We start from the raw sequence: 138,350 nt of genomic DNA, 5'->3' as shown, positions 1-138,350 counted from the left end.
GACACATATTTGTATAGAGAGTGAATAATAAGGGCGATAGGACGCACCCTTGAGGAGAGCTTATGACTAACTAAGGTTCTCCTCACTAAGAGAACTAAGGTTCTCTACTAACTAACCTTATGAATAAAATAAAGTTCACTATCAGTAACATCATATCACCCACCCAGCAGAAACTTTGTCATGCTAGCTAGTAGGCGGTATGAGTTATTGTAACTGACTGTAAAAAGTCAGCACAACGAAAATAAACTCCACCTAAACTTGGTTTATATCTGACCCAGATAGACTGCAGGTCATAACTTCTCACCTGAAGTTCAGTTCACTTGATACTCGGACCCACGGCCGCCTCAGGTCTCTCCTCCTCCTGCCTCCCCTTTCCCTCATCCACTCTGTGGAAACTCCGCCATAGCCACCGCCAGAGTTATTTTTACACATCTGCCAGCACCTGGCCAATCCACCAGCTATCATTGTTTATACTGTTACTAAAAAGAAAAGAAAAAATCATCAGCCCATAAAAACGAAAAATCACCATCGGCCATTGGGTACATGCCCTGTATGCCCGATGGCCAGTCCAGCTATGGTCATGCCATCAGTTAACTCTTCATGTGCCAGCTGTTGCACTGTGCCCAGGGTTGCCGACCCCCGCTCTAAACAGTTCACCAGGGTCTTTAATTGCTACTTGATGAAATAAGCTGCTCCTCAAATTTAAATTTTTGTTTTGTTTTTGTTCATTTTTTTGATGTAATTTCACACATGTTAATAGTCTGACACCTTCACTACTGTTCTATGATAGTAAAAATAAGGAAAACCATTGATTGCAGTCACTTCTCAAGAGGCACTAAAATGTTATTTTGAAGAGGAGTAGTATTTCCTGTGTATTGTGAGTCTCTGTGTTTGTCTTGACAGTTTATCGAACTACAAGTGTGCAGGAGCTGCAGCCCTTGAGAGAGTGAGAAAGGAAACCATTTGCCCTCCCTGCACACAAATGAGGATAATTACAAACACGTTGAACTCCAACTTTTAACCAAATGCCAACCCCTACTGTTTTTAACCAGTTCTTTGTTCGCCTTGATGCATGCTCAATCATCCAGTTAAGTAAATTTCCAAAAGTTGATTCTGTTCATCTGGATGTAGCCTTTTCAGTGGAAGAAACATTTCGTCACTCATCCAAGTGACTTCTTCAGTCTCAGCTGACTGCAGGTTTCCCCAGTCTTATAAACAGTACATTGCATAATGACGGAAACCAGCCCAGTGAAGGAACAACGGGCTGGAAGGTCAGTTCCTTCATCATAATTATGTAATTTCTCATGACCATTGATCAACAACCACTAATCACGACCACTGATAAATGGCCATTAGTACCATTCACAGAGAGTTGGGGAATGGCTCCAATCACAGCATTGTAAGATGGCGAAAGATGTACCCTTAGGTGCCCTCCTCTATTCAGAGGTGGCCTTTTCGGCAACTGTGGCTCAGGGGGTTGGGAAGCGTATCTGTAACCGGAAGGTCGCCGGTTCGATCCCCAGGCTCTCTGTCCTGGTCGTTGTGTCCTTGGGCAAGACACTTTACCCTTCCGCCTACTGGTGTTGGCCAGAGGGGCCGATGGCGCGATATGGCAGCCTTGCTTCTGTCAGTCTGCCCCAGGGCAGCTGTAGCTACAACCATAGCTTGCCTCTACCAGTGTGTGAATGTGAGAGTGAATGAATAGTGGCATTGTAAAGCGCTTTGGGTGCCTTGAAAAGCGCTATATAAATCCAATCCATTATTATTATTATTTCCCTTTTCACGTAAATGGCCTCCTCGACACCGCGCTCAAACCAGCGTTCCTCCCTGTCCAGGATGTGTACATCCTCATCATTGAAAGAGTGTCCACTGGCCTGTAGGTGTGAATAGACTGCAGAGTCCTGGCCTGACGAGGTAGCTCTTCTGTGTTGTGCCATCCCCTTCACTAAAGGGTGTTTGGTTTCCCCGATGTATAAGTCCTGGCAATCCTCCTGGCATTTAACAGCATACACTATGTTACTCAGTTTGTGTCAGGGGACCCGATCCTTGGGGTTTAAAAGCCACAGAGACCCAGTGTTTAGAAAAAATGTGTCTCAACTGTTTATAAGATTGGGGAAAACTGCAGTCAGCTGAGACTGAAGAAGTCACTTGGATGAGTGACGAAACGTTTCTCCCACTGAAAAAGCTACGTCCAGAATCAACAGAATCAACTTTTGGACACTTCTTTGTTCTTATGGACACTGCTTTTTGAGCAGTAGTGCCTTACTTACATAATTTTTCCTGTAAATTTGCCATATTTAAAATAAAAGGAGGATATTAGCTTTTACAAGTTGACTTTCTCTGTTATAAGATTTCCCAACTATTGCCCTTAAATTACAAAAGTGGATAGCAACCTTACCCCAATTGACTTGGTGGGTGTTAGGAGGTTAAAAGACGCTGAAATATGAAATATAGTTATATTATATTATCTTCTTAATGTATAAACAATGCTCCACGCAATATTTTACATTTGTCCATTTAGGCATTAATTTTTTTTATTTTTTATTTTTATTTTTTTGACGGTACAATTTTACATTTATTTGGGATTTTCTATAGTCCACACATGGTATACATACAGGCTCAAATGTATAAATATACTCAAATATTTTATTTTATTTTATTTTATTTTTTTTGGTGTCCCGTTTGGATCTTTAGCCATCAGAATTGTTGTCTTAAGGCCAAGAAAGATGCCAAGCGGATTTATTTTACCAAGTGGATCATCATGGCCTTGCCATATTGGTCCATTTGATTGACCTTTATTATAATTATGAATTTATTTTATTTTCAGTTGCTACAAATGGGACAGACATGACTGGGGGATAGGACAGGGAGAAAGAATGAAAGAAAGAGAAGGAGAGAAAGAAAACCAAAGGGGAGAAGAGACGGTGAGAAGGGGGGGAAGAAAGAAAAAAACAAACAAACAAAAAAACAAAACACCTGGGTCACCTGTATGGAGAAAAAAAACAGAAGAGAAAGCAAGCAACAAAGAGCAACATAATAAAAAAAAACAGCACCATCACAATAAACTAGCTAGCAGTAGATATCAGTAGATACTAAATAATAAACGATATTGTGCAGCACGCAAGATAGACAGCGTACAATGTGCTTTGAGGCAGCAGCCAAGAAAGCTGTAGTCCGCGTCTGTGAATACCCGTGTGTACACCTGTGTGCATACCTGTGTGGATCAGCATGTTTGCATTCCAAAGGTTTCTCCATGTAACGATCTGCTAGGGAGTGTGGGGAGCCACAGCCCCGTCCTCCAGGGTATGAAGCAGGTATGGAGGAGATCAAAACTCCAGACATCCAGAGGCCCCCAGAACACAAGAGACCAAGGAAGACCAACAGAGGGGCAGCCGCGCCACTGTCCCAGTAAGAGCTGAGGAGAGTCCCAGATGAGGGCTCACTCAGCAGCTGCGGAGCAGAAGCCAGGGGGAGTTGCAGTGACGCGCCCGTGAGCTCCGCCGGCAGCCAGCTGTGCCTGAGTGACCGAGCCCCAGGCCGAGAGGCCGGGGGCACCCCACCTCCGAAGTGGCCCGAGCGAGCCCCAGGCTCCAGGCCCCGATAAGTGGCGGCCAAGGAGTGAGCCGGTGTGTACCCGGACGCCCACCCCCAGACACAAAGAACCACCAACGCACCGATGTCTGAGGGAGTCCGCCACTGGCAGGGGAAGTGGTGGTGGGTGGAGATAGGCCTCCAAACCTTGGATGTCCCCAGAGAGGTGGCGTCTGATACCCAACCTGACATATAGACACAGACATACAGGCACACACAGACACAAACATCCATTCACACCCTCATGCTCTCATATGCACTTACTCCACATTCAACCAACGTGGAGACAGACATAAAGAGACGCTGTACACACGATCACACTCCCCAAGCATACTCTACGAACCGGGTCTAGGTACCCTTGCCCCTGGAGGGGGAAACTGCACCCAGACCCAGGTGGTGTTACCCTTTTCCCTGCGGTGGGGAGAGGCAGACCGCCCCGACTCCGCAGCAGCAGGGAGGCCCCACACTCCAGACCGCAGTCGGACGGCCAACTCCTCCTAGCCCCCCCCGCTCCAGCAGGCCGCAGAGAATGGGGGTGAGAGAAGACTCCAAACCTCCCTCCACCCGCTCATTGTAGTGTTGATGCATGTGTGTTCTAAGGTGCATTTAAAACCCAGGAGGGCATGGAGCTACCTGCCAGAGAGCAGCAGGTAAGCGCATAGTCCCTCCTGCTAGCCCTCAATGTCTACGTGTATTGAGAGGTGGGCAACGACGCCAGGGGTGAGGTGTACACCCTGATGGTAATTTGGACTCCGTGTATCGTGCCCACCCCCAAGATCCTATATGTATGTGTAATGAGAGTGTGAGTAATGTGAATGTCTAAGTTGTGGGATAAAATTGAGGCAGAGGCAGCCAGAAGGGGACAGAGGGGGGGATAGCCTCCTCTGCACCCTGGTGACATACCCCTACTCCAAGGCCCTGCATGTGTGGGTGGTTGTGGTGGAGCAGGAAGAGGGAGGCAGCTGGAGATGGGGAGGGAAGGAAGGGAGGGGCAGGTGACCCCTCCCTGGGGCCAGCTCCCCCGCTGACCCCAGTAGGCACTCCCATACTCCGCGACCCGCCAGGGAAAGGGGGCCCAGGCCCATCCAGACCGGGGGCCAGCGCAGCGGCGCCCCCCGGCCCCACAGAGCCCAGGACAGTCCACCCAACCCCACCACAGAGAAAACTGCACCCACCCCACCATCCACTCATCTTCCAGACTACATGAGACAATATGTCATGATCCGGAGTCTGCGACTCCGTGTTTATGTTTAGTTTATTAGCATTCTGTAGTTTTGGTTACCTTGGGTGTTTATACTCTTCTGTTTCATGGTTCATGTTCCTATGTTCTGTGTCCCCCAGTCTGTGTTAAGTTGGTGTGTTATGTCATTGCGTGTATGTGTTTCCTGTTTTATTGTGAAGGTCTGCGTCTTATGTGAGTGTTTTCAGTTTGTCTCCCTACTCTCGTCACGTAATCACTCCCAGCTGTGTTCCCCACCTGTGTGTAATCTCCCTGTGTTCTCTGAGTGTATTTAAGTTGTGTCTTCTGTCATGGTAGTTGCTGGTTTGTCTGTGTTGTTTCCCCTCGGTCTCCCTGCGTCTCTCCGTATGTATTTCCCCGGACCTCCCTGCATCTTCATTTCTGGTTTGTGTTGTTAGTTTACCCAGTTTAGGTTTCCGGTTTCATGTTTTCCCACCATTGCTGTTTGTACCCACCCTTGTAAATAAATATTCACCTGCACCAGAGCTGCCACCTTTTGGGTCCTTTCTACTACTCCACACGGCTTGCCCCGGCAATCCGTGACACAATAGACGCCCAGGCTGAGATCTTCCTCCACCTCTCCTGTATCTCCCCCTCCTGCAGGGAGTTCCTGAGGAGAGGAAAGCTCCTGTAAGGTGTGACAATCTCCCCCACCAGTTGAAGAGCCCCCCAGGTGGCTCGATGCACCGGCGGCACCCTGCACCAGGGATGGGCCCCCATGCACCCACCCGCCCACAACCCCGGCAACACACCAACCAGGACCCAAGGCCCCGAGGCCCGGCCAGGGCCCCAGCCCAGAGACGGAGCGCCCCCAGAACCTCACGCCCATCCCGGACCCACCCAGGGGCAGACAGGCTACCAGGTCAGTAACCCACGTCCGTCAGCACAGACCCTCCCCTAACCCCGCTGCACGCAGCCACGAGGAAACAGTCACCCGAGAGCCAAAAGAGCCCCCAACTGGACATGACCGCTACCCCGGGTTGAGCCCCCCAAGGAAGATGCCTCCGGGGAACCCCCCGACGCCCTAAGCCTGTCCCTACCCCCACACCAATCACAACAGTGAAGGCGGGACCAAACTATGACCCCCCACTAGGTGATGGAGCTGATCAAAGGAGCCAAGAGCAATTGATCTGATGTGGTGGCAGAGGCTGTATCAAGACTAATGTAATCTAATAGATAATTTCTATATTGGTTAGAATTAAGTTTGTTTTTATTTTTCCAGTTCATGAGGACAGTTTTCTTGGCTATGCATAGGGCAGTGAAAACCATATGGGCTATATTCTTTTCTGAAGTGACATTATCTAAGCTGCCCAACAAACACACTAAGGGGGAAGTTGGAATGTTACATTTCAGACACTTTGATAAGTCTTCACATATCTCGCGCCAAAACTTCTGCACTGGTGGACAGAACCAAAGAGCGTGAATGTAATTGTCTGGTGTATTGCCTTGACAGTGTGAGCAGTTGTTGGAAAATGTAAAGCCCATCTTGAACATCCGATAACCTGTATAGTGCACTCTATGTAATATTTTGTATTGTATTAATTGCAGACTGGGATTTTTAATCAATTTAAAGGTTTTTAAGCATACCTGAGACCAGAAGTTTTGGTCTAAACTGACTGATAAATCTGCTTCCCACTTTGCAATAGGAAGGGATATTGATTCATCTAATTTAGAAAGTGTTCTGTATATTTTAGATAATAATTTGGGGGATTTAAGAGTAAAGAAATGTGCCGCACTTGGTGGTGTTTGTAATTCAACTTGACTGAGGTTAAATTTCTTTTTTACTATGGATTTAATTTGTTGATATTCTAAAAATCTTTTCTTGTTGATCCCATATTGTGCAACTAGTCTGTCAAATGGAATAAATTCTGTTCCCTCTAATATATGTTCTAAGTATTTAATTCCTTTACAACTCCATTCTGGGAAATTAATCATATTATTGTTTTGTAATATGTCAGGGTTATTCCAGATAGGTGTACGTTTGCATGGGATTAATGAAGACTCCGTTATTTTTAGAAACTCCCACCATGCTGTCAGAGAGAAGCTGATGTTGATACTTTTAAAGCATTCATGTCTTTTGATGTTTGAGCTAATAAATGGTAGGTCTGAAATCTCTAGATCCTTGCATAGTGCCTGTTCAACATCTAGCCAGGGCTCATCTAAGAAGGTATGTTTTGACCATTCTGAGATGAACTGAAGCCTGTTGGCTAAGAAGTATTGGTGAAAATTAGGCAGATCTAATCCTCCTCTATCCTTGGTTCTTTGTAGCGTTTTTAAGCTGATACGCGGGGGTTTATCTTTCCAAAGGAATTTGGAAATATATGAATCCAGAGATCTGAACCATTCTTGTTATGGTTTGTTAGGGATCATCAAAAATAAGTAATTTATTTTTGGCAAGATCATCATTTTTATAGTGGCGACCCTTCCCATGAGTGATATGGGTAAAGATTTCCATCTAGTCAGATCGCCTTCTACTTTCTTTAGAAGTGGGATGTGGTTTAATTTAGTTAAGTCTGAAAGCTTAGGAGAAACATTAATACCTAAATATTTAATATTTAGGCATTTAGGCATTCATTTAAATGACACTGAGAAAAGGCTATTGGCCACCGGCGTGGAACTGCCAAAAGTAGATAGGGCATAACCATACATATGAAACAAGAAAAGACCGCAGTGTAATCCATTTATTTCAACATATTAACTGTATTCTGAATATGACCTTTTTAAACAGTAACTGTAATGGAATACAGTTACTTATACTTTGTATTTTAACTACGTAACGCCGGTACATGCATTCCGTTACTCCCCAACACTGTCTGTGCAATATCTCTATTATTTTTATTATTATCCTGAGCTGGATTCTTGGAATTCATTATTTTCAGGTTCCTCTCCATTAACCATATCGAGTGAGTGTGTGTGCCTCTGTGATCACTGGAGCCATGCTGTCATGAGCAGTATCCCCCTAGTAGAGTAGCCTAGGCTAAATTGGTTCTGGGTGAGGGGCCAGATTAAAAGAGTTTTAAAGGGGAAAAAAAACATTAATGAAATTGAATCTAAGGGTTTCCTGCTCAAGACACAGTTACTAGAGTCCCCAAATTCATTACAACTTGCACACTAATAACTCATAACAATTATGTTATTATAAGTTATTATTGTAATTAGAGTTCATATTAGCTATTTGCTCATAGTTCAGTATTGGAATTTATAACAGCTGATACATGAAATTTTTAAATAGTATGATTGTTGATATTGCATAGTTTTCCACTATAGAGCAATCTGTAACTCTCTAGTTGATGTTTGTATTTGGAGTTAGTGCTTCAGTTTGAGAAGCAGTGACAACTTTGTTTATGCTTATGTGCTGAGTGATAGTTCAGGGTACTAAGCTTTCTTGGAATCACTCGGCATGGTGTTTGACAGAGACGACCAGGAGCTCAGTTGTTCTTTTGGGGGACATCGACACTCACATGGGCAATGACTGTGACCTCAAGGGGTGTAACTGGGAGGAGCAGCCTGCCCAGTCTGCAAAAGAGTAATGTTGTTGGACTTCTGTGCTAACCATAGTTTCTCCATAACAAACACCATATTTAAGCATAAGGGTGACGCTAGGTTATAGGTTGATGATCATTTTTGTAATTGTTTCATTGTTGCATTACAGCATGCAGCCTTGGATCCTTTGGTAAAGAGGAGCTGAGCTGCCAACTGATCACTGAGCACAGACCTAGTACACCCAAATGTGCACTCATTATGCTTTGGGAGTATATAAGAACCAGTCCATTTACCATTTACCTCAGAGCATTAAACTGCATTAGTCTGCCATGGCAGTTGTGCATTATACAAGCTGCTTTGTGATTTTCCTCGACCCCAACTTCTCTTTTAATTCTGGGTAGATTTAATGTCACATCTCTTGTCACTGATGCCTGGTTTGTTCTGTGTTGGATTCTGCTCCTGCTCTTCGGAGGTCCCAGAACAGTGATGCTGCCAAATATGAAATTACATCAATTTGACTATAGTGTTCCTGACTATTTGTAATGTTGTGCAAAGAGCCATCAGGCATCCATTCCATTTGAATAGCATTGTTTCATATCCTCAAGTCCATCATAGTAATCATGGACAAGAGAACGACTGCAAAAGAAATGTCCATCAATGAAGGGAAGACAACATGTGTCAAACATCATCATCTCCAAGTTGGCCACAATAAAAAAACTGGCCCCAGATGTGACTGTGGTTAGGGGGGTTTAAAAAGGAAACTTCAGAAGAGTTTGAGCCTACCCACCACTCAAGTAGTCATGTAAAACCTAGGTTTTTTTTATTTAAAGTGAGCTGCATTAAAGAAGACTCAGGATCATGGAGTTTACTAAAACGCACATTGGCAAAGCAAATAATTTTAGTGTAATCCTTTAGACAATTTTAGTGTATCCTTTAGACAGACTAAATAAAATGAAAGATGAGTTGCATCAGCTCTGTGTTGTGTGTGTGTCATACTCTTCCTCTGTCACAGGTCATCTCTCTTCCAACAATACATTGACTTTAAATATGTGCCTAAAAGCACCCAGTGAGGGTCTCTGAAGGTGCTGCAAAGATCTTAACCCAACTGATCATCATGTTTAAGAAATACCTTTTGCAAACTTATCCAGAATGTATTTGTTTTATCCTTGGAAACTAATAACATAAAATAAACTTCAGCAATCGACAAAAATCAAATGGGATGGTTGTAGGGCTGGGTATCGTCATTAATTACTACAACTGATTCAATTCAACTTTGACTCAGACAGCCAGAAATATTATAATTATAATTATTTGTCAGTGCATATCCATATTTTTATATCTATGTATAAAAACAAAGCTGACTCTTCTGAAACTTCATTACATGGGAAAGCATCACAGCAGATGCCTTTGTGTCAAAGTAACTGATGATAAAACAGAAAAATATGAAGGAGATTTTCCTGCCCTGGTCTTTTATTGCATATAACCCCCTTATTCCCTTATTCTGCAGTAGATCATAAACATCACTCAGCATATGAACATTACCTGATGCTGCTGAAGTGAAGCAGGTTTTATTGGAGACACAGCCAAGTGTCTGTGAAGGTTCTCAGTCATCCAGGTCATCGTAGTCAAAGGAGCTTGCAAAGAAAAGCGTCTGGACTTCTTTAAGTTGCTTGAAGACGTTTCACCTCTCATCCGAGAAGCTTCTTCAGTTCTAAGGTCAAATGGTGGAGAGTCCCAGATATAAACCTAGTGGGAGTAACCCCCCACAGAGGGACAAAAGGACCCCCTGATGATCCTCTAGTCGCCTGAGCCAAGGTGTGAAACTGGGCGTGGGTCCAAATCAGCCAGAGTTTCGGGTGTGTTCATTGTGAAACCTGGCCCCACTTTATCATGCGAATTCCTGAGGTCAGATGGCCCAGGATGTGAGTGGGCGTTAAGGCGTCTGGGAAGGGATCTCAAAACTGGATTATAGATGGCAGAGAGTTGGTGTCGTAAACCCCCGCCTCTGTTCAAAGATGGTCGCTCACAGTGGACATAGATGGCTTCTTTCACTCCTCTTTCAAACCATCTGTCCTCTCTGTCCAAAATGTGAACATTGGCATCCTCGAAAGAGTGTCCTTTATCCTTAAGATGCAGATGGACTGCTGAGTCTTGTCCTGTGGAGGTGGCTCTTCTGTGTTGTGCCATGCGCTTGTGAAGTGGCTGTTTGGTCTCTCCAATGTAGAGGTCTGAGCATTCCTCGCTGCACTGTACAGCATACACCACATTGTTGACCTTAGAACTGAAGAAGCTTCTCGGATGAGAGGTGAAACGTCTTCAAGCAACTTAAAGAAGTCCAGACGCTTTTCTTTGCAAGCTCCTTTGACACAGCCAAGTGTTTTGTAATTTGCAAAAGCTGAAATTTCTTCAGTATTAGCATTTGCTGTCGAAGGTCATTTTTAGAGAAAAAAAACCTGGCAGCCAACAACACTGTACACAACAGTGGACTGGTGCAAGCGAATAATGCAGAAAATAGAGATGGTAAAGTGGTATTGAAGTACATTGAGAGAGAGCTGTGCAGGAAGTGTGATTTTATTGTAGTGGAAGCAAAACAGCAAAGGTATGAGGGAATTGATGACAATGTTTTTTCAAACATGAAGCGTAGTTTTGATATTCTTTTGGTGCTGGTTCAGTGAATTTTGGTCGGGGAGTGATGAAACCAAATCTTCTTGTGAAAACCTGCTCTTTGCAATCATCAAACTGCTCTTCAATCATTTGCTGTTTTAGCTGTTTGGCTGTTCTTGAAATAGTTTTGTAAGCTTTAAGTTAAGATTCTGGCAAAATACATTTATATTTAAAAATTGATTACGGTATTTAATGAATGAATATCGCATTATTCATATTAAAATTGATTTGGAGTCTCTTAAACCCACCCCTGGGTGGTTGTAGCTCAGGAGGTAGAACAGGTCATGGGTCATCTACTAATCGGAAGGTTGGTGGTTTGATCCCTGGCTACTTCAGTCTGTATTCCAAAGCATCCTTGGGCAACATATTGAACTGTTGGTCAGAATATAAATGTTGGATAGGAAGTACTTAGCTATGGGGGGGGGTGAAGTGTTTAGTTGAATGAGGCACGTTGTATAGAGTGGTTTGAGTACTCGAGTAGAAATGTGCTATATAAGAACCAATGCATTTACCAAAAGCATGTTTCAAGACAGGTTTTCTTTTTTTATAGTTTCATGTTTGGTTAATGTTGCGAAATCAGTTTCACCCCAGTTCTTTTATTCCTCGGGCATCCAGAGACGACACCGGAACTCAAAAGTAGTTATTTCACAAAACCTTTATTCATCTTTATTCATCTTCATTTAAGCATGCATCTTCTAGAAGGGGAGATGTGCCAGGCCGGTGTCCCTCTGCAGATCTTCCACCTCTTTGTTAGTTACAGCCAGCTTTATAGAAGTGAGTCTACGTGAGTGCGTGTGCATGTAGGTGTGGGTGTGTCGTAACAGTTAAAGCCCTGTGTGTGTCGCTGTATACGTGACTTCCTGGGGGTCATAAAAGTAATCTCCTCACCCAAGCTAAACCAAATTCCTCTACACAACATAGAAAACAGAGTTAACATATTACAAACACTGAGACCCCCACTCTGCATTCACTGGGCCATTGGCCTCTTGTAGTTTTACATTTACAGATAAGCATGTGGAGAGTCTCCTGCAAACCTACTTCTAAGTTATGGCAATTATGAACTTTTATTAAAGGTATAAGCATCAGCATCAGCAACCCCCAACTGTAGCTTCCTGACTCCTTTTATGACACCAGACCCCCAGTGTCCATAAATTCCTTTCTCTCTGAACAATTACACACACTCTCAGGCTACTGCTAAGCCAAACTAAAACACAGACCAATCCTTCCTTATTCCTGCGATCTAAACAAATTTAACACATCATATTATAATAATTATTTTCTTGTACTCACATTAACTTTCCCAGTACCATTAAAGAGACATGCATAACACCCTGCGTGTTATGCACTGCACCTATCTGTAGGTGAGATCTTCTCAAACAGGGCAGACTAGCTGCAAGCTATCCAATTATCCATCCATCTTCTTCTGCTTATTTGGGCCTGGGTTGCAGTGAAAGCAGCCAAGAGATATAATCTCACCAGCGTGTCCTGGGTCAGCCTCGTCCCGGTGGGACATGCCTCACCTAGAAGGTACCCAGGAGGCATCCTTATTGGATGCCCAAACCACCTCAACTGGCTCCTTTTGATGTGGAGGAGCACCAGCTCTACTCTGAGCCCCTCCCAGATGGCCGAACTCCTTAGAGATAGCTCTAAGCTTCCACCCTTCAAAGGAAGCTCTTTTCTGCCACTTGTGTCTGTGATCTTTTTCTTTCGGTCACTATCCAAAGCTAAACTTCTCATCTTGGAGCAGAAACTTGTCCCTCACCCGGAGTGGGCATTCCACCTTTTTCCTGTTTGAGGACCATGGTCTCAGATTTGGAGGTGCTGAGTGTCATTTCCACCACTCCAAACTTGGCTGCAAACTGTTCCAGTGCAAGCTGGAGGCCATCACCTGATGAAGCCAACAGAACCACATCATCTCCAAAAAGCAGAGATGAGATTCTGACACCACCCAGGTGGATGCCTTCTGCCACTTGGTTATGTCTAAAAATTCTGTTCATAAAAATCATGAAATCTGGATGTCTGAAGTCTTGATCTCCTCCATACCTGCTTCATGCCCTGGAGGACGGGGCTGTGGCCCCCCCACACCCTCTAGCAGATCATTACATGAAGGAACCTTTTAAAAAAAACAAGCGCGTCCATGCTCACAGGTGTACACACGGGTGATCACACCCACAAACTACACCCTTTTTGCCTCCTACCTCAAAGCACACTGTGTTCTGTTGATCTTATGTGCTGCACAATAATGTTTAATATTTAGTATTTACTGTCATATTGCCATATATCATTGTGATGTTGTTTATTCTATTACTCTTGTTCTCTTCTGCTTGTTTTCTTTTTTCTTTCTCAGCAGGTGATCCAGGTGATTGATATATGCATTTTTTTTTCTTTTTTTTTCTGCTCATTCTGTTGGGTTTTTTTTTTTTTTGCCCTTCTCCCCCGTCCCTCTTCTCAGCTGTTTCTCTTTCCCTCTTTCTTTCTCCCCTTCTTTCCCCCAGTCAAGTCTGTCCCGTATTCAGCAAGTGAAAATAAAATAAACAATAAAAGGTGAATCAAATGGACCATTACGGCAAGGCTGGGATGGTCAATTTGGTAAAGTAAATCCGTTGGGCATCTTTCTTTGCCTTTAGACAATAATTCTGATGGCAAAAGAGCCAAACGGGACAGGCAACAAAAAAAAAAAAGGTCAAGGTCAAACAGTGTTGGGGAGTAACGGAATACATGTACCAGCATAACGTATTTAAAATACAAAATATGAGTAACTGTATTCCGTTACAGTTACCGTTTAAAAAGGTGGTATTCAGAATACAGTTACTTTGTTGAAATAAAGGGATTACACGGCGGTCTTATCATGTTTCATATGTTAGGCTCTGCCCTCTCTATTTTTGGTAATTCCACACCAGTGGAAACCCAAACAAAAGTGAAAAGTGTTTGTGCAGACCTAATATTTAGGAGAAGACTATTTCAAAGTCTGGGGCCTACCACAGAGAAGGCTCTATCACCACGAGATATGAGTGTAGTCTGAGGAATGGATAGCATTGATTTTGAGCTGGACCTCATGGTTTTTTCCTGGAGCATAAACAGATAGGAGCACAGACAGGTATGAAGGGGCTCGGGCATTGAGTGACTTAAAAACAAAAAGTAAAAGTTTGTATTGGATCCTGTAGGAAACAGAAAGCCAGTGTAGAGAAGATAGAACTGGGGTTATATCCTCTCTAGCAGATGAGCAGCTGCATTTTGGACCATCTGAAGACAATAAATGGAGGCCTGGTCGAGACTGTTACGACCCGTCTAGAGCCAGGCAATAACATGAGTGAGGCACTCGCTCCCCCCCCCCAAGACCCAAGCAGCCACAGGAAACAAATCTGTTCTTAATAATGTGATTTATTTATAAAGTGGAAAAAAGAGGAACAACGAAACGGGAGTGTCAACACTTCAGGGTGAGCCAAGGCCAAAATAATAAACAAAAATAAAATCTACACAAATCCCGCACCCCCGACCTTCCCAAAACAAAGTCCAAAAATAAAGACAGAGTCTGACCTCCTTAACTAATTCAAAACAGGAGAAAACTGGTGATCAAAAGAAACGGCAGCTCACCCCTACCCACTCCACTTCCACAACTTTCAAACAGCACTGCAGCCAGCGGCTGTCACAGGTACACTGCTGGGTCATGAGGAGAAACGCGAGGACCTCTCCCACCATGGCACTCCAGCCTCCTTCTAATGGGCGGGTCCTCCAGCTGGAACCAGTCACGACGGGGCTGTATATCCACGCACCAATCGGAGCAGGGCCCTGGCACAGCTGAATTAACATAAACAGATACATTACCTGCACAGAACAAACACATGAAAATGCAAGTTCGTAACAAGACCAAAATACAATGAATTGCAGTAGTCCAATCTGCAAGTATGGAAAAGGTGAATGACACTTTTGAAGACGTTAGTCGGGAGTTATGGCTTTGCCTTAGCTAGCTGTCTTAACTAAAAAAAGCAGGATTGGACTACTGCCCTCACCTGCCTACTTAATTTAAAGGAACCATCAAGGTAGATACCGAGGTTTCCTACGTGTCTTGCAGTAGGAGGATAGGGGGCCCAGAGCGTTGTCAACATTGCCGAAAATGACAACTTCAGTTTTATTTTCATTTAACTTTAGAACATTTAAAGACATCCACTGTTTAATGTCAAGAAGGCAGCATTGTAAAAGTTAGGGTCAATCTAACCCTGCTTTTAAAGGCAGATCGATTTTACATTAAGATATACAGCTGGTGCTAATTTTCCAACCAATAAACCACTTCAGACATGTTCATTAAGGTTTTAATAGTTAACCAAACCTAATGGCACTGTCACATAGTAAAAAATAAGATGCCAACCTCCTTGCAACTAATAGAAAATTGTTGGTTATCCAGTGATTCCACTGTTTTTTAATTTGTTGCCTTCAGCGACCAAATACATCACTTTTGATCACAACCCAGTTGCACATGTTGCCTGGTGGGAGGCAATCTGCAATCTGGACTTGGCTCAACTGGTTGCCAACTGGTTGTATTCCTATATAAAAGGAATGTTTCCAAGCTTGCTTTCACCATTTACTGTTTTGGTTCACTCCTGCAGCTTCTAATCAGGCTTGCATCCTACAGCTGGTAGCTATCAACATAATTATATGGATTATCATAATTATTACCTGATACATGTATTCTAGTAAATACAAACCCCCAGTTTCTCAATTAAAATGTTATTTTCATGGTATAATCGAATGGCATTGTCTCTGGTATGCAATTAATAATGTTTATAAGCACTAATCTTTGTAGACCATACTTTTAAATACAACAGAGGCACTAAAAAGTGCTACATGGATTGACTGCTTTTCTTCAGCCAGGACCTGTAGTGCTCATGATCCAGAATGACAGTTCACCAATACTGACTAATGGATCTCTTTCTGTCCATGTTATCAACAGGTGTTTACACTTCACGGTTCATTTCTAAAGAGTGAATAGAAACATGTGGCAGAGCATAACTAAAATGTCTAGACACTTTGAACTGAAATGCTATGTGTTTTGTGGCTTCTTGGTAAAAAAAAAAAAAATCTTGGTGGGAATCCCTCATGGATCATTCTGGTTGCAGATTGGATCATCTTTTCAGGAAGTTGCATTTTAATCCTGATGGCATACAATTTATTCTGTAGCTGTAAGCCAGGTTTACAAAGCAAATGTGCACTATGTTGTTATTAATGTTGCATAACAGTCCTCCTGTGCAACTTAATGTAAATGAGGTCATTTAAACCTAAATCTATATTATCATGAATGTTTAATCAATAAAAAGAAGGATCAGGAAAACACACACACACACACACACACACACACACACACACACACACACACACACACACTTAAATAAAATTAAAAAACAAAAAACCCAAAACAAAACAAGACAAAACAAAAAAAATATTAAAAAAAGGGGGGGGGGGGTGATAATATCAATCAGCTGGTAAAACGTTTAATGACTTGCAATGGTTTACAAGGGGCCCCAGATTCGATAAAATTCTCCATATTTGGCCTTTGTCGCTAGGCCTATCTTTTTCAATTTAAGAAATGACATCACATCTCAAAACCCAAAAGAAACTGAAGGTGGCTTTGAAGATTTCCAAAGGAGCAAGATACAACATCTGGCCAAAAAGTGATGTAAAGGCTAATATTTTGAAGTGTGTAGGGTTAGTTAGACCAGTATTAACTGGAAGCCCCAAAATAGCCAAAAAAGGGTCCATGCAGACCTGAGTCCCAAGAGCCTTGGAAAGAATAACTGAGTACCGTACTGACTCTAGAAGCCACGGAGTCTAGGTCAAAGAAAAAACATGTGACTCAGGTCACATGGGGTTGCATGACATCTCTCACACTGATCCACCACTTGTGGGTAAATCTCAGACAGACGAGACTTCGAATATTAAACCCTGTACAATGCCTTGAACTGGATAAGTTTTTTTTTTTTTTTTGGCCTGTCCCGTTTGGCTCTTTGCCATCAGAATTGTTGTCTAAAGGCAAAGAAAGATGCCCAACGGATTTACTTTACCAAACTGACCATCCCAGCCTTGCCGTAATGGTCCATTTGATTCACCTTTTATTGTTTATTTTATTTTCACTTACTGAATACGGGACAGACTTGACTGGGGGAAAGAAGGGGAGAAAGAAAGAGGGAAAGAGAAACAGCTGAGAAGAGGGACGGGGGAGAAGGGCAAAAGACAAAAACCAACAGAACGGGCAGAGAAAAAAAAATGCATATATCAATCACCTGGATCACCTGCTGAGAAAGAAAAAAGAAAGCAAGCAGAAGAGAACAAGAGTAATAGAATAAACAACATCACAATGATATATGGGAATATGACAGTAAATACTAAATATTAAACATTATTGTGCAGCACATAAGATCAACAGAACACAGTGTGCTTTGAGGTAGGAGCCAAAAAGGGTGTAGTTTGTGGGTGTGATCACCCGTGTGTACACCTGTGAGCATGGACGCGCTTGTTTTTTGTTTTTTAAAAGGTTCCTTCATGTAATAATCTGCTAGAGGGTGTGGGGGGGCCACAGCCCCGTCCTCCAGGGCATGAAGCAGGTGTGGAGGAGATCAAAACTCCAGACATCCAGAGGCCCCCAGAACACAAGAGACCAAGGAAGACCAACAGAGGGGCAGCTGCGCCACTGTCCCGGAAAGAGCTGAGGAGAGTCCCAGATGAGTGCTCACTCAGCAGCCGCGGAGCAGAAGCCAGGGGGAGTTGCAGTGACGCGCCCGTGAGCTCCGCCGGCAGCCAGCTGCGCCTGAGTGACCGAGCCCCAGGCGGAGAGGCCGTGGGTCCCCCCCTCCAAAGTGGCCCGAGCGAGCCCCAGGCTCCAGGCCCCGATAAGCGGCCGCCAAGGAGTGAGCCGGTGTGTACCTGGACGCCCATCCCCGGACACAAAGAACCACCAACGCACCGATGTCTGAGGGGGTCCGCCACTGGCAGGGGAAGTGGTGGTAGGGGGAGATAGGCCTCCAAACCTTGGAGGGCCTGAGATGTCCCCAGAGAGGTGGCGCCTGACACCCAACCTGACATATAGACACAGACATACAGGCACACACAGATACAAACATCCATTCCCACCCTCATGCTCTCATATGCACTTACTCCACACTCAACCAACGTGGAGACAGACATAAAGAGACGTTGTACACACGATCACACTCCCCAAGCGTACTCTACAAACCGGGTCTAGGTGCCCCCGCCCCTGGAGGGGGGAACTGCACCCAGACCCAGGTGGTGTTTCCCTTTTCCCTGCGGTGGGGGGAGGCAGACCACCCCGACTCCGCAGCAGCAGGAAGGCTCCACACTCCAGACCGCAGTCACCCACGTCCGTCAGCACAGACCCTCCCCTAGCCCCGCTGCACGCAACCGCGAGGAAACAGTCACCTGAGAGCCAACAGAGCCCCTAACCGGACATGACCGCTACCCCGGGTTGAGCCCCCCAAGGAAGATGCCTCCGGGGAACCCCCCGACGCCCTAAGCCTGTCCCTACCCCCACACCAATCACAACAGTGAAGGCGGGACCAAACTATGACCCCCCACCCCCACTAGGTGATGGAGCTGATCAAAGGAGCCCAGAGCAATTGATCTGATGTGGTGGCAGAGGCTGTATCAAGACTAATGTAATCTAATAGATAATTTCTATATTGGTTAGAATTAAGATTATTTTTATTTTTCCAGTTCATGAGGACTGTTTTCTTGGCTATGCATAGGGCAGTGAAAACCATATGGGCTATATTCTTTTCTGAAGTGACATTATCTAAGCTGCCCAACAAACACACTAAGGGGGAAGTTGGAATGTTACATTTCAGACACTTCGATAAGTATTCACATATCTCGCGCCAAAACTTCTGAACTGGTGGACAGAACCAAAGAGCGTGGATATATTTGTCCGGTGAATTGGTTTGGCAGTGTGAGCAGTTGTTGGTAGACGTAAAGCCCATCTTGAACATCCGATGACCTGTATAGTGTACTCTATGTAATATTTTGTATTGAATTAATTGAAGACTGGGATTTCTAATTAGATGAAAGGTTTTTAAGCAAATCTGAGACCAGAAGTTTAGGTCTAAGTTAACTGATAAATCCGCTTCCCATTTTGCAATAGGAAGTGATATTGATTCATCTGTTTTAGAAAGCATTCTGTATATTTTGGATAGTAATTTGGGGGGTTTAAGAGTAAGAAATTGAACCACACTTGGTGGTGTTTGTAGTTCAACTTGACCCGGTTTAAATTTCTTTTTTACTATGGATTTAATTTGTTGATATTCTAAAAATCTTTTCTTGTTGATCCCATATTGTGTAACTAGTCCGTCAAATGAAATAAATTCTGTTCCTTCTAGTATATGTTCTAAATATTTGATTCCTTTATCACTCCAATCTGAAAAGTTTATCATATTATTGTTTTGTAATATGTCAGGGTTGTTCCAAATAGGTGTACGTTTGCATGGGATTAATGAAGACGCCGTCAATTTTAGAAACTCCCACCATGCTGTCAGAGAAGAGCTGATGTTGATGCTTTTAAAGCATTCATGTCGTTGGATGTTTGAGCTGATAAATGGTAGGTCTGAGATCTCTAGATTATTGCAGAGTGCTTGTTCTACATCTAGCCAAGGTTCATCTAAGAGGGTGTGTTTTAGCCATCCTGAGATAAACTGAAGCCTGTTGGCTAAGAAGTAGTGCTGAAAGTTAGGCAGTTCTAGTCCTCCTTGAACTGGATAAGTTGTAACCTAGCACAGGACATACTATAACGGACATTGGATACTGCTTTCTCCCATTGTTGATCTGAAAAGATTACTCCTAACTCCCGCTCCCAAACCAACCTAATTTTAACCACTGAATGCAATGGACATCTAATTCCATAAGTTGTTTATATATCAAAGATATAATTGATTTCTTTTTGAGTTTAAGGGACAACAATTCCTGCCAAGGAAACAATCACACGTGATCGAACCATCATCAACCACCTTTCTTCCTCTGAAGAATTAAAGCTAGTCCAAAGAACATTTATTCTAAGAAGCTCTTTGTAGATGCCGAGCTGCCTCAAGTGATTGTCTGCTCATTTATGACACTGAATGTACAAACAAGTAGAACACTGTTCTTTGTTCTAAAATAGGATCAACTGATGCATCAAGTAAGGCATAATGGATTTGTATCCTGTGATCTCAGCTTGGGTCATGGTTTTACATAAATACAGGCACATCCTTTTTAGCCATCTGGTGTAACCAGGGGTCACAAATGTAACAATTTACATGCTGTACGTAAGTATTTAAATCTTTCCAGAGAGAGATCCTGGAATATTTATAAATCATCAGTTCCCAGCTGAATTTCTGAAGTGACCCAGACTTTACGTACTTTTACTGTCATACAATCAGCGACTCAATTTAGTTAAGTGTATAGAAGACTTCACTGACTTTATATGACTTAGGGTTTATAAGCAAAATGTTTAAAACTGTCCTGAAATTATTGGATTGCACAACTGCTGACAGTGATGCCCCACCAGGTCACAGGCTTGGACAATGTCAGAGTTTCACCTCTGATACTGCTGGATAAACAAAAACTCACTCAGGAATGAGATCACAAAGAGCTCAAGTTTTCTCTCACGAAAGGGAAGCAGTTGCCTCCAACCCACTTCAAGTTCCTTCCTTTTGCAAGCTGCTTTTATTGTTTACACTCACGAATATTCATAACATTTGTTGCTATGTTAGCTAAGGCAGATTACTATAAATGGTTACAAAACATGGAGCGGGGTGTCTGTAGCTCAGCTAGTAAACCGGGTCACCTACTAACCGAAAGGTTGTTGTTTCAATCCCAGTCTGCTCTAGTCTGCATGCCAAATATCCTTGGGTTTTCTAAGCCCCCACTCCTAAATCAACACATTCACACACTCTAATGTCTGTTTCTCAATCTCACAGCCCATGTCACCTCTACTTGCAGCCGCATAATGACGTAAAGAAATATTTCTTAAAAATCATTTTTCAAAAAATGACCGACCTGAAGCGGGAGATGGAAGCATGTAAATATAATAATAACCACTGCAGCCAAAAAGAGTGCCTGACGAGCCCAGTTGTAAGTAAGCTATTAAGACTCGACTGTACACTGTGTTCACGTTTTCTTCCGAAACAATAAGTTCCATTGGAGCAGCCTTTCAACACCTTTCTCTGTCTCTCACTACCAAAGTTGCTAGTAAGTCCCTTTACTATAGTTCGGAGCCACTGACCTGTTTTATATACGCGCAGAATAGTTTTCTAAACTGCAAAAAGTGCATCCTTACTCAATGTCCACCCTACTGTTACTCATTTTATATTAAGCTTTAAAAATCTAGTTGGTATTGCTATGGCGAATAGCCTTCAGTAATAGAAATAAATCACACAGCAATAGTACATTCAGGTTGTTGTAAAAAGCATGACAATATATTAAGTAATCCAAAGTATTCAAAATACGTTACTCTCATTGAGTAACATAACGGAATGCGTTACAAAATATATTTTGGGGCATGTATTTTTTAATCTGTAGTGTAATACATTTCAAAAGTAACCTTCCCAACACTGTCCAGCTGTCACGCACGGATGCGGTAGCATCATGCTCTAGGCTGTTTTGCTACCAGGGTGCTGGTACTTTGCACAAAATGTGGTGAATAATAAAACAGGACGACAATCTTCAGATTCTTCCATTTAATCTCAAAGCAACAGCTAGATTATTATACACAATTTATACACAATTGTTGTGTACAGTTATACACAAGACCCAACAGGACCGTGATTCCTAATCACAACTTGTTCTGGAATAGATAAAGCAGGCTAACATTAAGCTTCTAGAATAGTCTTCCCAAACCCCTGTCTTCAACCCAATTGAAAATTTTAGGACTAAACTGACTCTACACCAGGAAACCAGTTTAAATAAATTTTAACAATTCTGCCAATTTAACAGGTCAACTATGCAGCGAGAATTATAATATAATCTTAATGATAGCTACCAAAAGCGACTCGCTGATGTGCAATTTGCTTAGGGACATTTAACTAAATGTTAGTGGGGGAGTATGTATATATGTATATGTTTGAGACTATATGTATATGTATGTTCAGAGAAATCATTAAAAGTGTAAAAAATTACCACAATATATATATTTTCAATATATACATTAAATGTATAAAAACTTCTGACAACAACAGTTGGCAAAAAAAAGTAACAATAGCTCTAGCGTTATATTGTTTGGTAAGAATATAACAAACGCTATATTGTTATATTCTTTACAATATAAAGAAATTCAAGAATAGATGAGAAACAAAGTCACTGACATCTATCAGTCAAAGCCATTTCTAAGGCTTTTGGATTCCAACGAACCACACTGAGAGTCATGGCAAAAATAGGGTGCCTGGTGCTAAAATTAAGGGTAAAACTTTAGCACCAGCATGGCAAAAGTTACTGGGAAATATCCTACATGAGAGGTTCATAAAAAAATTATGATCAAGATGTTAACAGTCAGATATACAAGGAAACCATAACGGCCCTAATGAGTTGGAGGCTTTTCTTCCACATAGTGACGCTGCATGGATTATACGTCTAACCAGAAATACATTATGAATGTTTGACTGGCATATTCATCAGTGGCTGAACAATGAAATCAACAAATAGATTCCACCTGGCAACCATGTATCAAGTTCTTGCTGCAGGAAGAAGATGCCCAAACACCGGAAGATGCAATCACACAGGCAGAGGGAGAGGTAGCTCCAGAATATGACAATATAATTCAAACATTTGTAGTCCATGCAATCAAAGGGGGCGCTGGACTAGAGAGCACCCCAACAAGGACAACATAACTGGGTGATGGGTAATACCTTGCAGGAGAGGTCCTTCTGACTGCTGAGGTTGAAGGTATCACACCTACAGTACACATAATAGTGCACAGCCTACGCTCACATAGTGATTTTCTATTTTGAAGATAAATTCATACACTGCGGGTACGTATCATGCTGATGCCATTTTGAAAATGGTTGAATGTGACCTAACAGTGCATGGCCAGAAAATCACCTTTCTTGTTGACAAAAGGGTGGGTTATTTCCAACTCCTTACTTTTAAAAAATAGATATAAAAACCTTATTTTGAGAAAAAAATAAAACAGTGATTCTGAGTTTGAGTTTTATAAAATTTCTTGTCACAACTTGGCTGAGGCTTTGATGTAAATGCTTATTGAGTCTGGCTGTTTTGGGCACTTTCAAAAGGTTCAAGTGAAGGATGCACACGCTGCTCCAGCTGACCACGCACTGCACGACTTCAAACCAGGAGACTGCCTGGTGGTTAGCAACCTGCTGAGGAAGCAAACAATGGAGCGGCCTATTCCAGGTGTCTCTAATGGCACACACAGTGGTGACAGTGCAAAAAGGGAAACGTGGGTGCATGCAAGTTGTTGTCAATGTATTCCATTAGCAAGGGTGGATGAAGTAAAATCGCTTTGCTCCACTAAACACCAGGTTTGGGAGGAAAATATCACATCAGCCTTGTTGTTTCAGCGGTGAATGTTAAATGGACTGGTTCTTATATAGCGCTTTACATAACTTGCCTCATTTTCCAATTAACATAACCACTTTCATCTATGCTCTAAGTGCTTTCTATCTAATATTCACACACCTTAATACTCCAATAAATACATCGGAGAGCAACTTCGGGCTATTATCTTGGCCAAAGATATTTTGCATGCAGACTGGGATTGAACCACTAACCTTCTGATTAGGAGGTGACCTGCTCTATTAACCCAGAAAGGAGTGCTGATCCTCATACTCCAAGTTCCAGCCACTAGACACCTCTAGGGCAATACTGCAGTAAGGTGCGATGGACTAAAGGTGCCAGTATACCAGCCATAATGGTTGCTTTGCTCACCACTGCAACCTTGTCAGTTACTTGTATGTATATCCGTCATTAAGGTGCAGGAAGCCACTGCAGTGTTCTCCTGTATGATAGATATCACCACTTAGATAATATGGCCAAATAAGCCCTGATATAGGAGAAGTGTGAAGAATGCAAACCAAACTAGGCCTGAATTAAACCTTTTTGTTGTTTTGGTCTGATGATTGTGTGACAAATGTGATATACTGGTGTCAGATTGGATGGATGAACAAAAATAAGAAATGTAATGGAAATGTTTGAGCTTCTGGTACTTTTCTGAATCAAGCTGGCCTTAATAAATTAAAGACAGTCAGTTTGTGTGCACCTGGATTTCTAGATTTTCGCAACAGCAAAAGGACAGCAGCCGTAAACTAACATAGACTCTGAACTCCGGCACAAGTTCATGTCTATGTCTTGAGGCAACATTAGAAATGTAAATTTTTATCCTGCGTCTCTAAAACTCCACACTTGTGTCTACAATATCCTATTATTTAAACCCACCAGGTTCACACTTGCATATTTAAACGCACATACTCACGAGCAGACGTACTATTATAGACAGAATCTGTCAGCTGAGGATAAGTTCACTGGGAGCTGCATTTCCTCAGAAAACTCACTGACTCTCTCTCAGTCAGCGGTCAATATTTTCCACTCAATATTTCCCTGAATGTTTTAAAGAACTCAAGCATGAAAAGGTCTCAGGATTGTTGTGGGTCCATGCAAACCTTTAAGTGAAATACAATTTCAAAAGCAGAGACAAAAAAGAAAAAGGAAGCATCTGTGACAGTAAATAAAGATGATGTTTATTCATTTTTGCAAAGAATCTCAGCTCATGCAAGGATACAGCTCTTGTAAACAAAATCACTTGAAAATATGTTATAAATGTGCACACATTTCTTATTTTCTTGGTGTCAAAATCTGGAATGTAAAATATGCAAAAGTCATATTACAGATGTTCCGTAAATAGCCATCACCTAAAACGTCCCCTCTCTTGTTTCCCACATTAGCCTATTGCCTGGCCACACTGCATTAAGAGCCACACTTGTTCAAAGCCAGAAATCCATGTATTGTGTGAGTGCATGACCACTCAGGTCAGATCACAAAGCATCAAAGTGGCCACTGTGGGGCTTAGATTCTTCTCCAACACAATCATGGACAGTTCCAGTCGAGCATTTGCACACAGAATCAGGCCCGGCAAAGACTTCAAAGTACAAAGAGATGGGTTTTTTTTTAAGACATTTGTGAGATATGTACAACAACATTAAGACAAAGATACAAACAACAGTAACAGGTTTTTGTCCTTGTGGTAGCACAATGTGGAACATCTAACCTGGAAACAAAACTTACGAGTGTCAGAATTTAAACATCCCTGTAACTTGCAGTGAAGCCAGAGGTGGATGCACTTGGTACTGTGCTGCTCTCAGTTTCTCAGTTAAGCTGTTGAACATTGTGAGAGTCAGGGCTACAGAATGGAGCTAGAGCGTAAGCAGTATGAAGACAGACATCAGCCCGACTGCTCAAAACACCTCAACTGCCTCCTTTCTACTTGGAGCAGTGCACCCTCTCAAATGATTGAGCTCCTCATCCCAACTAACTTATTAATCTCCATTCATGAATACATTACAGAGGCACATTCATTCCCAAACTGGAGCTGGACATCCTCCACCTTTTCCAGCTGAGAACCATTGCATCCATCTTTGAAGGTGCCAATATTTATCCCAGCCAATTTGCAATCAGCTGCAAACTGTTGAAACAATATAATACATGAAATGTTAAAACTGAGAAATCTGTTTTTTGTTTTGTTTTTTTAAATTACAAGCTCCTTTTAAATTTGATACCAGCAATGAATTATAAATAAGCTGAGAAAGGGCCATGTTTGTTACTAGGTTGCATTACCTCTTCTTCTTTGATCAGTGCACAGTTTATGGGAGCTGGCATGGCTAGTAGCTGTATATGTAAATTTTACTTCATAGAAATTCCAAATAATCCAAAACTCTTGTTAAAAAAAAATCATTGTTTGATTTAAAATCCACTGTGATAGTGTACAGAGGCAAAACTACAAGAAGTACTCATGGACATAAAGTGCTTTTAAAAAAGGTTCTCAGTTTCAACATTTGATGCTGTTTTTGCGCTCTTCTACATTTTGTTTTTAATTTCCATTTCACACTGTGTGCAAAGGTTTCAGATGATTTGTGTACTCAAACATACAGTGAATCATGGAAACTATGGATGGTGCACCTCCCAACTCCACAAAAATGTTTTGTTATAATGATCCCTGCAGGAACAAGTGGACCCAAATTATGGCAGAAATATACTCCTATGAACAAATATATTCAGCTTCCAGTTAGAACTGACTGAGTTTGGCCTTCTGCGTTAGTGATACCATGCTCTACATTTCTGTACCCCTAAACATCATGACAAGTGAGAAAAATCCAGTTACCTTTCTTAACTGTAGCAGTACTTCCAGCTATAGAAACTGCCTGAGATTTAACGACAGTTGTTTGCTCAATGTCCAGTAAAAAGCAGTAACTTCTAATCTTTATTTAACTCCATCTTAAAACCCCTAATGTGTAATTTTTCAGATTGTAGACTCCTAGTGGTCAGCCCTGCTCACTTTATAAAGCTTAATTTAATCATCAGTCAGTTAATTGACTGATTCATTTGATGCCTCATACAGCAATCAGCCACTGCATTGAAACCACTACTGGGTGAAGTGAACGACACTGACCATCATGTTATGAAGAAATGTTGGATTTCTGGCATCATTACTGTAATAGACCAAACACATGAGAGGTGCTCAAAGTACTTCTCCAATCTGAAACCCGTTGAACACCGCCAACTCCCAGATGCCACAGGTCTTTCCTGGAGCTCCTCCTGAGCTCTTCTGTGTCACTTTGGTGGCACAGGCAGAAGTGACACAATATTGGGAAAATGGTTTTAATGTTATGGCTAATTGGTGCATGATAAACATGGCTGTGGCAAGTTGTGCAGGCATTTGAAGTGGAAATGTGGAAACACAAAATTTAGCCTAGGGTGTGGCAGCGCAGTGTGCTGTAACTATACACTGACAAACATGACAAACCAACTACTAGTTCAAATCATGGTAGTGCAAATCTGGTGGATGTATGTATGCATGTAACTTTAAGTCTGCTGAAACATTACGGATCAAGCTGCATGACACTTATACCCATCATCCATGCTAACATGGCTAAAAACACACTAGTTGACCCATATCGCACCAGTTTCCACCAGGATAATCTCATTCTTCAGCAGTGTTTTATCATCAGACGATTAAAAGGAGGAAGAAAAAAAAAAGGACGTGAGTGAATTTCGCCGCTTCATCATGTTCTTCCAGTTAGTTTAACCCATGTGTCTGGAATGTGGAGTTGTAGATTAAACATAAGAGGGAGGGGGTAGTCGGCTGAGCAAAAAGACACCAGACGATTTAGCAGGAAACAAAGATGGATGAGAGTAAGGAAGGTGGAGGTAGAAATGACAGGGATGGGAGAGAGCTATGAATAGACAAGCGAGTAGCAGAGATGATCGTAATGAGGCTGCCTTTTCAGAAGAATGTAGTCCCTCCTTCCTCGTGCCTTTCTTGCATTTTATGACTCTGGCTAAGTTTTTTGTGTTTTTCTCACAAAAATAGAAGAGCCAGCATAGAAGAGGCCCTCTATATAATATTTGACTAAGCGTGTCAGTAGATTTAAAAATATAGATATACAATATCATGCTGCAAATATTCCAGATCCCATTACAAACATTTAATAGATTGTTTTTTTGTTTGTTTTTTTCTGAAACAGGCACAGTAGTGTTATTCTGGGTAGGAATGCTAGAAAACATCAAAAGACAACAAAAAAGAAACGCGAGAGCTTGCTCTGACACGCTGCAGCCATGTGGTGGTGCTGTGCTGACAGGCGCCGTGCAAGAAAGAAAAACGCATTTTAATCTGAAGATGAAAACTCAAATAATCAAATCTGTTTAAAATAAATTTTTGTGCATTATAAAAATCAAAAAGAAATTAGGCAAGGAAAACGAGCACCCTCTGCTTTACACAAAGTCAGTAGTACTGGGAGCATCCCTGAGGAGTTCAAGGAACGCCAGAGTGATTGGAAAAGAGCCAGAGCAGCAGAGTTGTGAGTCCAGCGCAGTAGTTTGAAGTAAGGCCTCGGGTTTTTTTTCTTTTTGTATTGGCAAAAGTTTAAAAAAAAAAAAAAGAAAGAAAAGAGAGAGAGAGGAACATATACATCTGTAACTTACACCTAGCTTGAAAAAAATCTTATGTGCAAAATGTAAATCTTACAAATATGGAGAGTGAGTTTGTTTGTTTTTGTAGATCACTGAACAAGGATTGTGCTTGAGGTGGGTGGATTTCTCCACCCTCTCTCCCTCCATTTGACCATCCATACATCGCTGCCCTCCTGCTCTCCTGTTGATCGACGGGCAGGCCAGCAGCTGACCCCGAGGACTGCCGTTGATTAGATCAAGGAGTTTCACGTCGAGTGGATGGTTCGCTTTAGCTTCTCGATCTCCATCTGTGAAGAAAAAATAAACTTCTTACAGTTGGTGTGTAGGGTGGGGATGCATGGAGCTACACTGTGTCCAATGAAGTAGCTGTTTGGCTATGCAGAGAGAGGAACAACGGAACAACACTGTGCACACCTCTCCAACGAGGCCAAAAACATGTTATCAAGGCTACAAATGTAGCACAATGTTTGTACTGTTGGAGAAAGAGGCAGTAAAAAAAAAAAAAATCCTCAAAAGAAAGTGTAAATTATAAAACACAGATTTATATGCAGGGTCATCTGATTTCAAATTGGTTCAATTCCACAGCCGTTTACCAGGAACACTCCTTACTGTTAGAGCAGATTTGTAACTTTCACAATGATTTCTCCCATTTTATGGCTCATGCTCTGCAGGACATGACATGCCGCGAATGAGCCAATGCCAGAGACCTCCAGAGGTCACGCAGAGTGCAGGTATTCAAAATAACTTCAAATTAAGTGATTGGTCATAATGTTTTGCCCCATATCACACTGAAAAGGCGCTGCAGCCATATTCGATTTGCCAGAGTAGATTGAGCTTGTGAGTCAGTTATTGTCATTATCCCTCTGTGAGGTACAGTGGCATCCTGCTGTGGGGCTTTTCCACTGGTGGGGATTAGGAGAATTGAATGACAATGAAAGCACAAGCCGGAGGAAAACCTGAGCGGCACGGCCAACGTCTTTGACGAGGATGAGGAAGCTGAGGTGGAAGCTGAAGTTAACTGCAGGGGGGCTTAAACTAATCTGCAGTTATGTTTCTCTGTATGCGAGTCTGACCCTGCGTGGGGCTCTCTGCGGGGGACCCCTCCTCCTGTGATCCAATTTATATTGGTGCCCTGTTGAAGACAGAAAGGTCGGCCGGGCAGAGTGGACCAACCTTCAATCTCTCAGTTTAACATGAGCAGCACATGGACGCTGAATGTGTTCTCAACAGTCAGGGAGTGTAGTTAGCCTAGAGGCGTATCCTCGGTCATCAGTTTTCTTTCTTTAATTTTAAGTGAATGATTTAAATATTCATTCTTGACGTTCTGCACAGAACTTGATTTTTAAGAAAGAAAAAAAAGGATCCATCAGGTAGCTGCTCACCTGGTGAAACATCAGCCTGAAATTTATAACGAAACCAGCTAACAGAAAAACCCTCTCTACTAATGTCTCTCTCACAGACATCATGCTCAGAGAGCCTGTCTGTTTAAGGCAGAATTCCTGACAGGATCGGGGAAAAACCCAGAATTCCTGTGGTGTTTAATTCCACAATATGTGGGATTAAACACCACAGATGTTATACTACAGTTCTCTTTTCACCTCCAAAACCCTGGATCCCACAGTTCCTACGATGCAACTTAAACATGTTCGCTGAATAACCGCCCTGTTTTAACGATAAACATTGTCCATTGTAGGTGCTTTTTGTCATTAGCACAGGAAAAAAAAAGGCCCAAATAATGCTGATCCATCCCAAACTCCTTTACTTTCATTATCTGAAGCTCAAACTGGAGCTGAGAAGAATCATAAACACAACTCTGAATAATCTGAGCTTAGAGTTAGCAAACACATTGCACAACACTCATGCTTTTATGAGCTGATGGGACAACTCAGGACAGACAGTAACCGTTATGTGTATAGCTGGTGCAGTGTGTCCCTTAAGGGCTTAATGTGTTATTAAACAGTTACATTTCTTTACATGTGTAAAGGGAAAAAACCGAAGGCTTCATGTGTGCATGATGCTGTGGGGATGAAATCTTTAAAACTCGTAAATGCAGCCAGTTTTTTTTTTTTTTTTTATTATTGTTTTGATTTTCATTAACGTGTGAGTGTTGACCAGGAAGGAAGAGGAAATAATCTGCTGCTGGTAATAAACTAAGGACACTCAACACATGCCAACGCATAGACTGCGAAATGAAACAATGCTGTTTTTGCACTTTCAACCCTGAGGCAGTATGTGCTTTGAGCAAAAATATTCAATTGGTACTGATGTCAGCAGATGAGAAGAGTTTAATGAAGACGGACGGACTGGAGTGCTTTGGTGTTTTGCTGTCAGCAGGTCTTGACATTAATGAACAATGACTAATTATTGCATGCATTCATGTGTTCACTCATTATTTAGTGGATGTAATAAGTTACATTTAGACGGTCCCAGCTGTGATCACATAGAACTTCTATTACTGAGTCAGTAGAAAGTCACTAGTGTACAGAGCTGGATGCTGTTCACGTGTGCACAAAAAGCATCAATATTTGTCTAAACTAATGGGTCTAATGAATGTGGACAGCTCAGCCTGTGTTTCAGTTGCGAGCTATACTACCTGCAGGGACACACGCTTTTGCCTTTCGTCATCCAGCTCTCCTCGAAGCTCAGTGATCTCTTTCCTGGAAATAAACGAACAGAGATGTGCAACCTTAGCATGTGGCTACCTTAGCAGCGAATATCATAAATATCTAAACACTTTCTTCCTTTAAACACACCTCAGAACCAGTTTCAGTGCCTCAAATGAACTTTGAGTTAATGTCGTCAGAATCCAAAAGACACATATTATAATACTTATTATAAAAAGCCAGGATGGTTTTAAAGAGAATGATGGTTGGAAAATGCTTGAGGCGATAAATCAGCTCGACAGAAACGGTAGCTATTGCTAATTCAGAGATACAGGAGTACGCATTACCATTTCAGTGGTATTGGGTTTGGCAGTGGCGTAATAATTTGATGTAAATCATATATTTATGTATGTTTTATTTATAATAATGTTTTATTATTTTATAAGGTCAGAACCTTGAAGAACAATTTTAGCTTTCCATTCCTGTCCTGCCCTCAAACCTTATCAGGCTCATGTGTCCTTACATTTGCTGGGACTTGAGCAGTTCCACCGTGAGCTGCAGCTCCTTCATCTGGCTCCTCAGCTCCTCCAGCTGGGAGCTCGACTCCTCATGCTCTACCTTCGCCTTGCTGCCCAGAGAGGCTCCGAAGTCTCCGAAGTCAGGCTTGTGGAATGACGGTGACAATAAGGTGTTTGTGGAAGGCTATTAAGACATGAGAGGAGAAAAATGTAAGACAAGAATTTTCTGCAATAATTCTTTTTTGTGTGTCTGTTTTGACCTCCAATCTAAAACTAAATTTAATTGGATGTTTTTATCTTGTCATTATAATACCTGCACCCTCAGGGAAAAGTATCTGTGATGCAAATTTAATGGTGAGGCTCTCAAATTAAATCCACTGTGACAGCAGAGCAGATGAGGAATTTAAATCCAATGCTACAGTGTAGGAAGAAAAACACGGGGCTGATTTACACAATGTGTTTTCCAGTGAAGGGGGATATTCAGTCTTTATCACCCCATCGCACTTCGTGTCTTCATGTAGGTAAACAACACTGACTTAAAGCAAAATAACAAAGTGCTGTTTTTTGTAGCTACTTGTATTCAGTGAGCGTTTTCAGAAAAAGTGATGTAATGCTAAAAGGATTGTGTGACATGCCAAACTTTCCCTAAAAAGCCAACTTGGGGATAACTTTAGCTTTTAATTAGACAAATCTGAAACCAGAGGACTTGAAAGGAACCAAACAGATGGAAGTCTCAAGATGAACAAACAGACTGTAGGTAATGTGTCAGGAAATAATCGGAGTATGTGAACTGTAAATGTGTGATGGTGAGAAATAGGAGTAGCAGGGGCTGAGCAACAGCTTGTTTGACACGGGTGTGACAACTTCCACTATGGTGGTTTATTCTGACCATACAATCAAGACATTGTTTTTACTGTTACACTTAAAAGAATCTGTATGTAGCTATGTACTCCAGATGTGCTGATGTGAGGCTTGCATTGGGTATTGGTCAGATACTGAGCCACAAAAGCTGGACTGGGTATTGGTGACGACAAGCCGATCCACGGTCCAATCACAAACAGCTTCAACTCGTTTTTTTCCCCCCAAAGTTTTTTATCTAACTGCAAACTGTGGTCAAAGTGAGCCAACATGACTGAAAAGGGCCAACAACAATGATGTTCCACTTCCTTTTGATTGTGCACTTGATTGCTTTCACTCTCATGCTCGGTCAGAGACCTTATTTGAGAAGCTAGAAGCAATAATAACACATAGTAATACACTGTGACTGAATATCATTCACTTCAGCTCTTTACTGCCAGCTGCACATCTGTGTGCAAACAGGAAAAGTGAAAAACATTAAATTTATTTTACTGTATTTATTCTGGGCCTGTTTTCATTTATCACTTCACTAACACTAACAAAGTACACAAAGCTGTGAGGATTCCTGACACATTCAATTCTCTTACTCACAGTGAGAGGTGCAGATTATTAATTCAACACTGGCATCAGTAATGGAGCAAGACCAGAGTGGAGTTCCAAGTTATCAACTAATGTTTGCAACCTTGATTGTGAAGCAGCATCTATGAACTAAGAAACCAAATACCACAAACATGACTGAGAGGTCCATTTGGTATGAAGGTTTATAGGATGCATCGAAAAACACCTTTTTGTACCGGGCTGAAAGAGCCGTGTTATGGTTTTGCATGTCAGCATTAACCATGTGATGTTGGCTTATCTGCCAGTTTGGATGTGTGACATTCATGGTGACAACATAGTGAATAAAAGGCTAGTCACCAAAGCCTACAGAGTGGTCACCACCAGTTCCTAGGGAAAAATATATAGAAAGCTCCTTATGATTGCTTTGGACCCTAGAATCTTGTTGCAGCTGTGGTTTGATTAGACGTCTTTGATTTGTCCATAAACATTATCCACCTGCTCTCTGAGGTATAGGGAAACTGAAAAGTGTGACACAAACCAAGAACGGAGACAGTCTGCCTTAAAAAATGAAACAGCTAAAGAAAGAAAAAGACAATCCCTTTTCATTTCATTTTTGGTGCAGCATCTTCTCTGCAACTGATTTACTCAGCAACCTCAAACTACTGCCAATGAGATGGCGACGACTTGCTTCCCTAACAACCAGCAGTTGCATCGCATCCAATATGGCGGACAACTTTTGACCAATGTCCACAATGTCACATTAGAAGCCTCAATGTGGACTGGAGTACCATGCTGACTTGATTTCAACATAAGCAGGCAGTGTGCTATACTGTTTAGTTCCTACCAGATTCACACAACACAAACCATCACTGCTGTGCTACCATCAGCAACGCCGCTGGCAACAGCTGCCATCACTTCCACAGGTTTATACCCAAAGATCTGCTAAGACCATTCATTATTTGCTTCATTTCATGAGGCAGTTATGTCACTAAGCGGGCACCTGTAACTAAACTAAAGGTTTCCTCTAAACAGACATGAAATTAAATTACCTTTCTGGTTTCTGTTAGCTTTGGTTTGGCATCTTCTTCATCAATCTTAAAGGTTTTCTCCACACTCACTTCCTTGTTGGGCTGTAATGGAAACTGTGGAATCATGTTGGGATAAAATGTGCTGCTCGTGACAGGGAAAACAGGGAAAACAGGAAAAGCTGCAGAGTCCTGAAACGATTGCATCTGTCAATGACAGTTAACAGCTACACTATTAGCTCTAGTGTCATGGTAGGATTTGCAAGGAGTCTGCAGGTATAAAGAAGTTAGATTTTTAAAAGAAAAGACGCCAAACCTATGATACAAATGTACACCCGAAATCAAAATAAACTGATATAAAGACCTTGATGGCAATTTAATGATAACAGTATTTGGTTGCATTCAAGAATGTGGTCCAAATGTGGGAAAAGCCAAACACCTGCTATCTACAGCAGTTTGCTTTGTAAGGCACCAGCTTTGAGCAAAAACAAGGACTGCTGTTCTAAAGCCATTTGTCTTTGTTTTCATGAAATCTCTTTAACTATCAGGTGAAGGCTTGTATACTAAAGTTGTCAGAGAAAAGAAGAGATTTCTTCTGTCACATAAATAATACGTAGGAACAAATATAGAGACCAACTTGCAGAAACTATATTACCAGACGTCAGCCTAACTTTTAACATGAGATGGTAAGAATGATGAGAGTAAGAGAGACAGCTCCTCATAATAACAATCAAAAGAAAAAAGGTCAGTGTCAACTTAAAGGGAGCGGGGGATTGTTAGCGCTAGAGCACATCCTCACCAATTGTCCTCCGCCAAACTGCGTGGGCAGCCTCCTTCCAGTCATCTTTGGTCGGTTGGTCGTGAGGTGAGAGAGCTTCTCCGAGGTAGACGACAAGTCATCAAAACTCATCAGATCTGTTGAAGCCAGATGAGAGAGAAAGAGGCGAGAGAAATAATAGAATTATTTTTTAGCAAAACATTTCAGCTATGATTAAACCCAACATCCACAAGCGAACTGACACTTTCAATAATTTCCTTTGATTCACTTTGAATGCACTGTAACTGCTCACAAACAGTTTGGCTTTTGGTTTATTTTCTGCCTCATTAACAACATTAATACACACACAGAAGCAGGAAATCAGCCAAACACAGGCACAAGGGTAAACAAACAACTAAAATATAAAAAGAATATATAAAAACTAGTGCTGTCAATAGATTAAAAAATTTAATTTTAATTAATCTCACAATTTTCTGGAATTAATCGCGATTAATCGTAATACTTGATCAATAGCCTGGACTTTATATTTAAGCTTGTAACTGACATTTATGCAATATAATGAAGTAAATTCAGAATAAACACAAATAATGTATGCTTATATTCAGATAATTTGAATAGTTTTCTTCAATCTTTTAAAGGTTTTCTGATGTGACGTACAACTTTTTAAAAAACCTATATACTAATAGGTAAGTATACACTTTTATATAATATATATAAGAGCTGTCAAACAATTAAAATGTTTAATCAGATTCATCACAGGGTTACTGTGGATTAATTTTGATTAATCACGATTAAATATAATTTATTTTTATTCTATACCACAATTCATTTTGCTTTAGCAAACAGACTCGAGAAAAAAGGGAAAATATACGCAATTAACATGTTTACTGAACATCTTGAACATTCATGTTAACAAAAAACTCTGTAAACGTTTATCCACCCTCTCTCTGTTACTCTTGGGGAGGCACTTCAAGTCCTTGAAACGAGGAACCAAAGCTATGTAAAGCGCGTTCTCAACGATATTAATAGGTCTGCAGTTTGTTGCAGTCCACTTGGCAATTACGTCAGTCAATAATTCCGAGGTAGACTCACTGAGTCCCTGATGTTCCGTGAATGGTTTGTCGCAAGCTCGGTGACGCGTTAGCCAAAGTCCTAGCAGCATCCCCGACTAACGCATGCTTTGCGTCAATGTGACATTTTAAGCTGGAAGTGCTTCGGTGAAAAGAAAATTCCTTCTTGCACAATGTGCATAATACTTTGTCGGTCGACTGTTCTGTCTTGTTATTTTTGGAATACTCAAATTTCCCATCAGAGGGCCAATGTGTGTTTATCATCTTCCAAACTGAGTTGATTGGTTCAGCTACCCATCACTACCAGATCAACTGTCCATTTGCGCATGTGAGAAAGTAACTCTACTTGGACAAACAGCCCGAAATGCGTTGACAGAAGCATTTCAGGGATTTAGAGTCAGTCTACACTCCAGATGTGTTAATTGCGTTAAAAATTGTAATTGCGTTGACCGTGATAGCAAATTAATGTGCGTTAACGCATTAATTTTGACAGCACTAATAAAAACAGTAAAAAATTTCTTCTTTAAACACTTAAATCTACTGACACAAGGGGCAGCTTTCATATTTTTGGATGATGAAGTAACTCCTGTTTGATCCTCCTGTCTGGCCCCTGGAGAAACACGTGGGGTGCTTGACACAATATTGACCTTAAAACAGAGGAACCGTGAGGGAAGCTGAAAGGTCTCAGAGAAAGGACTCCTGAAATAGATTTAATAGAGCAGACCTGAATGGCTTTCACTCAGGGGTACTGTTTGCTACAGCTGAGGTGCTAAAAGTCGACAAGTCTCCAGAAGCCAGTCTGTCACGCACACCCATGAAACATGAAAGTTCAATCTCAGCTGCAACTCAAGCCAGCAGTTTACCGCTGAGTAGGTGCAAAGTGCTGTTACACAGTACTCACTGTTTTTCACCGTTCACTTTAAATGCAGCAATAACTCCATTCTTCCTGGCCTGTAGTTCATTGTGTTGTATGTAAACAACCTCATGTCAAGTTAACATACACGTGCAGTTAAAAATGGATATCAGGCTTTTACTGATAAAACTGCTTGTAAGATCATTGTTTGTGTTGTGTTCTTTTTTTTTTTGTTTCCAGATCTGCTTAGCTGCAGTCACTAAACGACCTGAAGAATTGTTTTTAGATTAAAAGCCTCTGATTAGATCAAAGCTACTTTCAGCTGCTGCTTTGCTACAAGGGGGTCACCACAGTGGGTAGCTGTGCATGTTTGATCTAGCAGTTTTACGCTGGATGTCCTTCCTGCTACTACTCCACAGAACGTTTGCGCCTCTGGCTGAAAGTGAATCAGCAACCTTTTCCTTGCCAAGTGAATGTCTAACCCATGTGACACAAGAAATATACAGGTATTTATGAGTTCTTACTAAAACGCTAGGACAACCCAGTCTAAAAATAAGCTTATTTTGTTCTCACAGCAAGTCGTGGATTACTTGTTTAAGCTCTCCCCAACATTGCTAAGATCAGCTGATTGTTGCAAGGCGTCCTCTGGCGGATTCACTATGGAATATCAACACAGAGAATGTGACTGAAGGGTGTTTCTTCAGTCTCATCTTTTTTCTTTTTTTACATTTTTATGGGTTGGCCAATATATTGGCAAATAGCTCATAAAGGTAATATATAGCCTGGAAAAAGCAAGCAAAACAGAAAACCTTTATGACTGGCCTCCTAGCATTCAAGTCTTATACAGACTAACAAGCTTAAGCTAATTAGGTACACATGCCATACATGAGAAAATTATCATCTATAGTTACAATTTTGCACTATACTAACAAATCAGAAATGAACTGAAATTAAATTATTATTTTTCTTTGGTTTAATAAATGGTGTTGGTATTTTGGTGACACTTTTTTGGTGCTCTTCACGAATTAGTCGTGATTTTCTGACCAAAAATTTAAAATCTGTGTTCAGAGGGGCGTGGTTATGGCGCTGAACTAGGCACACGTATTTTTGTGAGCTCCTGGCGATATTTTAGTAAGTTCCTGAAAACTGTCCTTTAACTGCGTCAACAGTGATAACTATTGCTTGTAACGAGTTATTATCGTGTATCCGCGACATTATGCCGGCTAAGAAAGCACAAAATAAATCTAAGGCACACTCTTCTCTGAGTGAGGAAGACGACATCTCTGACGCTAGCAGTCAAGCTAACTCTGCAGGTGATGCTAGCCCTGGGAGTCTCCTGGACGTGAGTACTGGAATGGCCCATAACATGGATGTTATTCAAATACTCGACGGAATCAGAAATGACTTTTCCACAAAACTTGATGTGGTCCTGTCAGCGATCCAAGATGTTAAAAGAGATGTGCAGGACTTTTCGGTGCGCATGGATGGGGCAGAGATGCGCATTAGCAGCGTGGAGGACGCCATTAACTCAGAGAAAGGCAAGATAGATGCGCTAGTTAAACAAGTGGCTCTCCTCACGAACAAACTCGAGGACCTCGAAAATCGCTCTCGTCGTTCCAAACTACAACTAGTTAATGTGCCGGAGAAAATAGAAGGACATGACGCGGTGGCTTTCCTAGAGAAGTGGCTCCCCGAAGCGCTGGGACCAGCAACATTCCCGAGACAACCTCTCATCGAAAGAGCTCACCGGTTGCCCGGCCGGACGCAACCCAACCGACCACCCTCACCGAGAGTCCTCATCATGAAGTTTTTAAACTTCCAAGACAAGGTTCGGGTGATATGGGCGGCTATGGCCAAAGGGAAAGTTATCTGCGGAGGTCAAGAGGTCATGTTCTTCCCGGATCTTTCTACAGATCTCCACCGACGGAGGAGGGGCTTCGACCGGGTGAAACAGCAGCTCAGGGCGATGAACGTACGTTACGGATTAATTTACCCGGCGAAGCTACGAGTGTCATCTGGTGGACATACGCATGTCTTTGAGACCCCAGCAGATGCGGAAAAGTTCATCCGAGGTTTGCAGAATACAGAGGACTAGCAGAATATCTGATGGGGACTGCCGAATCCTTCACTATCTGCCCATAACAACTGTAGTTTGAAATTGTTGGATTTAATGGTCAATATCGCTCATCCTTACTGTTGAATTTTTTGGGGAGAGTATTTTTCTTTTTTGTATTTACTTTGGTTTACCGTTCCTTCGTTCTCCTCAGTTGTATTGGGCATTTTATTTATCCCTTATAGATAACTAGCCACGCCCACTCGTTGATTGGGCTTTCATTTGTGTCTTGGAGTACTGGTTGTTCGACATACAGTCGGCTCTCCGGGATGAGAGTTATGCTACAAGAAAGTTTGTAATGATCATTGTATACATACTTGTTCATGTAGGTTATACATTTTCGTCAGGAGACGCAATTGTCCAGGTGGTTTGGTTTTGTTTGACCATGTCAGCTCGGTTTGGTCTAGCTGCTCCCTTGTTTACATTGGATCAGCGTGTGCACTTAACTGCACCCCAAGGTCAGGGGGAGGGCGGGGTAGGGCGAGGGGCTGTCCGGTTCAGGTTGACAGCTAAGGGGGTTCATTTATGGCAGATTTTGTGTTATTTCTTTGTGTTTTTGTATTTTTCACAACGTGTTGCTTTTTACTGGTTTACTCCCAGCACAACAGTTAGAGATACTGAAAGGTTTACCAACAACCAAATGAAGATACTATGTTGCACAATCTGTTGTATTAATAAGAATAGATGACTTCATATAAGACTTTTAAATTTACTTCTTGGAATGTGAGAGGAATGGTAAAAGTGGTTAAACTAAAACAGGTTATTACCAGGCTTAAACAACTTGAGTCATCAATAGCGTTTATCCAAGAGACCCATTTACTCAGAGAGGATCTGGTGAAAGTACGTAGGAGATGGCCAGGCAAAGTGCTAGCATCCTGTTGCCCTTCGCACGCGAGAGGGGTTATGGTGTTAATTCATAATTCAGTGCCTTTCCAAGTAAATAACACTATTTATGATAAAGCTGGCAGATTTTTGGTGGTTCAAGGAACTCTCTTGAAAGAGAATTTCAATTTAGTTAATGTTTATGGCCCTAATGATGATAACCCTTTATTTTTTGAGAATTTATTACTATTGATAGCTACCCTTCCTGGTAGGATAATATTGGCAGGTGACTTAAATTGTACTCTGGACCCGAAGCTTGACCGCTCATCAGGGATAGACACTTCACACTCTCAAACAAGAAAAAAAATACAACAATATTTGAAAGATCTGAACCTCTGATCCATGGAGAATTCAAAACCCCAATAAAAGGGAATTCTCATGCTATTCAGCAGTATTTAAATCCCACTCCCGAATAGATTATTTTTTAATTTCCTCATCTTTGCTACCCAATATAACTAAGTGTATATATGACAGCATTGTGTTGTCAGATCATGCCCCAACATCACTATTTTATGAGGTAGAACAAGTGAATAGCCGCTCAAACAAGTGGCGCTTGCACCCTAAATGGATACATGATTCTGACTTTATGAAATTTGTAGGAGAACACATTGATCTCTACTTCTCAATTAATACAATTCAAACAACAGCAGCCGTTAGGTGGGAAGCTTTTAAGGCATATATTAGTGGACAAATGATAAGTTTCACCAGTTCTAAATTTAACAAATTCAAACAGACAATGAACGAATTAGACAACAAAATTAGAGAATTAGAGAAGTTAACATAGATGATTCAACACAGAAAAAACAGGAGTTATTGACCCTTAAAGCTAAATACGAGGAGCTGTCTATGCTTAAAGCTGAAGATGGTTTAATAAGATTGAAACAGACGTTTTATGATCAGGGTGAAAAGCCGGGTAGACTACTAGCTTGGCAGATAAAGAAACTTGAATCTGACAGAGCCATTAATATAATTAGGAACGATCAAGGGGAATTATCCACAGATCCCACAGAAATTAATAACACCTTTGTCTCGTATTATAAAACCCTATATAAATCTGACAGCCCACTGGACCTGGTAAGCCAAAATGCTTTCTTGGATAGATTGATCTTTCCCTGTATTTCTGAGGATGTGAAAAATGAATTGGAGAGAGAAATAAATTTCAATGACGTTTCTGATGCAATTACGAACATGAGAGGTGGTAAGGCTTCGGGTCCTGATGGGCTTCCGATAGATATTTACAAGCTATTTAAAGCAAAATTAATTCCCCCATTATTAGATGTTTATTTGGAATCCTATGAAACAGGTCGCCTCCCTGCTACATTTCGTAGTGCCCTGATCACTCTCATTCTAAAACCGAGCAAAGCGCCAGCCGAAAGCGGTTCTTACAGACCCATATCGCTGTTAAATTCTGACTCCAAAATCATAGCTAAGGCTTTGGCTATGAGGCTGGAGAGGGCTCTTCCAGTCATTATACACGGAGATCAAAATGGTTTCGTTCAAAATCGCCAGGGGTTCCACAATGTGAGGAGAGTTCTCAATATAATCCACGAATGTGAAGAGTTACCTGATACTGCAATACTATCACTCGACGCGGAGAAGGCGTTCGATCGAGTTGAATGGCCCTATCTAATTGAGGTGCTTAAGCGTTTTGGATTTGGTGATCACTTCCGCCGATGGATTGAAATTTTACTTGCTGATTCGGTTGCAATGGTATCTACCAATAATCTCATCTCTAGTCCTTTTGAGCTATCTCGAGGCACCAGGCAAGGGTCTCCGATTTCACCTGTGCTTTTTGTACTAGCCATGGAACCTTTAGCGATAGCAATTAGATCACATCCCTCGATCCATGGTATTAAAATCGGGGAGATGCTACACAAAATTGCAATGTACGCTGACGATACTGTTGTGTTTCTATCACACCTTGCAGAATCAATACCATCTCTCCTGAAGCTATTCGATCAATTTAGCAGTTTCTCTGGGTTCAAAGTGAACGAAGAAAAATCATCCATTATGTTTTTAAATATGAACGAGAGGTTGAAACCAGTTGTATCCCACCCATTTGTGAATGCCGCAGAGGGATTTAAATATTTAGGCATCAGAGTAACACCAACGATAAGCAATCTTAGTTCAGCCAATTATGAGCCCCTGGTGGTAGGGTTGTCGGATGAGATCACTAGATTAATATCATTGCCTCTTTCTTTACTGGGAAGAATAAACATAGTAAAGATGACTATATTACCTAAATTCCTATATATCTTTCAGTCAATTCCGCTGGCCCCTCCTCCTTCTTTTTTTTCCAAGATCAGAAAGCTTCTTTCTAATTTCATCTGGAACAATAGGAAGCCAAGACTCAGACTCTCCCTCTTGTATTTACCATATATGATAGGGGAGGACTACAGTTTCCAAATTTAAAATGGTACTATTGGGCTGCTCAGCTGAGGACCACTATGTTTTGGTTTTCAAACGATATTTCCCTTCCCTGGTTAGCAACTGAAAGAATGTCCTCAAAGGGTCTGTCGTTAAATAACTATTTATACTCAGCACCCTTTAAAACTTTAAAGAAAATTACTACTAATCCCTTTGTAAAAAACACTGTTGTTGTTTGGCATGAAGTACAAAAAATGTTGAATGACTCTCCTGGGTTGTCCTGTTTCTCCCCAATTTGGGGTAATGAACTCTTTGCCCCGGCTAAGAATGACATGGGCTTTAAAGCTTGGCTGAACAAGGGCATTGCGAAACTACAGGACGTATATGAGGAATATTCTCTAATGTCATTCAGTGAATTATGGGCAAAGTTTGATTTACCGCAGAAACACTTTAAGTATCTGCAACTTAGAAGTTTTATTCTGGCACACTTAAACAATTCAGTGCACCAACCCCCACTCTCCATCCTAGAAACTCATGTTACAAAAAACTGTTTTGGTAAAAGACTGGTGTCCCAGTTTTATAGCTTTTTAGTTGAAAACCATAAGGATAACTCTGATAGTAAAAGACGGGAGTGGATTAGTGACTTACATGAAGATATTTCATATACTGAATGGGGTAAAATATGTTCAAAAACACACACTCAAACCATTAACACTCGTTTGAGAAAGATACAATTTAATTGGATAATGCGAACATACATATCCCCTGTACAATTAAATAAATTTGATCCTAATATAATTGATCTATGCTATAAGTGTAATAGGCATCAGGGTACACTATATCACTGCCTGTGGAAATGTGAAGAGATCCAAAAATTTTGGAGCTCTGTGTTAAAATATATCTCTCAGATCACAACTTCTCCTGTACCGCTTTGCCCTAAGTTATGCATTTTAGGCTTGTATCCAGATGACTGTACTCTGTCTTGTGAGGAAAGAAAAATGGTCGATATTGTTTGCTACAGGCCAAACGCTGTATCGCCTTATGCTGGAAGAATGTTGGTTGCCCCTCTTTTAACCACTGGTTAAATAACTTAACACCGAGTTTAGCTCTTGAGAAACTGAACTATATTGTTAGAAAGAAGGCTTCTGAATTGTACAACATCTGGAAGATATTTTTGGATCTACTGAGGAGTGGGGATGTGGGGGGGGGGGGGGGGGGGAGTGAATAAGCCAACTAGATAATGAATAATGTCTGACTTGCTGTTGGGAATATACTATGTAATCTATATTATGATTTATTTATTTATTTATTTTTAATTGTATTTATTTGTATGGTTTAATTTAATTTATTTAACTATGCATTTATTTGGAACCTTTTAGGATTAACACTTCAATTATCGTTATTACTATTACTATTATTATTATTATTATTATTATTAGTGTTGTTATTATTATTACTATTATTTTAATGACTGCCATACGTTCATTTTATGTTGGTGTTGATACTGTTGAAAAAACAAATAAACATACGTTTAAAAAAAAAAAAAAATCAGAAATATTATTTACCACGGTCACAAAAAAGACTTACTGTCAAAGCAAAAATCTTCTGGTGAAGTCATTTATTGACTTCTTATAAGCAACCGACAATAATTAAAGTAGGAAAAAAAACTATAGATACACTTTAATGTTTTTTTAATGTGGCTACAGTGGAAATAATTTGATACCAGGGGTTATGATCGTAGCAATCTGACATGCATGTAGTAGTATGGACATACCTGTACCCGACTTCTCCACAGAGTCTGCAGACACCGGTTTGGTGAGAGGTAATGGCTCGGAGTCAGACTTTGGTCGTGTGGATGGCACCTCTCCATTGTGCCTGTGGTTAAAAGAGAAAAACTTCACTTTAGCAATATCAGCGACAATTTAGCTGATATTTTACATTTTATATTAAACGAATAACAAAATTAATTGTTCTCATCATCCCATCGGATTTCTAAAAGTCTTATACAGATTGAAAATGTGACATCAAAACCGCAAAGGATTGTAGGTACGAGTGGCAAGTGGTACTAGCGCATGCAGGCTTTCACAAGAAAACAGTCACACAGCGATAAAAAGAAACACAAATAATGGCAAGAAGCTGTTGTATGCAATAGCCTTTCGCATGACAGCCACGGGAAGCTGACGGGTAAACAGATCGGTTTTTATTGGATTCCATCGTGGAAGAGAAACTGTTCAAGCCATGTTTCCGAAGTAACAAAGAGCCGATGGATGGTCTGGATTGCAGCTATTCGAAGACTAAATATTTCAGCACACTCCAGCTCACATGTTAGTCTGCTCCAAGCATGTCCACAAAGGTAAGTCTTTTGTTGTGGTTAAGTAATTTATCATAACATAATAATAGTTGATGTAGGTTACAAATAAGTCTTATATTGATTTGAATTGAATTTGTTTACTGTGCCTTTGCGGGCTAATGTTTGTTGTGTTTTGTAGGAAAACCAGCCTTCAAAATGTTGGAATGCGATCCAGACTGGGCACCCTCTATCAACCTGGGTCATACCGAGTTTAAAGCTGTTACCACAGCGAGATTTGATCAGTTAAGAGAGAGAGAGCGATATCAAAACAGCCATGAAAAGTAGTAGCTCTATCCTGGCCATTTGTGGCCACTTCACTTTTGTTTTTTCAACCATTTTTGTTCTGTTAATGCAAATGGAATGAAACTTCCCAAAGGTGTGTATTTTTTCCAGAGTTTTTAATTTTCAACACCAGCTCCTTAATAATGCCAATAATACAGTGACTTGCAAAAGTATTCGGCCCCCTTGAACTTTTCCACATTTTGTCACATTACAGCCACAAACATGGTAAATGGCCTGTATTTATATAGCGCTTTACTAGTCCCTAAGGACCCCAAAGCGCTTTACATATCCAGTCATCCACCCATTCACACACACATTCACACTCTGGTGATGGCAAGCTACATTGTAGCCACAGCCACCCTGGGGCGCACTGACAGAGACATGAATCAATTTTATTGGAATTCCACGTGAAAGACCAATACAAAGTGGTGTACACGTGAGAAGTTGAACAAAAATCATACATGATTCCAAACATTTTTTAAAAATAAATGACTGCAAAGTGGGGTGTGTATAATTATTCAGCCCCCCTGAGTAAATACTTTGTAGAACCACCTTTTGCTGCAATTACAGCTGCCAGTCTTTTAGGGTATGTCTCTACCAGCTTTGCACATCTAGAGACTGAAATCCTTGCCCATTCTTCTTTGCAAAACAGCTCCAGCTAAGTCAGATTAGATGGTCAGCGTTTGTGAACAGCAGTTTTCAGATCTTGCCACAGATTCTCGATTGGATTTAGATCTGGACTTTGACTGGGCCATTCTAACACATGGATATGTTTTGTTTTAAACCATTCCATTGTTGCCCTGGCTTTAAGTTTAGGGTCATTGTCCTGCTGGAAGGTGAACCTTATTTTGGTCTCATCTGACCAGAGCACCTTCTTCCACATGTTTGCTGTGTCCCCCACATGGCTTGTGGAAAACTGCAAACGGGACTTCTTATGGTTTTCTGTTAACAATGGCTTTCTTCTTGCCACTCTTCCATAAAGGCCAACTTTGTGCAGTGCACGACTAATAGTTGTCCTATGGACAGATTCCCCCACCTGAGCTGTAAATCTCTGCAGCTCGTCCAGAGTCACCATGGGCCTCTTGGCTGCATTTCTGATCAGCACTCTCCTAGTTCGGCCTGTGAGTTTAGGTGGACGGCCTTGTCTTGGTAGGTTTACAGTTGTGCCATACAGAAACACTTCCATTTCTGAATGATGACTTAAACAGTGCTCCGTGGGATGTTCAAGGCTTGGGAAATCTTTTTGTAGCCTAAACCTGCTTTAAATTTCTCAATAATTTTATCTCTGACCCGTCTGGTGTGTTGTTACGGACTACGGATTGGTAACAGACTGATTCTTATATAGCGGTTCTCTACTCTCCCGGAGTACTCAAAGCGCTCTATACAACATGCCTCATTCACCCATTCACACCCACTCATGCAAGCACTTCTAAACGCAAGTGCAAACCTAATCTACATTCACACACATTCACACTCCGATGAACGCATCGAAGGGCAATTTGGGGTTAGTATCTTGCCCAAGGACACTTGACATGCAGACTGGCGAAGCCTAAAATCGAACCACTAACCTTTCGATCAGTAGCTGATCTGCTCTACCACCTGAGCCACAGCCACCCAATATTCTCTTAGACAACCTTTGAGGCCGTCACAGAGCAGCTATATTTGTACTGACATTAGATTACACACAGGTGCACTCTATTTAGTCATTAGCACTCATCAGGCAATGTCTATGGGCAACTGACTGCACTCAGACCAAAGGGGGCTGAATAATTACGCACACCCCACTTTGCAGTTATTTATTTGTAGAAAATGTTTGGAATCATGTATGATTTTCGTTCCACTTCTCAAGTGTACACCACTTTGTATTGGTCTTTCACGTGGAATTCCAATAAAATTGATTCATGTTTGTGGTGGTAATGTGACAAAATGTAGGGGCCGAATACTTTTGCAAGCCACTGTATACACTATACATGAAATTGTTCCTCTTGGGGGGCGTGGTTATGGCGCTGAACTAGGCACACATATTTTTGTGAGCTCCTGGTGATATTTTAGTAAGTTCCTGAAAACTGTCCTTTAACTGCGTCAACAGTGATAACTATTGCTTGTAACGAGTTATTATCGTATATCCGCGACATTATGCCGGCTAAGAAAGCACAAAATAAATCTAAGGCACACTCTTCTCTGAGTGTGGAAGACGACATCTCTGACGCTAGCAGTCAAGCTAACTCTGCAGGTGATGCTAGCCCTGGGAGTCTCCTGGACGTGGGTACTGGAATGGCCCATAACATGGATGTTATTCAAATACTCGACGGAATCAGAAATGACTTTTCCACAAAACTTGATGTGGTCCTGTCAGCGATCCAAGATGTTAAAAGAGATGTGCAGGACTTTTCGGTGCGCATGGATGGGGCAGAGATGCGCATTAGCAGCGTGGAGGACGCCGTTAACTCAGAGAAAGGCAAGATAGATGCGCTAGTTAAACAAGTGGCTCTCCTCACGAACAAACTCGAGGACCTCGAAAATCGCTCTCGTCGTTCCAAACTACGACTAGTTAATGTGCCGGAGAAAATAGAAGGACATGACGCGGTGGCTTTCCTAGAGAAGTGGCTCCCCGAAGCGCTGGGACCAGCAACATTCCCGAGACAACCTCTCACCGAAAGAGCTCACCGGTTGCCCGGCTGGACGCAACCCAACCGACCACCCTCACCGAGAGTCCTCATCGTGAAGTTTTTAAACTTCCAAGACAAGGTTCGGGTGTTGGGGGCGGCTATGGCCAAAGGGAAAGTTATTTGCGGGGGTCAAGAGGTCATGTACTTCCCGGATCTTTCTACAGATCTCCACCGACGGAGGAGGGGCTTCGACCGGGTGAAACAGCAGCTCAGGGCGATGAACGTACGTTACGGATTAATTTACCCGGCGAAGCTACGAGTGTCATCTGGTTGACATACGCATGTCTTTGAGACCCCAGCAGATGCGGAAAAGTTCATCCGAGGTTTGCAGAATACAGAGGACTAGCAGAATATCTGATGGGGACTGCCGAATCCTTCACTATCTGCCCATAACAGCTGTAGTTTGAAATTGTTGGATTTAATGGTCAATATCGCTCATCCTTACTGTTGAATTTTTTGGGGAGAGTATTTTTCTTTTTTGTATTTACTTTGGTTTACCGTTCCTTCGTTCTCCTCAGTTGTATTGGGCATTTTATTTATCCCTTATAGATAACTAGCCACGCCCACTCGTTGATTGGGCTTTCATTTGTGTCTTGGAGTACTGGTTGTTCGACATACAGTCGGCTCTCCGGGATGAGAGTTATGCTACAAGAAAGTTTGTAATGATCATTGTATACATACTTGTTCATGTAGGATATACATTTTCGTCAGGAGACGCAATTGTCCAGGTGGTTTGGTTTTGTTTGACCATGTCAGCTCGGTTTGGTCTAGCTGCTCCCTTGTTTACATTGGATCAGCGTGTGCACTTAACTGCACCCCAAGGTCAGGGGGAGGGCGGGGTAGGGCGAGGGGCTGTCCAGTTCAGGTTGACAGCTAAGGGGGTTCATTTATGGCAGATTTTGTGTTATTTCTTTGTGTTTTTGTATTTTTCACAACGTGTTGCTTTTTACTGGTTTACTCCCAGCACAACAGTTAGAGATACTGAAAGGTTTACCAACAACCAAATGAAGATACTATGTTGCACAATCTGTTGTATTAATAAGAATAGATGACTTCATATAAGACTTTTAAATTTACTTCTTGGAATGTGAGAGGAATGGTAAAAGTGGTTAAACTAAAACAGGTTATTACCAGGCTTAAACAACTTGAGTCATCAATAGCGTTTATCCAAGAGACCCATTTACTCAGAGAGGATCTGGTGAAAGTACGTAGGAGATGGCCAGGCAAAGTGCTAGCATCCTGTTGCCCTTCGCACGCGAGAGGGGTTATGGTGTTAATTCATAATTCAGTGCCTTTCCAAGTAAATAACACTATTTATGATAAAGCTGGCAGATTTTTGGTGGTTCAAGGAACTCTCTTGAAAGAGAATTTCAATTTAGTTAATGTTTATGGCCCTAATGATGATAACCCTTTATTTTTTGAGAATTTATTACTATTGATAGCTACCCTTCCTGGTAGGATAATATTGGCAGGTGACTTAAATTGTACTCTGGACCCGAAGCTTGACCGCTCATCAGGGATAGACACTTCACACTCTCAAACAAGAAAAAAAATACAACAATATTTGAAAGATCTGAACCTCTGATCCATGGAGAATTCAAAACCCCAATAAAAGGGAATTCTCATGCTATTCAGCAGTATTTAAATCCCACTCCCGAATAGATTAACCTTAAAGCTTAAATACGAGGAGCTGTCTATGCTTAAAGCTGAAGATGGTTTAATAAGATTGAAACAGACGTTTTATGATCAGGGTGAAAAGCTGGGTAGACTACTAAGCTTGGCAGATAAAGAAACTTAAAACCCTATATAAATCTGACAGCCCACTGGACCTGGTAAGCCAAAATGCTTTCTTGGATAGATTGATCTTTCCCTGTATTTCTGAGGATATGAAAAATGAATTGGAGAGAGAAATACATTTCAATGACGTTTCTGATGCAATTACGAACATGAGAGGTGGTAAGGCTTCGGGTCCTGATGGGCTTCCGATAGATATTTACAAGCTATTTAAAGCAAAATTAATTCCCCCATTATTAGATGTTTATTTGGAATCCTATGAAACAGGTCGCCTCCCTGCTACATTTCGTAGTGCCCTGATCACTCTCATTCTAAAACCGAGCAAAGCGCCAGCCGAAAGCGGTTCTTACAGACCCATATCGCTGTTAAATTCTGACTCCAAAATCATAGCTAAAGCTCTGGCTATGAGGCTGGAGAGGGCTCTTCCAGTCATTATACACGGAGATCAAAATGGTTTCGTTCAAAATCGCCAGGGGTTCCACAACGTGAGGAGAGTTCTCAATATACTGCAATACTATCACTCGACGCGGAGAAGGCGTTCGATCGAGTTGAATGGCCCTGTCTAATTGAGGTGCTTAAGCTTTTTGGATTTGGTGATCACTTCTGCCGATGGATTGAAATTTTACTTGCTGATTCGGTTGCAATGGTATCTACCAATAATCTCATCTCTAGTCCTTTTGAGCCATCTCGAGGCACCAGGCAAGGGTCTCCGATTTCACCTGTGCTTTTTGTACTAGCCATGGAACCTTTAGCGATAGCAATTAGATCACATCCCTTGATCCATGGTATTAAAATTGGGGAGATGCTACACAAAATTGAAATGTACGCTGACGATACTGTTGTGTTTCTATCACACCTTGCAGAATCAATACCATCTCTCCTGAAGCTATTCGATCAATTTAGCAGTTTCTCTGGGTTCAAAGTGAACGAAGAAAAATCATCCATTATGTTTTTAAATATGAACGAGAGGTTGAAACCAGTTGTATCCCACCCATTTGTGAATGCCGCAGAGGGATTTAAATATTTAGGCATCAGAGTAACCCCAACGATAAGCAATCTTAGTTCAGCCAATTATGAGCCCTTGGTGGAAGGGTTGTCGGATGAGATCACTAGATTAATATCATTGCCTCTTTCTTTACTGGGAAGAATAAACATAGTAAAGATGACTATATTACCTAAATTCCTATATATCTTTCAGTCAATTCTGCTGGCCCCTCCTCCTCCTTTTTTTTCCAAGACCAGCAAACTTCTTTCTAATTTCATCTGGAACAATAGGAAGCCAAGACTCAGACTCTCCCTCTTGTATTTACCATATGATAGGGGAGGACTACAGTTTCCAAATTTAAAATGGTACTATTGGGCTGCTCAGCTGAGGACCACTATGTTTTGGTTTTCAAACGATATTTCCCTTCCCTGGTTAGCAACTGAAAGAATGTCCTCAAAGGGTCTGTCGTTAAATAGCTATTTATACTCAGCACCCTTTAAAACTTTAAAGAAAATTACTACTAATCCCTTTGTAAAAAACACTGTTGTTGCTTGGCATGAAGTACAAAAAATGTTGAATGACTCTCCTGGGTTGTCCTGTTTCTCCCCAATTTGGGGTAATGAACTCTTTGCCCCGGCTAAGAATGACATGGGCTTTAAAGCTTGGCTGAACAAGGGCATTACGAAACTACAGGACGTATATGAGGAATATTCTCTAATGTCATTCAGTGAATTAAGGGCAAAGTTTGATTTACCGCAGAAACACTTTTTTAAGTATCTGCAACTTAGAAGTTTTATTCTGGCACACTTAAACAATTCAGTGCACCAACCCCCACTCTCCATCCTAGAAACTCATGTTACAAAAAACTGTTTTGGTAAAAGACTGGTGTCCCAGTTTTATAGCCTTTTAGTTGAAAACCATAAGGATAACTCTGATAGTAAAAGACGGGAGTGGATTAGTGACTTACAAGAAGATATTTCATATACTGAATGGGGTAAAATATGTTCAAAAACACACACTCAAACCATTAACACTCGTTTGAGAATGATACAATTTAATTGGATAATGCGAACATACATATCCCCTGTACAATTAAATAAATTTGATCCTAATATAATTGATCTATGCTATAAGTGTAATAGGCATCAGGGTACACTATATCACTGCCTGTGGAAATGTGAAGAGATCCAAAAATTTTGGAGCTCTGTGTTAAAATATATCTCTCAGATCACAACTTCTCCTGTACCGCTTTGCCCTAAGTTATGCATTTTAGGCTTGTATCCAGATGACTGTACTCTGTCGTGTGAGGAAAGAAAAATGGTCGATCTTTGTTTGCTACAGGCCAAACGCTGTATCGCCTTATGCTGGAAGAATGTTGGTTGCCCCTCTTTTAACCACTGGTTAAATAACTTAACATCGAGTTTAGCTCTTGAGAAACTGAACTATATTGTTAGAAAGAAGGCTTCTGAATTGTACAACATCTGGAAGATATTTTTGGATCTACTGAGGAGTGGGGATGTGGGGGGGGGGGGGGGGGGGTGAGTGAATAAGACAACTAGATAATGAATAATGTCTGACTTGCTGTTGGGAATATACTGTGCAATCTATATTATGATATTTTTTTTAAAATTATATTTATTTGTATGGTTTCTGTCTTAATTTATTTAACTATGCATTTATGCATTTCTTTGGAATCTTTTAGGATTAACACTTCAATTATCGTTATTACTATTATTATTATTATTATTATTATTATTACTGTTGTTATTATTATTATTTTAATGACTGCCATACGTTCATTTTATGTTGGTGTTGATACTGTTGAAAAAACAAAAACAAATAAACATACGTTTAAAAAAAAAAAAAATTGTTCCTCTTGGCTCTATCGTGGCCATTTTTGGCCAATTGAAACCCATTATAACCACCTTTTTTTGATTCCTATTTATTGACAGAACTATATCATGCGATTTAGGTAAAATTGCTTTCATTCTAAACTCAACACATGAAAATTGTAGTTTTTCATGTTCTTTACCAAATTTACCCATTTTTGGCCAAACAAGCAATTTCATGTAATATTCCTAGTTTCTAGTAGCGGCTTACCACACTCCAATGGACCAAAATAATGAAACAATTTTGATATAGGGGCGATCGTGGCTCAAGAGTTCGTCTTGTAATCAGAAGGTTGCCAGGTCGAGCCCTGGCTCGGACAGTCTTGGTCGTTGTGTCCTTGGGCAAGATACTTCACCTACCGCCTACTGGTGATGACCAGAGGGGCCGATATGGCAGCCTCGCTTCTGTGGCTACAGCTGTAGCTTGCCTCCACCAGTGTGTGAATGTGAGAGTGAATGAATAGTGGAATTGTAAAGCGCTTTGAGGGTCTCGAAAAGCGCTATATAAATGCAATCCATTACTACTATTATTATTATTACATAGGTTTGATCTTAAGGATCTAATAGTTTGTGTTTGTGTATGACATTGCAGCACAAACATGTATTTGCAAGATAGACTGAAATAAATAATGACATCAAATATTACATAGGCTGCAGTGAATTTCTGTCGATGCAGGCTATTGAGCTTTGAGGTTCCCAGTCAAACTTAGCTTTGAAGCACATGCTAAAAGCACTTTTACCCTACTACTGCTGTAAGTAAGCCTAACAGCTTCCAGATAATTTATTCAGGCAATATGGCAATAAAGTCATCACTGCTTCAAGCACTGTCTATATGATCTGGTCAGAGAGCAAGGACAGCAAGCAGTCCTCTGCCCTTGAAGAAAAGACACCTGCCCAAGATGAAGAAACTTCCTCTCCAGAAGATGAGGGGACAATCTCCAAAGAAGCTGACTGCGTCACCACTGATGAAGAGTACTAGCCAGTGCCTGAATCCTCTTCTTTGGGGGAGGATTGGGGTTGGGGGGCATGGAGGTGGAGGCCGAGCAGCTGATGGAAAACAACATAGGAGCATTTTCTGAGACCAAGGAGCAGGCAACTAAGTGGATCCCTCATGAAAGGAAAACCATGTGGGTCCCACTACTGAAGAGAGACTGCTCTACAATCCAGTACCCACTGGTATCAAACCAGGGCTCACCCTGTATGGAGATCCCTGCATTAGCAGTCTGAGATCTACTTTCGACATTTTTATAACAAAGGAGATCTGTGCACCCTTACAAACCTGCACGGGAGGTGAAGGTGTGAGGATTGGAGGATTATAGATGAAGTGGAGATGTGAGCCAACAACAGGATAAAGCAATACATAGCATGTTGGATGACAACACTGGAAGTATCAGGAAGTAAAAAAATGGCATGAGATCAGACTCCAGCTGATGGAGGAGCTCCGAGGACAACATCTTTCCTTCGGTCACCTTGGCAGAGGAACCCCTCACATGAAAACTGGCACAGGGGAAACAACCCAGAGCTCCCTCCCCAGCTCCTCCAGTTGCAACAGAGGAAGATTTTGTTGTCTGTCTTTGGCTTCACCTAAACCACCACGCCGATATCCCACATGCCAAAACAACGGAGGAATGTGCTTCTTTTGACAGCAACTCACAGGGAACCAGCAGTCAGTGATGGGGAATAGAGGACGCCTGGAAGCAAGAAACAATCCTGCACTACAATAGGCACAAATACAGCTTGGATAACTTAGAGAGGAGTTGTTGAAGGCAAACTAACTGATGGCTGCTGGCTCTTTTCTCCAATCTCCTGGATGTCTTGAGATACGATGCCTTTGTCCCGCCCGCCGGAAACAACTTCACTGAAGTGGGGGAGTCCTCTACAACCTACAAATGAAGAGTGATCCTGGAAGAGCTGGGGCACATGCTGGTGACCTCAACAACTGCAAGACACCCTTGTCCCTGATTCTCAGCCACTTCTGCCATTGATCTCAAGATACAGTAGTCTGAACCACAGTGTGGGTGGCGCACCTCCAGGATTGGAACAGCAGCCCTTTGCACCGGGTGTAGAAAGTGTGCCTACAAAAACCACTCTACTGTGGTTAGCAAATCTTTCTGCTAATGAGGATGCACACAGAAGCACACACACTGTAATATAAAATTTGATCATTTTTGTGGTCATTTCAGTGGTTATTTGGTCATTAAATGGCCTTTCTGGCCACTAACACACCATGTGTGATTTTCTTTTTGGCCATTCACCCCCCCCAAAAAATAAAATAAAGTAAAAATAAATCATTGTTACTGTTATTGGTGCCTGCAATGATGATTAAAAAAAAATTAGGTTTCATCTTTCATATTCTAAAAAATGTTAACTTTATTGCTATTTTCCCCCAAAAGCGTAGTAATAATACATAATCTGTAGGGGTGCAACGATACCCAAAATTCACGGTTCGGTTCGATACTTTGGTGTCACGGTTCGATATTTTTTCGATACAAAAAAAAATGTTCATGCCTTTTTAATTTGTCATTTATTAAAATTATAAATATATATTTTAACTCAAAAGTACAGTTTTTAAATTTAACCCTAACCCTTGTGCGTGTTTTTTATTTTGACAGCGAATGCGCACCTGCGGACCACTTATGTGCAGCCCTGGTTATTTAGCTCGTCATATTGCAGCCACAGAAATTCTTTTGTCCATGAAACCATAAAGCTGCACTTTCTTTTTGCCTTATAGTCTGATTTGTCATAACTTCTCCGTTTTGTGGTAAGCTTTTCTTTGGCTGTCACCCTGACCTGTCTTATTTCGCTCAGCAGAACTAAAATATATATCTGTCTGTGAAGGTCATCGTAGTCAAATATATATCCTGCTGCTTTTACACACGCACTCACATAAGCTCAGCGATTCTCTGCACGATCAACCTCTCACATGTTTAAGCTTGCTGCCGGAGATTTCACTTGTCATGTTTGCATAGTAAGCTACCGATTAATAAGACGATGTCAGAGGAATTGGTGCACAAATTATCATCACTCACAGATCAGTGCTGTCGCTCTCTATACACAGTTCGCGCGATTGCAAAGTGAAAGCAAAAAAACAAGCGCAAATTCAAACGCGATTTCAATATGTCACATATTGATAATGGCTCACCGATGCCAATGACATAATTACCCAGCTACATTTCTGAAAGAATGCAAAAGCATTGACATATATTTTTCCTTCCTACAATAGCCCGACGGGCAGGGCAGAGATAGATTTTGGTAGCCCGACTGAAAATATCGCTAGCCCCGGGACGTCGGGCTAGCGATATTGTGAGCCCTGTATCTGATTGATCATCACTCATCACTCATCTTTGGAAAAGAGAGTTTATTACAGTGAAATGTCTCTTTCCAAAATAAAAGCTATACTATCCGCTTCTTCTGGGCTATATTCTCAGCAGCATATTAAACACATAAGGAGAATCATGTGCTAACAGCTGTCTAAATGACTCGGCTAAAGTTAGTAGCATGCTTGCTTGTTTTTTTTCTGCTTCCACTTGTCTTTGCACTAGGATGATGTCGGCGTAAATGTGCAGTCATATTCGTTGTGTTCCCACTAGTGCTTTCAGGTTAATCTCGTTGAAATGACCTTAACGCCACAACACGGCAAATCTCCGTTAACGAGCTACCGCCGATTGCCCCGTGCATGGGGCTAGACGGCCAACACGTTAACGAGCTAACTGCGCTAACACACTAGCTCCCACCCATGTAATTGAGCATTGCATGGCACATCCAACATACTGTTTTACTTTAGTCCATGACTCGCTTACCTTCAGGGTCATACGTCACATGAAAACCAAAATAATTCTAAACGCCAGATCTGAATGAGGGTGGGGAAGGTCCATGTTGCAAGGAGAGCTTAACTTCTGTCTCGCTAGCTTGCCCTGCGCTCTTCCTTCTGACGATGCTGTCTGTGTTGAGCGCTCAGTGAATCTGCGTTCGACTACTCCGCCTAGGCTGCATTGTCGAGCCTAGGCGGAGTAGTCGAACGCTCAGATAAAATAAATTAAAAATTTTGTATTGTTCGATACATATGCGTACCGAACCGAAAGCACTGTATCGAACGGTTCAATATCGATACGAATATCGTTGCACCCCTAATAATCTGGTATTCAAAGGGTATAATTTCTGATTTTGAATTATATTTTGGTTTTCATGAGTAGGAATTTAAAAAACCAAGTCAATGAAAGTAGAATTTTATAGCATTTTGTAAACATAAACAGGGGGTGGCCCTTTCTGGCCACGAACAAGCTGAGGGGGAGATTTTTTGTTTGTCTGTCACTGCACAAAAAAAACAAAGATACATAAAACTCATTGATACTTTTAATTATTGCTATGTATCTAACCTCCATCATGGTTAGATAATAAATCAATTTGCATGTATTATTTAAAAAAAAAAAAGAAAAAAAAGGGACTTTATGCTTTTATCCCTATGTAAATCATTACAATTATGTGATTTAACTGGTATTTAAAGGGTTAAAATTCTGAATTTGAATGAAATTTTAGTCTGGATGAGCAGCACTGATACTAATTTAAAAAAATCAAGTCAATGAAAGTAGAAAAATGTTTTAATATATATATATTTTATAGCATTTTGTAAATGTAAACGAGGGGTGGCCATTTTTGGCCACGAACAAGCTGAGAGGGAGTTTTTTTGTTTTTCTGTCACTGCACAAAAACAAAGATGCATAAAAGTCATACTATACTACTGTTAATTATTGCTACACATCTAACCTCCATTGTGGTTAGAAAATAAATCAGATGGCATGTATTATTTGGAAAAAAATTGGGGTTTCATGATTTTTTCCATTTATGACTTCCTAGGATTATGTGATTGAACTGGTATTTAAAGGATTAAAATTCTGAATTTGAATGAAATTAATTAATATATATGAATTTTATAGCATTTTGTAAACGTAAACAAGGGGTGGCCATTTTTTGGCCACGAACAAGCTGAGAGGAAGTTTTTATGTTTTGGCTCTCCCTGCACAAAAATAACAATGCATTATAATCAATGTTATATCAATGATCGTATGGGTCGATCCCACACAAACTGGTTGAGCATGCTTTACACTTCCACCATGTCCCCAGCAAGATCAAGGACCTGATCCTGAACTATTACGCCAATTTCAGGCTTAGGGTCCCTTCTAGGACAGTTACTTCAGACTGGCACCGACTCGGGAAAGTTATAATAACAGGCTGTACCATCTCAGTTACGCTCTTTGCCCTGGCAATGAACATGGTGCGGAGGTGGAGTGCAGAGGGCCGTTGACAAGGTCAGGTGTTCGTCAGCCCCCTATCAGAGCCTATATAGATGACCTCACCATTACGACATCATCAGTTCCCTGGTGTAGGTGGATCTTGCAAGGTCTTGAGAGACTCATCTCATGGGCAAGGATGAGTTTTAAACCTTCTAAATCAAGATCGATGGTAGTGAAGAAGGGCAAGGTGACGGACATGTTCCGGTTCTCAATTTCAGGAACCATTATTCCATCCATAACGGAACAACCAGTTAAGAGCTTGGGGAAACTCTCTGACTCCAGCCTGAAAGACTCTACTGCTATTCAGAAGGCAAATGAGGAGCTGGGAGCGTGGCTCATTAAGGTGGATAAGTCCGGCCTGCCTGGAAGATTTAAAGCCTGGATCTACCAGCATTCCATCCTGCCCCGAATCCTGTGGCCCTTGCTTGTCTATACAGTTCCAATAACTACTGTGGAATCCCTTGAAAGAAAGATCAGTGGCTTTCTTCGTAAGTGGCTGGGACTTCCCCGCAGTCTCACCAGCGCTGCCTTGTATGGGGCAAGCAACAGCGTGCAGTTACCCTTCAGTGGTCTCACAGAAGAGTTCAAGGTGGCTTGCACACGAGAAGCCCTACAGTACAGAGATTCTAAAGACTGCAAGGTGGCATCAGCAGGTATTGAGGTAAGGACAGGAAGAAAGTGGAAGGCTGAGAAGGCAGTTGAGGTGGCGGAGTCACGCCTAAGGCAGAAAACACTGATGGGGGTCTTAGCAACAGGGGGAGCAGGCTTGGGGTACTTCCCAAAGGCCCAGGTCAGCAGGGCACAGGGAAAGGAGAGACACCAGCTACTCCAGGAAGAGGTCCGAGCAGGTGTGGAGGAGGAGCGAGTAAGTAGAGCTGTAGGCCTTAAGCGGCAGGGAGCATGGACAAGGTGGGAGAGCACCTTGCAGCGCAAGGTCACCTGGGCAAACCTCATGCAGGCAGACTTCCACCGGATCCGATTCCTAGTGCAGGCAGTATACGACACTCTGCCAAGCCCAGCAAACCTCCATCTGTGGGGAAAGAGCGAGACACCTGCCTGTCCCCTGTGCTCTGGAAGAGGGACCCTAGGACACCTCCTTAGCAGCTGCCCAAGGGCCCTGGCCGATGGTCGGTATCGTTGGCGGCACGACCAGGTGCTCAGAGTAGTTGCTGAAAAGATTGTCTCAGCAATCAGCACCAGCAAGCATCTTCAGGCTCCAAGGAAGGCAATCTCTTTTATTAAGGCTGGAGAGAAACCCCAGGTGCGCCCACATTTGACAACTGGCCTCCTCAATACAGCCTCTGATTGGCAGCTACAGGCTTACCTGGGTAAACAACTAAAGTTCCCTCAGAACATTGCAAAAACATCACTCCGGCCAGACATGATAATTATTTCTGAGGCCTCAAAACAGCTGATCATGCTGGAACTTACAGTGCCCTGGGAAGAACGGATTGAGGAGGCCAATGAAAGGAAACGAGGAAAGTACCAGGAACTAGTGCAGGAGTGCAGGGGAAGGGGCTAGAAGACTTTCTATGAGCCCATAGAAGTGGGTTGTAGGGGCTTTGCAGGACGATCACTCTGCAAAGTCCTAGGCCGACTGGGCGTGGCGGGGGCAGCCAAGAAGAGGGCCATCCAGGCTGTGAGTGAAGCGGCAGAGAAAGCCACAAGGTGGCTGTGGATCAAGAGGGCTGATCCGTTGGTAGCTACTGGTACGCAAGTCGGGGCCTGATCACCCCCGGCTGGGTCGCCTGGGCGAGGGTGTATAATGTTGTGAGACCCGAAACACCTGATGACCCTAGGATACATCACTGAAGATGCGTACCAGTGCATCCAGGAGATGTGTCTTTATAGGCCATTTTTTGGCCACGAACAAGCTGAGAGGAAGTTTTTATGTTTTGGCTCTCCCTGCACAAAAATAACAATGCATTATAATCAATGTTGATGTGAATCAATTACATGCCCCAGACTCCACTATTAATAATACAAGAAATTCCAGTAGAACTGTAATTATATAAAATTGTGAAATTTGAGGTTGTTTTACAGCTAGTGCAGTGGACAAACAAACTGGTGTTTAAAGGGTTAAAAATGTAAAAAGTAATAACTATTTTATATTTATGAAAATAACTGAAGTTAGTTAAAAGCTTTATGCAGAAAAAATGGTAAAAAAAACAAACAAACAAAAAAAAGAAAACAAACCCAAAAAACCCCCCAAAAAATAAAAATTACAGACCTAATCTGTCGGTGGCCACTTTTGGCCACGAAACAAGCTGAAAAGGTATTGATTTTGAACAAACCCAGAGGGTTAAAATCCCTCAAAAAAACAACACAACTTGGAAAAGAAAAGAAAAAATAAACAAGCATTGGACTTAGAGTAACTAAACTAAAACTGTGGTTAAGCACATACCTATGAAAAGACTAGATACAACTAGAAAAATTTGCATTTCCTGCGAAAATGCTGTGTAGATGCCTTAACGCTGAAGATTTCTGCTGAAAAAAGCTGAAAAAGTTGAAAAAAAGTTGCCCTGAGCAGGATTCGAACATGGCCCTTCTGGTCTCAAGGCGGCTACTCATCTCACTGAGCCAAACTCATTCTCACAAAGAAGAGGTGGAGAGACTGACAATTCTGCTGAAATGAGCGGAAGCTGCTGAGAATTGTGCTGATAAGAGGTGAAAAGGCTGAAAATTTTTCAGAAGAGGTGAATAAGCAGAATTTGGGCAGAAAAGAGGTGAAAATTCTGAAAATTCTGCTGAAAAGAGGTGAATGAGCAGAATTTCTGCTGAAAAGTTTTTTTTCTGAAAACAGCAGAAAAAACTGAAAATTCTGCTGAAAAGAATTCAATCAGCAGAATTTCTGCTGAAAAGAGGTGAATGAGCAGAATTTCTGCTGAAGAGTTTTTTTCTGAAAACAGCAGAAAAAACTAAAAATTCTGCTGAAAAGAGTTCAATCAGCAGAATTTCTGCTGAAAAGAGGTGAATGAGCAGAATTTCTGCTGAAGAGTTTTTTTCTGAAAACAGCAGAAAAAACTGAAAATTCTGCTGAAAAGAGTTCAATCAGCAGAATTTCTGCTGAAAACAGTTGAATGAGCAGAATTCTGCTGAAAAGCGTTGAATGAGCAGAATTCTGCTGAAAAGAGGGTTTTGCTGAAAACAGTTGAAAAAGCTTGGATTTGTGCTGAAAAGTGGTGAAAAAACAGAAAATTCTGCTGAAAAGGGTTGAAAAAGCTGAAATTTGTGTTGAAAAGAGTTAAAAAAGTTTTACTGTTAACTGAAAGAAATTTTGCCATAAGCGGGATTTGAACCCAGGCCTCCCAGTCTGAGAACGGATGCTCATCTCACTGAGCTAAAACACAGGTCAACCCGGCAAGGAAAATCAGTGAGGCCACTGATAATATGGCAGAAATGGGCAAAAAATATTGCAAAAATTCAATATCTCAAAAAGTATAGAAGTTATGAGCACCAAAAGTCATAGCACTCATTAGCAGAAAGAGCAGAATTTTTTCAAGTTTGAACTGAGAAAATCGGCTGAAAACTGAGGGAGTAGTTAACGTCCAAAAAACGTACGGAAGCAACTAGCAGAATAATAAAGAGAAAGAATAAAGAGAAACAGGAACTCAATAGTGTGGATGCCTTTGAGGGCATCCACACAATTACATCCTAGTAAATTACATTTGGTGTCAATATGCTGCTCAGTATCGACATAAAGCACTGTAAATTAAACCGAATTGTCTTTTTTTTTTAACCCAAAGCTGCAGTGGAGTTTATCAGTGGTGGTCAAATGATGAACAGATACTTACTTGAAGCTGGGTGAGGAAGCAAGAGGCTTCTCAGGTCTCTTTGGTGGGATCATTCCTGGTCGGCCTTTCCCTGGAGGAGGGACCGGCTTCTTGGGCGGGACTAAGGGCGCAGCTGGTTTAGGTTTAAGATCTGGTATGGGTTTGTCAACTGGTGAGAAAGAAGGGGTCAGGTAGATGTTAGAAACAGGAAATATGAACCAAAAAGAAAGGAAATGGACAGAGAAAAAAAACAAGAGGGGAAAAAAGATCATTTACTGGCTGAATGAACTATTTTACCATCATGTTATGCTGCCTATTCTACAATTACACACTGTAACTGAGAATAACTGATTGAAATTCAAGCCTCGTTCTTCTGGGAAGCAGGACAAAATGGTGTACAGCAGTTCATCAGCTGATTCTGTTTGCCCTCAGCTGAACTTTAACATGCTGATGACAGAAACTTTAAACTGCCCAACTATGGGCATTTCTGCCCATAGTTGGGCATGTGCCATCAGAAAGTGAATCTGAATAAGTTCAATTTGAATTTGAATTGCTCAGATTGAATCTGAATTGTAACTTGAATAAATGCTTTTGAAAACTGAATTTGAATTAGTCTAATTTGAAATTGAATTTATGGTTTGAAAATGATCATCACTAAATTGAAATTGAATTTTATATTTTGAAAATGAATTCATTTGCTTTGAAACTACATTTTAAAATTTAAAAATTCAGCTCTCGAATAATTTCAGTTTCACTTCTCACCATTCAGTTTCAGTTCTACAATTCAATTTCAGTTCCAAAATTCAGTTTTTTGGAACTTACATCCGGTTCCGGTTCAAGCGCAGATTAATAGAACTATGTTTTACTAGCGGACCAAAAGTGTTACTGACGGGAATCTACAGCGTCTTGAGCTGAATTAAGACTTCAGAAGTCATTCGTCATGTCGAATGACCAGCGGATAAACTCTCAGGTTGGTAATAAATGTACTACATGTATAAGAACAAGCGTCATGTTAACAAATGATAGCCGTACAGTAACTGTTATGCTTATTGTAGCTGCTAGCTAAAAACGCTAATTTAGCGTAGTTTGCCCTGAATTCAGCTTTGACAAACAAATATGATCGACTGTTTCTAGTAGATTTCCAAAGTTGTCATCTTGGACCCTCTCAGAGTACCCCCTCTGTATGCTTGCAGAGACCCTTACAGTAGGGAAACATGCAAAACGGTTCCCAAACCTTTGTATTTTAGCTTTATCCATGTCTTACACAGCATCCCAACTCTTTAGCTAACTTAATAACTTTAGCTAAAGTGAATAGTTAGTCTAATTCATTAGTGCAGCATTGCTGGATCACCTCTGTTTGAAATGATATAATGTGATATACAACTATCACTGAAACAGCAAACTTTGTAAATAAGCAAACAACACTTCTCATTCTTTAAACGTTTGGCCAAAGCTGTAGATTACACTATCAGTGCTTGTTCACGCTTGACAATAATAACATTTCTAAATTTACTTTGTGCATTTACAGGTAAACAATATCTAATATTTTATCTAAATGACTGCTTTGTCTTTGAAAAGGGTGAAGAGCCTGAGGCCGGTGACAGTCCAGTTCTACTCTAAGTACATTCTTACGGTGGCTCACAGGACAAGGCCACATTCCTGTCCTGCCAGAAGAGAAGAGAAACTTCAGAGTCTTCATGCAGTTCAACCACACCTGTCATATTCCGTATGACAGGGGTCTCAAACTCCAGTCCTCAATGGTCAAAGTGTCATGCAACTTTTCCATGCATGTGATGACTAAGGCCTTCCATTATGGTGTTTGTCATCACATGTCACAGACATCTGGATGATCATTTGGAATAAACAAAAAACTAACAACTTGTTACTTCATCTTTTATCCTTATTATTATTATTATTATTATTGTTCTTATTTTACACTTTTCATTGTTAGGCATTAGGTTTATTTGTAGTAGTCCTTTCCAACGTCTTTCCCTCTTCCATGTTACTGTGTCAGCTTGCCAGCATCTATTTGGGTTTGGAAGTGGAACAGAAAGTAAGGAAATCCAAAGTGCCATTAAAACCAGGAGAGGTTCTTATATTTCAGAAGAAGGGATTAATTTTAAAAAAATGACCTCAATGCCATATTTTATTTAGGAACCCTAGAGAGCACTTTGCAAAATAACACATTCTTATAATTTCACGATAAGATAAGATAAGATAAGATAAGATAAGATAAGATAAGATAAGATAAGATAAGCTTTATTAGTCCCACACGTGGGAAATTTGTTTTGTCACAGCAGGAAGTGGACAGTGCAAAAGTTATGAGGCAAAAATTAGAATACAATAAGAATAAATACAGTACACAACTGTACAGAATAGAATAAAATAAAACACTATATACAGTAGAATAAAATAAAATAAATATACAATAAGATAAAAATAGAATACAAATACTATATACAACTGAGTAAAAATACAACGATGACAGAAAGGATTATTGCACTTAGTATTATTGCATATGTATGGATGTGTGTGCTTGATCAGTTAAAGTCTTTATTATGGAGTCTGACAGCAGTGGGGAGGAAAGACCTGCGAAATCTCTCCGTCCCACACCGTGGGTGCCGCAGTCTCCCACTGAAGGAGCTGCTCAGTGCTGTCACAGTCTGCTGCATGGGGTGGGAGATGTTGTCCATCAGGGATGACAGCTTAGCCGCCGTTCTCCTGTCACTCACCACCTCCACTGGGTCCAGAGGGCATCCTAGAACAGAGCTGGCCCTTCGGATCACCCTGTTCAGTCTCTTCCTGTCCCCAGCAGAGATGCTGCCGCCCCAGCAGACCACGCCATAAAAGATAGCAGAAGCCACAACAGAGTCATAGAATTTCTTCAGGAGTGGGCCCTCCACTCCAAACGACCTGAGTCTCCGCAGCAGGTACAGCCTGCTCTGCCCTTTCCTGTAGAGGGCGTCTGAGTTATGAGTCCAGTCCAGTCTATTGTTCAGATGAACACCAAGATACAACTGTCAGGGAAGGTGATGTAGGTACAGAGCATATGAGAGTGGTTAAGTTAATGTCTCTTGTCTAGATGAAGGCACAAGAGGGATCAATGGCAAGGCGTAGAGATTCAGTACCTTCAGTCTTCAGTGGACACTCCATTTCTGGCACAAAACACCTGTAAAAGATGGTCGATTTAGGAGGTGACCCGACAACTTCAGCCTGTCAAACATAGTAATGGAGCAGTATGCTTTAAAAAAAACAAAAAAAAAACAAAAAAAAAAAAACCCCAATTAAGCATGCACTCAGTACCCTAAGAATTATTATGGTAGTTAAACACAGTGATAGTTGTATATCACATTATATCATTTCAAACAGAGGTGATCCAGTAATCCTGCACTAATGAATTAGACTAACTATTCACTTTAGCTAAAGTTATTAAGTTAGCTAAAGAGTTGGGATGCTGTGTAAGACATAAATAAAGCTAAAATACAAAGGTTTGGGCACCGTTTTGCATGTTTCGCTACTGTAGGGGTCTCTGCAAGCATACAGAGGGGGTACTCTGAGAGGGTCCAAGATGACAACTTTGGAATTCTACTAGAAACAGTCGATCATATTTGTTTGTCAAAGCTGAATTCAGGGCAAACTACGCTAAATTAGCGTTTTTAGCTAGCAGCTACAATAAGCATAACAGCTACTGTACGGCTATCATTTGTTAACATGACGCTTGTTCTTATACATGTAATACATTTATTACCAACCTGAGAGTTTATCCGCTGGTCATTCGACATGACGAATGACTTCTGAAGTCTTAATTCAGCTCAAGACGCTGTAGATTCCCGTCAGTAACACTTTTGGTCCGCTAGTAAAACGTAGTTCTATTAATCTGCGCTTGAACCGGAACCGGATGTAAGTTCCAAAAAACTGAATTTTGGAACTGAAATTGAATTGTAGAACTGAAACTGAATGGTGAGAAGTGAAACTGAAATTATTCGAGAGCTGAATTTTTAAAGGATAAAATGCAGTTTCAAAGCAAATGAATTCATTTTCAAAATATAAAATGCAATTTCAATTTAGTGATGATCATTTTCAAACCATAAATTCAACTTCAAATTAGACTAATTCAAATTCAGTTTTCAAAAGCATTTATTCAAGTTACAATTCAGATTCAATCTGAGCAATTCAAATTCAAATTGAACTTATTCAAATTCAGTTTCTGATGGCACAGATTTCTGCCCATACCCAACACCCTAACATGGGAAGCACAAGATAGACCAGACTAGATTACATACACAGATAGATAACAGATAGAAAGATGGGCAAATAATGTAATACACATAGCACGACATGTGTCCTGATCTGTCGTTATTGCTTTCCACAGATCTGTTGTCATACTGATTAGAAAACAGTGATGTGATTGTGTGTCATGTTACCTACCTATTAACCAGGAAAAGCATTTATTGCGTGAGCAATCATCTGTGACAATGCAACATAATTGAAAGTATCAGCTGTATTGTCAAGCGGCAATGTTTTCTGGAAGACCAATTAGCTTTACTTCCACAACAGCTACTGTGATTCATTCTTTTCCTGTTTGTCTGCTGGTTCCTTTACTATGAACATAAATAACCCTGTGTGATTCTTAGATTTTTCCTTTACCTCCCATGAAGGACCTCCTAGGACACAAATGGAGAGAAGAAAACAAAAAGAAACAAATACGAAGAAGCACTAGGATGAAAGACAATAATGTCGAGGGAAAAAGAGATTAGTGTTACAACTTGTGTGTGTGTGTGTGTGTGTGTGTGTGTGTGTGTGTGTGTGTGTGTGTGTGTGGGGGGGGGGGGGGAGGGGGGGATTTGAGACATAGAAAGTAACCTAGAGTGAGCAGACACATACTTTGTGAAGTGAAGATTTGAGGAAGAAATTTGAATATGCAGAAGTTTGAAAAAAATGACAGCAGGAGGTACTGCTGATCCTGCTGACCCCCTTATATCATTGTTGCTGTTATTCAGTCACACACTGATAAAAATCGTATAAATACTTCTAGCACACATGAAGCTGAAACTTCAGTCGGCATCATTTTACCGCTTGTACTGCAGATAAAGCCCTTCAAGTCTATATAAACAGAATTGCATAACAATTCATTAATTATTAACTTTTGGTATCACTTGTCTTTGACGTCTACCTCCTGAGAGGCATGCTACAAAGCCAAAGAAGCCTTACCATGTTGAACTGATGATGTACTATGGACCTTAGAGGCTATTTTTCCCTTTATTATGGAAAGGATCCAGTGATCATCTACCACTATTGTCCTCTACTATTCCACTCTTTATTTAGAGAATGTACCAACATGCCTGAGGCCAAATGAGCTAATATGTGTATCCAGACATTTCCAGATCCAACTGCATTTGCTTTGGGGTTTTTATTACAGATTTTGGAATCTCTACACAATCACAATGAAGATTATCTTCTATCCATAAAGCTTTAATCCTGAACACCGAATTAATTACATCTAAAATGATTACATAAGACAGACACCAACTCAGCAGTACGGGCAGCTTCTAGCAGGGACGCACACACACACACACGCACGCACACACACACACACACACACACACACACGCACACACACACACCCCTTGCATTCGGCTCAGCAAGAGAAACTGCGTTGACAGCACTAGAGCTTGCTTCAACATGTGCTGTGATTATACCATAAAAATAAACTGACCTCAGGTGTACAGCAGCCACCACACAAGTAAACTCATTAAATGCATCCATCTCCCCCACAAGTTGTGAAGCTGGCTAATTTTTTACTATAAACGTATTTAAGTTTGAAAATCTTATAAACCTTACCTGAATATTATTTAAAAGAGACATTAAACCGAGAAAGTGTTGTTTTGTTGTTGTTTTTTTTTAGCCTGTGGGACAGTTTTCCACCTACATACACATCCTAATGAATCTGGACCCATATTGGGTTTTTTTTGTGTATGGCAGTTTTTATTTATATTAAATGCAAATCAGTGCTTTCTGTTTATCTTCAAATAGTGCAAGTGTTTTAGCCTTTTCTAGAAGCAGTACTTTTTGGAAGGGAAAACAAAAACAAAAAGAACCAGTGTATTTTGAAACCTAATTTCCATCGATGAAGGAAAAACATTCAAATGAACAAAAAAGTAAGCGAAACGTAGAAGGGAGACACAATATAGAAGACCCCACTAAGTCAGAGAACAAAGGCTTTGAAGAAAGTGAAGACTCGAGACAAAAACAGCAACAACAAAACAGACGAAGGAACCACAAGAGGCGCTTCAGGTAGACACAAACTCAGACTTTTGTCTTTTAGAATTTTCCATAAAAGCCATCAGAATATGAATCAATGTCTTCTAAACTTTTGAACACTAAAGTTAAACCTGTGGTTAAAGCTTTTATTGACTGTGTTCCAGTCTACCCAACATTTTCAGCAAAGTGAAGTGAGCTAGAAGGAGCTGGTGACAGTGAGGTGCTGTCTCAGGCATACCTAGTAACATTAGCTTCTTACTTCATAAATCCTCTGTTAACTTGTGTTTTCTTCAATTTAAACCAAGCAGAGAGGAAGGCTGCTTATCCAACAGTATGCTGAGTAAAATGCCATGTGGCAGAAGTAGGATGGATTTATGCACCGAGTGAAAAGGCCATAACAGGAAAGTAATATCGGATGGAGATCTGTGTTCAGTGCCAAATTTGGAGGGAAATGTCCAAAAAAAAAAAAAAAGTATTTTGATATGTGGAGCAAAGCTGTGAGCAATGTGGAGAAATGGGAACATAAAGAAGGATGCGAGCAAAGACGGAGTGCAACCGTACCTCTGTCCTCTGGCCTGACCAGATGAGGCTTCTTGTCAGCACTCGGGATCTCCGGCTTAAGAGCTGAAAAACGAAACATGGTCCGCACAAGAGTCACCTCGTCTGTCTGACGCGACTGACTTGAGACTCACACAACAGATAGGAAGACACTTTCTCAAGTAAACACAACAAAGCACTGACACAAATACACTATCCTCTACCAGACACTTCCAGGCGGGTATGAAATTAGCACAGAATTGCCAGATGACTATTACACTGTGTATGTATTGGTGGGTGCACACCAGTGTGGTTTGGTTATGTTTAACATCTACACATTAAGAAAAAAAAAAAATCTCTACACTGACAGGAACTCATGCACACACACACACACACACACACACACACACACACACACACACACACACACAGTCCTAGCAGGATATGAATGCAAACCCTGTGGTAAAAAAAATTATGCAAATGTGCATTTTGCAAACTGTAGATGTTGCTGCTGATACCAGGGACTGCTGTCTCTATACCCAAACTCAGTCACCACACAGCCTTCTACTTGAAGTAGAAGTAGATCACACACTTTGGGCTTTGATGAATGTTTCCTCAATCAGTTAAACGTAAACAAAGAGTACATGGCAGAGGAGCCAATCCTTTTTGGATTTTAATCTACTTTCTACCATGTGTATATATACTTCTTTTTTTTATGAGTTGCTACAGTTACAGGATCCCAGCATGTACACAGGTGCACTCAATGGGACATGATGATGGAAATATCCTGAGTACACAGCTGTTTCTTTTGCGTCCTTGATGATATTTCAGCAATGAAACAGCACAGACGCTGGCTATAAAGAAGGATTGAAACCAAAAAATTAACAGATTATTCTAACAATAATCTATATATTTTTTCCAAACAGTAATATTAATGCACTTCATATTTTTGAGGCGGTGTAGAATAAATGTAAACACCTACTAATTCTACTTAAGAAATGAGCTGCTCAATAGCAAGACATTTAAAGTAAGAAGCCCGTTTTCACACTTCCCACTGACTTGAGAGCAGATAATAAGACAAAGAGGTTAAACTGCTCCTTACCCGTGCTTTTAGATGGTGGAGGCGGTTTCTTCGGTTTCTGACAGGAAGACAAAAGTAGAGAGTTAATAAATGTTAGTGTGAGGATGACACAACAAAGTGATTAACTTTATTAAAAAAAAAAAAAGCAAAAAAAAAAAAAAAAGCAGGAGTTAAGGAGAAAGGTACAAATTCGGTTTGGTCTAAACAAAGATTAAATTTGTTGCACTAGATTCAGTCCTGCAGTGAAATGTTGTGATTGTCTTCTTATATTAGGAGAGCAACACAGGCAGTTTAAATATTTTGTCATTTTACAGCACAGCCCTCTTCGATTACAACTCAATATATTAATTCAATGAAGATTAACCACGAGTCTGACTGTCTAACATGATTAACGCCAACACAAGTCAATATATAAGACCTACATTTTAAAGGCCTTACAATGCTGGTTTCAACCATTATTAACAGACGTACACAAAGTATTTCACTAATTAAAAAAAAATAAAATAAAAAAAAATGACGAGGTTCCATCTGCTATGAAACGGGGTGAAATAGGGTGGGAGGAGAGGCAAAGTACAGCGAGTGTCACCCGAAACCAACCCGGGCACTGGAGTATCACACTGGACGCATTTAGCACTTAGCAGGTTTACTTGCTCAGACATGTAGGTGTTGGCTGCTACTTTCAAAATGCTAAAGGTTATTGGTGTTTACAGACACAGACTTAAAAAGGTTTCTCTTTATATTAATACTGTGTCTCTCATCTAACTGTTCCCAACAATAAACTTTGGCATAATTATGACAATAATGCCTGTACGGGCAATATTTCAGTACAAGATTCGCCAGCTGACTTGTGCTGCATTAGTTAGACTGCCGCTTTGTGACATTTAATAGCTTAGGCACTGGTATCCTAATACCCATTAATAAAATCTATTTCCATAAAAATATTATGGTCAGCAGTGATGGGCTTACAGCATTCATTGAGTGAGTTATTTACTGTCCAGTCATGTTATATAACCCTAACATGACAAACACAAAAGCAGTTCTCAAAATGAATGGGGTATATATCTTTTTTTCCCCGCTTTCTTTTTTTTTGCAAATACACACCAACATCTCTGGAAAACACTTTTAATTACTCATCAGCATTACAGTAAATCTTATATACAAAGGTGTATATATGTATTGTATTGTTCCAGTTGACATTAAAGTGTGAGAGCGGGTGGCTGAAATATGTTCAGGACTTCTCTTGTTGTGTTATTTCAACATGTGCAGTTAAAGACGATTCTACCTCCCACAAATTAAATAAAAACTGATTTCATCCCAGCAATTCACATCTAAAGTAAGAGTCAAATATGGAAGCGGAGAAGGGATTATGGAGGGATTTGAGGGCACGCATGTTACATGTCAATGATAAAAGTCACACAGTGGCTCTTTTCCCAAGATTTTTATAGATTCAGTGAACGTAACAGGCTTTTATGTGTGTGTCTGATTTATAATACAGTCATGTTAAAAAAAAGAAAGAAGACACACACACCCACAACCTCACCCTGAGCATTTCAGTCAGATTGAGGTCTGGACTTTGGGCCACTGCAACACCTGGAGTCTTTCCTTTCCATTATAGATTTGCTGCTGTGCTTGGGATTATTGTTCCTGTGCATAGCAAAGCTTTAATTGTCAGATGACTTCACTCACTCATTCATGAATATTTAACACATTAAGGCCTGATTTAGATTTAGGGAATCTTTTTAATTGTTGCAGGCTGCGTTGACCCGATATGTAATTACATTTCTTGGTGTGTGTGTCATAGGTTTGCTGCTGAAGCATAAATCAGGTGTAACAGAGGCCTGTAGAGTCTGAGCTGTAATTCTTGGTCACTCTTGTTTCACATGACTGTATATCTAAAGATATGGTTCAATCATCAGCATGATCCATGATTATAACTCACCTTTATGTGTATTTAAGAAAAACAAAACTAGAATTAAATGAAACTATTAATAAAAAAACACAATTCCTTATACAAAGACTTCGCTTGCAGAATTTTGAACACAGTAACAAATCAGGTCAATTTCTAGCTAACCAGCTAAAAATAAATAAAGAAAAAACAACTATATGTGCTGCTAAAGATTTATCGGGGAACACAATATATGATCCTGGAAGAATAAACAACATTTTTAGGGATTTCTATGAAACTTTATACTCACCACAAATAAACCCATCTAAAAATGAAATTGATCTGTTTCTTGACAACGTAACTCTTCCAAAATTACTAGACAGTCAAGCAATGGAACTGGATTCGCCACTGACGCCAAGTGAACTCCAGGAAGCCCTGATAAGTATGCCCAATAATAAGGCTCCAGGTCCAGACGGCTTCCCTGCAGAATTCTACAAAGAATTCTGGACAATTTTGGCACCAGTATTCCACAGCATGTTGCAGGAAATCGAGGAAAAGGGCAGACTACCACCAAATATGAATTCTGCCAACATTAGTCTCCTGCTAAAACCAGGCAAAGACCCTTTATTTCCCTCAAGCTATCGTCCAATTTCTCTTTTAAATGTAGACCTTAAAATAATCTGCAAAGCTCTCTCAAAGAGATTAGAGAAAATGACCCCCCTCTTAATTCATCCTGACCAAACTGGTTTCATAAAAGGTCGGCACTCCTCAACAAACACTCGTAGATTACTTAATTTAATAGACTACTCATACGATAAAAACATCGAAACCATAATATTATCTCTAGATGCAGAAAAAGCATTTGACAGAGTTAATTGGAAATTTTTATTCGCAACTTTACACAAATTTGGTTTTGGAAACTCTTTCATAAACTGGATAAGAATATTATACAATTCCCCAACGGCTCGTATCAGAACAAATGACCAGACATCCTCCAGCTTCTGTCTCCTGAGGGGCACCAGACAGGGATGCCCACTCTCCCCTTCACTTTTTGCAATTTTTATCGAACCTCTAGCAGCAGCATTTAGACAGGCTACAACAATTAAGGGCATAAAATGTAAGAACATAGAACATAAAATCAGTCTCTATGCGGATGATGTGTTGCTTTTTCTGCAAAACACACAAACCAACCTCTCTGAGGTAATTACTTTAATAAACTGGTTTTCAAGAGTTTCAGATTATTCAATTAACTGGCCAAAATCTACAGTTCTCCCCATTAACTGCTCCTTCCATAATTCTTCCTCTGCCCTACTGCAATCCGGAAATATTAAATATTTAGGTATTAATGTCTCTCCTAAGCTTTCAGACTTAACTAAACTAAACCACATCCCACTTCTAAAGAAAGTAGAAGAGTCATAAGTGCAATAAAATAATCTATTAAGTGGGGGAAAAAATCCGGACTGCAAGAACAAGCAAACAAACCTAGTCTATCTTTTTATAGATCAACGTTGTTCATGTGAACAAAAAAGGTAAAGATGTCATTTTAATGCAACAACGCATAGCAATGACTTTTTCCTGTGCATATATGCATTTTCACTTGTACCGAGCAAACAGGCTTTGTGGTACAGATCATGCAGCAACAAGCAGCACACAGCAACAGTTTGAAATGTAAAACAGAAATAGTTTTAAATATATCAGTGCAGTTCTGCTATTTCACTTCTGCTTTCCTCTGTTTCTGCGATTCAAGATTTGAATAGTTGTGCGGGGACTTTGAATTTAAAATGTGCTCCACAAAGCAGGAGCCAGAAGGTGGGGCCACAAAATGTAAGGGCATAATGTAAATCAACAAAACACCAATGAGCACCAAAATACAAGAATAAAACAGTAAAGAATAATAAAAGCCAAAAGTTGAAACCCGTAAATAACAAGGAATTAAAATTAAATAATAAAGGTGAGCAGCAGACCTGTGAGCGAGAAAACACCAAAACTGAAAGCAAAAATTAAATCAAATGACTCAAAACAAATCAAATTTGCACCAATTGATCTCCTATAGTAATCACTGAATGTGGCCATGGATGATAAGCATACAGGGGGTACAGAATTATTAGGCAAATGAGTATTTTGTCCACATCATCCTCTTCATGCATGTTGTCTTACTCCAAGCTGTAAAGGCTCGAAAGCCTACTACCAATTAAGCATATTAGGTGATGTGCATCTCTGTAATGAGAAGGGGTGTGGTCTAATGACATCAACACCCTATATCAGGTGTGCATAATTATTAGGCAACGTCCTTTCCTTTGGCAAAATGGGTCAAAAGAAGGACTTGACAGGCTCAGAAAAGTCAAAAATAGTGAGATATCTTGCAGAGGGATGCAGCAGTCTCAAAATTGCAAAGCTTCTGAAGCGTGATCATTGAACAATCAAGCATTTCATTCAAAATAGTCAACAGGGCCGCAAGATGCCACTTGCCACCAGTTTGGCCATATTTCAGAGCTGCAACATCACTGGAGTGCCCAAAAGCACAAGGTGTGCAATACTCATGGCCAAGGTAAGAAAGGCTGAAAGACAACCACCACTGAACAAGACACACAAGCTGAAACGTCAAGACTGGGCCAAGAAATATCTCAAGACTGATTTTTCTAAGGTTTTATGGACTGATGAAATGAGAGTGAGTCTTGATGGGCCAGATGGATGGGCCCGTGGCTGGATTGGTAAAGGGCAGAGAGCTCCAGTCCGACTCAGACGCCAGCAAGGTGAGGTGGAGTACTGGTTTGGGCTGGTATCATCAAAGATGAGCTTGTGGGGCCTTTTCGGGTTGAGGATGGAGTCAAGCTCAACTCCCAGTCCTACTGCCAGTTTCTAGAAGACACCTTCTTCAAGCAGTGGTACAGGAAGAAGTCTGCATCCTTCAAGATGAACATGATTTTCATGCAGGACAATGCTCCATCACACGCGTCCAAGTACTCCACAGCATGGCTGGCAAGAAAGGGTATAAAAGAAGAAAAACTAATGACATGGCCTCCTTGTTCACCTGATCTGAACCCCATTGAGAACCTGTGGTCCATCATCAAATGTGAGATTTACAAGGAGGGAAAACAGTACACCTCTCTGAACAGTGTCTGGGAGGCTGTGGTTGCTGCTGCACGCAATGTTGATGGTGAACAGATCAAAACACTGACAGAATCCATGGATGGCAGGCTTTTGAGTGTCCTTGCAAAGAAAGGTGGCTATATTGGTCGCTGATTTGTTTTTGTTTTGTTTTTGAATGTCAGAAATGTATATTTGTGAATGTGGAGATGTTATATTGGTTTCACTGGTAAAAATAAATAATTGAAATGGGTATATATTTGTTTTTTGTTAAGTTGCCTAATAATTATGCACAGTAATAGTCACCTGCACACACAGATATCCCCCTAAAATAGCTAAAACTAAAAACAAACTAAAAACTACTTCCAAAAACATTCAGCTTTGATATTTATGAGTTTTTTGGATTCATTGAGAACATGGTTATTGTTCAGTAATAAAATTATTCCTCAAAAATACAACTTGCCTAATAATTCTGCACTCCCTGTAGTGTAACTTAAATAGCATCCTTTCACAACAACAGAAAATTTGATGTGAATTCCTCAAGAAAGTGTATCTCAGAATGTTGATCCCTGCAGTATTTGACAGAAACACAGATCTAAAAATCTCTCATCAGCAAGGACTGTCAACAGTGGGGAGGAAGACCACCCTTTCAACAAGAAGAGACCAGTAGTAGTTTTCCATCACAGGAACTATGATAGCTGCACCCATCCTTTACATACAGGCAGCTAAGGATGAAAAGAAGTGCTTGTGAATAGTTCGGGTACTCTGGATGCTTACCTCTTCTGCCTCTGGCTTTGGTGATGATTTGATGGACCCTATTGATGTGGGAGCCTGAACAAGAACAGAAATCTGCTAGAAAGTCACTCCAACAGCTTTCTCTGATGAGATCAATCAGTCAGACTTTCACACTATTTTACACAACCTGACGGACTGTTTAAAAACTGCTCCACTGATCTCAAAAGGCTCCTTTGTACTGTAAAAAGCATTTGGACGACACCAACAGTTACTTGCTGCATTTGGGACATGGGAAATTTAATCCGACTTCGAGCTCCATAAAACTAATTGGTAGATGTAAGATACAGTACGCCATATGTCAAAACTGGGATTGAGTGAGCAGTGTGAAGCAGGGAGTCCTTATCTAAACCTCTGCGTTTAATTTCATGGGTAGGAAAGACCAAAAGATTTTCACACTAAAAACTAAATAAAATGTAAGAACGCTGCAGAGTTTACTACACAGCTGGGGATCAAACTGTGTAGAAAGAGCAAATCCTGAACTGCACATTCAGGAGATTTTTTGACATGCAGAGACAGATGTGGGAAACACAATGTGGAACGCCAGAGTGGTGATGTTACGCATAGGTGGAGTGGTGATTGCCTGAAAGGTAGGTTTGTACAGGAATCGAAGCATAAATAGTGCAAAGTTTTTGTTTTACCCCAGGCTACATCAAGCTGAACTGAGCAGATGAGGGCAAGAATTAAAACACAGCAACAGGAACTAGAAGCCAGGAAATTTATAAAAAAGAAAAAGAAAAAAAAGAAAAAAAAGAATGTGTGTGGATTAAACAATTCACTTTGGAAAGTCTCCTGGAGTCCACTGAAAGCATCCAAAGGATGAAACCAAACTGCAATGTTTTCCTTAAGAGGAGTTTAGATGACTTAATCTATACATCTAACCATCATAGTGACTTTGCAAAGGAACTGAACAAGACTTCAGGACACAAGAACTAAAAACAGTTTTAGAGTTGCACATGGAGATTACCTCAAATGATACGGAGACCACCACAGTGCTACATCCCTGTGGGGCTCATTCTCATGCGCAGCATTAACGTGCTGTCAGTCACCAGAATGTGATTTTCCTAAGTGTCCTGATAAGCTGATGAAGAGATGAGAGTTTGAATGACATCATATTTACTCCTCCTGATTGGTCCGTGTGAACAGAAAACAAATCAGGACTAAAACATAGTACTGCATAATTTCTTTTTCATTGGTCCAAATCAAATTGAGTTCAGGTTAAAAAACTGAATTAATTTATTGACGTTTGGTTTTAATTTATACGCACAGTATATCCACTGTGACTGGTTAATGGATGAGGGGAATGGAAAGATGATTTTATAGTAGTATATAAATACATGGGGAAGCTCAGCAAAAGGACTGAGTGCATCATGGGAAGTCCCCCAGCAGTCTAAGCCAATAGCAGCATTACTAAGGGATAGCTAAGTGTTAACTGCTCCAGCATGAAGTGAAGGAAGTAAGCCTCTAAGGATCACTCTGGATGTTTCTAAATTTTGCATCACTGCAAATATAAAGAACATATCCTTGTATCTATTTACTCTCATATTTTACACCATGAACACCACCCGCCACACCCTCCTGAGTCTCACGAATCCCTCGGTTAACTTAAAGAACCTATAACAGATGATCTAGTAACGAATGACTGGGAACGTTGACTGTAGACCATAATGAGTTCATTCTGTTCTTTTTCCAATCCCACCTCTTTCTCTGCTTCAGAAATCATGACAACGAAGTTGTCAGGGAAGACGCCTTCTTTGCCTCCGACTTCGCCTCGCCACCAGCCCGGCTCTCCTGTGTCCTGTGACAGAGGCAACAGAAAACAATGAGCGGAGGCTAGCATGACATCACACGTATGTCCAATAAGGCTGTTGTTTTTTCTTTATTTAAAACTAATGTAATCTCCTTTTTGAAAAAAAAAAAAAAGAAAGAAAGTTTTTTATTACTTTGAAAACTACATAGCCTGAACCCTGACCCTACGCTATCAGGGGTCTTGGCAATAAAGGAGTCAAAGAAAATATGTAAAACAGGACAGGGAAAAACAAAAAGACCAGCTTAAAAAACAAAACAAAACTTAACTCCCTCTACTAATATGTCAAAACTTGTTTTCATTTGAATGCACTTTTCTCGTTTCACCACTAGATGGAGGCAGCTTCCCAAGAATTACAAGAAACCACGTGTTGCTTCCACTTTTCTCTCTTGCAATGCAGCTATAGGGCTGCTATGAACTCCCCACACATAAATAATTACATCCAGTTCTGAGAGCTAGGTTATAAGAGTGTAACTGGTTTGGTACAAGTCCATGCTACAGTATTGTTTGTGCGGTTGGCTGCAAAATGAAAGCAGCAATGTTCATGTTGTAGATGCATAAATGGTAAAAATGGGTGATTTCAGGCAGCATGATGATTTTATAATGTTGCTGTGAAGCAATAACTTGTATGAGGTGCTGAAAACAAAAGCAAAGAACAGTTTGTTTTTTGCCAGGCAACATAACAGTATCATCATACAACAAGCAGAAATGAAATGTTATTATTGCTAAATTACAGTGATATAATGCTTTTATATAGTGTTATATGTGCCTAAGTGCTAAGCACAAGCTATTTTAGCCTGTTGCTAAATTGCTGCTAGGCAACATTATGATATCAGATGATACACATTTAGCTGCTCAACTCCTGATCATGTGAGAAGAGTTGGTGCACACAGACATATAACAGGATTGCACATTTCCTTTTTGCTAAAGTTCCCTTGTTCTTCACCTGTTCTTCTGCTTCACATGTTGGGTTGTGACACTGACGAAAAGGTATTTCATTACACAAGTTTACAGCATGAGTCACCTGGAGGCTTACCTTGCTCAGCACGTGTACAATATCGCCTTCATTCAGGGTGAGCTCGTCCTCGTTTGTGGCTTTGTAAGCGTACGCCACCTTACAGTACTCTTTAGCTGTGGAAACCAAAACATTGGCTTCTATTATAGATTGAAGACACAAAGAAAAATCACCAATACACTACTTTATTCAACTTGTCACCACATTTGTCTCTTTACTAAAAGACGAAAAATATTAAACAGTATCTATATTTAAAGAGCAACCTCGGGGATGTTTTCATGTTTCTCAGCCAGATAGTGTGATGTGAGAAGCATGGGGAGCCTGCCCAGTGTTCTACATCAATTTCTCACTCAATTTCTAACTCCTAGTGAGTTACATATAAAACAAAAAAATATAAACCTATAAACAAAAGCAACATGCATTGGCTAGTAGCAAACAATAACTGTCAATTTTTGTTCATATATTATTCAAAGTGAGGTGCTAAGCAAACATCATGTTGAATACATGTTGAATACGTAAAGGTAAAAAAGGAGCACATAAAAACTTTCAATAATCTCATTTACACTTATTCAGACCAACAAATATGCTAACCCTTCACCCAAAAGGCAATCGACTTTTAATCATTCATCAATCAATCTATGACAATATCTGGGGCAGGTCTGCAGGGGCAGAAGGATGAGCAGTGACCTCCCTTTCTCCACCTGCTTCCTCCAACTTTCAGACATTAACAGGCCAGCTGACAGTTACAACCTCTGTAGTTTGTCCTAGGACCTCCTCCCTGCAGGATAACACCTCGGCCTGGAGGCGTCCATCCCATCCCATCCCATTCCATCCCATCCCACTCTTTTTTGACGTGGAGGAGTAGCAGCTCCACTCCAAGCCCCTCCTGAAAGACCAAGATCGCCGCCCATCAGGAAAGCAGAGCCTAGCCACAATTCAGAAAAAGCTCATTTCTGCTTCTTTTATCCATGACCTCAAGCCAGCACCTGTCTGCTGTATATGAATGACCTGGCCAAGACAAACAGCTGAATTTGAGATTCATCACCTTTGGCAGGACTTTTCTCAGGTTTTGTGCAAGTCTCTTTTTACCTTTATTTCTTCAACAATGGGATTCTAATCATTCCTGCATTTATTGGACACACTCGTTAAACATTCCCAGTGCCGACGGTAAAAGGATGCTCGGCTTTAATGAGCTGTCAACCATTTTCTGTAGCACAAACAAATTCCCAGCAGCTTGCCTGGGAATTTGCTTTCTGCTTGCCTGATCTACAGATCAGGCAAGCAGAAACCTCGAAAAGGAAGTTTAGCCCATTCTTGGAAGAACTGTTTCAGCTCAGTCACATTCCCAGGATATCAAGTGTAAACAGCTACTGAGATCAATCCAGAGGATCTCTACAGGGTTTGGGCTCCAACTGAATCGCCTCGATCGGCGAAGGTTGTCGGTGATGTCATTCAGTGCTCTTACTTAGATATTTAGGGTCACTGTCCTGCTCACCTTTTAAGCCTATTAAAGATCATTCAAAATAAGAGAAAAAACAAAAACAGCAGAGAGCACAGAACCTCAATGAAACTCAGTAACTTGTACTTGAATGACAGGGGGAATACCTGGTAGGATTGCTAAGTGACTAGAACGCTGAATGGGCCAAGCAGCTACTAGCAATACTGTTACTGTTACTTTCAAAGCAGTGTATGACAAGGCCGAGTACTATTCAATTCAATTCAATTTTATTTATATAGCGCCAAATCACAACAAAAGTTGCGTCAAGGTGCTTCATAGATACAGAGAAAAACCCAACAATCATATGACCCCCTATGAGCAAGCACTTTGGCGACAGTGGGAAGGAAAAACTCCCTTTTAACAGGAAGAAACCTCCGGCAGAACCAGGCTCAGGGAGGGGCGGCCATCTGCTGCGACCGGTTGGGGTGAGAGAAGGAAGACAGGATAAAAGACATGCTGTGGAAGAGAGACAGAGGTTAATAACAGATATGATTCAATGCAAAGAGGTCTATTAACACATAGTGAGTGAAAAAGGTGACTGGAAAGGAAAAACTCAATGCATCATGGGAATCCCCGGCAGCCTACGTCTATTGCAGCATAACTAAGGGAGGATTCAGGGTCACCTGGTCCAGCCCTAACTATATGCTTTAGCAAAAAGGAAAGTTTTAAGCCTAATCTTAAAAGTAGAGATAGTGTCTGTCTCCCGAATCCAAACTGGAAGCTGGTTCTACAGAAGAGGGGCCTGAAAACTGAAGGCTCTCCCTCCCATTCTACTTTTAAATACTCTAGGAACAACAAGTAGGCCTGCAGTGCGAGAGCGAAGTGCTCTAATAGGGTGATATGGTACTACAAGGTCATTACGATATGACGGGGCCTGATTATTTAAGATCTTGTATGTGAGGAGCAGGATTTTGAATTCAATTCTGGATTTAACAGGAAGCCAGTGAAGGGAAGCCAAAACAGGAGAAATATGCTCTCTTTCTAGTCCCTGTCAGGACTCTTGCTGCAGCATTTTGGATTAGCTGAAGACTTTTCAGCGAGTTTTTTGGACATCCTGATAATAATGAATTACAGTAGTCCAGCCTGGAAGTAATAAATGCATGAACTAGTTTTTCAGCGTCACTCTGAGACAGGATATTTCTAACTTTAGAGATGTTGCGCAAATGGAAGAACGCAGTCTTACATATTTGTTTAATATGTGCGTTGAAGGACATATCCTGGTCAAAAATGACTCCAAGGTTCCTCACAGTATTACTGGAGGCCAAGGTAATGCCATCCAGAGTAAGAATCTGGTTAGATACCATATTTCTAAGATTTTCAAGGCCGAGTACAATAACCTCAGTTTTATCTGAATTAAGAAGCAGAAAGTTAGCGGCCATCCAGGTCTTTATGTCTTTAAGACATTCCTGCAGTTTAACTAATTGTTGTGTTTTATCTGGCTTCATGGACAGATAGAGCTGGGTGTCATCTGCATAGCAGTGAAAATTTATGCTTTATGTCTTCTAATGATGCTGCCTAGGGGAAGCATGTACAGTGGGGCAAAAAAGTATTTAGTCAGCCACCGATTGTGCAAGTTCCCCCACTTAAAATGATGACAGAGGTCAGTAATTTGCACCAGAGGTACACTTCAACTGTGAGAGACAGAATGTGAAAAAAAAATCCATGAATTCATATGGTAGGATTTGTAAAGAATTTATTCGTAAATTAGGGTGGAAAATAAGTATTTGGTCACCTCAAACAAGGAAAATCTCTGGCTCTCACAGACCTGTAACGTCTTCTGTAAGAAGCTTTTCTGTCCCCCACTCGTTACCTGTATGAATGGCACCTGTTTGAACTCATCATCTGTATAAAAGACACCTGTCCACAGCCTCAAACAGTCAGACTCCAAACTCCGCCATGGCCAAGACCAAAGAGCTTTCAAAGGACACCAGGAAAAGTATTGTAGACCTGCACCAGACTGGGAAGAGTGAATCTACAATAGGCAAGCAGCTTGGTGTGAAAAAATCAACTGTGGGAGCAATCATCAGAAAATGGAAGACATACAAGACCACTGATAATCTCCCTCGATCTGGGGCTCCAAGCAAGATCTCATCCCGTGGGGTCAAAATGATCATGAGAACGGTGAGCAAAGATCCCAGAACCACACGGGGGGACCTGGTGAATGACCTGCAGAGAGCTGGGACCAAAGTAACAAAGGTCACCATCAGTAACACACTACAACGGCAGGGAATCAAATCCCGCAGTGCCAGACGTGTTCCACTGCTGAAGCCAGTGCATGTCCAGGCCCGTCTGAAGTTTGCCAGAGAGCACATGGATGATACAGCAGAGGATTGGGAGAATGTCATGTGGTCAGATGAAACCAAAGTAGAACTTTTTGGTATAAACTCAACTCGTCGTGTTTGGAGGAAGAAGAATACTGAGTTGCATCCCAAGAACACCATACCTACTGTGAAGCATGGGGGTGGAAACATCATGCTATGGGGCTGTTTTTCTGCCAAGGGGACAGAACGACTGATCCTTGTTAAGGACAGAATGAATGGGGCCATGTATCGTGAGATTTTGAGCCAAAACCTCCTTCCATCAGTGAGAACTTTGAAGATGAAACGAGGCTGGGTCTTCCAACATGACAATGATCCAAAACACACCGCCCGGGCAACAAAGGAGTGGCTCCGTAAGAAGCATTTGAAAGTCCTGGAGTGGCCTAGCCAGTCTCCAGACCTCAACCCCATAGAAAATCTGTGGCGGGAGTTGAAAGTCCGTGTTGCTCGGCGACAGCCCCAAAACATCACTGCTCTCGAGAAGATCTGCATGGAGGAATGGGCCAAAATACCAGCTACTGTGTGTGCAAACCTGGTAAAGACCTATAGTAAACGTTTGACCTCTGTTATTGCCAACAAAGGTTATGTTACAAAGTATTGAGTTGTATTTTTGTTATTGACCAAATACTTATTTTCCACCCTGATTTACGAATAAATTCTTTACAAATCCTACCATGTGGATTCATGGATTTTTGTTCACATTTTGTCTCTCACAATTGAAGTGTACCTCTGGTGCAAATTACTGACCTCTGTCATCATTTTAGGTGGGGGAACTTGCACAATCGGTGGCTGACTAAATACTTTTTTGCCCCACTGTATAGTGTAAACAGAATTGGTCCTAGCACTGAACCCTGTGGAACTCCATAATTAACCTCAGTGTGTGAAGAGGACTCTCCATTTACATGCACAAATTGGAGTCTATTAGATAGATATGATACAAACCACTGCAGCACAGTACCTGTAATACCTACAGCATGTTCTAATCTCTCTAATAGGATATTATGGTCGACAGTATCGAGTGCTGCACTAAGATCTCTGTGCTTGTCCTGCTAGACGAGTCCACTGTCAGAGGCCATAAGAAGATCATTTGTAACCTTCACTAAAGCTGTTTCTGTGCTGTGATGAACTCTGAAACCTGACTGAAACTCTTCAAATAAGCCAGATGATCAGTTAGCTGTTTGACAACTACTCTTTCAAGGATTTTTGATATGAAAGGAAGGTTGGAGATTGGCCTATAATTAGCTAAGACTGCTGGGTCTAGAGATGGCTTTTTGAGTAAAGGTTTAACTACAGCTAGCTTGAAGGCCTGTGGTACATAGCCGATTATTAGAGATAGGTTGATCATATTTAAGATCGAAGAATTAATTAATGGCAGGACTTCTTTGAGCAGTTTTGTAGGAATGGGGTCTAAAAGACACGATGGTTTGGAGGAAGTAATTATTGAAGTTAACTCAGAAAGATCAATTGGAGAAAAAGTGTCTAACTTAACATCAATGGTACTAAGAGTAGCTGTAGATAATATTACATCTGTGGGATGATTATTGGTAATTTTTTTTCTCTAATGATAAAAATTTTATTTGTGAAGAAGTTCATGAAGTCATTACTAGTTAACGTTAAAGGGATGGTTGGCTCAAAAGAGCTCTGACTTTTTGTCAGCCTGGCTACAGTGCTGAAGAGAAACCTGGGGTTGTTCTTATTTTCTTTAATCAGTGACAAATAGTAAGATGTTCTGGCTTTGTGGAGGGCTTTCTTATAAAGCAACAAACTATTTCTCCAGGCTAAATGATGATCCTCTAAATTTGTGATACGCCATTTCCTCTTCAGCTTAGGAGTTAGTCGTACGTAGTGAGGAGGTAAAATTATTAACAAAATAATCGACCTCTGTTGGAGTAGTATTCAGATAGCTGCTCTGCTCTATGTTGGTACAGGGCATTGAAGATGATAACAGTGGGTGGATTATATTCTTAAACTACCAAGTGTAAATGTGTGAACATTGGACAGAAAGCACTGACATGTAGAAAAAGTGCTTATGAATGTTATAGAATGTGCTTTGAGTGTTGTAAAACAACATGACTATTTACCATTTAACACGTTTATTAGACACACAAATATTTTAGAAAAATGCCAAAAACGTGTTTAAAACTATAGACACTATTTTGACATTTTTGGGCAATTAACATGGTCCTTATTCACACAGTGTGACCATAGAAATATTTTCATGCAACCTCCTCTGGCCTTGATAACATCTGGTATTCTGGCATTGTTTTTATGCACTTTGACAGTTTCTTTTATTAGATCCCATAGGTTAGCTGTCTGATTATCTTTGAATCCACTAAATTCCAGATTTGTTTAATAGTCCGGACTTTGACCTGGTTGGCCCATCAGTTCCAGCACTCCAGATTCCTTCTTCTGGGTCTCTGCACAGCTTTGAAGCCTGCTTGGGTCATTGTCTTATTGTTATATGAACCGACAACTGATCTGATCCTTCTGTGTCTAGTACTTAAAGCTTCAGTACATTTAATCAAACAGAATATTCAAACAAAAAGGCTATACTTTCTGTCCAAGAATGCAAGCAAATAGCTAATTTGGCATCTGAATCAAAAAATAATCATGTGCTTCATTATTTACTCTGTAAATTCATGGATAATAATAATACTAATACTTATTATTATATTTTAGCATTAAAAAAATTCAGATGAAAGCACCTGTGCATACTGGTGGATTGACCATGACAGAAGCATAAAAGGGATTTCTTACCAATACTGTTAATGTGGGACAGCTGTGGCCTAAATACTACACTGGGGGGCAGACTAGTACATCTATCAGGTACTGCACGTGGCCAGGTTTACTCTGGGCTTAATGATGTACACTTAGATTCATTTCACATAGTCCTTTTTGTAGAAAGTTAAGAACCCACTGCCACCGAGAAAAACTCACCTCTACCAGATTTGTTGCAGGTTTGCTGCTTGTTAATTTTCTGAAATAATCTACAGAGGGTTACTGCATGTGGGAAATAGTTCCAACTACATCTTGTCAACAAATGCAAAGCTGCATCAGATCCACCAAAATATCAGTAGCTCACCGATATGCTGAACGCTTTAACAACATCACCAGTAATGCACTAATGCTTCATTTAGGTTCATTAATATAAACACGCACAGGTGACTCTTTTTTGCATGGTGGCAGCTAATTGGTCAGTGCTGCTCCATACTCCTCCATAATCAATACCCCTTAGCAGAAAAGGGATGCATGTAGATCACACTTCAGATTTTACAGTACATTTTAAGGCTTGCAATTCCACTCTGTAGACTGTTTTGAACCAAGGTTTTCAGTATTTAAAATCAATAAATCTCACAAAAAGATAAACAAAAAGACAAACATCACTCTCATACAGATCTATAGACTGGTGACAGAAATTACACTAATGCACCTGAAGTATGTTTGTAGTGTGTTACCTTTGGCTTTGCTGTCTCCATCTGCTTTCTGTGAATCTGTCGTGTTGGGAGGGGCGGGCTTTGCAGCAAGGGGTATTGATGGGATTGGCTAAAATGAAGCAAACCATACAGATGGGAATGATTTATCAGACATGAGTGGACAGTGTTTGGAGGCGCGTTGTCTGTTGAACAGTGTGTCTGAACTGAAATGAGTGGAATAATCCAAACAGCTTTCTTTCTTTTTTTTTCTTTTTTTTTTTTAAAGGACATCGGATGGACTGTGTTGCTAATTATGAGATTAATAGTTACGGATCATAGGACGCAGCAGGAAAGAAGAATGACAAGTGCTTCAGTCACAGGCAAGAAAAACAGAGCATGAGGATAAAGAATCCTGAGAAATGTTTGAATGCCAGCAACAATGAGGTGCTAAAAGGAATAGGTATGAATCAGTTTTTAAGGTTTTGGGGGTTTATTTGAGTCGGGCCGGGCCGGGTCGGGTCGGGTCGGGTCGGGGGGGGGGGGGGTGTCCCTAAAAGGTGCAATAAGTCAAAGTCAGACAGTAGTGTTTGAGGGATGATGAAGGTCACATGAAGATACCTGAAGCTGTGAAGAAGACTGTGGGAGAACATGTGAAATGTGGTGGTATGTAAGGAGTGGAGGAGAGTGGGGGAAGCTGAGCTAGTGATAAAGACAGAGTGTGAAAGCTGTTGTGAAGAAGAGAGAGAGAGAGGCAAAGTTTCAGAAAAACAATAAAAGCTATACTAATTATTCACTGAGCTTATGCATCGAGTTGTTTATCAGGAGCAGGCTGGGATTTACTCTTTCCATATTTGAGAAAATTATACTTGACAGGTGAAGGTGAAAGTTCCGGCTTGGACTTACTGTGATGATAGCAACAAGTGTGTTCATTAAAATAAACATTAATGTAGGTATGGTCCTTCAGTGTCCACAGTAATATATGAGCCTCATGAGTGTCAGACTGAACAGAAGAGCTGACAAGCTAACATAAAAATAATCATTACAGATATGACTTGAATCACACATGGGGTGTCAACCAACAGAAACATACAGCACACTAAGATCATGTAATAATACTGTCCTAATATAATCCTATCATGGCCTGATGTTGTCAAGATATGACACAATATTTTCACAATGTGATACTTTTAGGATAGAATATTGTGACAACATGATACTATCACAATAAGACATGATACTATTACAGTACAATACTGTCACAATATCAAGATGTGATATTATCGCAGTAATATAAGGATTTGATGTTGTTACGATATGGTTACCAGAACGAAGTCAAATAACATAAGGATACAAAACTAAACCACTTAGATACAATCCTGTCATGTCACAATAATATTATGACACACTGCCCTCAGTAATGCATGGTATTAATCAAACACTCATTCTGTGATGCTTGATACAAGGAAATCCACAATATCGTGATTTCTATAACTGCAGGAAAAATGGGGGGGAGAAACGTGTGGCAGCTCGATTTATGGCAAGGAGCTTTTGCCTGATGTCTGCCATTACTGTGGTGTAAATCGCACTTACGTTTTCGTTCTTCTCCTCTTTGTCAGGGGTTTGCACTGAGTGCCGTTTTTTGTAAGAAGCATCTTTGAAAATATCTCCGAAGCCGACTCCTTTGATCTTCTTGGGCTGGGCAATGCCTCCGTTCCCCGGAGTGGGCAATGGTGAGGTGGGTGTGCCAATGCTTTCCGCTCCATTTCCATCTGATTGAGACAGAGTTTGAGTTAACAGGGGTTCATTTTACTATTACTGTAGTACTTTATAAGACACCAGAAGAGTCTGTTTTCAGCCGACAGTCAGTGCTGCAACTGTGATTTACTTCTTAAACAGGGTATTCCATCTCAAATCATAGTGGGGCTTCTGCTTGACCATCACAATAATAATACTTTTAAAGTGAAATTCTTAGTTACAAAGTCAAGGAAATGCTGTTTTCATTCAACTTTCATAGTGAATTAAGCACCTATGACAAGCGGTACCATAAAAACAAAAATATCCATCAATGGTCTAATCCAAAGCCAGGGAAGATTAAAATCAGTCTCAGCTGAGCATGATTCATTTAGGAAGTGTTCAGATTAAAACTGGTCCTGACCTCTTCTCTGTTCTCTGGTCACAAATCTAACAATTGCATGCAGTGTAGATCAGTCATAGCTAGCTGGATAGTCATTTGTTCGGTTTCATTGCTAACGTTATCACTAGCAAAGTCATATCCCGGTAGAAATGCTAGTTTATCAGCTTGCCAAATTACTTCAGCAGCTAACATGATCCATGTTACTAAATTCTGTACAATATGAAATGGTGTTGATAGTTGAGCTAAGCAGCTCTGTCAGTAATGCAAAGATTTACCTTTCACAGTGACAATCAACATAAAAGGTAGTCACCCAGCTAGCTGTGGTTTAGCTACACAACATATCTGGCTTTTATAGTTTCATAAAAAACGTGTTGACTCTGCTCTCATTGTCCTACAGTACACACACACACACACACACACACACTCTGACTGATAGAACTTTCCTCCAATACGCTCTCATATGAAATACTTGTTTACTACTGACTGCCATCAATCTGTGGATCCTAAATTGACTTTTTTTTAAAAGAGCTTCTGTATCTCTCAGTCATAGAAGAACCGGGCAGAAGGCTTAAAAACATGCAGCTGTAGACTAAACAACTTAGCCTACTGGCTTGTTGAGGCTTGTTTCAGACGGACTGCATTCTAAACTGAACGGCTTCATTAATTGCACTTAATTCTACTAACAATGGAGTAATGACCTTTAAATACAGAAACAACACAGCTTAACTAACAAGCTCTAGATTTAGAAAATAACTAGCAGTGTTCACTGTGTCTGATGAATGTTTGCTGATGGCCAGCTGTTTGGTTGGTTTCTTTACGGCCCCTTCATTCACTGCTGGGATCATTACACTTCGGTGTGTTTTGCTGTGTAGCAGTGTGCAAAACAGTGAAAACCGAGTGATCTCCTGTTGCTTCCAACTTTCTCTGATCATTTTATTGTGGTTAAAATCATATCACACTCCTACCTCCACAGCTCTGAGGTATTTCTCCATAAACACTATTGTATAAGTGGTATTTATGGTTTATTAAATGATTAGCACACTGACTAAAGACAAATTACACAAAGTTAGTAAATTCAAATCCAAATGTTTTTAAATTCAGCTGCACCCTTTTTTTAAATTTTTACCAGTGTCATCTGCTCTGCTGGTGTCATTGGACTCTCCGATGTCTCCCATGGGCTCCAGCTCTTTGACAAAGTTGGAGGGAAAAATGCCTGATTTACCGTTCAAGGTGCCGCTCCACCAGCCCTCTTCTACCTGTGCACATGTCAAATAAAGCAATCAGTCCTGATTGTGTAGAGAGATTGAGAGGTTCAGTCAGAACATTCTGATGCCATGAGGGCAACAAGAAAGGTCCAAAGGAAAAGTGAAAAACTTTTCCCACAGCACAACCACTGACATCTCTCACTTGCCAAAACGTGTCTGCACTGCAAAACCATAACATTCATGTAACACTACACCTATACACAAGGAAGCAGTTAGACTAAAAAATATCTTCAATGGGGCCTGGTGTCTGTGAAGGTTCTCAGTCATCCAGGTCCTCGTAGTCAAAGGAGCTTGCAAAGAAAAGCGTCTGGACTTCTTTAAGTTACTTGAAGACGTTTCACCTCTCACTGTGAGCAACCATCTTTGAACAGAGGCGGTGGTTTACGACACCAACTCTCTGCCATCTATAATCCAGTTTTGAGATCCCTTCCCAGACGCCTTAACGCCCACTCACATCCTGGGCCATCTGATCCCAGGAATTCGCATGATAAGGTGGGGCCAGGTTTCACAATGAACTCACCCGAAACTCTGGCTGATTGGGACCCACACCCAGTTTCACACCTTGGCTCAGGCGATTAGAGGATCATCAGGGGGTCCTTTTGTCCCTCTGTGGGGGGATACTCCCACTAGGTTTATATCTGGGACTCTCCATCATTTGACCTTAGAACTGAAGAAGCTTCTCGGATGAGAGGTGAAACGTCTTCAAGTAACTTAAAGAAGTCCAGACGCTTTTCTTTGCAAGCTCCTTTGACAATGGGGCCTGGTTTTTCACAGTACCTCTTCAGTGATCTCTACGATGTTTCCAACTTTCAGCTCCAGCTCGTCTTCGTTCTGCGGTTGATACTCAAATAGCACCTTGCACTGTCTCTTCTTAGGCTCTGAGAAGAAGAAGAAAAAAAGCAGACCTGCGTTTGCTGTTTGTAAACCTGCATGTCTGCAACGTAAAAGTAAGCGATGCAGGAAAGCAACAAAGGCATGGATCCAGCCAGTGGGATGGCCTTTAATGAAAAGCTCGCTCATAAGAAACTCTTCTACAAGGTGATCATACAGCATGAAGTAGCCCCGCCCTATTGATCAAGCAGAGCTGTGCAGAATATTCAAAGAATATGGATATTCACATAGGTCATTTAGTGAAATGTTTTTAATCAACCTTAGAATTCTCATTTTTTTCCTAGAAAATATCACTTCTAATAGAAAGGTGCTGCTAGTAGCATTAGCCTTTATTTAATAAACGAATGGTTTAACCAACTTACTGACAGTATGCAACATTTTAGAGTTTAAATTACCGTTTATGATTACACATTTAACTGTCTTTTAAGATACCAAGTAATCATTGATTCAAATAGTCCAGTACATTGGCCAATATTTTATATGAGACTATCCTCATAACGGTTGTATTTGTTTGTTCTGCTTTTATTTACTTGTTTACACTCTTGCCCAACTGTCTTCTGTGTTTGTGACATCATTTATATGTTATAAATGCGGCTCAGCAAACAGCCAATATTGGCTAATAACAACCAACCATGGATAAAGAAATCAGTCAAGCTCATATGAATTTGTGTTCTTGGCATCACAAAAAGTATCAAAACTATAAAGCCCAAAGACTGTATATCAAAGACAATGTAGCAACTGTGACCTCACACACTGGGTTTTATTTTTTAAAGCTGGAGCCTTCTCCATCTTCTCCAGGCGTGACAAGGGGAGGATCATACTGAGAACTGAGAACCCAAAGGATATGGCACACTCAGCTAGTCAACTCAATCAGAAGGTGGGTCTATCCTATTCTCTACCACATTACTTTCTGACCTCGTGCTCTCCCTGCCTGCTCTGTGTAGCTCGATGTGGTTGGACACTGAATAATATCATGAATTCAGTTAGGCCATGCATGCCATCTCCCTCTGGCTCATATGTCGTTACACTGAGTTCACTGTGGTTGCAGAGCAGGACAAGGACTACAAGCAGCACAATATAAACTCCAACAACATAAACAACCCTCTGTCACAAAAAGAACCCAAAGAATACAGATTTATTTTCTATTACAGTTTTTCAATTTATAATAAATCAAAATCGGAATAAGAACAAAAAAGTGGAAATAGATTGAGCTCTACGCTTGTTTCTAATTCATTTTAATTCACCACTCAGTAAATGAAACCTTGATGGGTCAGCTGGCACAAGCATTTCAGCTTTACTTAAACTACTTCAAGGTTTTCAATATCAGTGTCTCAGGGCCTTTTTGAAAGAATGACCTAAACAGGTGGATGCATCGACGCAGTCTCTTCTTAGTGCTCTGAGGCTGCCTTTACCTGCCTGTAACATAGAGCTGGGCGATAGAACGATAACGATATGTATCGCGATATGACTTTTACTCGATAGAGAAATTAAGCTATCGCCGCTCTTGTCCTCTTAAAAAAAAGGTCAGCCGATCCAAATTAAGTAGCGCAGAGCCGAACCATCAGCGTCACGTCGCGTGACTTGTTACGTACAGCACAAGTGCCAAGCCGCACGTGTGTTTGTTTGGGAAGCAGCCAGCGGGTAATGGAGCCAGCGCGTAATGGAGGAAATGAGTGTGCCGACTAGAAAAATCAACCGAGCGTGACCGAAGAGAAAACAGATGATGGTTCCAATGCCGGAGAGATTGTCGAACGGAAGAGCCAAAGAAGTTCCGTAGTGTGAAGGTATTTCGGCTATTTCATGTCTGACAAAAAACAGAGTAGCGTGCACTGTAAATTGTGCCGAAAGCAAGTCTGGAAATACAATAAACTGGTGCATGCGTCACACTGTGCGCCACGTTATTGTTTCGGTGAAATGAATTTCTACAATACTGTTACTGTTAATTCTACTCTCTGCAGTGTTTAAATGCTTACTTATACACACAGTTACTGTCCCTCCACACATACGACTCTGTTCTGCTTCTATGCCCCAGCTTGGTTTACTTTTTCCCACCGAGGCTTCTAGACTTCTGATTGGCCAACATTTCTGCACGGTTAGGAATCTAGCGCCACCTGCTGCTTTGGCATGTTCATAGCAGCGTTTTCCTTCATTTCTGCCTTTATGTGTGGACGGGATTATTTTTTAAAACAAAAACGGAAAATCTCCGTTTTCAAAAATACCCGTGTACGTGTGGACGTAGCCTCAGTCTCTGACTGGAAGCGCTAATTCGTCATTCGGCTTTTGTCAGACTAAAGTAACAGTTAAAACTGTTTGAAAAACTAAGCTATACAACAAGGAGAGATTGAGAATTTCCTTTTAGTTCTCAGTTTATTTGATACTGACAAAAGTTAGTCAGTTTTGTCTGTTCTTCTGCAAAACAAACTAAGATTTATTTTTAGAATTAATACTTTGTTTCTAAGTGGAATTGACAATTTAGTAGTCTGTTTCATTTGTTCTATTTTGAAACTTAAACGCTTTAGCGGCTGCCTTTTGTGTAGTTTGCAATATTTGCCTTTATTTATCTGAAAAAGTCTCATGTTCCTTAAGTACATCTACCCTGTTGAACTTATTATGGGAAATAAATATTTAAATAAAAACAAGCTGCTGATTATTTCACATTTTACTTGTGAGCAACGGCACATTTAAATCTTACAAATATAGTTATTTGGCTTATATCGTGATAGATATCGTTATCGCCTGAAATGAAAAAAACATATCGTGATATGAAAAAATCTCATATCGCCCAGCTCTACTGTAACATGGACACTTTGAGCTCTCCACTCAGAAGAATAGATAGATACATGCAGAAGACAAAGATCTGTATTCAGTTAAAGACCTCTGAGCGAAACGAGACACGGTGAAGATGTGGAACGTACAGCTGAAATAATAAAAGGAAGCATCAACTTCTCTTAACCTGCCAGATGCTACATGAACAAGTTTTACCAGAAGTCCACGTCCTGGACACCAAGCACTTTAAAGTCTCATTCCCTCCAAACATTCAAACACCAAACTCGGGCTCCTTACTCTTTGAAGCTGCGGGCACTGGTGGCTGGAAGGCACCGGTCGGGATGCCAAGAGTGCTTATTCTCTGGACCAGGCCGGCCACGTTCCCCACCTTCTCTCTCTTCTGAGGCTGCTCTTCCTTTGGCTCATCTGCTGTTTGACTGCCCTCTTTAGGGTCCTTTTTCAGTTCCTATGAATACATATACAAACACATACATACATACATATATACATAAATGAGTAACAATCACACACCAGGCAGCTGGTAGTAAGTGGGAAGCATTTCTTCACACCAAGTTTAAGCAATAATCTAGTACTTCACTACTTAGAGATCAACAAACTGAAGCCATTTTGTAGGTGTCTGCTTATGAATTTTACAACAATCCACTGTTTATTAAACGGAACTTCTTGAGCTTTTCTTCATTTCCTGTTACATAAATGTTGTTACGTTGGTAGACATTGTTGTTGTAGATGGCCAAAGTTTCAAATAATGAGGTCCGCATATGAACAAGTAAATCCTGTGAGACAAGACCTCAGGTCAAACACATAGTTTCACACAGTTTTTTTTCCTGCTATTGGAAGCAGGCATTGCTAATATGATCTCCTCACAGATGTGCCACCCATGTTCTATTCAAATCAGTTTACAACTTTACAAGGAGCAGCCATCAGGAAAAAAAAATATGAAGGAAGTAGGGCTGCTCAATTAATCAAATTTTAATCTAAATTACGATCTCGGCTTTCAACGATCATTAAAAATGACTGAGCCGATTATTAGCACCTCCCTCGTGCTTTACTCTCGCGCTGCTCCGTGTGGCAAATCAAGCGCGCCTCTCTGCGTTTCGAACACACATCACAACAATAAAGAGGACTCGAGGGAAGCTCGGAAAGCTAAGTAGAAGTTATTTAGAGAGAATAGGATAATGGCTGCTAAAGAAAGAATGCCGTTGGTTGAAAAGAGAGATAAAACGACTTCAGTGGTGTGGAAACATTATGGGTTTGCAGAGTCAGACGTGGATTAAGTAGACATAGTGTGTAAACTTTGCTACGGTGTCGTGGCTGCACCATGGAGCAACACTACAAATTGACATACCTCAATGTCAGTTTGATGCAATTGTGCATTGTGTGGCTACACAGCTTGCCATGATGTTTGGTTATTTGTATGCATAAATATTATGCAGTAATATATGCTGCCATCTTCTGTTTCAGTCCATTATTACACTCTTAAATCCTACTACTTATTCCTGCATCTTATGTGATTTTACAAAGCTTCAAACGATTTTGAGAGAGAGAGAGAGAGAGAGAGAATCAAATGGAAATGTACTCATGGCCAAGATTTTATTTACTAAAATAGAAGTTTAAAATCTGAACTCAATGGAATTCTCTTAATTTCTTTTCTTCTCCTTCTTACTGCAGCAAAAAAATAAAAAATAAAAAAAATTTCACAGTTTGGCCATTTAAACAGCTTCTGAATGTGTTCTGAAAAACTCTCAACATACAGAACCCATGGATGTGAGCCACGCAGGATGAAAGCGGCTGAGACAGTTCCAGTGTCACCGAAAGGGACAATAAGACATTAGGTTCCATTAGGTGGAAATAAAAGAAGAAAAAAAACAAACAAAAAACAGTGTGTCAGTTTCACACAACATAAGGGGAACTGAAACGTAATCTAAAATGTTCAACGTGAAACCATAAGTATGGAAACCAGTATCAGCCTGCAAAGTAAGACTGTACTACTTACAGCTGAATGTAGCAATTGCTAATGATCCCAACCACGCCACACAGTCGGGCTATAAAACAGCTGCCACATTCTGCCTGCCTGGGAAATTCCCTGACAACAGCACGAAGTCCCGGTCACACCTTCACTAAATACTGTCACGAGTGCACAGATGAAGGGACACTAGCCAGCATGCTGAGTAACATTGCTTAGAGTTTTCAATGTATTGTACCATTTATCGCAAGAAGTACTGAGGTGTAAACTGGTAACGAGTCAGAACGTTTTAACAACAACTGCAGATCATCACCAAACAACTACTACTACACCAACAACAAATGCACCAACAAAGACTTTTGTTTTACTAAAGCATACTGAATCTCTGATCCACCTCTTAGTGTGTGTACAGGTGGCATTATTTCAAATGACAGCATCTGGGCCTTAAAACTGAAGCCAGCATAGAAACGCAGAGAGGAGGTAGCGGATCCAAAAGCAGCTCAATTCCCAAACACTTAGTAAAGTTAAAACTTTAAAGCATTAAAAAGCAGGGCACCAGTCACAGCTTCTCTATATAATCGAGTCTGTGCATGAAGTATGTCAGGCCAGTTGATTGTGCAGCAAATACAAACAGAGGACTAAATTATTGCAAAATTTGACTCTGCGCTGCGGTTGATGAAAACAATTCTGTTTTTCCTCTTCTCTCTTGGTGCTTAAATTTGAACCAATGAGTCTTTCACAGAAAAACCCCCGCAACAGAAGCTTAAGTGTGATCACACTTTTAAAGTTCATCAAAGCTTCAATGCACCAACTTCCCACATTTAACATAAATGAAAGCAACTTAACTGTTCGGAGGAGTTTGGACTGTCCTTGGTGGGACTGATCTGGAGACCGCCACCCCACAGGACTTTAAAGCTGTGCTGGTTAAAGAGTGAACAGTTCACCACATGCTTCCTGGTGCACAGACACTCACTTTACTATTCTGCAGAAGAGGAAGCCCAGCTGTGTGTCTGCCTCAAAATATATATACATTTTTAAAAAAGTTTCAGCTCCAGCAAGCTGAGATATGACAAATGGAAGAAATGAACACGATGTACGCTGCTTCAACAACACCTCTCCTCTGACCTCTGCTGAGAACTTAAAATATTTGACCTCACACAGCCAGAGTATTAATTTGAGGGTTTTTTTTTTTTTTTTTTTTTACATTCACTGTATGAACAAACATCTTCCTCCAGCAAAATCAGCCATCCAAGCAGCTGTCTCTGTGCACTTTCGTCTACTCAACAACTCTTACAGATGCTGCACTGAGTGCACAAGTTTGAATTTATTTAGGATTTTTTCTAATCCACAAAGGGTCACAATTATTGGGTGGCTGTGGCTCAGGAGGTAGACAATCAAATCAGAAGGTCGATGGTTTGATCTCCGGCTCCCATAGTCTTGCATGGCCAAGTATACTTCAAAATACTAAACCCTAGGTTGTCCCAATCAATCATTGTGTGAGTGCATGTGTCAATTCAAGGACACATCCGGGCTTAAAAGGAAGTGCTGGTATAAATGTGTGAATGGGTGAATGAAGCATGTAGCAGAAATCGAGTAGAGAGTAGAAAAGTGCTATAAAAGTACAGTCCATTCAACATTATACATAGATTTGGTAATATGCATACATCCACACAAATATTTAGTTTGACCAAAGGCTTTTGCTAAGCATCAAGTTTCTGACACAATTCTGGCTGGATATCTGAGCACTCTCCTTGGCTGCACTCAATTAAATTGGAGGCCTGGACCCCAATTTGTAAGTATAGGACGCAAATGTTGAAAAAGGTTGAGGTCGGGGCCTTGGGAAGATGATTCCAGAAACCAGTTTTGACATGCGTTTGGAATCATTGATGTGTTGGAATGTCCCAGTTATGTACAAGTTTCAACCACCCCTCTGTTAATTTCAAGCAAAGTTGAAGAATTGGAAGGTAGTCCTCCATTATTCCATCCACTCTGTGCAAAGCAAAACAGTCCGAGAGCATAATCCTACCACCTCCATGCTTGACAGTAAGTACAGTGTTCTTAGGTCTGAAACCCTCCTATCATTGTTTCCAAATAGCTCAATCTTTGTCCTGTCTGAATATAAAACATTTCTCGAGAAGGCATTTGTCTGTCTATGTGGGAAATTGCAAATTGTTGATTTTGGAGTAGAGTCTTCCTTCCTGGATGGCAACCCTCAGCCCATGGCTATGAAAAGCTTACTCAATATGCAAACCAATTTCCTCTCATCTGAGGATGACAGTTTTCCAAAGTCAACAAGAAGACCCAAACAAACATTTACTTATGTCCAGTTGTGTCCAACGGATAATCTTGCAGTTGTTAGAAAATGCCTTTGAAATGGCTGTCCAAAAGCCCCAACCTCAATCCTATTGAATATTCCTATGCCACCAAACCAACCAATTTAAATGAACTGCGTTAATTTTTCCCAAAACGTGTAGTCAAATATCCAACCAGCATTGTGTCAAAAGCTTGCCGATGGCATCTGATCAAGTTGCAACTTGCAAAGGGACATTAAACCAAATATTACTGGGATTTAAGTATATATTTGACCCTCTGCAATAAATAAATTCTAAGCTGTGAACCCACTGCGAAGGTCATTGAAAGCCCAAAATTTCCATGGCATTCATGCCTGTGATGAGTGTACATAGAATTTTGAACTTTAATTCTCAGCTGTAGACTGTCAACAAATATTTTACATTTCCTTATACAATTGACTTAAAAACAAAAATAATGCATAGATTGATTTTAACTAGAAAAGAATTTCCTGATTGTGAAATTCATAGATTATGGTAACATTTTAAAAAGAAAAAAAAGGAATCAATGAGTCTATTTGTTGTAAGTAATCGTTTTTGTGTCAGGAAAACAGTGTTTTTAATCTATGAGCTGAATTTAAATGACTTTCAGCTCATTATCAGACAGTCTTAACGCATTTATCCAAAATGAAACCATTGCTATCAGTAAATGTTACAGACACTTGTGACCATAATTGACTGTCAATAAGTCCTTCCCAATGAAGACAATGAGTTTCAAAAAAGTTAATACTGCGAGAAGCTGCCAACAGATAGGTATCAGCTAGCTAGTACAATGTAACCTAAAAGTCTGAGACCATACAGTTGTATTCCATTTACAAAAACACAAACACTTTCAGAGCCTGAAACATTTAAACCAGTAAAACCAGGAGAAAGTGAATAACTGGAAGAGAGAAGCTTCCAAACCCTTCACTACCCATACACAAAAAATGATCAATTACAAAATTCCTTAAAGCATTCCCATTATTGTGAGAGTCTTTCATTTAGCCAACTTCCTTACCATGCCTCAGTTTCACATCCCTCCGATCACACAAGTATGACTCCAATTAAAGGGAGGAGGAAGAAGAAATGCAATAAGTCATACCACTGTTATGTCATAAGGAGCAAAGTTCAACAGCCAGCAGGCTCCATAGAGGATTAAATACCTGAGCACAGTGACTAGACCAGGCTGATTAGCAGATTACCTATCACTACATTAGAGCTGGGCGATAGAACGATAACGATATGTATCGCGATAGACCTCGCTGCTCTTGTCCTCTTAAAAAAATAAAATAAAAAAATAAAAAAAGGTCAGCCAATCCAAATTAAGTAGCGCAGAGCCGAAACAATCACAGCCGCAGCGTCACGTCGCGTGACTTGTTACGTACAGCACAAGTGCCAAGCCGCACGTGTGTTTGTTTGGGAAGCAGCCAGCGGGTAATGGAGCCAGCGCGTAATGGAGGAAATGAGTGTGCCGACTAGAAAAATCAACCGAGCGTGACTGAAGAGAAAACAGATGATGGTTCCAATGCCGGAGAGATTGTCGAACGGAAGAGCCAAAGAAGTTCCGTAGTGTGAAGGTATTTCGGCTATTTCATGTCTGACAAAAAACAGAGTAGCGTGCACTGTAAATTGTGCCGAAAGCAAGTCTGGAAATACAATAAACTGGTGCATGCGTCACATTGTGCGCCACGTTATTGTTTCGGTGAAATGAATTTCTACAATACTGTTACTGTTAATTCTACTCTCTGCAGTGTTTAAATGCTTACATATACACACAGTTACTGTCCCTCCACACATATGACTCTGTTCTGCTTCTATGCCCCAGCTTTGTTTGCTTTTTCCCACCGAGGCTTCTAGACTTCTGATTGGCCAACATTTCTGCACGGTTAGGAATCCAGCTCCACCTGCTGCTTTGGCATGTTCATAGCAGCGTTTTCCTTCATTTCTGCCTTTATGTGTGGACGGGATTATTTTTTAAAACGAAAACAAAAAATCTCCGTTTTCAAAAATACCCGTGTACGTAGCCTCAGTCTCTGACTGGAAGCGCTAATTCGTCATTCGGCTTTTGTCAGACTGAAGTAACTGTTAAAACTGTTTGAAAAGCTAAGCTATACAGCAAGGAGAGATTGAGAATTTGCTTTTAGTTCTCAGTTTATTTGATATTGACAAAAGTCAGTTTTGTCTGTTCTTCTGTAAAACAAACTAAGATTTATTTTTAGAATTAATATTTTGTTTCTAAGTGGAATTGACAGTTTAGTCTGTTTCGTTTGTTCTATTTTGAAACTTAAACGCTTTAGCGGCTGCCTTTTGTGTAGTTTGCAATATTTGCCTTTATTTATCTGAAAAAGTCTCATGTTCCTTAAGTACATCTACCCTGTTGAACTTATTATGGGAAATAAATATTTAAATAAAAACAAGCTGCTGATTATTTCACATTTTACTTGTGAGCAATGGCACATTTAAATCTTACAAATATAGTTATTTGGCTTATATCGTGATAGATATCGTTATCGCCTGAAATGAAAAAAACATATCGTGATATGAAAAAAATCTCATATCGCCCAGCTCTACACTACATAGGATTGTGTGATGGTGGGGAGAGGAGAGAAGAGGGCAGCAGTTCAGGGACTCATTTTCAGTGCATTAGCTGTGCAGAAGGAGAAGCAGTCAGATGCAGACAGCACGAATAAGTAATAAAAGGTGAGTGAGCTACATTAAAACCACAGAGCTGACTGACGGCTAATCCACAGCTGTGAATTAGCTGTGTGTGAATGTGTGAATGACTGAATGTAGTGTAAAGCGCTTTGGGGTCCATAGGGACTAAGTAAAGTGCTATACAAATACAGGCCATTTACTACTAGTAGCAGCATCACCCAAATCCAACAGCAAAAGGTTGACCACTAGCATTAATCAACCAATTTAAGCCCTCGCTAAATCAGAGGCCACTTTCATCGTTCACAGTCCAAGCTCATTCATAATGACAAGCCACAATAGGAAATTCTCTATTGGAAACCAACTGTATCCGGGCTGATCACCCTAATTTGATTCAGCAATGTAAAGTGTGCCAAAAATTGGCTCAAAAAGCAAGTTATCCCAATACATAGTAGGTGGGCAGAAAACAATACTCTTGGCTCTCCAACCATTCTTTAAACGCCTCTGAGTTTATCTTTGCCAAAATGCCAGAAAGTTGCTGTGCTATCAAATGCACTAAGCAGCACTTGTTTATTGGTGGCTGTAAATTCATTGGCTCATTCAAACTGTGGGAATGATTTACCCGACCACTGGAGAAATACTCAGTGAGCTTTACTATTATCATGCGACATTAATGTAATAAATTAACATTAGTGGAACTTTCCAGACACTACACTGTGAAAACCCAAGTCAAAAAAATGTAAGATCATTATGTGGCAATTTGTTTAAGCTATCTATGTAGCACTTTTGCTTTATTTCTATATTAAAATGTCTAGTTTTACTGCATTACGAAGCATCTTTATAGCCAAGTTTTAGCCTCCATGGAGAGTCCCTGGCCCCATTAGCAGTTGTATGATGGGTACATTTTGTAATTTATTATTTACCTTAAGATAATTTTGATCCTGTCAAAAGGCTTAAAGGCAAGGGAGAGCCGTTTAGAGTTACAGGATTGCTAGTGGAGGCCCAGATAACAGTTAGCTGTTCACTAGACAACTTAACTGTGTTCGACCCATTGGCAATATCTTAGAAATATTATGGCTACATACTATTTTATATTGCAGTATTACAACTATCTGATAAACACCACTAATTAACAGACAAGTATTGTTGTGTTACAGAAACGGTTTGGAAAATGGTTGAGGCTGGAAAAAACTGGTTACATTGTATCTTTTATATACAGGTTATACTGTGTTATCAGTGTGTGCTTTAGATTTGAAGTAGTGTTTACGCTTTAAGAATGACTTTGCAATTGGCAGTTCCTACATTTCACTGTTAAAGCAGCACAAAATTATCTCTCAAAGAAAGGTCATCATAGACCGGACACAGCTCTGCAGACGACAGTTTAATAACCAGTTTCACTCCAGAAAAGGAAAAAAAAAGTCAACACCCCAATCCCGATACTGCTCCTCTGCATTTGTTTCTATATCAGATTGTTTGGTGACAGACTGAAGTACTACTCAGTCTTATTTTTATCTTTTCATCTAAAAAGGAACCTTTGTAAGGGTTACAAATCTTTAAATTAGTATTGCAGTGTCGATACCAATGCTTTCAGCTCAGTGGTATCTGTTCCTTAGAGGCTAAGGCCAGACACATAAGGTACAACAACAACAAACTTTTTTATAGAGCACATTTAAAAACCAGCGGTATACCAAAGTGCTTAACATAAGAGACAGAGAAGTAACACGAGAAGACAGAGGTGCTTTTAAATACAAGATACCTCACATCCAATGTTCCCTCTAAGCTGTGCACGTGCACAATTGCACACTGCTGGCACGGTCTCTGCGCACAGAAAATCTGCATTGCGCACAAAAAAAAAGAAAAAAATTTTTTTTAACCTGAATTGAAATTAAAACTTAAACAATTCTGTTTTGCAGTGTTAGTCAGTAAGTGACTGGCTGCTCCCGTATGGGATAACAACGATGCCAACTTATCCCATAGTCCAGGCAATAATGCGATTCACATTCGTATATATGCAGCTAATCAACGTCGTTGACAAGCTATGACAGCGTCCTTATGTGCCGACACCAGTGTTTTAGCTAGCAAAGCAGTGTGGCTGATGTGAAGTGAAGCCACGTTAATGACAACGTGTACAACCATTAGATATGTGAGCAGGACAGACGGAACAACTGACGGAAAAAGTGTGGACTTTATACCAGTTTTTAAATTGTGTTGATAGGCTACGTAAAACCAGAGTTATGATAAAAATATATGCAATGTTTGGTTTGCTTCCTGAATACTATCGTTGTTTATATTTGCGGGAAGAAACAGTAAAAACAGCGTTTTATAAGGAAAGCGCTTGAAAGCGCTTGAAAGCACTCGCCGCCTGTGAGCAAAAACAAAACCAAAAAACCCCCACCCTTTCCTATTGGTCGAAAAATGTATCATGTCGCCCAATCAAAAAATGATATGCCAACATGGCATTTAGTTGTTTAGGAAAGGGGGGGAGTTTTAGGAGTGACGGCGGTGTTTTGAGATGTGAGCGATTTACGACGTTTAGCGCAAATCTTGTGTTGTTAGTGTGTAGTGTGGTCAATAGTTTTGTTGTGTGTGTCAGAACAATGAGGCGACTACTGAATATTACAGGTGTTACAGGAGTGATACATCTCCTGTTGTCAGGCCTGCAGGTATCAGGTTGTTCTCCTTTATCTCATAGTGGACAGAAATTATTTTTGAAGTGGCACAAATAATTTGTGTGGCATCAAATTTGATGCAGAACACCTGATTGTTCTGTAAATAGTTTTAAATGTTTATTTAAAAAACCGCCTTGGCTGCATTTTTAGATAAACAGCTGCAAAAAAACTTCGTAATTTGCATAACTCAGTTACTTTGTTGAAGAAGTAACTATATAATTAATTGCCCAACATTGGTTATTACAGAGTTACATGACGCTCTCCCAGACCACAGACTCATACTCATAATACAAGTCAGGGCTTTATAAAAAAGAAAAAAAAAAGAAAGAAAGTTGTGTTTTCAAAATTGGAGTTGAAGTGTTTTTTTTTTGTTTTTTTGTTTTTTTTAAACTTCCAATAGTGTTAACATTAGTGGTGCAATGGATCACGGTTGATCCGTAATCCGAACCGATCCCACTCCACGGTTCGGTACGCACGTGATCCGAAGATTCGAAAAAGAAGAAAAAAAAGTATGTGTATGGTGCGTGTGGTGGGTCTGTCAAGCGATAGTTATGGCCAGCGCTAGCGGTCTAAGTGGAGGAGCAGAGGCGTTTGCGGTATTTAAGCAGCCCTTTGCTGCCCAATCCGACCGGGCTAAAGCTATTACAAAAGCTATTGGGGTGTTTAGCTGCAGATGGAAGGCTGTATTCCGTTGTGCAAAACAAGGGGCTTAAGCTATGATGAACGTGCTTATGCCATGCGTTTGTGTTCGCGTCCACTTTAGTGGCAAGATCCAAGCATGTATGAGCTAGAAAAGATTTAAGTCGTGGCTGAACTGTCCCAGGCATCTACTGTTGCCCCAACTACTACAAATGGGTGGACCTCCAGGGCAACGGAAAGCTACGTGACCGTGACAACTCATTATATCACAGCAGAGTGCGATATAATGAGCGGTATGTATTATTATAGGGTCTACCTTACAATATAAAGTGCCTAGAGGCGACTGTTGTTGTGATTTGGCGCTTTATAAATAAAATTGAATTGAATTGAGTGGTAGATACAAAGACCTGTACTGCCCTATATTGTACCATAATTTATTTTTTTTTATAAGTGCGTGGAATGAGTCTTGAGTTGAATGTTTTTAACAGGCAAAAAATACTTCAATAAGTAAATAAGTAAATGTTAAATTTTTGTCTTTTTTCGCTGATCCAAAAATGTATCCGATCCGTGACTTAAAACCGTGATCCGATCTGAACCGAGAGATTTTTGATCCGTTGCACCACTAGTTAACATACTACACAGGTCATGAACAAGATTTTTTTTTAATTTTCATTGTAAGTGGGCTAAAGCAGTTAATTAAAAGTAGTCTATCATAAATGCTGTAATTTGATTATTTTAATAAACCACGTAACTTGGATGGATTCAATGCTGGCGTGACCACAGTGCACATGTCTGCTGTTGCTCACAGTGGTCCAAGGGACCGCTCAGGGAGTTTGTGTGTTCGCTCAGACACATGAAAAATTAGAGGGAACATTGCTCATGTCTCTAAAATAATCCATCAAAATGATACCAGGTCAAGTTACCCCTTTAAACCTTTATTCCAATAAAAAGGTTCTGCTTTTCCAAAACACAAATCTAACTTCGCAAAAGGAATTCTGTAAACACTTTCTGATCTTTAGTTCTATCCTTTCTATTCTAAAATGTTTACATCATTCATCAAAGTAATATTAACTAGAAAAATTAGCATTTCCTGCGAAAATGCAGTGTGGATGCTTTAAAGCTGAAGCTGTATGCAAAAACTAGCTGAAAAGGCTGAAAAGTTGCAGAAATTGTAAAAACTTTGCAGAAGCAAAGGAACTTTGCTAAAATGGAATAACTTAGCAGAACTGCAATATCTTAGAGGAAACATAATACTTGGCAGAAATACAATAGCATACCAGAACTTAGCAGAAATATTGTAACTTACCAGAAACATGATAACTTCTCAAAAATACAAGAATTTAGGAGAAATAATATAAGATAACAGAAAGAATGTATTTAGCCAAAAATACTTAAGCATTACAGAAACACTATGATTTAGAAAAATAGTACAACAGAGCAGAAATACTGTGATTTACCAGAGACACTGTGTTGAACTATGAATATTGTAATTTTAAATCAATACTATGTTTCAGCACAAATACTATAATTTGACAGAAATACTATAATTTGGCAGAAATACCATGTTTCAGCACAAATACTCTGGTTTAGCACAAATATTATAACATAGCAGAAATACAATTATATAGCAGAAATGCTATATTTAGAAAGAAAAATATAGTATAGTAGAAATAGTATGATTTAGCAGAAATACTACAATATAGCATAATAACAATGATTTAGAACAAATACTATGATTGAACAGAATAGTAATAACTTAAGTGAAAATACTGGAAAATGTAAGATGACAAGCTGAAAAAAAAACGGAACATGGTTAAGTTCCCTCAAAACTAATTGTTATTCACCTGTGAAAAAAAAATAAAGAAATAAAAATAAATTTAAAAAACAAGAAGGAACAGCCAACAGATACACACAAAATCAAATATGTATACACAAATGCACAGAGAGAGAGACACACACAGAGGGTCTATGCCAGTCAACCAGTCTGAATATATTATATTTTTTCCAACAATGAGATGCTGCCCTAAAGAGGGTCTCTCTCTCTCTCTCTCTCTCTCTCTCTCTCTCTCACACACACACACAAGATCCAATTCAGTCAACCAGTCTAAATATATTGAATTTGAATCTTACAATGAGATCATCCCATAAAAAGGCTTTCTCTCTCTCTCTGTCACACACACACACACACACACACACACACACACACACACACACACACACACAGGGAGAGAGAAGCAAGTTTCATGCTCAGTCAAGCAGCCTGGGAGCTGCTCAATTTGAATCCACCAATCAGAGAGCCTGTGCACTTTTTCCCGCCAAAACAGGTGCACGCAGCACAAAGAGACACAGGATTTTTGCAGTCTATTTCTCGTAATGACGACTCCCCTCAAACAAATGACCATAATTTCCTAACCGTAGGGGCTAGAACGGTCATTCTTACACCGTTTTGTTCAGAAGAGATGGGGGAATCTTAAAGTGTTGACAATTTATCATTAAAATATGAATTATTAAAGATATTTGACTTCTAATGCACCATAACTGAGTAGAGCAAAGCAAAAACTGCCTTGACTTGCCCTCAAACAACGCTTTCTAACTCTAAATCTATTTGGAGTATCGATATCATTCTTTCACCGTAAGAGACAGCAGGCTTTGGTGAACAATCATGGAAATTTTCAGGTCTCTGTGGAAATCCATTAAAAAGATATGACGAGAGAAAAAAGTGGTTCATTTCCAGAGTTTGAAATCTGAAGAAATCTGAGCGAAGGACAAATTTCCTACTCTCAAACAAGTCTAACTCATTTCAGAACGGCAATAGGTGAGAAAAAAATTCTTGAATTGTGAGCGTCAGGAGTGTCTGAAGATATACTGGGACAAGCCTTATGTCTTAACTTTGCTTCGTTAAGGAGATATGACGATTGGAATATGCCTCTCATTACAGAAATCAAGCGGTGATTTTGAACAAGCTCTCCATTGACTTTCTATGGAGAGTTTTGCGACTTTGTGTTGGTCTGAGGAGATTTGCCAAAATTCTATAAATCCCACAACAATGATAGTGACATTTTCGGAAAGCCAGCAAAAATACCTACGTTTTGATGTATAATTTGTGGAAGTTGAGTGAAAATTGAGCAAGTAGCAAGAAGTTGTTCGGACATGAAGAGAAGACTGCAAAACCTTCAGTGGCACACTGGAAGCCAAGTGCATAGCAACCATAACAACGCATGTATTTTGTGAAAAATCACAATTTTGCAACTGAAAACTTTAAGAGGCATAAAAGTAAAACGGTAAAAGATTTGAAAAAGCTGATTAATACCTGAATAGCCCAATAATTTGAGAACATTTTAAAGTTTGAATGCTTGTTCTACGTGAAAATATGAGGAAGTAGTTAAGTTTCGAAAACAAGCAAATTTTAGCAGAATTGCAGAAGTTTCCCATTCATTTCAATGGGACAAATTAAGCTTAATATTTTAAAAAGTATAATAGTGAAAAATACCAAAAGACATAGCATACATTAGCAGAAATAGCAGAATAGTTTAAAATTTGAACGGTGAAAATCGACTGAAAATTGTGGAAGTAGTTAAGTGCCAAAAAGTGTACGGAAGTCCCAAGAGGAACTCAATAGTGTGGATGCTTAAAGCATCCACACAAATATAAAGCACAAAAATTCTTCTGTGTAGCAGACTGCTATACTCTGATAATGCTCCCAGTTTCAATAGGATTATCACTAACAGTGTGATAGACAACACGGTTAGCTCTACTCCAACAAACAAGCTGCAATTTGATATAAGCCAGTTGATAGATGAACACTAATCTATCTCTCACCTTGACAAAGTTGTCGGGAAAGAGGCCCCTTTTCCCATTGAGGTCCCCCTCCATCCAACCATCCTCCTCTACGTAGCGCACATTTTTGATGATGTCGCCAGGTCGCAGGGTCAGCTCGTCATCATGGAGCGCGTCATAATCATACTCCACCACAACCTCTACTCCAGACAAGGATGATGAAATGATAAAGAGGGGGGAAAGGCAGGGGGGGAATGGATGAGCCAAGATGAAGTCCAAATTTAATGAAAAATTGAAAATTCGATACTTTTGTAAAATTGTTTATTACACATAAATCTCTTAAACACCCTTGAGTGAAATATTTAACTGATACATTTAAAGGATTTAAAGGAAAATATCACTACTATCCCATAAAACACACACACACACACACACACTCTAAAACGTTTAATCTCAAAAGTTAAAATTCTTATTTTGAGAAATGTGGCGAAAATAACGATGGCTAACAGTCTAGTCTTGTTTTTTTTTTCTTTAAACGTTTAAATAAAATGGTAAAAGTCACAATTATTAGCTAAATGTTCTCACTTGAAAAGGGAAAAAAAAAAAAAAAAAAAAGAGTCCAAAGTTCATGATTTTACATCAATTGGGGGGGGCGGGGGGGGCGACAAACAAACAAACAAAAAAAGAAAAAACAAAGCAAAACACCCACACTGGCACAAATGGGCTTCCATAATAATTCAGAAAGAATGTGATTCTATGAATGTCTGGTCCTACCAACAATCAGTGTAATTGGCAAACTAAATGATTTATGCAACTTCAATGTTTCTATCTACATCTGTAATTGCAGGATAAGCAAGATTTTTCAACAGAAAAATACTACACATTAAAAAGTTTAGTCTGAGACCAAACTGAAATATATGAAATATGCTCCACACACCACAAAAAAGACAAAGGGAAAAAAAAAACAATAGCCACAGACTGTACAGACTTCTACCGTATACTGAAGCGTATTTACTGAAATAAAAAAAATTTAAAAAATAAATTAAAAAAAACCACACTCATGCTGACACATGAATACATGTTTGATTATACTGACTGAGTGAAAAGAGTGCTCTTTCATAGTCAAAACCAAGACCTTTAACAACTTGCCTTACAAAGCAATTACTTTGTATAATATGGAATAAAAATATGGAAAATATGGTGCTGACAACTGAGCTTCCAACATCTGTGCACAGCTAAGCTAACAGAGTTTTTCACAGATGTATATTCTAGTTGTGGCAGATGATTAAATAGACAATCATTGTCACCCTTTGGTTAGTGAGGTCTTGTTGTGAAGCCTTGAGCAGAGCAGATGCAACACTCATGGGGTGGATCTGACATACTTTACACTCATAGTTTAGTAACTTGTATGTCCACTATAGCATACAATGCTTCATCCCCCTTATTGACTCTCACAGGATTGTGTTTTACTAAATAAACACCACAATGTTTCCACTAAGAACAGAAACTAGCAACTGAGCCCATGAACTCATCAGGAACATTTACCCAGGATTGAAAGAAGAAGAAAGAAAGAAAGTGTACTTTATTGATCCCCGTGGGGAAATTCCTCTCTGCCTTTAACCCATTCACTCAGTGAAGCATTGGGCAGCCATTGGGCGCCCGGGGAGCAGTGTGAAAGGACAGTACCTTGCTCAGGGGTACCTCAGGGTAGCTGTTCAGGGGAATCGAACCCCCGACCTTCCAATCATGGGGCCACCACTCTACCTACTGAGCTATCCCTGCCATTTATAACTCAGCCAAAGGCCATCACTCATATGTAACCAGGCTTCTTTATATAACCAGGGGGGATCTCCTCCTTTCTTGCCACACAGAAAGAATGCCGATTTGCCCATCTTTTATATACAGTCTAGTCAGTTCAAAACGTCATACATAACCGTTACAGTTAATGTTTCTCCTCCGCAAATATTTTATTGGCTATATAACATTTAATATCTGAGTAAAATAATTAGCTCAGTTTCTTTGATTAACTCCAACTTCACAATCATCTGCTAAAGATGGTGATGAAAGTAGTTAGATGGAGACATTAGTCCTCTGGATATCTGCTACAAGCTGAAGGGCCACTCCAAGTCCATCAGAACACAGGAGGACATCGCCAGTGACGCAGGTACACAAAAACCACAGCCAGTGACCCAACCAGGGGGCAAAAACAGGTCCAGGGCTAGCAACTGAATTTTAATGAAGTTCTATTAAAATATGAGTGTACAGTAAGGTTTAAAGGTAGACGTGTGGCCACTCTGACGCTGCTGTTAGTTTCAGCCTCTGAAGTAGACCTCTTAATGGCAGACACTATGGCTTGCTGTGCAGCACAGACTGTACAAGAGGTTACACTGCCCTTAATAGCAGATATGTGGGTCTGTGTATAGCACTTCTACAGTTTGTATGCAATACTTTTGTATTAGTTTTGGACATAGCTTGTCACTAATTTAACTTTTGTCAAGATACAGTCACCTCTGGCCCCAAAATGCCAATATGGCAGCAACCAAAACACTAATACTAACATACCAAGTTTCCTTGCAGAAACCAATGATGGATATCACAGTGGTTACAGACATTTTTTTTATCTTTTAAGTACATGCTATGACTGGTCCCTCCAATTGCAGTATTTAGCAACAAACTGACACGAAAATGCACAATAAGTAAAAGGAGGTCAGAAAACAGATACTGAGAGGCTGCCTGACTGAATCCAGCACAGCAGGTTGAACTGCTTCCGACAATAAACAGTCTTAGGAGGAGTGACAGGTTGTGAGGTATTCCAGCCACACAGGGTGGCCTTTTAACTCATGACTCATAGCGGAAAGGCTCCGCTGACATGGCTGAGTTCGCACCAAGCAGAAACAAAAACATGCAGAATAAGTAGAGTTTCCTGACCAATGATCTCACAGCAGTTTTTCCCCTCAGCATCAAACACCAAGGAGAAGAGGAGGACCAATGAGGTAGGTACGATCTCCTTAAACGCCTGCTGGACAGCCTCACTGATGGAAACACTTACATTGCACCACAGAAACCTAACCAGGAATTTTTAAGGCTGATCACCAACAGATATGATTCGGTTGTCCATTTACTGTTATGGAAAATGGTCAGACAAATACCAGATTCACATCAGCCTCCTACTGATTTGACTAAAAACAGCAGGGACCATACTGGTAGATTTATGTTCACTATCCCCAGTTAGAAGAAGTTTATTTCCTGTTAGGCCTGCTCTGCTGACACTGCTAGAATGACACTAGAAAGGCTGATGAGATTTGTTTCATGAGACTGCAGTATCTCTCCATGCTACATCTTATTTAGTCACAAGAACAGCTGTAGGCCACACCACCCAAACTAATTTCTGCTGCAGTTACCTCACTGCATTTTCTGCTTTGTTAAAACCCAAATAGTTTACTACCATGCACCCCTTGTGGGTCTGTTTTGCTTTTTCCACATCACTTCATGCTGCATTCCTATTGGCTGGCTAACAAAAGTGTGTCTACCAGCATTAACCATGTGGATTGTTATCATAAGTTTCTGACATTACAATTCTTCTACTGTACATTTAGAGTGCCCCAATTGCCTGCTGACCTCTCACTGTATTACATGGCAGCACAGTTTTTGAGCCACATTCCGAAATGTCAGAGTGATTAACATCAACCCTCACACCAGAGTCACATCAGCGTTTTCCACACATAGAACTTACTTGAGCAGGAAACACTGATGTGCATCTTTAACTTTAGCATCTTTTAATCTACTCAGGACGACGACGTCATCCACGACTTACTAGGGGACCATCCCTGTCCTTTTAATTTGATATTTCAGATGTTCTGTGGGTTCTTTCCTCTAGCCAGCTCATTGGCCAAATTGCTTTCAAGTCACTCAGCTGTTACACGTAGGATCTCTCACTGTGGTTGCCATACTCCAGCTGCACTGTCTCTGCCTGCACTGGTTTACTCTAACCAGAATCTACACCAGAAAAATTACTGCTTCATATCCTGCTATAATAGAAAATACAATCTAAAGCCTTAGACTGCCCGTAAAAGCAACAATATGGCACCGATCATTCTTTTTGAAAATATTCATCCATCTCACTATAGCTAAAAGTAAATACCACCTTTACTGAATAATCTGTTTACTTATAAATACAATAATGACTCAGTGTAATTGCAGTTACACTGAATAGAGTTTCTGTCAGCGTGTTGCAAGCTAAGTTAATGGTAACTACTAGGGCAGGGCAATATGGCCAAAAATATTTATCACAACATATATTTGAAAATGTGCGATAACAATATAACTGACGATATAATTGGCGCGAGACAAAATACTTATGTGCATTAAAGCTATTTAAAAATTTTACTGTGCAAAACTGCAGAAGTGGATGTAGCTGTGTGTAATGAGAAAAGATGAAAAGAACGATTGATAACTTTTATGTTAAGGCCCGATCTTATCTTTCTTGTAGAACTGTGTTCCAAACAGTTTTGGTCAAGTTACTTGAAAAAGTAATCAGTAACTAATTACTGATTAATTCCCCAAAAAAGTAATCCCGTTACTTTACTGATTACTTATTTTCAAAAGTAATTAATTACTTAGTTACTTTTTAAAAACACGATTTACAACCTGAATAGGTGATAAAGCGATAGATCTTTCAGCCCAATTCTACTTTTTCTACATAATCCATCATAATCAAATGGAAAGGTCCCTTTTTAAAACTTGTTTTATTAGTTTTAATCTTTTAACTTTATGCATCAAGCAAAAATTTAATTATATGCAACATTCTCTGACTGGAAGAAATTTGTTTAATATTTAAACCTATTTTCTGCACATTCCAGCACATAATTTTTTTTGTGTGTGTGTTTACACTCACTCTTTCAAATAGATGCAAGTAAAACACAGCAGAAAATAAATAAAATCAAAGACTCAGCGGTCCTTTTGCTCTATTTTCACCTGTAAAGCAGGAGTAGGGTAGGCGGAGGTTTACCCTGGTGCAGGTATGCAGTTGAAGAACTGACCGCGTGAATTTCCCATTACGTCGTTGCGCACTCGGTGCTTGCTTGGAAGTTTAGGAGGGGGGGGGGGGGTTCGCTGTAAAAAGAAGTTTTCTTCCCACGCACAATGGATGCTAATGTTTTTGTCACGTTTTATGGAATCAAACTTAAAGGAAGGTCAGTACTTCCACGCTTTAAACGCTGCATGCTCATACTCTCTCCCGCACTCGATATATTATCCATTGTTGATCTGCACACAGCTGTTGTCACAAACGTCGCACTTGCTTACGTCACTGTCGTGAGACATTCTCGCAAAAAAAAAAAAAAAATATCACGGTTTTAGTAACGCAGTAACGCAGCGTTCCTACGGGAAAGTAACGGTAATCTAATTACAGTTTTTGCAATAGTAATCCCTTACTTTACTTGTTACTTGAAAAAAGTAATCAGATTACAGCCCATCTCTGGTTCCAAATAAAGAACTTAGTGTTGTTAATCATTTACAAATCAATATTGTCTGTATGGTCAGCAATTACTCCCCAAAAAAACAACGAAAAAAGTGAACATATAAAATTGTGGTGTTAAGCGATGCGGCTGAAAAATTTGGGTGCACCTAACTTTTGTGCTGGTGTGCCTAAGAAAAAAAACGTTAGGTGCACCAGTGCAACCATGGCAAAAAGTTAGTCTAGAGCCCTGGCACAACTGTGACTTTATGCAGTTTACCGTTGGCTATTCAACTGATATCCTTCCACACATGTTAGCTAATTACATTCCTTCCTCTTCATGGAACTAGACAATAAACCACACAGTGTTGGCTTTTATCAACATTTGTAATTTTACAAAAGCCTATAAGAAATCTAGTCTGCATTTACACTGTAAACGACAGTCTAAACACATTAAATGCATAAAAGAAGCACAAGCCGAGCAACAGAAAAATAAACAGCTTAGCCGAGGCCCCAGACCATAATTTAGGAATATCTGTCTGTGTAACCACAGGAAGAGATACGAACTCCGGTAGTAAACAAACAATGGAGAGCTCCGATAGGCAGAAACCTACCCTCAGTTAATTCAATACACAGGGCACAAGACTGGATGTGGAGCAAAGGGACTTTAAAACAGCCCCTCAGAGATCACACAAATAGACCCTGGCTTAGAGCAGCACAGCTCCTCAATCAGTCTGACTCAAATCTCTTCTGAACACCACTTATATGCCAACGGAAGTCAGCTTAAGATAATTATTGCTTTCATAGTCTTCAGTGGAGAGAAGGCAACCAAGAAACTGTTTTATTTTGCATCTTCTTTTAAAATGTGTGTTACTGTAGGGTGAGATCAACAAAACACAGGGCTATCAGGTTGTGAGTTAAGCCCAGAATACAAGTTTTTCTGTCAGATGACCAAACACGTACAACATAAATTTAGCCTGTGATGACCAATGACCACTCACTTCCAAGCTGTTCCTGTGCACTGCTAAAACACTGAGAATCCTCTCAGTATGGAAATATCAGCAGGAGTCCCAATTTAAAGGGTTTTTCCTGCGCAGAAGACCGACTCCTTTTTTCGTCAGACAACTGTAACACAACAAAACAGTCACACACAAACAGCATTTGAAGTCAGTATATACAGGAATTTACTCCAACCGTCTAAGAATGTCCATGTGTGACTGTTTTACTAGTCTACAGTTTGCTTGCTTTTATTTCTAAGGTTTAATCCATTCCATTTAATCCATTAATGTCCAACTAGCTGCAGCCCTGCCCACCTTGTATTTCAATACAGATAAAATAAATACAATAAATTTCAATACAAAGCCCATTTCTCACAGTCCACCATCATTCAACTGCTCGTACAGCGAAGACGCCATCCTACAATCAGACTGCCTCCATCTTCACCACCTCTGACTACAGCTGATACTAGCTCTTGTTCTGATCACCCCCTGCAGCAGGTGTTGATCATACTACACAGCAGAATGATGACTGTCATCACAAACTAGAGCTAAAGCCTGTGAATTCAGAGCTAATGCACATGGTGTGATGGAGAAGTAGGGCAGTATTCAACATATAAATGGCAATGATATCATCTATTTAAATGCTATAGTATAGGATAGTGGAGGACTATCGCTGCAGTCAAGATTACAGCTATTTCTAAAATATACCGTCTAGGGTTGGGCCATATTATACCGTTCACAGTAATACAGTGTTAGGCAATGATAAAAAAATGAAACATCGCGATAGAATATGGGTAAAACGCTCATGCGCAGTGCCTTTGTTTTTATTAGGCACATGGCGGAAAAAGCATGGCGGCAACAGAGAATGAGAAGGACAAAAGCAGATCGTCGAATGAAACAGATGAACCAGAATTGGTTTGTAAAAATGGTGCAACTTCAGTGATGTGGAACTTGTATGGTTTTTGTCCGTCAGATAGCCACGATTGTCGGAGCATTACGGCTACCGTAGTCAAGAGCCTCGAGCAGTAATATGTACTGTGCTTCAACATAATATTACCATGGACTTCCGGAAGAGCTTTGATGGAGTAGGACGCGAGTCTGGGAGCTGCCGCCGATTTCGATTAAATTGTTATTCATTCGCGCTTTTCGGCTATATTTCCAGTCCTGTTTTGGTTTGTTGATTGTTTTGTTGAGAAGTTTTACTCGGGCCTGCGTAAAATGGCAGCAAAAAATGTTAAAACTACTTCTATCCGGTTGTTCAGTGATGACGCGACGAATCCTACTTCCGGGTCTAAAGTAGTCTGCGTTTAATATGGCTTTTGTGTTGTTAACATGTTTAATGTTATGTATTTTCTTCTATTTGATCTCAAAAAGCTCCTAAAACAGTCAGTGATCACCGTTGACCTCCCTCGGCTTTTATTACCGCTAATCATTTATTTAAGCTCAGTTTTTAAAACCTTAGGATGTAGCTACAGCCCAGCCCATGCAGCAGTATATGAATGACTAACCTCGTATTATGGATGGATTATCTCAGTTGTTCTCCTGGCTGAAGTTTGGTCCTTTTACAGCATCCTGCCATGCGATTACATTTGTTCCTGACCACCGAGAACACTCACGGTAACTTTTATCGAGTGGAAAAAAAGTTAGCTTGTTTATATTATGCTAACATAGCTGTGTCGCTAGCGGTCACGTAGCACATCATTATATACCAGCTAGCCCAACTTCAGTAACCCTACAAACGTCACTGCTGTTTAGTTTTCTGTCTTCATTTATGCTGGAAGTGATAACAGAGCTGTACGTTTTAATTTGTTTCCAAAACCCCGCAGTCAGGACATGCTATATTGTATTTACATGGAAGCTAGCGAGCTAACTTCCTGCTAACTTCTAACTCTGTTAAATGTCATAAATTCCATTTTCATGGATGCCTGGATGTTAAACTCAGTTGTTACACCTGGTAGAGCAGAACGCTGATCATTTTATTAAAGATGAAAGACTAAAGACAGTTTTTCAACTCTCAGTAATGCCATAGTGATCGTTTGATATATGGACCTGCAGCGGAGTTTAGACCCAGACACGGCTAGTGACGTCAGACTGAACAACCGGATTCAAACACAACTGAGGCCTAGTTTGCAAACCGCGACCATGTTGAGGTATTCAACATACCTCGGCTCACTCGAGGTATGTTGAATACCTCGAGTGAGCCGTCGTACTGTGTACTGTGCTTCAACATAATATTACCATGGACTACCATGGACCCTCGTGCCAAGCTAATCCTGATATTGAGGCTCTCAAGGTCGAGCTGTTGGCTTCGCTGAGGAAAGATATCGCCGACATCTTTAAAAAGGAACTTCAGGACACTCTGGGTGATGCTTTGTCTACCATTAAGTTCGACCTGCAGGCGGTGAAGACGCGATCGATAAAGCTGCCAATGACTCTACCGTGTCCGAGCTAAAAGGTACGGTCAAGGAGATGGAGCACGCACTTACTGTCTACTCTGATGATATAGCTGAGATGAAAAACACTATCAAGGGCCTCACAGCTCATGTAGCCAAGCTGGAAAATAAGTGTGAAGACTTGGAGTCCAGGTCGCGGCGCAACAATGTTAGGATAGTGGGAGTACCGGAGGGCCCTGACACGTGCACCACTGCTGCCGTAGCCTCCTTGCTAAAAGAAGCATTTGATCTGGGGAAGGAGCCGCTTTTGGATCGTTCGCAAAGGACCCTCCAACCCGCACCGAAGCCTGGCGACCGTCCACGAGCCATTGTATGCAGGTTTCATTACCACACTGACTGTGTTGACATTTTACAACGTGCTAGAGAACGCCGACAGATTAAAGTTAGAGACCGGACCATCTCAGTCTGCCCCGACTATACCGCCAGGGTGGCACGGGCTTGTGCTGCATTCAACACTGTCAGGCAGCAACTCCGTGGCATTGAAGGTGTTCGGTATGGCCTGCTTCATCTAGCGCAACTCCGCATCACATATAAGGGTGTCGAGAAGGACTTTGTTTCAGCAGAGGAGGCCAGTGATTATGTCAAAACTTTGATCTCTGGGTGAGCCTCGATAGCCCCTCAGTTTGATGCTGTAATGCTAATAAGGGTTCACACTCTCGTTAGGTTTAACGCCATCTGTGCATTGTTTTCTTAGGCCGTTGTGCTAGTTATTGTACTGTTGGTGTGCTGGTTCCTTTTATTTTCATTGTTATATAATGAAACTGAATCATATAATATACTCTTGAACTTCAGACCAGTCCAGCACAATCTTCTCCAAGCTTGCTGCATTGATTTGCACAGGACTGGGTTGTTTTTTGTTTCTGTCATCTTTTTTTGGTTGTTGTTTTTTTTTTTAATTAATTAATTTTTTTTTTAAATTTTATGCACTTTTGGTGTGTTGTAAAGTTCTCCATCTGAGGAAATCATATTTTGTACTGTGAGATTTTTTTTTTGTTTGTTTGGGTGGGGGAGGGGGGTCTTTTTCTTTTTTCCCTTTTTTAAAAAAATAAACAAAAAAAAACATGTTTAATGTTACGCGCACACTGTTATACTGTAGAGAAGTTGGCGAGAGGTTGTTTTTTTTTTTTTCCCCTCTCTCGCTTTTATTTTTATTCGGACTCCAATTAGTCCAGTCACATTGGTGAATCATTTTTGCTACTTTGGGGTACACTGCTGTCTCCTTTGTTCTGCTCTGTGGAGACTTGGGGTGTATTTGTGTTTAGGGTTGGGGAGGGAGGCTGTCCCATTTCAGCTCTTCATGGCCACTGGCATTTTGGTTTGGTTCTTTTCTTCTTCCTTTTTATGAATGGTTAATGGCAATATAGACCCCAGCATTGCTGGGTCAGGCATGCCTCTTAGATTCATTAGTTGGAATATGTATGGGTAACCCCATTAAGAGATCTTGAAACGTCTAAATTCTGACAGCATTTTTACAGGAGACTCATCTTCACATTAAGGATCATTATAGGTCATATTGCCCTTGGGTAGGTCAGGTCTTTCATTCAAATTTTAATTCGAAAGCTAGAGGAGTGGTCATTCTCATTAATAAGAAAGTTCAATTCTCTTCGACCAATGTTATCGCTGATAGGAATGGTAGATTTATCATTGTTGCTGATACCCTAATGCAGAAAAAGGTTTTGTTGGTAAATGTTTATGCCCCGAATTTTGATGGTGCTGAATTCGCTAATAGTTTGTTGAGTAACATCCCCTTTCTGAATACTCATTTGCTTATCCTTGGTGGTGATCTGAATTGTGTTTTTGATCCAATCTTGGATCGATCTCTTCCTCGTAATTTGACTCCATCATCTATGTCTAAAACATTCTCAGATTTTATGAAACAGAATGATCTTGTTGATCCATGGAGATTTCGCAACCCTTCAATCAAAAAATTTTCGTTTTTCTCCCAGGTCCACCAGTCTTATTCCAGGATTGATTATTTTTTCATCGACAGAACTCTTAATTCGTGTGTTAATTCTTCCGACTATTCTGGTATTATAATATCTGATCATTCACCTCTGCTATTGGATATTCAACTTTCTACCTATAAACGTAGTCCTCCACTTTGGAGATTTAACTCCCTCCTTCTGGCGGATAAAGAATGTTGTGAATTTATTTCAAGCTCTATTGAGGAGTTCTTGTCCTTAAATCAAAATGATTCTGTTTGATATTCTCTGCTATGGGAGACTCTTAAATGCTACCTGAGAGGTCAAATTATTTCTTACTCTGTTCGTGCTAATAAAAAGATTAATGCCAGGCTTAAAGAACTTATAGCTGCAATTAGTAACCTTGATCAAAGTTATACACTGAACCCTTCTCCAGAATTACTGAAGCAGCGGCTTGATTTGCAAGCAGAATTTGATCTTATGTCAACCAAAGAGGCTGAGCACTTATTACTACGCAGTCGTGGTTCATATTATGAATACGGTGACAAGGCTAGTCGCTTGTTGGCACATCAGTTACGACGTCATGCCTCCTCACATGTGATACCCAGTATTAAAATCTCTTATGACAATATCACTACAGATCCCTTGGAAATTAATTCTACCTTTAAAACATTTTACTCTTTGTTGTGCAAGTCCGAATTTCCCACGGATAAAGCTAAAATGAATGAATTTTTTCATAATCTTTCAAACCCTGTTATTGGTACTAATATTGCCGGGCAATTGGACTCCCCATTATCTGTTGAAGAAGTATTAAAAGCTATTACATCTATGCAGCCTAATAAAGCTCCAGGCCCAGATGGGTTTCCAATTGAATTTTATAAAACATTTATTGGTAAATTTGCACCATTGCTTTTGTCTGTGTTTAATGAATCCTTGGAAACGGGTTCATTACCACCTACTTTCACACAAGCCACCATAGCGCTCCTTCTCAAAAATGACAAGGACCCAACCTCCTGTGGTTCCTACAGGCCATTATCTCTGCTTAATGCCGATGCAAAGGTATTGGCTAAAGTAATTGCATCTCACCTAGAGGATGTGCTTCCTCGAATTATATCTGAAGAGCAGAATGGCTTTATAAAGAGACGACAATTGTTTTTTAATACCCGTACACTCTTTAATGCTATTTACTCAAAGCATCTATCTGAATTTCCTGAACTTGTGATTTCTTTAGATGCTGAAAAGGCTTTCGATAGGGTGGAGTGGGAGTACTTGTTTGCAGTTTTAGAGAAATTTGGTTTTGGCGATAAATTTATTTCCTGGATTCGGCTTCTTTATTCGTCCCCTAAAGCCAGTGTTCAAACTAATGATGTTTACTCTGATTATTTTGCGCTGGGTCGTGGTTGTCGTCAAGGTTGCCCTCTGTCAGCTTTACTCTTTGCCATTGCCATCGAGCCTCTGTCTATTACATTGAGACCTCCTTCTGTATTCAGGGGAATCATCCGTAATGAAATTGCACATAAAGTATCATTGTATGCGGATGACTTGTTATTATATATGACTGACCCTGTACGCTCCATCCTTGCTGTTTTAAGTATTCTGGATAATTAGGTGGTTCTTAACACACTCAAAATCTGGTTTCAGTTTAGACGTGTGGTGTGACAAGGGTATAAAACAGTTCAAACATTTATATGTGGATGGTGTTTTCAATAGTTTTCCCAATTTGTCTTCTCGTTACAATCTCCCTATTACCCATTTGTTTCGCCATTTTCAAATTCGAAATTTTGTTGCCAAGTGTTTCCCAAATTTCCCCTCTTTACCTCCAGAACAGCAGTGAGAAACGACGTTATCATTTATTCCTCATCACAGAGGAACCATTTCGAAACTCTATGATGCTATCTTGTCTTTTAGTAAGGACTCTAATGTTAAGCTTAAGTGTACATGGGAAGGAGAACTAGGAATTCGAATACATGAGGAGTCTTGGGAACAGGCTATAGCGAGGGTACGATCTTCCACCTCCTGTGCTCATCTTGGACTTATTCAATTTAAGGTCATACACAGGGTGCATTTCTCTAAGTCTAGACTTTCTGAATTGTATCCAGAAGTGGAAAATAAATGTGATAAATGCCATGGCTCTCCTTGTCACCTTAGCCACATGTTTTTTTCTGTGTCCTGAGCTAGAAGGTTTCTGGACAGGGTATTTTGCTATTATGTCAACTGTTCTTGGGGTAACTCTTCATCCTTGTCCTCTGATTGCTGTAGTCGGGATTCCTGATCGCTCACTTACACTTGATTCCACACAAAAGGATATTATAGCCTTCACATCCCTATTAGCGAGACGTCTAATATTGTTGCATTGGAAGTCTGTTAAATATCCTACTATTTCCCGGTGGCTTAAAGATGTCATGTTTTTCTTAAAACATAATAATAATAATGATAATAAATACTCACAAAGAAAACGGCAGCCGTCACAACCTATGTCTAAAAATGTATAGTTTCATGCATCAGTTAAAACACTCGACTCTAGGTCTATGACGCCCAGCTGGAAACACTTCACAGAAGTCGAACTGCCTGAGATTCACAGAATTTACAGAAAATGTTGCATCATTGTGATTTATATCGTTATCGGACGATAGATGTCTTAATATCGGGATATGAGATTTTGGTCATATCGCACAGCCCTATATATTCCTGTAATATGTTTGATGGTTGTGTTGATCTGTGTGGGACTGGGGGAGGGGGGGGGGGGTTCTTTGTTTTAGAATGCGTTTTTGTTTAGTTGTTGGTGTAGCAGTGGACAAAGTCCTCTTGGTTTGTTCCTTGGAGGAAATGCCTTTCCAAATATGTTAAGCATGGGCGCATTAAAAGACGGCGTACAGGTACTGTGTGTGCGTGGCATCAGCAAACTTCCTGCCTAGTCACTAGAGTCACGCCACGGGGCAGCAAGACTGAGGCTGAAACAGCTGCAACCTATGAAGTAACGTTGAGGGTGAAAGTTAGAGTTTCCTGAAAACTGAAAGTGAAGAAAAGTCTCCTAATAGCCTAAGCTGGACAAGCTCAGATCAAGCAGCAACTTTCAGACAAGTACGGCTGCCACAAACGATATTTTGATAGTCGACTAGTCACCGATTATTTTTGCGATTAGTCGACTAATCGGATCATGCATCCATTGGACGTAAAGCGCACCAGCGTGCGCCTGCTCTTATATAACTATCATTAGCTTACAGCTTGAAGTGTTTAAGGTATGTGCTAACTAAAAATAAAGACAAGATGATAGTTTATTAAACTTTTAATGAAATTTGCAGATTGTAAATGCAAATGTAAAATATAACAACAGGATACTGGAGTAAATTCTCTACCATTTCACACTTCTGTTTAATCAGTTCTCTGTTTGACATTTATTCAGCTGTGTAAAAACTGTAACTTTAATCTCAGCCAAACCAATTTACTGAGGAACAAATAAAACATTGAAAAAAGCCAAACAATAACATTTTTAAATTATGTCTGTGAAGGTTCTCAGTCATCCAGGTCATCGTAGTCAAAGGAGCTTGCAAAGAAAAGCGTCTGGACTTCTTTAAGTTGCTTGAAGACGTTTCACCTCTCATCCGAGAAGCTTCTTCAGTTCTAAGGTCAAATGGTGGAGAGTCCCAGATATAAACCTAATGGGAGTAGGGATGGGTATCGTTTAGGTTTTATCCGATACCGGTGCCAAATCGGTACTTTTGAAACGGTGCCGGTGCTCAAACGGTGCTCAAACCGGTGCTTAAAGAATGGAGAACACAAAATTGGTCCAAAAACCTCTCATGTTCAGCTGTTTTTTGTAAAAATATAACAATGTTAGCCTTTTCTGCAGCTATGGGGCATATATGGTATCACTCTTGGCTGGAAGCAGTGCTTAAACAATGGAAAAAACACAAACTTTGTCCTAAACCTCTCATGTTTAACTGTTTTCCACTTTTTCCTTTGGTCATTTTAGCCTTTTTAGCCAGGGTGAAGGGAGTATCTGCCATCAAACAAGAGGACAGCCGCATGTAGCTATGATGATGTTTGCTAGTTCACCTTACATGCATTAATGTAATAACGTGGTTAGCCTACTCAACGTAAATTAGCTATTCACGCAGAGAAGAACGGCTGCTGCTGCCACCATCATCCGTCATCATTTCTGCTACACTGGCAGGGCTAGGGGCCAGGACTCTCCTCTTCGTGTTTTTGGGGGATGTTGCATAACAGGCAACCCACCCGCAGTAGATGTGCTCGGTGTGAGGTCTCGCAGCAAGCTATCAAATACGGCGCATTTCTGGGCTTTTAAAAAAAACGCTATGCGTCGCCAGGTGTTTCGTCGGATTTAAGGTGTTACCTCCTTTGACAGTATCACAGTATCAGCTTAAAGCACTTGTTGCAGGCTGCTGAGTTTGCATACTTTGCTGTGAAGTACAGCCAGACTTTTGACCGCTTTGCCTTGGACATTTTTAATCTGTAGCTCTGCTCTAACAGAACGTACGTACCTGGCCCCGCCTACTATCCTCGGAAACGTAAAATGATTGGCTAGAATCTAAAGTGTATCACAGCTCAGGAAAAAAAAGCACCGAAATAAAGCACCGAAATGTGCGCTGCTTTTCGGTCTGGTTACTACCGTTTATGTCAGAACCGGTGCCATCATGGCACCGGACACCGGTACCCATCCCTAAATGGGAGTGACCCCCCACGGGGGGACAAAAGGACCCACTGATGATCCTCTAATCGCCTGAGCCAGACTCAGCAGTCCATCTGCATCTTAAGGATAAAGGACACTCTTTCGAGGATGCCAATGTTCACATTTTGGACAGAGAGGACAGATGGTTTGAAAGAGGAGTGAAAGAAGCCATCTATGTCCACTGTGAGCGACCATCTTTGAACAGAGGCGGGGGTTTACGACACCAACTCTCTGCCATCTATAATCCAGTTTTGAGATCCCTTCCCAGACGCCTTAACGCCCACTCACATCCTGGGCCATCTGACCTCAGGAATTCGCATGATAAGGTGGGGCCAGGTTTCACAATGAACACACCCGAAACTCTGGCTGATTGGGACCCACGCCCAGTTTCCCCACCTTGGCTCAGGCGATTAGAGGATCATCAGGGGGTCCTTTTGTCCCTCCGTGGGGGGTCACTCCCACTAGGTTTATATCTGGGACTCTCCACCATTTGACCTTAGAACTGAAGAAGCTTCTCGGATGAGAGGTGAAACGTCTTCAAGCAACTTAAAGAAGTCCAGACGCTTTTCTTTGCAAGCTCCTTTGACATTTTTAAATTATCTGAGTGACTTATATATCATGTTTAACCTGAGTAGTGAAAGACCGCGGGGGGTTTGAAAATGATGTGCCCCGGGAGTTTGCTGTTCTCGCCAGCTCTAGTGGGCCTTGAACCCTCTAGCTATCGAGCTGGTGGTTCTCCGAAAACGTCGGAGCACTTTTGCAAATATGTGATGTCTTGCTAAACCGAGCAGATATTTGAGGTTTACACAGCTACATTCTCGCCTGAAAATATGTTACAAGTTTATTTTGTGACCCAGAAAGAGAAATAAGAGTAATATTAAAACTAAGTAGCTGCCGCCATTGTTGAAAACTGGAATTGGCTGGGCCGCGCTATGAACTCTGAGACAGGTTGGGCCACAACGGATACACCGACCCATCCTTCAAATCTGGGGAAATGAAGGACGCATTTTTCGGCCGCATTTGGGGGAGTCTTTGAATTTGGACAGGCTTCGCCGTGTCACTGTAACGTAATTCGCCTACAAATGCAGCCTCCGAAGGATGTGGCTGCTAAATCTGGTCACAGCTATGAAACCGGACACTGCTTCTTCTTCTTCAGGGTTTAACGGCAGATGGCATCCCTGGACATGCAGTGCTGCCATCTTCTGTTTCAGTCCGTTATTATACTCTTAAATCCTACTACTTATTCCTGCGTCTTTCAGGATCTTACAAAGCTTCAAACGGCGCATCAACTATTAAATTGGTCGTCGACGATTTTAATAGTCGACGTAATCGTGACTAGTCAACTAATCATGGCAGCCCTACAGACAAGGCATATCCTCAAGTTCTCTAGTCCTGGCCTCTGCCCCAGAAACAGCTACACTGCTTTACAGTTTATATTCATAACACCTCATAACTGGGCTCTGCCATACAGCACATCTGAACATACACTCACTGTTTGCTAGGCGTTGACAAACAACTTTCAGCACCGAAGCAGGAAGCTGACGGGCCTACAGGTGCCTCGCCATCTTTGTATTGCTGTGTAGATGTAGGTCAGCAGGTCTGCTAGTCCTTCATGGCCAGGTGACACCAGACTACAATAGATTGGCTCCGTTACTGGTGCACAGCTATCCTACTGCATCAATGATGTGAAATTAACTGGACCTTAGTTTGAATCATTTACCAAACTAATGTGAACACAGTATCGATGGTGGTGGTGGTGGGTAGGGCTGGGCCATATTATACTGTTCACGGTAATACTGTTAGGCAACAATAGGAAAATGAAATATCGCGATAGAATATGAGTAAAACTCGCATGCGCAGTGCCTTTGTTTTCATACGCACATGGCCGATTGTTGAGTGAAACAGATGAACCAGAATTGGTTTGTAAAAATGGTGCAACTTCAGTGATGTGGAACTGGTTTGGTGTTTGTCCGTCAGATACACGGCAAAGCACATTTTTTTTGCAGAACATGCAAGCGGCCGTCGTTATTGTCGTATTTGTCGGACTAAGATGCTCTTAAATCTGGGAGTAATCTGGGTCCTAAACTCCGTAATCTTCAGGTCAAATGAACACTGCAGCATCACTGAGAGTTAAAAACTGTCTAAATTCTTTCATCTTTATTAAAACGATCAGCATTGCTGCTTTACCAGGTGTAACTATGAAGTTTAACTTCCAGGCATCCATGAAAACAAAATGTATTACATTTAACGGAGTTAGAAGTTAGCAGGAAGCTAGCGGAAGTTAGCTCGCTAGTTTCGCTAGTTACCTAAGCATGATATAGAGATTTCTGAAAAAAAATCAAACGTACAGCTCTGCTATCACTTCCAACATAAATGAAGACAGGAAACTAAACAGCAGTGACGTTTATAGGGTTACTGAAGTTGGGCTAGCTGGTATATAATGATGTGCTACCTGATCGGTAGCGACACAGCTATGTTAGCATAACATAAACAGTGAAGCTGGAGGACGAACACTAACACTTTTCCACTCGATAAAAGTTAACGTGAAGGTTCTTCATGGTTAGAGACAAATGCAATCGCATGGCAGGATGCTGTAAACGGACCAAACTTCAGTCAGGAGAACAACTGAGATAATCCATCCACAATACGAGGTTAGTCATTAATATACTGCAACAACATGGGAATAGAGCAGCTGTGATAGAATACAGCATTAATGAATCAATGGTACAGAAGTGGAGGAAGCAAGAAGAATTAGTTTAATAAAGTTTGATTTATCTGACTGCTTTGTTTCGCTTAATGTGCCTTATAATCCCGTGCACTTTATGGTCCGAAAAATACGTACTGCACACTGCAGTTTAATGTTGCAAAGCACCTCTTTTTAACTTCAGTGGATATTATACATGGTTATGCTCAGGATATGTCAGCCCATTTCTACTGGAAATGCCTTTTGGTTAAACTTTCAGCAAGGAATTTGCATTTGCACTGTTAAATTTTTATAAAGCTTTAATGTACATAAAAACCAGCTTCTTGTTTAAGTGAAAATAAATGGAAGGTTGCCTTTTTGCGCTAGTAATGTTGTGGAGTTGTATTTTGTCTCGCATCAATTATATCGTCAGTTATATCGTTATCGCAAATTTTCAAATATATATCGTGATAAATATTTTTGGCCATATCGCCCTGCTCTAGTGGTGGGGGTAAAAGCACCTCAAGTTTTTAGAATACATCAATAATGTGGCCAGCGGCAGCCACATCCCTGCTGCAGGAGTGCTTCTACTGTCTTGCTCTAAATGCACAACTGGAACGGAGAGACAAGAGCTCCCAGAAGCACAGCAATTAAATGGTAGGAATAGTCAAAACAGAGGAGCTCCAGCTGATGACAGAGAGCACCTCCTGTTTGGTGCCACAGCTCATAACAGTGTTCATCTCCTCTTAACCACCATTTCCATAACCCTAACCTGTTTCCATTAATTGGGTGTCCATCCCAAACGCCCTGCAAAGTGACCACAATACCAGTGTCGTATTTGGATTCTGCACATCAAAATCCATAAGAAACAAATCCATTTCATCTCCAAAACAGACAACCAACGAGCATAGTCTACGTGTGGGAAACTGTATGTGTGTACTGATATGGGCAACTGCACACTGTCACACCACCTCTCAGCATTCTGTATGTTATCTGGGTGGGTGAAAACAAAGTGTGTAAATGCAGCAGGATGTGTCTGAATGAGCCAGACTGCACTTGGTAAGCCAGGTGTAAATCCAAGACAAAACAGCAGGTCCAGCTGCTGCTGACTCACCGCGCTTACGGACATGTGTGATAAACCCCTTTCCCTCAGGCCTTTTCTTGTCTCTGATAGATATGGATCATGATACGGAATGCCTGGAAACATTAACATTTACAAACCACTTAACGCTGCTTGGCTGTACAACAGACCCACGGAGCCTCACTCTCACAGCCAACAGACGGCATTTCTATGGAGATGCAACCACATCTCTGAGTGGATACAATGCACACATCCATGCTGCTGCCCTACTGACTACTGAGCACGGCCACACAGGGAAAGCAAAGTCAGCCGTCTCTGATGTGGGTGTGAAAAAACTAGCAAAAATAATGTTAGGAAAGAAATTTAAAAAAAAAAAAAAAAAAAAAAAAACAGTAACAGTGACGGTAACAGTGTGATGACACCTAGGCGTGGTGGAGCGGTACTTAAGGATTCTTGACATATTTGCTGCTGCTGTGACATTAGTGAGAGAGGGAGACGGCTTATGTTTGAGGACTTGATCCACTTTGGAAACACGCACACGGCAGAGTTTGGGACTGCGATATAAAAGAAACGCTGACTCAGCAGGTCCCCTTTATAATTCACTGCATTCAGCTCTGATCTGGGTCTTTAAATATTCACTAATACGTGAAACGACTCCACTTCATTCAAATGTAGCTCCGCTGTATTTGGGTCATTTGCTACAACAACTGATCCAGCTGGACACTAAAACTAGACTTGCATTAACAAACATGTATTCTTTTAAAATCTGAATATTAACTCAAACAGCTGCTTCTTGTTTGTGTGTCATGTGTATTCAGAGGTTATACTGGAATGCAAAAATTGTACATCTGCACAGCAAAGTGTTGAAGTGGGTCAGGGTTTACAGAGCCAATAGCCACTAGATGCCAAGCTCAGTTCCAGTCCCATGTAGAGGATCAAATTTAGGACAACCATAATGGCATTAATGGATATTGACTAGGGCTGCACGATTTTGCATAAAATGAGAATCACGATTTTTTTGCTTAGAATTGAGATCCCGATTCTCTCACGATTTTCTTTTCCAGTATAAATATTTATTGCGCTTATTAACTGCACATCAACTTCGTAACAGTTGAAACTGAACATAAAAACAATAAATAAACATAAAAACAACAAATGTCTCACATTTTGTCATTGCCAAATGTTGTACTGCTTGAAATTCCGTCTCCACCGTTGCTCGACGCTGCGTGTATAGAGCAGGTAGTGCAACAATAGAAAAATAGTTGTGGGACGGCACTGTGTAGCGTTTGTCTAGGGTGTTGATCATTTTCCTAAATCCCTCGTTTTGCACAGTGTTGATAGGAGCCATATCTTTGGTCAGGTGATAAGTGATAGCCTCCGTAATGTCTTTGTGCCTGCGGGAGTTCGACGGGTATAGGGAAGCGCTGTATAAGGTTCCCGTTATTGATGTTTGGGTGGTTGACCGGGACGGATTTTCTCCTGTCACTTTCTCGTCATCCCTGACGTGTTCTCCGTTGTTTTTTCCCTGCTAATTTTAACATCACACGGCACAGCTTCTGTATCACGTGGTATAAGGCTCCGCCCTTGTCATTTGTTGAGCAGGAAGAGTGAGCGCTTGTTTTCTTGCAGATTACGTCCCGGATCAAAATGCGGTACAATCGTCGTCTTTTTTTCCCCTTTCTTTTTTTTTTTTTTTTTTTTTAAATCGTTGTCATTTGGAAATGAGATCACACATAAGTATGAATCGAGATCGCGATTTTCTAACGATTAATCGTGCAGCCCTAATATTGACACCTTAAAACTGAATCCAATGATGATCTAAAGGCCTTGAATTTTACTGCAGTTAACAAGAAATTTTTAAAATGTCTAAGTTTCTATCTTCTATTTAAATCTTCTCATATCAAGAGACAAGAGCAACACTTCTTGATGGACTAACTGAATGGCTGCTTTGTTACTGGCCTGATCATTTAAAGTATTTAGTCCCAGCAAGTCAGCTCTGAGTAACTAGTAGTCCTGTAAGCTAGTCCAGTGTTGCTCTTTAAACGTCCAGATACCCCAGTGAAGTGTTCTGAAGTTATCAAGGAGTGTTCACACAGGAACAGACCAATGCAGATTTAGCAACCAGGAGCCGTGCAATATCAATGAAATGCAGCAAAGCACAGTAGGTGGGTTCAGAGCTCAAGTTCTTCAACACAGGAAAATGACTGAAGCAATTACTACTGGTTGTAAAGTGGTTGCCTATAGAACCAGACACTGATACATCCAACTGTCATTTAGGCCTATATTTAACCATCTTCCCTATGTTTGAAGACTTGTGATTGGCTGTATTACCATCACCAATATTTTATTAGGTAAACAAAGTGGTGTTCATTGGACGAACAGATCAGCAAATGCCCGAAAATATCATAATCAAGACAGTCAAATGAATTCCAACTCAAGTCTATGGCAACAGTAACAATTCTACTCTGAAGATCTGCTGCAAGCTCCACATGACAATAATACTTCCATAAATCCAGTCTAGCGCTGTAGGATAAACTGCATTTAACTGTACCATGACACACTGCAGATGGCATGAGCTAACACAGATAGGATATTTGTTTTCTATTCAATCAGGAAGCTGTCCATTTTGCTTTACCTCTTCCCAGTTATAGAAGAAGGAGCAGCTACTGGCCACAGCAGGTATTGTCTGCATGTTTTGTTTGACAGAGTTTTTATGGCGGATGTTCTTCCTTACGCAACCCCAAAGGGGATTTCCATCTCCGGCTGGAATAGAACCAGTGACCTTTTGCTTACCAAGTAAAAGTACTGACTTGCAGGATAAAAAAAATTTTTGAAGTTGAACTAAATTAATTAACTGAAATTAAACCACACGACTTCATTATACTTTTTCAAGCATTCATTACAAGGTTTTAAAACATACATAAGGAAAATCATCCCTTAACCCTCCAAACTTAACATAGGTGATAACTGTTACCTGTATATTTTAGAGAAGCCAAAACAGACTGAATAGTTTTCACATGTGCATGTGTCAGAATGATTATTGTCTTTGTGCCAAGAGAACAATTTAAAAAAAAAAAAAAAAAAAAAAAAAAGAGGAAAGAACCCAGACCAGGTGAAGTGTCTGTCCACCTCTGCTGCAACTCTGGTTAGTCATTGCGCATTCTGATTCAACTCAGCTGGGGAAAAAATATTATTCAATCTAAATATACATATCCCAACTACACTCATAGCTATCAAATTCGTAAATGCAAAGAGCAGCAAATTCCCACCATATGTCCTGTCTGTGAGCTCACAATCAATAGACGAGCTATACTGGTTTGACTCGCCTTGCACGGCGCAGGTGAAGACTTTGGGATCTTATATAAGCTGATGACAGAGAGGAGGATGTTACAGGGGAGAGAGAAAAGGGGGGAAAGGAAGGAAGGAGCGAAGGGTGTTGGGGGGTACACAAGGCCACGCAAGCGAGCCGACTGCCAGGCAGGCTGCGTGCTTCACTCAGTCACTCACACACGATCAGTAAGGAGGAAACTCATAACTGCATTCCTTCCCCCCTGATCTGAGAGGTGGCTGATACAAAGAGCAGTGTGCTGCTAGGAGAAAAGACACTCACTGCCTGGATTCTCTCCCCATTTAACAGCTTAACAGGTTGTTTTACTGACGCCTTAACACACATTAAACACAAATGGAGTTTAAGTTTCAGTCAACTAGTCAAACTCGCCTTCAGTGGGACCCCTATTTTAAGCTAATATTTAAACAGGTCCTGCTCTACTAGGGACTTAACCAGTAGCTTTATAAGCAAACAGCAGGTATGCGTGTCAAACAGGTCCCGGCAGTCTGAGATGGCTTACATCTAGGGGTGGGTTTTTATAATCGATTCATCGATTAAAATCGATTCTGGCTTGGATAACGTAAAATCGATTCATTAAAATCCTGAATCGATTTTTTAATATAAATTTATTTTGTCCGAAATGCCAGAATCTCTGGTGACATCTCACAAAATTTCAAGAACCACCAAACAGTAAATGAGAGCAGGTACAGGGATTCTGCACATAGACTTAAACACACAGCGCGACCCGCGGATCAGAATCAGTTAGATGTCGCCTTTCTCACAGTCGGGGCTGAAAGCCGACAGCTCGCTGATCCGGGTCCGCGCTTTGTGTTCACGCCCTTTATGCGCTGATTCTAAAGCTGTTAGTTTGATCTCTCTCCAAACAATATTGACCGAATCAGCAGCAAAAGAAGATCCAAACGCTTCACATAAACATCGTCATGAATTCACTCTTTTACTGTTTTGCTTCCATTGCGATGCGCAGCTCTCTCTCTCTCCCTCTCTCCCTCTCTCCCTCCCCCTCTCTCTCTCGAACAGTTTCGCTTTCTTCATTATTCGCTTGCTTGTTACACAAGTCTACTGTTGCTTACAGCGCTGTCGGCCGCTGTTTTTTCCCCTTTTACATTCTTCCGAAAAGAAAACCTCATTTCTGCTGTTCAATACTGAACAAATTGAAACTTTTTAAAATTATTCAAAATGCAAAATGCTTAGTCATGTCTCTAATAAAACCGCTGTAACGTCAGAGGTAATGTTCATTAATTAATGGTTTTCTTTCGTTTTTGATGTACTGCAGAATATTTTTATAAAATCCCAGGCCAGGAAAATCACCTACATGTTTTTCTGTGTTTTATCTTCAGCTACTTTGACACAAAGGCATCTGCTGTGATGCTCACACCTTGGATAAAGTCTTGAGAGTGTCAGCTTCCTTTTTATAGATACAAAAATATGTAAATGTCCTGATCTGAATTATATCTCTGACTGTCAAAATTTCCCAGATTTAAATCGAATCGAATCGAATTAAATCGACTCGTGGATCGAATCGATTCGGGACCTTGTGAATCGGAATTGAATCGATTCTAGAAATCAGTGACGATACCCAGCCCTACTTACATCAATGCTAACTATTGATGTTAAAGTGACACATACTGAAAAAGGACTATTTAAACACAATGTAGGAGAGCTTGTTCTATCAGAAACCCCCAACACTGGATTAGAAGCTGGTTGTTAAAGAGCACTGATAGTCAATGCTCTCCATATGGCCATGAATGATCCAGTCTACCTTAATCCCTTACTTGTGACAGATATCAGCTGACAGGTGACAGCATTTACATCTGTCTTTAGATGTTTTCAAAGGCTGACAAAAACAGCAACATATCTAGACACGGCTCTAGAGAAATGATCGTTCCCAACGCCACCAACGCCAGGGTGGGAGGTCAACACTGACGACAGACTGTTAAATACTGGCTGAGGCCAGCAGAGATTGGGTTTAATATTAAATCAAACAGTTTGGCCCATGTCCAGACTGATTTAGGCTCTGCTGTGGTATTCACATCCTGCTGCTCCAGTTATGTGTGTAATGAAAAGTTCTATGCTGATATCTGGGGACTGCTTTTTCTTTGTCATCTCAGGCAACCCATCTTCCTTTCTTTCTTGTCATAAAAAAGCTAAAAGTTAAAGACCAGGAGATCTGTCACCTTGAGGCTGACTGCTTGTAGCCTAAACTAAGAGAAGGGAAAGCAAACAGTGTGAGTGAGGGGGCTCACTCACATAGCTGGGACATGTTCAAACGCAGCTATGAATGAGCTACCTGATCAAAGGCATAGCAAAGTCAGACACAGTAACTCTAAGCTAGTTAAAAGCCCTGTGGCTGTGGGTCTTTTTAAGCATCTCTGTCACTTGAAAATCCCAAAAAGTCCCAGACACCCAAAGCTGCAAAAGCCTGAGCTTAAAACCGGTTTTACAGCATACAGTAAATAAGTAAAATTTCACGCAGAGATAACAAGTGCACACCGCTACACTAACCACAGCCTACAGAGAGCTGCAGTCTGATGATACAACAGGGGAGGTCTGCACTGTACACATACACACACAAACACACACACACACACATCAGAGGTTTGCTTTGCATGCTGACAGCAAAAGCAGCATGACGGTCACAACAGCAGCACCACACTCTCCTTGACAGAGATGTGTGCAACATCAAAAGCTGCAGTTACACAGTTGTTTAAGTCTGGAAGAATCCACTTCATTTTTTCTATCATATTGAGTCCACCTTAAAAAAAAAAGACCCTGGTGTACGATCACGCAAGACGAAGCAGAGGAAACTGGAGGATGGCATGCATTAGGGTGTGGGAAGTCAAGGAGAGTATGCCACGGAAAACTTCCAAATCACATCAGGCTTAGAGCAAACGTCAGAAAAGGAAGTTATTAATACCCTTTCAGAGCCAAAGACGCCAGGTTCACGTCACAAGTTTCCAGTCTGCGTACTTCTATCCTCAGTTTGGATAATTACCTCTGCCGGGTGGGAATAAAATGGGAATTCCGAGCTGCTACGCTATTTTCAGCACAGTGAGTGTTTTCGCGGAGGCCGTGTGGACTTGAGCTCACTCGAAGCTCCTGGTAACATTAGCTACAACCACAGCCAAATCCGTTGGTGGGATGGAGGTGGCGTTATCCAGCCAGGCAGTCAGCTAGCTGGCTAGGCTAGCTTCCAAGGCTGGCTAACTTTAACTCCCTGCTGGTATAAAAAAGGGGGGAGGGGGGACGCTGACAGCGTGACTTAAGACCCTTAATTTGAAGCTCAGTCTGGGTTACGATTGCGGGCTGGGTGGGGAAATAAAAAGCCGTTAACGTATGAACACAAACAGACACACACAAGCGCCACATCATGGAAACTCACCCATTCCTGTCCTTCTCGGCGCCTCGCGATCAAATGCTGGGATTCTGTCGTCCAGCAGCCTCGCTGCTAGCTAACTACTAACCAGGTAGATGAGCACGGCCAACCGCCAAGAGTTTTCTAGTCGAGTTACTGATGAAAAAGAAGCCAGATGAGGGGTATATCCATTCGTCTTCGCTTCAGCAGCGGCAGCAGCCTCCCTGGTTGTGTCTCTCGGTAGTGCTTCTAGAGTTGAGTGCAGGACGTTACCCAGGAGTCTCCACCTTTCTTGGACTTGCCTCCACGGCTCGCTGCTACTCCGATTGCCTGATCCTTGCTGCTACCAAAACACTACATAGCAGGAAACTTCGCGATGTTTCATTCCCGCGAGAGGAATGGTTAATGGAATGTTGACACCCCAACCACCACCTCCTCCTGTTAACTTTGTGATTTCAGATGTCTTGTGACATTTGGGACCACATCTAACCTACACAACATACGCTGTTATGAATGTCAGGCCCATAATTTTTGGGCCGTTTGAACGATAGCAGACCTTCCAGTGCCATAACTTAGCAATAAGTGCAAAAAGTAGCACTGGTAGACCCAAACGCGTCTGATCTGAGTATAATTCTGGGAGACTTAGTAGATTATGTGAACAGAATGAAGTACCAAAGTGAAATATTGTGATAGTGTCTCCCTATAGTATGTGTGCATTGGTTTGCAAGGTGCCACAAAGACATGTAGCATTTCCTGTTTAATTTAGCTGAAACTCGGTGTTGACATAATGTTAAACAACCCAGTACAGTTTTCAGCTGTCTCAATAGTGCTGGCAATAAAGGGGTGTTTTTTGTTGTTGTTTTTTTAAATAAAGATGACTGCACAGTGCACACATTTAATTACACTCATCTCTGATACCATACACAAGAGAAAGTGTTTGACAGAAATTAAGAATAGTAATAATATTCACAGAGTCACGGTCTCTGACACTCTTCGAGGACTCAAGCTGTAACAGAATAAAAGAACTCAATCACTCACTCTGCTGTGGCTCATCGTCAATATTGTGTCAGATGCTTTAACAAGGGCAACGAAATCACAAAGTCAACTTCACAAGCAGCAGCTGGAGACCACTTTCAACCAGTCTTGCATACATTTGCTGGTGATCAGCATTTTTTAGTAATGCAGATTCCTGACACTGCCTGTACCGGGTATTCTCATTTTCAGCTCCAAACCTCTTCCCTCTTCAGAAAAGATCATCTCCCTCACTAACAGTATGTAAGTCCCAACATTTTCAGGTTCTGACAGTGTCATTTTTCCCCAATAGGCCTCTTTTATTACTTTATTTCAACAGGTTGTATCTTTTCTTGTTATATTATTTTTTATTCTCTAATTATCTGCTCTGTTTAGCACTGTTTGCTGGTAGATTTACTTGTAGTGTAGCACTTTGTTAATGTCTGTTGTATTTAAATTTGCTGTGACTTGTCACAATGTAACAGCACTGTTGTTAGAGGGCAGGTCAAACAAACAGGCTGCCACTGTAATGTATAAAGAGCAAAAAGCTAGCACAGGAAGTAAGTAATGAGGGCAGCAATTAACACCAGCAATTAAAGACATGTGCAAAGCCGTAATGTAATGTAAGCACTGGGATAAAATGGAAAAATTAGAATGACATTAAAAACAGTATAATATACTATGTGTAGCCTATGTGTGAACACTACTTCACAAGCCTGTTAAAGGAAAAAACAGGTTATTATATTGTGTTGTGTAATGAAGTCTGAGACATAGGTCAGTATGAGCATCTGTGGTGGTCTGTAGGTCAGAGTGAAACTCAGAGTTGTTATTTTAGTAACCAGCACTAACCAGCTTGTGTTTGCTGAAACTTGGACATAACTGCTCCACACCTACTACAGTTGGGAAGGACTATTTACTTCCTTCCACTATTTCAACACATTGTTTCTTTACACATGCACGACAACGACTCATCAATGCTTCTGACGTTGATCCCATGTGTTGCAGGAGTTTTGTAAATATCACGGTTTGGCATTTGAGGATGCAATGTGAAAGATTCACACCACAACCCAAACCATGCAGTGAAGGAAATGAAGGAAACATTCTTGGCACAAAGTATCAGTGCGGAATCATTTTACCTTCAGTATGTGCGGGAAGGACAGGAATGTTTACCGCAGAGACTGGGAAATGGGAAACACTTTAGTTTCATATCTGCAGTTTCTGATCATATGATTTTGTTTTTACCTTTCTTTTTTAAACTCTGAAGACAAAACTGTTTGCCCTACTCTGCAGTCATTGCCTTTGCCATTCTGAGCCGAGCTGTTGCTCCGCAGCTGTGGCTGCAGTGGGACAGTGGCTTTTGCGGCTTACTGTGATCCCAGAGAATGAACTGTTAGGAGAGGAAGTATTTGAGGGTAAATTCATCCTGACTGGAGCCATTTAAGCAAAATGTCAACAAGTTTTCAAAAGGCAGCACAAAACACAAATGCTATGCAAATGTGTCTGACCGCAGAAGCACAACACACACACACACACACACACACACACACACACACGTACACACACACACACACACACACACACACACACACACACACAGAGCATATCTCACTGTTGGCTGCAGTTGAATGGGATTATGAGAGCCATAGCCGTCCTCTTTTGTGATCACTGATGTAAATAATTTATCATTTTGGTTTTATTTTCCACATTAATGGAAAACACTTTCTCAGAATAGGAAAACACTTTTATCAAGCTTAAGATATAAATGTATGCATGCTTCTCAACACATTTTAACGAGTACTTACTCACTGTGATTTTTACTTTCTACAATAACACAATAAGAGCACACTTTTCAGTTTTTCTGTGCAACTTGAGACTGTTGTTTTTTTGCAGAGCTGGAATGGAAATGTGCCTCTCTTTAAAGCACTTTGGATCCTCCTCTGTTTTTTAAATGGACTGTAGGAAAATATAGACATAACAGTCCACACACTAAGCTTCAGACACTTCTCATAGTGCATATTTGAAGGTATATTTTTCCATTTCCAAAACAACTAATTAACACAAATCATTGGGCTAAATACTGCACTTGGAAAAACAAAAAGTAACAATGTATCTAGCATCTAGTATTACTCTGAACTACTTATACTAGTGCTGGTATTGACACTTTAAAGATGGAGGGCAGAAATGTCAGGTGGCCTCCACCTGTAAAACCATTTCTGTTTTGGGGGTTGTCTCATTGTTGCCCCTCTACTGCACCTGTTCAGTTCAGTTTATTTAAAGTGAGGTTATTAATAAAAAAACACAAAAGCGGAGACTACTGCTCCAGGAAGGAAGGGAGTCCAAACATCCAGTTATTCACAACTAACACTCTCTTTCCAGCAACACACCAGGGAAGGGAATTCAGGAATCCTAACAGAAGAAGCACATGGTGAGTATCCAGGGAGCGCAGAAACAGTGTGGCTACATAGCAACAATGCAACCAGGGTTTCACTGACAGTAGCTCAACCTTCTAGAAAAGACTGGCTGCCAGCCATTGCCTGACGAAGTGGCCTTGATGAGATCATCGGAGACAGGTGTGTGATTACTGCAGGTCTATCGGGCCAGAGGTGGAAATCCAGGATGAATCCCGCCCACAAGCACAGACAATAACAACTGACATAGGAGAGAGAAAGAAAACCAAAGCAGAGAGACGGATGGAGGCGAAACCTGTTATTCATGTCAGTAACACTAAAGCAGTAGAAACTGACTAACAACGCCCTCTGATACTTAACTGACCACATCAATATACTTTTCATGTTTGAACAACATAAAATCACGTTATTACAATATACATAATTATCACATTCGTACAATATAATATTTAATATTTATTTACTTACTATGTAAGAACGTGAAAGGTTTTTTGTTATAACGTGATAATTATGTATATTGTAAAGTGATTTTATGTTGTTCAAATGTGAAAAGTATATCGTACCAACATGATTGTATATTGTTCAAATGTGAAAGTATATTGTTAGAACAATAAACTTTTAATGTTATAACATAATATATCTCTATTTTTCTTTTGCCTGGATAGCAGCTCTACGCTACTGTAGTTTCCTGTGTCAAATGTTAACAAGTTCTCATTCCTGAGAAAAGGCACCTTGTCCAAACTGTTGTAGTGAAGCTGATCAGTGCCCAGCATGAGTGCAGTGCAGCTAGCAGGTGCTAGGTGTCACGCTGTTGGCCACAAACAAAGCCAAATCAGCTTAAAAATGCATTCTCCTGTAACAATGAGGTTAAAAACCTGTTGCATGACATAGTTTGGCTACACTACTGGGAGATTAGAGCCACCGTGTGGTTAGAATGTATAATTCCACTATTCTTAGACCATAACGTTTTCCGTAGGGGGGATGCCTCTGTACACCACTGCAGCACATTTGAAATCAGCCTATCAAGCTGAGACTGAAGTGCAGACTTACAATTTTAAGAAAAGTACCACATTAACTATTCAGGAATTACAGACACATTTATACATATATATTTATCTCTGAGTGGCTGAACAGTTAATGCAGTACTTTTCTGTGGTAAAAAATGAACAGCTTGGTGGCTCACAGTTTGTGTTCAGGAGACAGACACCCTCTCTACTTTCAAGATTAGAGTTCAACTTTCCCTTTTGATAAAGCATATAGTTAGGGCTGGATCAGGTGACCCTGAACCAAGACCCATTGAATGGAAGAGTTACGTCATTTCTAGCCGCCTTTTAAGTTTGGCGTCAGTTCCCAAAATTCAAACAAATCCCTGAGAATTAAAACCATCTACATTCTTTCATAAATAAAAACAAAATGATCAGTGTGGCTGCTCTACCAGATGTAATAATAAAGTTTAACATTCAGGCATCTATGAAAAACAGGATTTATGAAGTTAGCTCTTTAGTTCTCTAGTTAGCTCTCTGAAGATGATACACCATGTTCTGACTGAGGGACTTCTGAAAACTTTAAATGTACAGCTCTGGTATCAGTTCTGACATAAAGAAAGGCAGACAAAATAAACAGCAGCAACATTTAGGGTTACTGAAGTTGAGCTAGCTGGTATATGATAGCGTACTGTGTAATGGCTAGCTAAAGAGCTATGATTAGGAAAAATATAAACACAGCAGATTCACTGAAATGGACAATCTTTTTTTTTTTTTTTACAGCAATGGCAGATACAGAGTCTGAATTCAGAAATAGAGAATAAAAGTTTTAGTTGTGTTTATGCAGAAAGTTGAAGTTAAAGCTCGATAATTCATTTTACTGAACGGCTCTGGGTAACAGTAACTGTTCAGACAAATCCTCTCATATTTTACTGTTAAAATGCATGTATATTTGTAACTGTATAAACAATTGTATGTGGTATGTAAATATTGAAAATGAATACATTTATAGATTAATAATTCCTATTTGCTGAAGGGCTCTGCCTGAACCGTCCCTCAGTTAGGCTGCCAAAGGCTCAGCCTGGTTCCACCTGACGTTTCTTCCTGTTAAAAGTGAGTTCTTTCTTCCCATCATCAGCAAGTCTTGCTCATAGTGGATCTTCTGATTCTTGGTTAAAGTTACCATCATAATCTGCTCTCATTGGACTTATTGCTCTTTGCACTTCTGATCAGATACAAACTACTCTGTATTTGGGAGCCTATCTCCCCCTACCACATTCCCTGATGGTAGCCTGGCACCTGTGGCTCGGTCTTTCTTTCTTTCTTTCTTTCTTTCTTTCTTTCTTTCTTTCTTTCTTTCTTTCTTTGTAGCTATGTGCGGATGCTCTTCGTGGATTACTGCTCAGCTTTTAACACCATCCTTCCACACAAACTGGTAGCCAAGCTACAAGACCTGGGGCTTCCATACAGCACCTGCATGTGGATCAATAGCTTCCTCTCGGGCCGTAGACAGAGAGTCAGAGTTGGCCATCACACATCCTCAGCCCTGAGTCTCAGCACTGGCTCACCCCAGGGCTGTGTGCTCAGTCCACTGCTCTACTCTCTCTACACACACGACTGCACTCCTCGCCACCACAGCAACATCTTTGTGAAATTTGCAGATGACACCACAGTGATGGGGCTCATTTCCAAGGGAGACGAGTCTACGTACAGAGACGAGGTGGAGCAGCTGACGTCATGGTGTAAGGCCAATAACCTCCTCCTCAACACTTCAAAAACCAAAGAACTCATAATAGACTTCAGAAGGAAAAAGGCAGAGATCCAACCACTATTCATAAATGGGGACTGTGTAGAAAGGGTGGCAAGCTTCCGCTTCCTGGGAGTCAATATAGAGGAGAACCTTTCCTGGAGTGTGAACACCTCCGAGCTGCTGAAAAAGGCCCAACAGAGACTGTACTTCCTGAGAATTCTCAGGAGGAATAACATCACACAGAGACTGCTGGTGTCCTTCTACAGAGCCACCATTGAGAGTGTTCTAACTTACTGCATATGCATCTGGTACACTAGCTGCACAGGGGCTCAGAGGAAAGCACTCCAAGGGATCATTAACACCGCCCAAAAGATCACTGGCTGCCCTCTCCCCACACTGGAAGTTCTACACAACGCCCACTGTTTTAAAAAGGCCCAAAACATCATAAAAGACACCTCACATCCTGGCCACTCCCTGTTCGAACTGTTGCCCTCAGGCAGACGGTACAGGGCAATCAGAGCAAGGACTAATAGACTCAAACACAGCTGTTATCCAACTGCAATAACACATCTGAATACTACAAAAAAATGTCCATCACGCCACTCTTGTGTT

At 40.7% G+C, this 138,350-nt stretch overlaps 1 protein-coding gene and 1 long non-coding RNA gene across 4 annotated transcripts; both read right to left on the bottom strand.

Annotated features, from left to right (window-relative positions):
* Positions 1-24,680: 24,680 nt before the first annotated feature.
* cd2ap (CD2-associated protein) lies at positions 24,681-132,017 on the bottom strand. Of its 3 annotated transcripts, none has more exons than XM_082505325.1 (19): positions 131,614-132,017; positions 105,646-105,803; positions 91,853-92,021; positions 88,676-88,776; positions 87,760-87,889; positions 86,090-86,268; positions 84,542-84,629; positions 77,292-77,386; positions 76,148-76,246; positions 74,434-74,487; positions 68,706-68,742; positions 67,628-67,690; positions 60,827-60,974; positions 43,547-43,647; positions 34,509-34,624; positions 33,734-33,814; positions 31,274-31,452; positions 30,741-30,804; positions 24,681-28,434 (listed from the first exon to the last, which is right to left on the bottom strand). In XM_082505325.1, exons 1-19 carry the CDS (start codon positions 131,615-131,617, stop codon positions 28,393-28,395), a joined length of 1,908 nt encoding a protein of 635 aa, XP_082361451.1. In that variant the 5' UTR covers positions 131,618-132,017; the 3' UTR covers positions 24,681-28,392. The 3 variants fall into 3 exon arrangements, with proteins under 3 accessions (XP_082361451.1, XP_082361450.1, XP_082361452.1); XM_082505324.1 differs by having other exon boundaries at positions 33,734-33,826; positions 131,614-132,016; XM_082505326.1 differs by lacking the exon at positions 74,434-74,487 and having other exon boundaries at positions 33,734-33,826; positions 131,614-132,009.
* LOC309689172 lies at positions 63,049-65,227 on the bottom strand. The gene is made up of 2 exons (XR_014271292.1): positions 64,558-65,227; positions 63,049-63,974 (listed from the first exon to the last, which is right to left on the bottom strand). It is a non-coding gene; the product is annotated as an uncharacterized lncRNA (long non-coding RNA).
* Positions 132,018-138,350: the final 6,333 nt, after the last annotated feature.

The sequence above is a fragment of the Aulonocara stuartgranti genome (genome assembly GCF_965226115.1).
Source record: "Aulonocara stuartgranti genome assembly, chromosome: 15".
NCBI classification, from domain to species: domain Eukaryota; kingdom Metazoa; phylum Chordata; class Actinopteri; order Cichliformes; family Cichlidae; genus Aulonocara; species Aulonocara stuartgranti.
This window is presented reverse-complemented; position numbering and strand designations above follow the sequence as displayed.

Excerpts from the sequence above, each read along its gene's own strand:
- cd2ap (XM_082505324.1), bottom strand. Across the intron at positions 77,387-84,541 it reads TGGAGACAGCAAAGCCAAAG|CTAAAGAGTACTGTAAGGTG; the intron begins GTAACACACTAC and ends TGGTTTCCACAG. Across the intron at positions 67,691-68,705 it reads TCCACCATCTAAAAGCACGG|CTCTTAAGCCGGAGATCCCG; the intron begins GTAAGGAGCAGT and ends TTCGTTTTTCAG.